A 101,666-nucleotide genomic window follows, 5' to 3' on the forward strand; every position below is an offset into this window, starting at 1 on the left:
CCAATCAATGTGCTTTGAGCAGCCAGCTGCCTGGAAGAAAGAACCAGTGGGTTTGTGGAATTCTGCTTCGGTGGCACAAATCTGTTATGAGGTCACCTCGGGCATTAGTCATGAGGAGGGAATGCATTGTGGCTGTTTTTTAAGAAAATGGCATTTGTCGGCATCCGCAGCGGCTGCACAATGAATGCAGGCCTTAGAAAGTTGACTTGAATTGGCTAGGCTGAACAATGTGAACAGAATAGTTGGGGTCAACATGGATTAGAGGCACCTTCAGGGCTCGAGGCCTGGACACAGTATTTTCATATTTCAACATGTGCATCTGAAAACAAAGCTTTTAACTGAATTCAATGAGCGACCACTATGAAGAAAACATAAACACGAGGAGTTATGTCATAATTTAGAGCATTTTTAATTCCAGTATCATTACACTTTATATCACTGAAATATCCGGAAATGATTGTACTTTACATAACCCAAAGCTTCACCTTTGTCTACGATAAATCATTTGCATTGCACAAATGCGCTTTATGTTAAGCAACTAGTGTACAGCAAAATCACAGAACATTATGACACGTATAGCATAAGTGCATGTATTTTTCCCCCCACTGAACACATCAATGGAAAAAAAAATTGTACTAGTCTCAATAAAACCACCGAAATCAGGATGAAGCTAAATTATGGTTGATAGTAAAGGGATGGGCAAAATGAGCAAATGCAGTAGACCAAAGAATGATTGTTTATAATTACAAACTGCAATTTAATTGTTGGTGATGGAGGCCAGCAGAGACGATGTTGATTCAGTCTCAACTACTACTACAAACTCCATAATTGTCTAATTGTACTGAGGCAGATTATATAAGTAAACACAAGCTGTATAATACACAAAAAGCATTAATAGTTCATTTCATCTGATGCAACAAGAATATTAACAAACTACCTATAGTCATCCAACATAATAATCCAACAGCTACATTTCACTTCACTAGTAAAAAGCACGACAGGAAATGATCAAAATACTCAAATGACTAACTTCCCTCGTCACCAGTACCTACAGTATATTTGTCATCATATTTTTCCGCTTTGGCCTACAAATAGGAGGACGTCTTGAACTCGTCTGGGACGTCACTGTCCAGTTTACAGATGACCTTGTAAATGGCCTTTTTCCAGGAGGGGTCCGAGTCTTTGGCCACAGAAATGGCTTTGTAAAACTCATGCAAAGTAATTTCTGCAACCTCTAGGAATTTGTCTGGAACCTGGAAAAGGAGAGAGGAGGAGAGACTGAGTACAGACAGTATAGCTACATAGAACAAGGTTAGAATAGAAACTAAAATGTCCCATCAGTATTGACTAATAATCTTCCTGCAGCACTCCTGAGTATCTCTCACGGCACACTAGTGTGCCAAGCAAGACACCTTGGTTGGGAATCACTGGTCTAGCTGATGAAAAGGAGCACATTTTGTTGTTCTCATCACACAAATGATTACAGATGCAGTGCAGCATTCTTCACAACAAAAGCTGCTTTAATTAGCCTGACTTCATTTGATGAGGAGGTTGAATATAAATCTTTTCTTCAGTTGTTCATTTGACGACGGTGAAGGTATAATAATCGATTGAGTGATTGCTAAGAATTCTGAGAAATGTGTGGAAGTGACTGATGATTAATCCTGTGTTGAAACAGTTGAATCATCTATAAGTAGTTTCTGCTCTAGAGAACAAGAACATGACTTCAGATGTGAACTTCTGCTTTCCATGGTGTTATAAAGACTTTACTTTCCCATAATTACTTTATTAAACTTTTTTTTAATCCTGTATTAACTGTATATACTGTTTCAGACTCATGTGCTCTCACAGAATGCTCTCTACTATTCATACTACTATTACTACTACTACTACTGCTAATAATAATAATGCTAATGCTAATGCTAATGCTAATGATAATAATAATGATAATAATAATAATAATAATAAAAAAGGAATGACATTTTTTTATTTTCAAGTTTATCCCCGAAAATGCACGTTCTAGTTAGAAAACTTTTTTCCACTTTCTAAAACAATTTTGCGAGTTAATTTCCCCCACGGTCAATCAGGGAAACTTCAAATTTCAGTCAAATGCTCAATCCCAAGTAAGTGTTATGCAGACATTTTTTTTTCATTTTTTTTAATTTCTTTTTACTGAGAAACACAGTAATTTAAACTGAAATAGGAAAATTGAAATACTGATATGACTGTGCTGTTCTGATTGTGAATTATTCCTCATTTACAATCAATACTTGATACCATCCGACAAATTGTTGGTGAGGTTGATATGAAAAGTAAATAATAGAAGACTTCATAGAAACATTCGTAATGCAATCACAAAGGAGCCAAATGTGCTCTTTGCAAAAAGATTTTAGTTTTGCGTCTATTTACAATCTCCACGTGCATGCAAAACATACAAGTGTAGACACATACACACACATACACACATCAGACAATAAACAAAGTTACTTGGTAACGACAATGGTGAGATGTGACAAACGTTTTGTTATACAGTAAATGTAAACACGGTCTCTATGAATGAACAATAGTATCAACACTCATGCACATGAGATGCAGTCACAAGAGATGCTGGGAGAAAACCGCCTTGTTTCCCATCAACTGGCCAGGCGGTCAGCACTAGTTGTTGGCATTAGTTATTTTTCTTTCCCCTCATCTCTTGACACAAAGCATCCCTGGGAAAGGAATGTCTTAGTCCCAAGGTAAAGAAAACGGTCCCAACCCTTTCCCACTGAGTGGCCTTCTGCCTCGCAATCCACAACGTCTTTCTCAGCATTCCGCATCAGTAGCAATCTCGGCCTCGCTCAGGCGTACGGTTCCTCTAATCCGGAGTTGTTTTAGCGGGATTTTGCGGCTTCCTCTTCCCACAGTGTGATAAAGCATCACTCTGGAGTTTAGATAATGGCGGCAAAGGCTGGCAAGCCACAGGTGCAGTGTGACACACAGGTCAGTAGGAGGACGTAGGTGAGCAATGAGTCACATGCAGGGGCTCTGACCTTCGTCTGCAAGGTAATAACTACAATGCTGATGTGGCTTTTCTTTCTCGAATCAAGTGGATAGCAACCCATTTTCTATATGTACTTCTATGCAGGGTTGAATGATTTTGAAAAATAAACTAATTCCGATAGTTTTTTCGCCACCTCAATTAAAAAGTGATTATTTTTTTCAAGGTCCTGTTGTTGATCTTGCGCATGTTGTTTTGAACATCAACGTTGATTGCACTGAACTTTTTATTCAACTTTCTGAAACATTTGACACGGTTGAGCATGCTGTACTACTAGAGCAATGTTTCCCAAACTACTCCAATTATTTAAAGAGGGAATCAACCCAAACATATTTTTTTTCAAGAATATTCTCCCAGCAGGTCCACTAGTTGAAACACGGCATTCTGCTTAAAATTGCGTTTGTGGAATATGAGTTAAGCAGCAAAATCCACCCATTTTTTGCCATCTCTCGCTCAGTTTAAGAAAACAGGTGAGGTCGTTACCTGAGCCCTGAGCAGTTGTGATATCATTTTCAGTCAACAGAAGTGACAAAATGGCCGCCCCCACAGATGGCTAAAAACAATTGGATTAACTCTTATTCCAAAAACGCAATATTTATCAGAATGTGTGGTTTCAACTAGTGGGCCTGCATAGAACATATTCTTGAAAAAATATGTTTGGGTTGACTTCCACTTTAAGTTATTGTTTGGCTCTAAATATCTAAAAGGGGTTAAATCTGTATCATTTCTTCTGTCTGGAAGAAAAAGACGTCTTACACAAACACAGTTTAAAAACCTGACGTGATGAAATGACAAACCCATGTCAATGAAACCATAACCTCTCGGTGAGAGGTAACAATGTATCATGCAATATAAATGATGAAATATCGACCAAAAAGCAGCACTCACATGGAAGTCATTGGCCTTGTTGTAGTGCATGTTGAGTGCACGGAATAGCTCGGAGTCTCTGCTGACTGTCATGTCTTTGACTTCACTGACGCCGTCCACGATGGCTTGCCGGGCAAACTTTTCCATTTGGATGTAGTAAAACTCCCTGAAGTTACTGAACCACTTGATCAGTTGAGATGTGATGCAGCGATTGAACTAGAGACAGGGCAAAAAAAAATTTTCATTGAAATATTGGAAGGCAAAAGAAAATGGCAAATTTTAGGGGTAAATCGTTATTCGATACTTCATTTCAATAAAAAATGATTAAGCTCTTTCCTTTTAAGTCAAATCAATTAAAAAGGCTGCGTGGCAGACGTGAGTTATTGAAGGCTCTCGCAATAATTGACTGCACTAACTTGCGTTCCGTACCTGTGGGGCAAAATTCCAGCTAATAGTCTGTCAGCCTAGTTGTACGAGACACAAATTGCGCTGATCTTTTCCCATCAATGTCCAGAGTAAAAGAAAACACCTGCCAGGCCCGTGTATTTCTAATCGCAGTCTTGACATTAGTCGTGTTGTTCTATCTTGTCATCCAGAAAGATGAGTGAAAGAGGGGAAAAAAGGCCTAAGGGCTGGGCAGGCATCAAAGACGTTTCTTCCCACTGGTGTGATGGGTGTGAACGCGATGCGGTAAGGACAGAAGGAAGCTTCCCTCTCGCTGACTCGGGCTGATAGGATGGAATCAGACACTGGGATTAAGCGCTCTTTTGTTCGGTGCCACTTCCCACCGCCGGATTGTAAGCAAGGAGGAGACGTTCGCAGGCCGCCGCCACAGCATCCTCCCCCCTGACCCGGGGGTCAACATAGATTGGGAAGCAGGGGCCCAGACTGAGGGACGATAAGCGGGGACAGAAGAAGCATTTGGGAGAAATTTGTAATACAGCATGCATGATGTGAAAAGAAGCGATGCAAAGACAAAAAGAACGGATGCTGGGAGTTAAGAACAGCTAGAGACACAAGACCGAGGCCAACAGGATGTTGTGTTTAGGGCCAGCAAGTCTCTAATACCAACTCTGTTGACACTCAATAGCAATGCCTTGCCTACAGAGTCCTTTGTCACTCCATTTGCTGACTGGAGTGGCTTTTTTTTCAACAGAGAATGGCTCTGTATCTCCCTTTGCCCCCAGGACACACTAGCAGCTCAGCGGCTTTGTTATTTAAACCCTCTGCGTTTTTGCCTCTTTCCTCCGACACACTGCGGCTCTTTTCTGTCCCAAACACACACTGACGAGTTGATACTGGGAGTTAGACGCAGGAGAAACAGTTCCAGAGGTTGTTAAATGTTAGATACAGTATACTACCTTGACATCAGGGAAGAATGTCTTCAGGACATTGGAGCTGGGGTAGCGAGTGTAGAAGAACATCAGTTTGGCCTTCTTCAAGTGATTCGGGGTGAGACCCTCCTGGATGTTCACCATCACGTTAAGGCAGAGACACGGACAAATAGGAACATGCGGAGCAGTGCAGTGCAAGGTGATAGTGGAGCAGAGTATTGTGTTGCATCAATCTTCAGCTAAATGTAATTTGGCTGAAGACTAGCTGGAGTCAATAATGACCCTAACATGTGCTTATTGGCAAAACAGAATTACGAATTCGATTAGGGATTTTTAATTAGAGAGCAAAGCACTTCATGGCTGGCTGTTAAAACCAAAGAGGAGCTAATTTAAAGACAGCATATGTCGCACCCTCGTTTGCTTCGTTTTCTACTTCACATAAAAAGGTTCGAGGTGGTTCAATTTGACTTTTGGCTTCTTTGTTCTTTTTTTAAGTTTTAGAGTTGAAAAAATATTCTTCGAGGGGTATACACAACAATTTAATGAGCGCTGTTCCTATTTGAGTTTTCCCCCTTTGGCAATGAAAATGTTATGGAGCATTTCCTCTGTAGTGCACCAACATGCCTCAGGTCACAAAATTTCTTCATCAGGCCACAACATGATACATTTATTAGAAAAGGCTACCTTTGAAATAGAGATGTGCGGATGAAAGATTAATGTAGTATTTTTCAAAGAGTAGCAGGTCCATTTGCACTCAAAAGATTAAATAAATCACCATCAAATGACCAAACCATTTCCTGCATGAGCTATAATAAATGTAATCAAACTAAATCAAACTCGCATGGTCCAAGCAATTGATGTGAATGGAGCATCTTGTCCTTCTTTGACTTTCTTTCAGTGTTCACACAAGTCAACATCATCTTGTCATCTTGTACTCTTGTACAATTGTCTGCATTCTGACAAAGGTACACAATAACACATACTCAAGACAAGAGCTCAAGTGTTATGGTTGGGAGGCACTTGTGGTTTCCACCAGCACTCAGATGTGACCTTTTCTATGCACCCCCATCACTATGATGATGGAGAAATAGATCCTGCACCTTTTCAAGTATGAAAAAAATGATGCTTCCTGAAACAGAACACGATGCTTTCTCTGCCTTTGAAAAATCGGCTTTTGTTCCTGGCAATTCTTATCAAAGCCTTGTATTCCTTTTTATTTGTCTTTTTGCGGACTTAAAGTCATTATTCTGCTCGGATTAAAGAAGATGCAGTAATTTTCGTTGGGAGGGGAAGTGAGATCAAAGAAATAAATTCTCCTTGAAGTTACTGGTGCTGCCCATTCTAAAACTGACCAGCGAGTCAAAGCTCAATTATAGTGAGGGTTGCCTACAAATATACGACACCAACGTTGTGCCAATATAACGATAGGCCTACTATAGGATAGTATTGACTTGATTGACCAGCCTATTTTTTTAACAATTTTTTTTTCTAGAGATGTTGCAATACTTATGTGAATACTGACAGATATGTAAAATAATGTTATTGTGCATTACATTATATTTTTCCTGAATTTATTTTTATGGCTCCTAATGGTCATATTGTGGTAGATGTTGTTGCTTTTCAGTTCTGTTCATTGTGCCCAACATTCATCTAGTACCAATCCCATACCTTGATGAATGGTAAGTGTCGGATGAGAAAGGGCAAAATTAAGGAGTAAAAGGTGAGCCATACAAAAATGTCAAAAGAGAAGGAGAGACTCTTCAAAACTAATCCTGCACACAATATGTGGTTGGTTGCGGGTTATCTTTTACTTTTCTCTGAGCAAATACTCATCTCCCAATTACTCCAGTCTCCAATCAGATGCTACTCTATCGGAAATTTAAATCATGACATCGAGATCTGTACAATCTCTCGCTAATGAAGAATTATGGCAATTATGTAGAACTGTTTGCTGATTAATCACATCTTGAGGCAAAAATTAGTTTTGTACTTGCCGGAGTCGCAACCGAAGCCATAGAAAACACTATGTGAAGTCACTGCACTGCTCTGTCATTGGTTAAATCCAGATTACATGGCTGTAGAATGTAACACTCATCCCAGACAAGACACCCCCTCCCCCCACTCCCTCAACCACACACACACACACACAAAGATGCTGCCTGTGGGAGTCAAACCCTGTATCACCCAAACATTAATTAAACAAAATCTAGCATAATTACTTTAAACAAATTTATCATGAATTTCTTTTGTCAAAAATGATTTATTTTGAAAAGAGAGATGGAATAACCAATGTGCACCCCGCCCACTTCTTATGATCTTGGTCTAACATCTTATGTTGTCTCCAATTGCCCACGTCACACGCGCGGCCGACTGCATCATCCGCAATGGGAGATCTTGCAGTTTGCCTGTATAAACAAACTTTGCATGCGCCAAGCGAATGCATGGACCCCATTAAGTCAATTTCTGATCTCTCAATGTCAAAGAATGTGTGCACCTCTAATTTAAAGGGAACAAGGGCAGCCCCTTCGATTGGCCGAGAGTCGCCAGCGTTATATGGCGCACAGCGGCGCAAACGCACTCTTTCACCTGCGCGAGTCTAGGAAAATGCCAAAAGAAAGAAAACTCCACTTATACACACAGTTAGACTGCATTGCATTATTTTTTCTTTTTTTTTTATATATATTTATATATATTGTTGTTTTGGAATACTTGTTGCGGCCCGGACACACCCAGACTCTATGTCTACTGGGTTTGAGATTCTTATTATTGTATATCATTATAGATAGATAGATAGATAGATAGATAGATAGATAGATAGATAGATAGATAGATAGATAGATAGATAGATAGATAGATAGATAGATAGATAGATAGATAGATAGATAGATAGATAGATAGATAGATATGGAAAATATCTCTTACATATGGAAAATGTTGGAACAAGTTAATTGTTGTTTGCATTGCATTACATAGTGACGATATGTCAGCCTACGTGGCATGTCACTCAACAGACTTTGTTTTCTACGTCTTTGGTCCCAATTAGTTTGCAATCTAATGAACAACAACATAGCATCAGCTAAGAGAGTCTGAGATATATCTATGCAAAACTCAACTAATTCACGCAGGCAGAATGATTCTACTCACTTCAATCAAAGCAGGATTCAAGAATATTCAGAGATAGATTCTCCATACCATAAACATCCATTCATCCATCCATCCGTCCATCTATAATTAATGGATTGATTGTTAATTTTCACAATAAGTTGATTAAGGTTATTTAGTCAAATGTCTGCTTCGCTCATTTATGTTGATATCTATTATTCACTGTTCTACTCCTCAATGCACTTAATTCATTGACATTTCGCCTCTGTGATAGAATTTCTCACCGGTCTGCTTTTTCAGAATCAAAAGATTGAAAAGACTTTCTCTAACTTCTCTGGACTACTTTCTCATCCTCTCTATTTTAACCACTTCTGCGACCATGTGTGCGAACAGGCTGCATCATGCATGTGAAAAGGTAAAAAGCAGAGATTCTGTCTCAATGGCTACTTTGGTGAAAGGATATGTTGAGGGACATGTAGGGGTTTCGCTCGGCCATATTTTGCAGCTCGCCACACTCCAGTTTGACATGAGGGAGGCAGAGAGTGTCGACCGTCACGGGCCCCAGAGCGGAGGGACGAGGGTGGTGGCCGAGGTGACCGGCTGTCACTTTGGATCTCAATGTGATGGTGTCCCAAGGTAGGTCTACTGGGTCTGGAGAGGTCCTGTCCATTGAATGGGGTATGCAGGGGAGAGCCCCAAAGTTAGAATGTGGCCCGTACTTGAGAAGGTGCTCCAGGATCTGACTGTCATGCAGAGGGGCACTGTAGTTGAACTGGAACGGCGTCTGGTGTACAGGATAGGGCCGCTTCACTGTGGAGGTGACTGAGCTCAGAGGTGTTGCCACTGGTTTGCGAACGACCAGTGAGAGTGCTTCTGTCTGGTCCTGGTGTGCCTCTGAGTTGTCGTAATATTCCAAAGAGTGGGGCTTGGCGGGACTCTCTTCAGCCTGCAGGTGCTCCTGTATCAAACCATCTTGTTGGGTCTTCCTGCCAGCACTCAAACTGATCTTTACCTCTGGAGACGGGCACACTCGCTGTTGAGAGGACACATCGAGTCCTGATGAGGACACCTTGGTCAAGACCCGGTCCACACAGTCATTCAAAGCTCTGGACAGCTCCTGTTTCAAGATTTCGCGAAGGTTTTGACTCTCTTTTTGGTGAGCCGGATAACCAACTAGTTTTATTCGGTCGTCACACTCTGAACTCAACCTACGCTTCCTCTCCAAACCATCTTCGGCGCCCGTGTAGCCGCTTTCCACCGGGGTGTGACGATCAGTGGCTGCAGCTGCCTTGTCATCATGATCTGCACCTTCCTGCTTATAAACTTGAAGGAATTTTTCCTGAAGCTGACGTAGAAGCTTTTGCATGCTGTGGAGCTGCTCTTTCAATTTGTGACACTCCTCATCCTTGGTGTTAGTATCATCGCGATCACCTTGAGCTTTTCGACTCGCCGGCCCGCCAATGCTGTGCTCCTGATGTTGAGGTAGCCGTTGTTTGCGTTTATTCTCCCTGTATGCCTCTCTAGACTCTCGGGTGTCTCGGGAACCAGCGTCGGGCCGGTCACTCTCCCCATGTGCCCTGTTGTTGGGAGAGCCTGCCATCACCCTGATGATGTTCTCCACTCGGGCTCGCTTAGCTTGAAGGTGGTCCGTCGCGGGTGGCTCTCCCTCTGTGCTGCACCTGGTAGAAATGTGACAATTGGGGGAAGATACCTCTGTTGTGCTGTCCTTAGAGGAGACGCTGCTGCGGTCCTCCTGGCCAGAGTCTGTGGCAGTAGAGTTGGAAATGTAGAAATGGCTTTCATCAAGTGCTCTTTTGCTGTGCACGGTCTTCCGGAGAAGTTGCGATATGATTGAGCCGTTGGAGTATGAGGAAAGTGGCTCATCGTAGATGTTTCTGCGTAAGCAAGGCAGCAGGACACTGTGTTTGTCATCTTCCAGGCAGCCTTCATTGGAGTTGTGCATACTCTGGTCTGAAGGGCTGAGGTTCATGGTCGCTAATCTCTACACACTCTTTGCAAAATCACAGTCTGAAAAAAGATGGGGAGCAAAGAATACAATTAAGTCAGTAAAAAATAATAAATGCATCTCAAGTTGCAAAGAGAAAAGCAACCATTATACATTCAAAAATGTCAGAGTATCTAGTAATTTTTATGTGGGTACAAATGGAAAAGTCTCTGAATGGCTAATCTTTTTTATGGTTATCTCAGATTTTTATAGGTTTAAGGATCTTGACCAAACTGTTACAGATTTCTTCACCCTTTACCTGATGTTTTTATACACTAAAATATAGCTACAATTTGAGAGTTTGATTACAGCTGGAACACACAAAATGAATGCTGCACACAGCCAAAATCAGCAAATGCTGTGTTATTTGCAAGACTCTAAGGAAGCAAAACCTTGATTGGAAGCAATAACAGCTTCTTCCTTTTGATCTTGTGGCAGTAACACAAAGGATAAAAGAAAGGTTGCACACCGTGTCTAAATTATTTAGAAGAGAAATTATCATGAATACTCTATTTTTGTATCATCAACAAACAAACATCGCTTCTCTTTTTCATTTTCATCGTGTCCTCTCACAGTCTTTCATTTCATTTCAAGTGCACACTGTATATTTCACAAAATTAATCATATGTGCATTCTTTGAAAATATGCAATTGGAATAGATGGAATTTGAAAAGTGCAGTTTTGATTTGTTATTGTACATTCCACAATATTGTTTAAGTAAAATTTCCAACTGACGCGTGTGAGTGTTTATGTGTGTGTGTGTGTGTGTGTGTGTGCGTGTGCATGTGTGTGTGTGTGTGTTTGATTCATCTTCTTTTACGATAACGTTATTTGGAAGTGTAGACAAAAGCCGTTAAAATACTGAAAATGTGATGTTTCTAAATTCAGTCCCAAAAAAAAGTACAATGATGCACAATTTGTAAAAAGAAAAAGTGATGAACACATTTCCAATATAGTTTCTAAAATGCAAAAGTTCAAATTAAAATGACTAACAAGATTTGATCATTCTTGCTTAATTCTCAAAACAGGCACTGAATGACTGGAATAAGGAGTTTACATAAAAGTATTTTAAGTTTAAAAGGCCCGAACCTCTGAAACAAATGTTGTAAACCTTCGCCAGGAATATTTTTATAGAGAAAAACAAAACTACTTAAACCTACAAAACAGAAATGTGCACTGTTAGAATTTTAAAAGTTTGAGCTATCACGTGATCACATATTCTAAACTAGAACAACAAAACAATGGAACGAAGGATTAGGACACCACTTGGTTTTTAAAGAACAAAAATGAGCAAGTAAAGTGACAGGGATTCCCCTTACCTGTTGCCGGACTGGTGGCCTCACGCTCACTGTGATGTGAGCAGTGCAAGAGCAGATGCATTGTAGTGCCTTAGGAGGCGTGACCATGAACGCATCACTCACGAGCAAAGTTGAGTGACAGCCCGCGCTGGCTTCTCGGACCTGCCAACAAGCATCGCGCAGGGCTTGAAGAAACCTGTGCATTTCCATATGTTCAATCCTGTAACCCTTGTCTACAAGTGGAAAATAAAAAACTGATATAATAGCATACAAGAATGTAGCCCAGGAGCGGGAAAACGGACATGTTGGACCACAACATTCGGAGATGGGGTTGTAAAAAAATGTTTGATGTCGTTGTAACATATGTAGATTAGTTCTAATAGTAGAATTATCATTCGTGCTGCTGCTATTTGATTGCACGTTTTTGTATGTGTTATATTTAATCTACTTAATGAACCAATTATGTGTCATGTGCCAGCTTCCAAACCGCTTATCCTGTACAGGGTCGCGGGGAGGTACTGGAGCCTATCCCAGCTGACAATGGGCGAAAGGCGAAGCCTCATATGCCCTGAACTGGTCGTCAGCCAGTCGCAGGGGACACACAGACACCGTTAATGAGCGGGAACCGAGCCCACGCTGCCTGCACACAACTCAGGCGTGTGTACCGCTGCACCATCAGTGACCCATGAACCAATTAATTATCAGAAAATAAATATTTTTCTTACTAATAGTTTTGCAGTTTTTTTGTAAAACGGTTTATCTTAATAAAATTATAATTCCTGCTCCATGTTTAAAGTTATATTATTTAAAATAGATTGTAATATAAAATCATGATGAATTAACATTTATGCATTTTATTATTTACAATAAATCAGTTAACAAATGATTTATTCTTAAATTAATGACTGTTTTATGGATGGAAAAATAGTGGGCCATATGTGGCCGGTGGGCCATACTTTGCCCACCACTGGTCATTTTTCAGTGTGGGAATCAAAAACAGTTAGAATAAACAAAATGTTCTTATATGACATTCCATTTGGGATACTTGAACCTTCTAGTGTGATCCAACACAATCATGTTCAGCTTTGTTCAGATTGCCACTGTCAGAGAGAGATAGGCATCAGAAAACAATAGACAACTTAGAGGTATTTTTTTTCACCAGTCACTTATAGTGTAGGGGAGAATACGTATGTAAAATATGGCCCAAAAGGCACATATGGCATGCTCTGAGAAGTTACATTATCAAGTGTCCCCTAATAATTGTACTTTGTAAATTGCTCCCCATTAATTTTGCCATTTTAGTCTAAAATTTGAAAAAAATAATGATTTTAGTGGCGCCCAAAGTTCAAAGCAAACATGGTGAAGCTGCATTTAGCTGTTATGCTGCATTCAAATAGAATAAGCTGCCAACAGAAGTGAAGTCAGCCCCAAGTGTAAATGCTTTTCAATTCAGGTTAAAAAAAATAAAAATAAAATAAAATAAATAAGGTCTTCCAAACATTTTTAAACCATTTTTCTTTTATTTATTTTAAAAATATACACTTATTTATTTACCTTGTTTTTAAATGTTTTTAAAGTTTTCGGTAATGTGTTTTAGTGCTGTCATTGTGCACCCTTTTAATAATAGTTGTCAGCTACTTTTGTTTTCTCTGCTTTGCTTCTGAATGTGTTGTGTCTTTTTTGTGTGAAGCACATTGAGTTGCCTTGTGTCTGAAATGTGCTAAATGAATAAAGCTGACTTGCCTAAAAGGTGTTATTTTTTATTTTTGTTTTTAAAATTAATTGTGTTAAATAAACAATATTAGTAAAAATAAACCACTGTATTTACGGGTATACATTTTATGAAATAATTGGTTGTCTCCTTATAGCTAAATCACTTCATAATACAGACACGCACACACACACGCACACGCGACCAGCTAAAAGAAACAAACAAAAATAAAAGCACATACTGTACAACATGATAATTTGGCCATTTTAAAAATCAAATGTGAGCGCAGAAGTTTTCCCGCCCCGACTGTAGTGGTACATTCGCCTAGCCTCTGTGAAGTAGTGCTTTATTTCCGCGTTTTTATGAATCCCACTAGTGTTCTTGGAAGGACACACCACACTGCAATATGATTGGATGCTGCATCCAGGCAGGATGGGCAGGCTGTGCAGGTGAAACGAGACGACCATTCCAATTTTGTGACAATTTGTACAAAATCAACAGTCATTTTGTTAGATTTAAGGGTCAGGGTGGGCTGGGGTTTTGAGGGAAGAACGCCGCCACACTTTTACTGCCGTGCCCGCTCGATGCAGTAAGGCCTGTGCTACGTAGATTGCAACATCCAATTAACTTGCAGCACTCCGTGACTACCACCAATCAGATTGCAGCAGGGCGTGTCCTGCCAGACCTCAGTGGGATTCATAGTTCCGTGACCATTCCGTCGGTGACAGAAGTGTCCGTGTCAGAAGAGACCATTCTGCGCCCAAACACCCCCTCTTAATTCAGTGCACTTGGTTTGTCCCGCAGCGTTTCCTCCATTCCAATCTGACTGTTTGACCCGCACCCCTTCGCTGACAGGCAGCTGTCACACGGCCAACATGTTGTCCCGTTCCCGGTGTCTCTCCAGGAATATTAGTCGCTCTCTGTCTGCGATCCGCCAGGTAGGCTAAAAGGGACAAATATGACAGGAGGAGGCTACTCTCGTTTGGAATCACTTTGGGCGGGCGTTGGTTTCGCCTCTGTCATAGATAGCATTAGCTTTAGCATGAGCTCCGCCACTGTAGGCCACGGAACAGGCCGTAACATTGTAAGCCAAGGACAGTATGACACTTTGCCTTTTAAGTGTTTAGCGCTCTCCGTGGTGCACTTGTAATCAGGTTTATGCACGAATGTTGTCTGTTTCGCCCTAAATAGTCTTCATTTGTAAAGTGTTGTGGTGGTAATGAAGTGCAACTTTGCATTACTTGCTACCTAGCAGTTACATCCTATTGTTAGCTGAGCTAACTTTTATAGGTTAAACCTGCTTATTCGCTTGACAAACTTACCTTGATATGCGCATAATATAGTATTTATATAGTATTATGTTATGTAATGTTCCGAAAGTAGAAGTGAAACTAAAGAAAACGGGGAAGCCGGGTAGAATAGAATTGATTGAATACATTTACTGTTGTTTGCTGGTCACATAAGTAAACCATACAATGCTTGTTTGCATGCAAGATTGATTGTGTCAGCGGGAGCATCGTCTAACGTTTAACCTTTGACCCGGGGTGCTATTCCTGCCGTTTACTCCCATTGCCTTGTAGATAGACCTCCCAACTGTCAACACAAGTCATTGCTGGTCCTTGACACTTTCAAATGATATTACAATATCACATTTTGTCTGTCTTATTCTCTGTGTTCATCTATGTACAGTGAAGTTATGGTGCAACTAGGTTTGGGTGATATGGACCAAATTTCATATCTCAATATTCATGACTCGATAACGATATTAGCTATGGGTTCAGTGTTCTTTTTAGAAAAAGCAAAATATCAAACCCAAAGGATGGGGAAAGTGCCGTTTTGTAATTAGAATTTACAGTCATCAACATTAACAAAGGCAGCAATAAATAAAAAAGAATTCAGTTAATATGCTGCAACTCTGCTTTAAAGATAAATAACTATTTTATGCTATGCAATTTAATGTTTGTTGCATGTATACGATGTGAACCTTGTACCACCTTCTGTGGCTCCCCATACAATATGTTGTACTTTATCACTTTTTAATCCACAAAAAGACAGTCTGTCAAGGAACATACAGATTGCGACAGAGAGGGGTCGTGGGTGACAATTAAGACAAAAAGGGACATAATAATGAATGAAAGGCGGGCTCACAACTCTGTCTTTAGTTGAGCACTTAAAATGAGCAGCTAGCCATTACCAGCTGATCAGCTGTTAACTTCCACAACTGCCAATCACTAGTCATACCGTTCTCTGCATCATAATTAAGAAGTTTACCATCCTGCGTTCTCAAAAGTCAACCTCCGCCAGGGAGCCTTGTCTGCCTGATTGACTTTACTGGAGTATGGCATTTTGATAAAAAAAATAGGGCTTTACAAAAAAATAAAAATAGGAGAATAGGTGCGAAAAGTTTAATTTTCTGTAAATAGTTATTAGTCAGATTTAACAGAAAAATAAGTAATTGATTCACCCACTCACAAAAGGGCTGGTATTCACTGTACGCTGTTGTTTTACTTTGTTATCTTTGCGTAGGGAAATGTGTTGACTCGCAGAGGCGCAGCAGGTATGTGTCAAGTCCACATTTGTGCTTATAGGTGCTGTTGCGCCTGTCAAGCTATTGATGTTTTTTTGTCCTTTTCTTTGCAGCTATATCAACTAGCTACCCTTTCACTGCCCAGAATACTGTGTAAGACAACACACTGACTTTGAAAACCACACTGTTTTGAAAGACAAAACATGTTTTCCCAATAACATTGGAGCAATTGTATGCATCTGCTGGTATAGGATTGTTGAGTTTTGTTTTTAAATGTTTTCACAGGAGTTTTTCGTGTCCACCTTATTCCTGATGGCTCTAATGTAAAAACAATAACGCGCGTGACTTCCTCTAAGACACATGAAGTAGCAGCGAGCTGTTTGACACAGCAGCTTTCGTTTTCCCGGAGATGTTTATTTGAATGTTTTTTTTGTTTTTGTTTTGAATGGGTTCTACGCAGGGGGCAGATTGACAGACTGCCCACCCAGTCAGATTCCTGAAAAAAAAATACTTTAAAATTTTTAGTAAATTATTTTGGAATTTGCGTTTTGTTGTGTTTTTTAGTGTATTGAATATTAAGAATGGCATAATTGTGGTTGTCTAAGGAAAATCTGAACTTCATCTTAGTTCTTCATTTTATTTGAATATACGATATGTCGGGACAGGAGGATTGTGCTAAGTGAAAGAAATATTTAGGCCCACCCTGATTTTTCCGGGCCCACCCATTAGCCAAATTCTGGCTCCGCCCCTGGTTCTACGTCTGCTTTAACACAACTCCAGTTTTGGTTTGTACCGGAAGTTGCACCCATAATTCATGGAAAGGTGGATTTGAAAATTCCACATCATTATTGCACTGGCAGTAGGCAATTTTATGCATGAATAACAGTTGAGTTTAGAACTATTTATTGTTTTAATATTATTTTCTCTTCTAAAGAAAATCTGATCCACGCTCCAGTGTCTTCCAAATCCAATACTTCAGGACCTCTATTGCCTACAGTATGTCTCATTATACAATATAATGTATTTGTATCATGTGCATGAATGCATATGTACTGCACAAATTAAAGCATTTTTGGAAACAGTAGTTTAATTAAAAAGTGAAAGTGAAACTCATATGGATTAATAACTACATCAAGTGAAGTATTTTCTCATTTTATTGTTTGATGATTTTGAGGTTAGGGGTTCAAATCTGGGCTCCAGCCTACCTGTGTAATTTGAATGCTTTCCCTGTCATTGAAAATGGATGCATGGGCATCTTACAAGCAAACGAAAAACCCCAAATTCACCCGTTCAAGGAATTGGAATTTTACATAAACTTATCAAAATGTGTTTTAATCTAGAAACCTGGTAGGAATACGGTCTCCGAAACGTATTTGTTGAAAGTATGAGTTTCACTTTTTGAATTGAACTACTGAAATAAATTAACTTTTCTACAATATTCATTGAGATGCACCTGCATACTGTACCTGCATGCACATTGTACAATCTGAAATGGATTTGGGACTGTAGTTCTAATCTGGTTGTTGTGGCTCAGGAGATGAAGTCCTCACCATTAAGACCCCTGCCTTTGCGGAGTCTGTTACAGAGGGGGACGTGAGGTGGGAAAAAGGTGAGTCTTTTTATACTCAGCGCCATATTTGCCTGTAATGTGGGCTGTGTAGCATCACCATTTTGATCGTGAAACAAACTTGTCTTCCTTACAGCTGTGGGGGACACGGTTTCAGAGGATGAGGTGGTCTGTGAAATTGAGACTGATAAGGTAAGCGGCGCATGTCATAAGGACCACTGGTAGCAAGTAAACCCCACAAATCACGAACATTGATTATCTTTGTGACTGTTCAATCAAACCGTCATCCAGCATCTTTATCATCTGTAGTGATGAATAGCAGTGAAACAATATATGATCATACAGTACACCGGTTTAAAATTGTGTTGGTGATTTAGTAGTATGGGAATATTTTCCAGATGAAAATTTTAAACTACTTTTAAATATTAAATAAATAACAATCATGCTCATCTGCTTTTCTTTCGACTAGACATCTGTGCAGGTTCCTTCTCCTTCTTCCGGGGTGATCGTGGAGCTTTTGGTTCCCGATGGAGGCAAAGTCGAGGGAGGAACGCCTCTCTTCAAGCTTCGAAAAGGCCGTGTGTAGATCGGAATAAAATAGACAATATTTATTGTTACTTCTTTGATGCATAGCGCTCAATCATCAATTGTTCAATAACGTAACGACATGCAATGGCAGAATGCATTGGCTCCTCAATGTGCCGCATGCGATGCGAATGAGCGATAGGGCTGTGTCATATACAGTCCATGAAAAAAAAAAAAAAATTCTATACAACACAGAAAATTTAGTGTTTCAAAATCAGCCTTTGCTGCCGCTGATTGTGTAATTGGAACTGAAAAGGAGAGAGACTTAATAGCGCTCTGGCTGGACTGTGAAAAGACAAGTCAATTTGAAAATGGCAGTGAATGAGTTAAAAGTAATATGTGGTCACACGCAATCTGTGGTGGTATTCAGCTTTATCATTTTCTTGATGTCCTCTCTTGGACCTTGTAGCTGCAGCTCCTCAAGCTGCAGAAGCCCCAAAAGCGGAGGCCCCGGCGGCAGCTGCCCCTTCACCACCTTCTGCTCCTGCACCTCCCCCTCCACCTCCTCCACCCTCAACTGTTGGCCCCATTCCCACCACGATGCCCCCTGTGCCACCTGTGCCAGCACACGCTATGGATGCCAAACCAGGTTGGAGAGCCGTGTTATATGAAAAGTGCTTCACAATTGCTGACATCTACGCTCTTGACTCTTGCGGAGAATGCGTGATTCATCATTCTTTGGCTCTGGGGAACAGCTCCGGAGAGCTTGGGATGTTCACCGTTTCTTTCTTTTTTCACAGTGTCGGCCATCAAGCCCACCACACTGGCAGCTCCTGTGGATGGAGGTGCGAAAACAGCCCGCACGGAGAGCAGGGTAAACAAAACAAACAGGGAGAGGATGTGGTTGGCTAATAATGGAGTAAAAATGGTTTACTAAAACTTATAATTCTGTCTCTGATTTCAGGTTAAGATGAACCGCATGAGACTGAGAATTGCCCAAAGGCTGAAGGAAGCCCAAAACACCTGCGCAATGTTGACTACCTTTAATGAGATTGACATGAGGTAAGAAGCTTAACACATTTACGACGGGAAGAATTTTTTTGAGCCGTAATGGCGGACGCCGTCGATCACGGGAACTCTGAAATAAGTAACAGCAGTGATAGAGACGACACGCTTGTAAACTTTGAACCAGTAGAACCAGTGGAACGTGATGTATGGTTAAGATGTAATTTACTTGTATTTTCACAGTCGAGCCATTCATTGTCATGAACTTGTTTATATTTTTTTCACATTTTTTCAAACGTTAGGGTAAAAGCGGGTCTGAAAATGTCTGGCAGTGAATGAGTTAAGTATTTGTTCCTTTTTGAGTTGGTTTGCTACATCGCATTTCCCAGAGAAGGGCACTTGACCATTTTTTGCCGGTCCGGCCGCGACCCTCCACCCTTGACCTGGGTACCCTTCCGGCAGCGACCCTCTGGCCATATTCATAAACATTGTCGGCCCCGCCCCATTCCGCCCCCCGACCCCAAAAAAAAAAAGAAAAAAGTCTGTGATTGACCTCGCTGCGGGAGAGACTCTAACGGCAGAGGCTTTTTAAAGATCATTAGCTGGCTAATTTACTATTCGAACCCGCTTCAAAATGCGCCACTAGTACTTACCCAACTGCATGCTTACTTGCATTGCGAGCCCCGGGGTTGGATTTGTCGTATTGTATAATTATTTGGGTTCAACAGACGGCCAGAAATCGCAGTCAAGTTACTTATTTATTTTGCACACTTCCCCTCCTTCCCGGCCTTCAAAATAAAAGTGTACCAGCAAGTGCTGTCAAGCGATAGAAATATTTTAACGAATTAATCGCAAAATTTTCCATAATTAATCGGTATTATTCGTATTTTTCAACTACAATTTTTTACAAAGCTTGGAACCGATATTGAGTAAAATCTTGGAATTAATGTGAAAAAATTAAAGTAAATTTCCATTCAAAGATTAATAGCTTTCTTTGATCCCTGAATATAATTATTTTCCTGTAAAATATAACAGTTGAACGATACACCAAAGACGTACAACTAATATCATATTTGAATTTGGCTGTGAAAAGTGTGCAAATTATTTTGGATTTCTCCAATGAGCCGTCAAGCAACTTTTTAAAGTAAAACTATGTAAAAGTCCATCTTCGCGACAGTGACTCTCCTCTTAAGTTTGGATGCACAGTGAACTGAATTAACTGAGTTAATTTTTTTTGGTGTGTTATGAAATTTAAATTAACTCCATAGTTGATACTTTAACTTTGACAGCCGTAATATTGATTTATTTATTTGCACACCTCCTCTTGTTTATTCATATGCTCTTTAATGAGCAAGTATGCAAAACATGGCATATTCAAGCAACTCAACCGTCTTTGTAGGCGCTAGTGCACTTCTGTGGGTTTGTAAGTGCAATTGATACTAACACAAATGGTTATAGATTGGAATCTGCACGATAGAAAAAGCTTTTTGAAACCTGATCCCCGTCTGAAACACCGGAATGTAAATATTTGGTCATATATCCATCTAAAACAAAGATAAGAAATGTTAAAACCGGCTTTATTAATTTAAAAGGAAATGTTATTATTGTCTGCTCTCGCCCCCGGTGCTCAAGAGGACACTTTGAGGATTTCTTTCCTCGGCAAATGCGCGGTGTCAGCTTTCGGCTATTGAAGCTTTTCCGTGTATCCTAATTGGATTGACATTGACGGTCTGGAGGAAGACTTCCCAGACTCGGGGCTCATCTGGAGCCGAAGGAGGCGGGCATAGCGCGAGGCGGCAGCATCTACGGGGGCCCGTAGAGACCTGCGCCCTGAGTGGAAGGGCGGCCTCCACTGATAGGGGCTTTTATGTCAGCCCAATAAGATTTACACACTCCAGAAAGTGAAGATTTTTATCGCTTCTTCTCTCCTTTCTCACAGAGTCTGTGTCTTGGGAGGGGCTAATTGTGTTAGCAGAGAAACCCTAGAGCTTTACAGACAGGAAAACAAACAATTAAAAAGAAAGATAAAAGTGAAAAATGAGCAAAGGTAAAATGATTAGCAGGCCAATCGCAATAGCTTTCCAAAGGGCCTATCTTGTTTTAAAGCTGGGGAAATAAATACGTTTTTAACTTCTTGCACGTTGTAACAAATGGTAACTGGCAAACACTTGCAATAAATTGCACGCATTTCCTAAGGAATTCAACATTAGATGCTTGCTCGCGCCATCGCGACAGTGACACTTGGCTGGGATATGTTATCAGTCAAGTGCGTTATAAAGTTGTTCAGCCTGAAAGCAAAGGCCAAATTTATCAGTTCAGACTATGCCTGACGTTTGAGCTTTTGTTATTCAGCCTTTCAAAGAAATTACATTTACGGCTTGAAACGGTCACACAACCAAGAATTTTACCAACCTATTTATTTGTCTTCTGTGCTTGAAGCACAAGGAGTAACACAACTAGTCCCCTGGTGTACAGGTGATCAGAAAATTTGAATATACTTGCAAAGTGGGTTTTTTTGTTGGTTTTTTTTTTTCATTGGCTCAATTAAAAAATGTCAAATTGATATTTAACAGATTTTTAAAATATTTTTTTCCCCCCTTAGCAACATCTCGGAGATGCGAAAGACCTACAAGGACGCCTTCCTGAAGAAGCACAACATCAAGTTGGGCTTCATGTCTGCGTTTGTGAAGGCGTCCGCCTACGCTCTGACTGACCAACCTGCTGTCAATGCTGGTACAGGCTTCACCACACAAGACTGCCTGGCATCACACTTTGGTTTGATGTGACTCGGTGCATGCTGCACAGTGGTGTGAAGTTGCCTTTCAGTGGCAACCTCAAAACCACTGCTGACTTCCAGCAAATGTATTCACAGCACTTTTCCATTGCTGACCTACTTAGAGCCACCCCAGTCGAGTATTGGTGGTCTGTAGGGTGTTTTCTTTTTAATTGTTAAAATCTTAAGACGGTCTTACTACGTCCATGTAAAAGTTGCAATACAGTAATTGCGCTCTGCATTACCATAATTGTTTCCATGTTTGCACCCTTTTGTTTTCCCAGTCATTGATGACACAACCAAAGAGATTGTGTACAGGGACTATGTAGACATCAGCGTGGCTGTGGCCACGCCAAAGGTAAGCCGAGTGTGTGTGTTTGTGTGTGTGCGTGCCACGCTCATGGGAAGTGTTCAACAGCATATTTGACAAAGTTTACTTGTGACTTCTCCCTCAGGGTCTGGTTGTACCTGTAATCAGGAATGTTGAGGGAATGAATTTTGCCGACATTGAGAAGACCATCAATATGTTGGGTGAAAAGGTTAGTGTTTTTCAAAACTGTCTTGCGCAACAGCATGGGTGGGTTAGCAGGTTTGCCTCATCTCAGTGGATAAATAGAATTCAGTGACAGCAGCAAATGAGCTTTGCTTAGCTTTCTGCTCAGTACCAAGATCCTAACTGTTAAACATATCACGCCGCTATGATGCTCGTGTAAATGTTCCTTTTAAGTTTATCATAGTTTAAATTGCTCAGGGGTGGATCTATTCTCGTGGGATGGGCCAAAACTCTAAAGATTTGTTTGCTTTATCACCTAGCTCTTTGGGTAATAAATACACTATGTAGAAAAACAAATATAATTGGTTAGCCTGTCTTTACCTAAATTGGTTGTTTTTAGTGTGTTAAAAAGATTTAAAGTGGAGAATGTCAAAGTGGATCTTGAATCCTTTCATTTTTCTTGGATGAAAAAAGTTTGGCCACTCCTGCTCTAAATTGTCCATAGGTGTAAATGTGAGTGGTTGGTCATCTATGTGTGACCTGCGATTGGCTGGCAACCAGTCCAGGGTGTATCCCGGCTCTCATCCAAAGTCAGCTGGGATCGGCTCCAGCTCACCCATGACCCCAGGAAAGCTCATTTGAAGTGTATGTGGATTTTTGTTTGTAGGCCCGCAAGAACGAGCTGGCCGTGGAAGACATGGACGGAGGAACCTTCACCATTAGCAACGGCGGCGTGTTCGGTTCCATGTTCGGCACACCCATTATCAACCCGCCTCAGTCTGCTATCTTGGGCATGCATGGCATATTTGACAGGCCTGTGGCAGTGGCTGGCAAGGTTTGTGTTCTCCATCTTTAACACTCAATGAACTTTAGCATCTCAATGTGTGCAAAAAATAATTAGGATTTTTTTTTTTTTTAATTGAACTACTAAAATAAGGAACTTTTCTACAATATTCAAATGCATGCACCTGTAGTTCAACATACATATTACAGACTGGTTGGATTACCTTTTGTAGATGTAATGGCAAGTGCTGTTAAGTACAGGGGCTTGCAGAGGGTGGCGTCAATAGTGTGGGGCCCCCGTGCCTCCACCTGATTGATTGCCATAAAGATTAGAAACTTGTCGTGATGTCTTGCAGTTAAATTAGTTCTACGCTTCACACTGCATGCACATTAAACCAGCTGAAAAAAATTACCTCTTATATTTCTAAAGGCCATTTTTTATTAACTCATCCACTTTGAATGCTTAGGTGTACCTAATATTGTGGCAGGCGATTGTAACATGTATTTTGGGGAAATCCGGAAGGCTCTTAGGATGATGTATAAAATCAATGTTTGGAATTAATGTAGGACTGCAAGTCTGCAGTGCCATAAAGCACCACAGGGTGAAGCCTTGTTCCACCTTACTATGAAATTCTACACTTGCTGGTATATATTTATAAATGGAGCCAGAGTGTACTTTTTTAAATTGATCAATTTAACACAATCCATAAATGAACCTTGCCATCCAAGTTGGATTTATTTTTTTATTAACTTGTTTTGTTGTTGTGACTGCGCAGGTGGAGATCCGTCCCATGATGTACGTGGCCCTGACGTATGATCATCGCCTCGTCGACGGAAGAGAGGCCGTCACCTTCCTACGCAAGATCAAGTCTGTGGTGGAGGACCCCAGGATGCTGCTCCTTGACATGTGAGCCCCCCGTCAGCTCCAGGCCCAACCGACAGAACCGCCCCGCAACCAGTGGCTATGACCCACCCTATGGACATGACTCAAAATACAGATTTAAAAAAAACAAAACAAAAAAAAAAAAAAACTGGGTTTACAGTTGGGTTGTGCAATATAAGGCTGGCAGTGATATAAGGGTTTGGTACTGTTTGAGGATTTTCCGGGTTCTGGTCTTTAGATCAAATAGTATATTCAATCTTGTATGTTCGCCATGTGTAATTTTCTACATACAATATGTTCACGTTATTATGGAATGGCAAATCTAGGTTCAACGTGCTTGCTGAGAGAATAAGGATGAGTTCAGACCAAGGAACACAATGTTATGTCCAAAGTTAAGAACTCTAATTGGAGAATTGATTCTTTTTCACAATAATGTGGAACGTTCTCCTTATGCTCTGGTAGAATATTTAAGAAAAAATGTTTTAATAAAAATCTACATTACTGGACTTGGTTTATATGTTTGTGTCTCATTGGGCAATAATGGGTGGGAAAAACATTCAATGGAAAGTTGCAGTTTAATTCATGACAAAAGTAAATTCATCATACGAGTTGGTTATTGAAGGGCGAACATTTATGAATATACAGTATTGTCATATTTTCCATTCATGCCGGTTTAGCTTGAGATGTGCAGCTTTGGTATCAAGACAATTATATTAATACATAACCCTACCCAAAGATTACCGGGGTTTTTTTCTGATTTTAGAAGAGTGTGTGAGTTGTTTGATTCTCACCATCAAGAATCCTTTAGGTATTTGATTTATTTAACTTTTCTACTTGCCAAGAGATCTTTCTAGAGAACGTCATATGGTGTAACAATGGCGAAATTCAGTTAAGTATGAAATGTTGTCTCATTGTCATTCACTCCACAACATTTACTTATGACAGGTGGCTTAAAAGGTCAGATGGTGACCAATTTCATGCATGGTGATAAAGAGCTTAGATATAAAAAATAAGTCATGAATATCAAAAGTCTAATATTCTGGTGCTTCATGTTGAAGAGAATGTAAGTATATGCTGTTGATGGGACTTCATGTGGTCATCACTTTTCTTGTCAGTCGATTTTCTTGGGGAAGCACACAACGCCAGTTTGGACACGTTTAGGTTGCTCTCTCTTTTATTCCCAGTGCATCGCAGAGGTGTCTGCACCCAGCTAGCAGCTCAGAGCCTTCCAGGAGATGCTGCTGAAGAAGGGGTGACACTTGATGTCGCTCACACCTCCACCGCCACACCCGAGACGATAGCCAGCATCAAACTGAAGTAACTGTGGAAGCAGAAGCAAAGGCCAACATATGGTGACAGGCACAACAATTACATGCTCTTCCATTAAATGGCAGAAGGGGCATAATTAACCTGTGCATTACTTAGCCATCCATACAAAAGAATAAGTGTTCCACTAAATAGGCACAGAATTCACCCTAAGTCAGTTTGTCAGTAAATTGAGATGAGATCATTATTTCACTAATAATCTAATTTTCGGTGAACCTAAAATGCACGGAAGCATTTCCAATTGTGTAGCCCAATTTAATGCCCTCCAGCATTTCATTTAATATTTTAAAATATATTTATGAATTATTTTCTCAGCCCTTCTATGGATAGGGCAAGCCTCCTTTAACCCCAGGAGAAAAAAAAATCCTGGAGCCGTCCCTGCTTGGAAAGGTTAGGCTATTGTGCATTTTAGGTTCATCCTAAATTTTCACCAATGTACAGTGTATACATTTCACGACGTTTTTTGTTTGGTGGTAAGATTTTTCTAAAATATGTGCCGAGTGGTGGAATACTGGTCTAATGTACATTTTATTTTGGTGGCTTCTTCACAGAGTGATATGAATGTGAAATTAACATGTTGCACACCTCAGTGAGCAGGGATGCAGCTGTGGTGCTCAGGTGGTCGGGGATGAGCAGCTGAGTGTGGGAGTTGATTCCTGTTGGGTGGAGCTGCCATAGTGGCTGAAGGCACAGAGAGTAAGAATATGCATTAAAAAAAAATCTTGCAAATTATATATTACCACACAATTGAATAAGATCCTGATACAAGAGTTGTATCACCATGTCTGCCTTTACAAATGATAATGTCATTTCAGCTCCTTGTTTGAAGAGTTGTACAAAAAGTTTTGAAACATTCAAGAGTTGCTCATGTACATTCAAAAATTTAGAAAGTGTCGAATTAAATTCACCTGTGCATCTTCGATTCATTCTGAGATTTCACACGAAAGCTGACTTTCCCTAACATGTTTTGTATCACTTACCATTCCGGTGAGAAGTTCAAACAGCAGGGCCCCCAGACTCCACCAATCACAAGCTTCCGTGACTCTTGACACTCCACCAATTTCTGGTGACAAATGCAGCCCTTCACTACTTGTAACGAATACATCTATACACGTGGACAAAATTGCTGGTGCCACTCTGTTCATGAAAGGAAAATAATAATAATAAAAGAGAGGGGAAAAAATAGACATAAATAAAAATGTAATTAAATTAAATATTGAAAATCAGATACTGCTTTTGAGTTGTGGTTCAATGGATTTTTTTTTAAACTTATGAGACAGGCCTGGATAAAAATGATGGTACCCTTAACTAAATATTTTGTTGCACAATCTTTTGAGGCAATTACTGCAATAAAACAATTTTTTGTGCTCCTCCAGTTGTGCCAGGTTTGAAGGGTGCTTACTCAGAATAGTCCAATGTTTTGCTCTTGCTCTCTATTCTTGGGTGTTTTTAGCCATGTTTTTCCATCAATATCCTGTTTCAAGACCAATGACCTGCAACGGAGACCAAGCTGTCAGACACTGGGTAGCACATTTCTCTCTAGAATACCGTGATAAGTCTTGAGATTTCATTGTACCCTGCACATACTAAAGGCACGGTGCCATATGAAGCGAAGCAGCCCCAGAACATAAGAGAGCCTCCTCTATGTTTCACAGTAGGGGTGATGTTCTTTTCTTGGTATGCTTCATTTTTGCATCTGTAAACACAGAACTGATGTGCCTTGCCAAAAAGTTCCAGTTTTGTCTCATCTGTCCAGGACATTCGCCCAGAAACGTTGTGACTTGTTTGCGTGTAGGTTAGCAATTTTATTTACATAATTTAATTTCAATTGTGGATGACCTCTTCGGTCATCTTCCATGAAGTCCTCGTTGGCTCAAACAATGACACTGATGTATTAGAGTTCACCTTTAATCTCTGTTGAAATTGTTCTGGGCTTCTTTTGTTACCAGTCTGTCACTTTATTTTGACACCTACAGTCCCATGTATCTTAAATGTATGAATAATATGTGCCTAACATTAAGAGACAACTAGTTCCTTTGCTTCATGTGCTCCATGTTTGGTGTGTTTACACACCATTGTCAACAAACAGCACCATGACTAGTTGTCATCCTTTACCCGTAGGCCAAATGACTGATTGAAGTTTGAAGACACCTGTGGTGATAATTAAATGACTCACCTTGCTTGAAAATGTTCATATGGTCAAATTATTTTCAGGTTTTTTTTCTAGGAGTACCATCATATTTGTCTCGGCCTATTTGGTGAGTTTATGTTCAAAAATTAAGAATTAGGTTGACCGACAATTCAAGAGCAATGTCTAATTTTAACTGGCTAATAAATTATTATTATTATTATTATTGTTATGATTATTATTATTATTTCACTAATAGAGGAGTACCAGTAATTTTGTCCACGTGTCTACAACAAGACCAGAGGTTGAGAGCTACCTGGCGCACAGTACATCTGTTCCATGGCATCACAGTTAATTTCCGACTGAACCTCACTCCATTGTCCAAAAAAAGTCAAGCACACCTTTCCTGTTTCGATATAAAGCAATATATTTTCAACCAAATCAAACTTCCTGCATGCAATCTTCTGTGTGACACTCACCATTGCTGGTCAGCAGAACGTTTCTGGGGTTGAGGTCCCGACATACGATGCCTTGCTGATGAAGGCTCTCCAGGGCCAGCAGGATCTGGGCCCCCCACACACGCACCTCGGATTCGGGGAGCCCCCAGCAGGTCTGACTTTTGGACTTATCTGAAGATTTCAGCGGTAAACGAGGTACGTGGCACCATCCATCCACCTCAATGATCTGGTCATCACCTTGCCCCTGCGTCCTCACCGGTGAGCCCTCAGTCCTCTTTTGGGCTCCGAGCAGGCGAGGGGAGTACCAGCTAGAAAAGGATCCCTCTGCGGGCTGGGCCACATTTCCTGGACTGAGCAGCTCACAGGCTTCTTCCACACCGTCTCTCACATCGAGTGGGCATGTTTCCCTCACAGAGAAAGGCCAAGAGCTTCCCTGGGTGGTCCGTGCTTCCCTGTGGTCGGAGAACACTGCTTGGTCTGTGCTCCTAAGGACCACCACTCCGTTTCTGTCCTCTGAGCTAGGACTGCTGCCGGCCTGCTTCACGTCCAAGTTTGTAACCTCGTCAGCCACGCTTAAAATGCATCCCTGATGAAAGCCCGGACCATCCCAACATGCTTTTCCGTGAATTTGTGTTTGACAATGGAGAGGAAGGTGTAAAATGGCCGGAGAGGAACTTAAAATATGACTTTTAGTGTTTGGAGAATCTGTTTTTAGACACGAGGTCTGTTTTGAATGAGGTGTCATGTTCAAGTCACTGTCAGTGACTGCGTAGGGGTTTATTTGGTCACCCCTCAGGGCTGGATCGGCAGCCTTCCAAGCTACCTCGAAGTCAGAGCTGCACTCTATGAGCCCAGTTCCAGCTTGGCTGTCATTGAGTTCTGACATGACGTCCAGAGCTTGACTGACACGAGCACAAGACAGAGGAAGAGCGGGCTTGTCCTGAGTTTGAGAGGAGTGCAAACACAAAGAAGGAGCTGGCGGATGGATGCGAGTGCTGACCTGCGATCTGGCCGGTCCAGAAAGCAAAGTGACGCGGTCGAGCTTGCTGTAGAACGATGCGGCAGAACGGGAGTTCTGCAGGCAGCCCGTCTCCTCAATGTAGGAGTGAGTCCCACAGCTGTCCAGACGCCGCCGGGTCTCGTCCCAGGATCTCGGCTCGTCACCATCCGGGCTCTCGTCACTCAGTTTCAGAGGACCGCTTTCCGTGCTGATGCTGTCCTGGAAGTCTGTGCAGATCGTGGGTGAGGTGTAGCTGCTTTTCATCTTAATGTTGTGCTGGCCAGGCGTGATGCATTCCGGGTGTTCCTTGGCTCTCTCTTTCCTCAGTTTGTGAAGTCTGGAGAAGAGCCTCCCTCCTTGGAAAAAAGGACATAGGACTTGAAGTCACCTATTCGCAGATTTGTAACATTTTTAACCAAACACGGTTTACTAAAATAACCTTTGAGATACACTTGAAGTATTTCTCTTACCTTTGACGTGCTCAAGATGGAGGTAAACTGTGTCCTCGCTGACGTAATACCTTAGCAGCTTCACCATGTACGGCACTCCTTGAGGGATGATGGTCGGCTGCTCCCTGCTTTCCCAGCTGGACTTCATCAGACTCTGCAAAAGCAAATGCAAATCAGCTTCTCTCAAATGAAAACATGACTTACTGTTGTTGGCCATTTTGCCACTTGCTGTTGACTGAAAATGACTTCACAGCGCCTAAGGGCTCAGGTAACGGCTAATCACGAATAACCTATTTTCTGGGTTTGCTCATGTGATGTTCCACAAACACAATATTAATCAGAATACCATGTTTGGACTAGTAGGGCTGCATAGATTATATTATTTTGACAATAACAACAATCTTTTTGCACACATCCCTGGCTACCAGACTTAACTTCGCCCAACTTCACTTGTCATTAGCACACACTGCTGAGTTGAGATCAGTCCAGTCAGTTGTTTGTTTTTCTTCAAAAGTATTTTGTATTTTGTAGCTTTTAGTAACATAGCTAGAGTGATGAATAAAAAAGGAAGGAAGGAAAAACGGACAGAAATAAAGAATATTCTGGAGAATGCCAAAGGGAGTACCTTCATGAATATCAACAAACGATAAATTGAGGCGATGGACTCTTCTTGATTGTTGATGTTTCACCTTTAATCCAAAAGGCTTCTTCTAAATCTTAAGTGTAGAGTTCTCCTATTTATGTCTCTGATGATATCTTGCCTGAGGGTGGTCACTTTATAGGGAACCACACACCTAAGGTTTAGAGCCAAAGAAGCCTTAGCATCTTCAACAACAAATAAGAATCCAGGTGCCTCGATTGACTTTTACAGATTACCCATGACGTGGATCAGTAAATAATCTCACCAGAATCCCTCACCAGTGGAAATAATAAAGGGTATAAACCAGTTGAAAATCACTGGTTACTCGAGAAGTAAAGTAGCACATTAGAAAATGATTGTGCCACCTGATCGAGCAATCACATATTTTTCACTCACTGAAAACAAACGTGAAAGAAAATAGACCCACAAATATGCAGCGTGGCTCCCAAATAAACACCTACCTTTACGACGAACGTCTCTCTATTAACCATGCTTTGGACGACTAGGACCTATGCAAAGAAACAAAATAATGTATAAATAGCTTTGTTTGCGTTCAACAATACAGGGGATTTCAAAGTGAAGCGTCCCATCGACAGAAGCCCCATTGATTCATTTACCTTATCACTGACGCCCACCACCTTACACATCTCCAGATCCTCCACAGGAGAACTCAAGTGTCTTACGGGACGGAATCTCAGACTGCTGTAGCCCTGGTCATGCAAAGAAATACAGCAGAAGTCAATCACAACGTTTACATCATTTGCCACATTTGAAGTTAATAAGGCTCATGTATGAAACAGTTATCATTGGAGGAGACGCTACCACCTGAGTGTCAGTGAATAAAGGGAAGGTGCCGTACTTTCAAAACAATCGGTATATTGTCATTGGCAAACATAGTTAGATAGATGACTTGAGCTAGGTGACCTTCTCTCTCGCTATGGTCTTTTTGCCTTAGGCACTCTTTGGCACACTTACTAAGTGAAACTAGTTCGGACTGTGGAGTCACACATTGTTACATGGGCTAAGCACCCCTGTGAGGGTGAAGCTAAAATAGTAGAAGAATAGGAGTAATCTGGCAGAAAATGATCCACGGATCGATTATTTCGGCAGCCATTAAACAGTTCCACTGACAGTATCTAGTCTTTTGGTAGTCAAGTGGACATTGAAGATAAACGAACCAGTGGAAGTTCCGTCAGAACATACCCCTAAATGAGAGTTCCCTTTCCCAAGGTTGTCCTGAAGGTGCGTTATGAAGATTTCCTCAGCTCTCTTCAAATACTGGGTTGTCTTCCTCTTCACAGCCTCACGACGCTCCTTGTTCGGGTCCACTGAAAGACAAATTCTCTCAGACTCAAATCTGTCATTGCCACTTGCTGTGTGTATTTGACTAATAAATGGGAAAATACAACTAAGCCTGTCTGACATGAACTGGTTGGTCTTTGCGCAGTGGAAGGTATGATTCGTAACTTCCTATTTTTATTCTGGTCTGTATTTTCCTGTCACTTGTCTTGCGCTGCACTATTATCATTTTCAATTTGTCACGGAGCCACGGATTGATGATATAATAACGCACATATTTAGACAAGTGCGTTTACTCTGTGATTGGGTCCATTTTTTGGTACAGCTCTAGGGCACTCCTACGTTTGGATGTGGATGCTCATGGTATTGAATTAACCCCACCCTCCGGCCCCTTGTTGAGTAACGAACAATATTTGGTTAATTAATCATTTGATTTTTGTCTGCTACAAAGTTTGGAAAAATGTGATCTACCAATCAATTAGCTAATAAAATATGAACATGATAATGCAATAATAATAGTGTAGAAACATATTACCTGGTCGAAATGAACTTACATTGAACCCCATTCAGCAGTAAGTCCACCCCATTCTTATAATAACTGAAAGCTGCCTCGTAGTCCTCGTTGACCTCGCTGTCCAGAGCCATGCGAATCTGCTTGGCTGCCTCCACCAAGTAATCACGCTTCGCCATCCTCTGTCAAGGTCCAGTCGGGCCTGAGCTCTGTTTGAAAAGTATTTGAGTCAGCACTGATTGCAAGACGTTAACTAATTTTGTTCCATTTAACCTTAAAACAGGAAGTGAATGTTGAATCATTCAAAAGTGATTCTTTTTCAACTGTTCTGTTTCAAATTGTACTATTATATTCATATTGTATTTTTATTGTTTTCTTGGAGGCTCACCTTTGTTTCCTGGTCTCATGAAAAGCAGGACACATCTCTGCTAGGCGTCACTGGGCTCGGTGTGGTTGTTCCCCCAGTGACCTCGAGGTTTACGACTCTGTGACAGAGCATAATGGGCTGGAAAAGTGGAAGCAGTGGAAGAGTTAACTGTCATTTGTGTGGACAGGAAGTGAATCAAAAAACATGTTGGCCTACTCTTTTTTACCTAAGGACACATGCAAAGAGAGTAAATATCTAAAATGTATTATCACCATATCGTCATGAAGACTGAAACTTGTCATTTTGGACAAGCACAATGTCAGTGCACTTTACAGTGCACTAATACATGAAAATATGCGCTTTTTCTTAAAAAAAAAAAGTAAATGCATCTTATAATATATCAAATCAAAATATATTAGGCCAACAACAAAACTGGCAATCAATTGCTAAATGGTGGTGACATTCTTTTTCTTAAATCTGCCAAGAACAAGCCTCACATCCTTATAGCATGAGACATCATCATGTAGAGATTCCTCACCCACCATCTACTCAGCATGCATTGAACCATCGCCAGTATCTTAACATTCCCCTGTGACAATAAACACAAAAAAACACCAGCTAAAAACGATGACAATGCACAAATAAGCACAGTGTACCTTACGTGACGAGGCCGACCGTGTGCCTTAGCAGCATCAGCATCAGCCAGCACACAAACACACTCTTCCGAGGAGCAGCGGAGGAGGAGAAACTGCAGGCCTGGCCTCCGATTGGCTGAGCGTGATGTCACGTTCGGGTACCATTTCACACGCAAGCGCTCTCTTCCCCCACTCTCATCACGCCAGATGCTGTCTGATTTAAAGAGACAGTGTTGTTTCCTGGCGTGCATTGAAAAGAGGGCCTTGTCATATTTTTCACTTTTACTTCCCATCTAAATTGGATTGGATTCAACAATAGCATAATCCAGTGTATGGATCGTAAAACGGTATATTGCCTTCATATATGTGCCATCCATTATGAACAGAAGACTCATATTCAGATTCCAAAGTGGTGGGTGCTTAGTACCAGATGGAACTAGGATGCTCCCCCGCTCCCCCCCCCAGAGAAGGGCTGGATTACAGAGGGGGCAGTGGTAACCTTGTACGACTCAGAGAGAGGCGAGGAGGGAAGGAGGGGAACACAAAGATGCAGCAGCCTTTTCCCAAAAGTAAAAAGGGAGGGGTCTGGTCTATGGACCTAAAAGCTCTGTATTGATTAGATTTTGATGACCTCATTATTTTTGAAGTATTGCTTTTTTGTCGGCACGCCAAGTGGTTAGCACATCAGCCTCACATTTCTGAGGGTTAGGCGTATGACTGTGTCTTTAAGACAGTTTTGCTTTTTCATCATGGGATATACGGCACAGTACTGCTTGTCTACTCACCATTGGTGGCGACTGTTCAAGATTAACTGACGGATATATTGAAGGCAATACAGTATACAACCGGTAACCAATACTTTATTTATTTCCATCAACAAATATATCCATTATTGATGCTAAAGAAATCAAAGTAATAAAATTACATAAAGATTTAAAAAACAGCTGTCAAAATTCTTTGCAAAAGTCAAAATTTTGAACCACAAAGAAAATTATGTTATATACATAACAGCATAAATAATGCAAACCGGGGAGGATTCTCATTCTTTTGAGGAAAAATGGATGAACACTTTTCACCATTGCTGAGGACATCAGGACACAGTGCAGGTGTTGTGCCAAAGTACTTACCCCTTAAAAATCGGTATCCCCTTCATTCACGCATTGAGTGAAGGCAGAATTTAAACAACGTTTTGCATGAGATTGGTAGTATTCGTCAATGTGGTTTTGAGCGCATCATTCGCTACAATTTAACACGCATAGTAAGCGACTTGTTTCCACCGAAATGGGTGGAAAGCTATGCGCATTGGATTCGTTATACCAATAACGTTTTGCAATGAAGTGATCATAGTGAATTTCAGTAATCGAATACGATAGAACACGGCAAGGCGATACATATTTTTTCAGGGGTAAGTAGTTTGTTCGGCCCTTCAGGGAATTTGAGATGGTCAATTGTTATTGCACCTTGGCAGTGCTAATGTGAAGGATATGCGGTTTGTTTGTGTCAAATCTGTTGGCCCTCTGGGGGCCCTGCTGGCTAGGGGCCCGCAAGCAATTGCCTGCCTTGCCTAATGGGAAGCTACGTCACCAATGAGGTGCCCGCGCGCACTGGCTGCCCTGAAGAACCACATGGGTATATAGTCCGCAACCCTGTTCTAAAAATATCTCACCAGTGATGCTATATTTGTGATTTTGTAGGAAATGTGAAAACTAGCTGAGATATCTAAAAAAATAACAATGATTTTTAGCCGCTCCCTGAGATGGCTAAAAATGGTTGGATTTTGCTTCTTAACTCATATATTACTCAAACACAATTTTAATCAGAATGCCATTTTTCAATAGAGGGCCTGCATAGAACATATTCTTGAAAAAAATATGTTTGGGTTGACCCCTTTAAAACATTATTAAAAGTAACGTGAGCAAATTTGTTCTTTCAGAAGTGAGTATCAAACTGGTAGCCCTTTAACATTAATCAGTACCCAAGAAGTAGCTCTCAGTTTCAAAAAGATTGGTGACCCCCTGGTATAGGGAGGGTTACCAAACACATCAGGGGTACCTGAACCCATGCAAGCATGAGTGAGAACATGTAAACTCCACTCCGGAGCCCAGATTCAAACCTCAGAACCACATCGCGACAATGGGGCCGAATGAGCATTCTCACTCTCTCGCGCTCAAAGTCAGCAAAGGCTGATTGAATAAAAGTTGAGAAACATTGGAAATATACAGCAAAAAAATACTGCAAAACATGACAAAACATCCCATGTCAACTTGTGCGTTTTCCCCGTATTTTATACATTTTTGATCATTTCAAATTGTGTACGGCGTATAACAATTTTCATACGGGAATTTTTTTTTTTTTTAAACTCCTTTTTTTGTTAGACCGATCTTATCTTGCCCATTTTGGCTCTAACCGTCTCTGTGACTGGTAGCAGACGACAGCGTTATTTGGTAAATAAAATGAACTTGTTTACACAAATTATCTTTGTTCTTATTCTAATAAATAGGTGCCGCGTTGTGTTTGTAAGGTTTATAATCGCTAAATAAGGGGAATTGCAATCGTTAATAAGGGGAGCAATTGGCTGAGGTTGACACGTGGGACATCTATCTTTCACTTTCACTGCAAATGGAAAGTATCAGTACTTCCACAATGTCTTGGCATCATTTCATTACTGGTAATTCATTCATTCATGGACGGTGACGGATGAATTGCCTCAAGTTGTTTGAATGCTTCAGTTTGATTTTTATTGAGGAGAAATCAGTAAACGTGTGTAGGCGTGCAATGCACTGAGCAAAAGGGTCAAGAAAGATCAACTTCATCAATCACAATACAAACGATCTCAGGGACGGGAGTTAGACCATGTTGAACTTCACATAGTAGGACACGTAGTAGCCGTTGTCGTACATATAGAGGAGCTGATCGGTGGGGTTGTAGTCCAGGCTGGAATATTTCTCCTGGAACTTGGGAAAGCGAATGCTGAGGTGTTTCTCCTCGCCGCTATTGGTGTCGAAGGCGTAGTAGATCTCCTCTGTGTTCAGGTCCACAGCCCTGGTGGCGTACATGACCCCACAGGCCATGAAGGCGTTGCCGGTCATCTGTTTGTACGCGCCCGTCTTCCACACTTTCTCAATGCCGAAGCCTTTCTCGTCTATCTTTGCTAAGTCGATTTTACCTTTGCTCTCCTCAGAGGCGTACATGACCCACAAACCTTTTTCATCTGCTGCGAAGTCCATATTCTGGTTGCTTGAGTAACTGTATGAGTATGCTGTACTGGCACTCGGGATAACTCTTGCATCATAAGCACCACTAGTAAGATTGTACTTGCCCATACTAAAGGGCGATTGTCTCTGATAATAAATGCTGTTACCATGAATGATGTAATTGTTACCATTGCCTCTATAACCAGTTGGAAATTCAGTGTAACCAGAAGTTGACATCAGAAGCAGGTGTTTATAGTCTGGGTAAAAATAGAACCGACTTGTTGTGGTACTGCTGTACCCACTGTAGAAGTACACTGACTCAGAACCTTTAATGGGTTTGGAGTCCTTCCCCCATCCGCCATAAATATAACCTGTCTGCAAATGTGAGTTCAATTGGCCAACGATGGGTTTGCTGAGTCTCATGATTCCAGTGTGATTGCAGTTGCCTGGAAAAAAAAAATAAGGTTACAAGCTCGGACTTTTTTCTTTTTCTTTTTTTTTACGTAATGTGACCGTTGACCGACCAATATCTGGTTTAGAGAAATCTTGTTCCTTCTGGCACTCCTCCAACTTCTTCTGCAATTTGATAAACTGGATGCGGATCACTTCCAGGTTGCTCTTGTCGTACGTCTCCAGTTGGTTCACAATGAGAGTCATGTTGCGGATCTATGATGAAAAGTCGGTGGAAAGTGAATACTGTGAAACAGGAGGTAAGCAGACAGGAAAAAAAAGATATAGTTTTCACCTCGGTATAGAGAGAGTCAAACATGGGTGAGGAGGAATTGAAGGCATCTTTGAGCTGAGACACCAGAGATTCAAATTCTCTGAGCTCAATTCTGAGCAGCTCAAAGTCCAGTTTGATGTAGTCGTCAGCACTGGAGCTCATGATGGCAACTCTTTCCAGCAGCTGTTTCAGTTCTTCCAAGTTGGACTCCAACTTTTCTTCATAAGAACTTATCTACACCATTGGCAAGGAAAGGAAAGACACGGATCAGTGGGATGATATTTTGAAGTTATCTCTCTTTTTCTAATGCAGTTTTGCCTTCGAGGCAGTTATGGTTGATGCAATGTGATTATGTTCATGTCTAAATTGGGCAGCCAGTTACTGACACTACAAGCCGCAGAATGCACTGTAATGGCTGGTCACCAGCGATTCATAACCGCTTGCTAATTCTGTGGCTCGTTTGACAACAAAAGATATCCATTTTATGTCATTTTTTTTTCTGTAGAATGAACTAAAGCAAATTTTGTGTTTTGTTTTGCTGACGTTGCCTAAAATGTCCAGTATGATGTCACTGACATCTCGCACCATACCTTGTTCATTTGAATCTGCACTTCCAGGATCAGATCCTTGTTAACTCTCTGAATGCGCTGCAGCCGATCAGCGGGGAAGCTGGTGTCAGGCAGGTACACGTGACAAAGACATTCACCCAAACTTCCCACGGACGACGTCACATTACCAGACTCCCAGTCCTCCGCTGGCTGAAAAAGACAAACAACAACAACGATCAATGTTTGCAATGATGACACTCAAGGTGCATGTTTCAGTGGGCGTCACTTACAATCCAGGCCAGAGATGGAGTGACGATTGGTAGTAGCAAGAACAGAGTAGATAGCATCTTGTCTCACTTCTCCTCCCAAGTGTCTGCTTGACAGCTCACCGAAAGCCCTTTTAAACAAAATGTCTTATCAGCTCATCACAGACATATTCTAGCTTCCCAAATTTATTGCGCTCCCTGAAACACAACCGCAGATGTTGGTTCACACAGAATCGTTTGATGACAGCTCGACACGGCAGTTTTAATGTTCTCACAAGGCGGATGAGAAAATCAGCACATGTCAAAGTGACATCTCATGATTAAGTTTTGTTGTTTGCTTAATTTAGTGCCGCGACAGCCGGAATGTCACTTTTATTGCAGTTCCTTTACATGTTTAATAATTAAACTCACAATGATGGTTCCTTGGAGTATTTTTCCAAGGATTTTGCCCTCACATTTTCATTGGAGTACATTTTCAAAATCTAATTCATTCCAATTAATTCATTCAGTTTAAATCTGATTTAGATGAAGCATTTGGGAATCTTTGAAACTCTATATAAGTAACAGTCATTTAACATTGTCACTGCCTTTTTAAGTTTTGAAATATATTTATTTTCCTTAGATTAAGAAAAGTCTAATAAAATCTAATATATCTTGCAATTGATTCGCTGTGGCGACCACTAGTTGGGAAATGCCGAAAGGACAACAACATACTGTAATAAAAGTTGTACTGTAGTTGTTTTTCGTCTGCATTAACAAAAATAAAAATATGCACTGTTATTTACCTTTATTCATTTTACGTTAGATCAATTTTTCACAACCTTTGAGTCAAGCCATTTTCAAGTAGAACATGCTGATGGAATGTCAATAAAATATTTTTTTTTAATGTATGGAAACTGAAATAATGACACTTCTCCATTTAATCTATTTATTTAGTATGAAACTTTAGTTAAAGGTAAAGTTCTGATGGGTCTATAGTCGGGTTGTTGTCCCTTCGGCTTATCCCATCAGGGGTTGCCATCGCGGGAGCCGATCCCACGCTGCCCGCACATAACTCAGGCTCGTGTACCACTACACTATCAGCGACCCCCTTGTCTCATGAGGTTGATGCAAGTTAATAGATTAGTTGGAGGACTAATTTCGAGGTCAGGTCCGCAGAGATATATTTTGAGGAAGATATTTTTAAGAGGAAGCTCAAGACACACCTTTTTAGTTTGGCTTTTAACAAATTTGTAGTAATTTACCTTTTCTTTTGATTGAAGATTGTTTTTATCTTATCTTACTGATTTTAGTCCTTGACATTTCCTACTGTTTTGTCTTTTAGTTTTGTTGTTCCCTGCTGTTGTTAGCTTTTAGCTCCAGTGTTTCCTCATGGGGGGGCCTCCGCGTTGAGGGGGCTGTCATCGCAGGGACTCCTTGGGTCCGGGTGGCCGGCGGCCTCTACACTTTGTGTGGGGTTCGCCTGTCTATTCCGGGCCGGGGGTCTCTGTAGTGGTGGCACCCCTGTGGCCGTGGGCTGTGATTCCCCTTGGTTACCCTTTCCTCATATGGTTTCTCTGTGCCTTGTAATGTCTTTTTAACACATTTTATCAGGTTGTGCACGTTGTGTGGGTGGGTGTGAGTGAGTGCTGGTGGATATATGTCTTTGGGTTTGTTGGGAGGGAGGGCGTGAACGGATCTTCTTTATATGTTGTGTTTTGGATGTTTTACAGCACTTTGAGTTGCATTTTTATGTATGACAAGTGCTATATAAATAAAATGTGTTTGATGTGATTGATAGTCTTCTGCCATCTAGTGGAAGAAATTTTATTTAGTCTTTCTTTCACTACGGGTTGTTGGCAATGGCTCTCCTCATTTTGTGCGTAAAATTCATTCATAAAGGTATATCTAGCCACTGATGAAAATATTTATTGCATTTAGTGGAATTTATCAAAAATATTTTTAGGTAGCTGATTTTTACAATGATCAGTGTTACACAAATGTGGATATGTCTTGGAAAGAAAACCATTTTTCCTTTTATGAGCAAATTTGTATGTAATACATGTTGATAAAGGTGATCAGTTGAACTGTAATGGTTCTGCTACCTCGATTTTCCTAATATTTTGGCTCAGAGTGGTAATCGTCTGCAGATGGTCAGCAACCCCGGGGTACATGGTGGTACAGTACGTTCTTTCAGGGAAACCCAGATAGCAATGGCGATGACCCAAGGGTGGGGAAATTCTCTTTTTTAAGAAATGGCATCTCATACAAAATCTTTCAATTGGATCATCGTCACGTTTTGTGTATTAAAATGATTCTGTGACTATGTCATAAATGTTCTTTCTTAGATGTTATATTTAATCAAATTCAATGTACCGAAAACAAGTTGGTCATGACACAGTCATGTTTATTCATGTTGATACAGGAAATGGAAAAATACATGCATGTAGCATATTAATTATTAAATAGCTGATTTAATTACAAACAAATATACACAAATTGATTTAATTACAGTATATACAAGAATACAATGCAAGTCCACTAGATAGTCAGGAAGAAGAGCATCATGATCCTCTCCTTAATGTAACCAGTGAGAATTGACTTGATCATTCCCATCCCTCATTTGATGTTTCAACAGTATTATCTTGGTGTCTTCTGGTGTATTTGACAGTTGAGGGAGGACATTGCAGGAGTTGTACCACGGCTGGAAAGGAAATCCCTTTGAGCGACAGAACCAGGTCTGTTTTTCTGGCTTGAAGTTGTAGCAATGCCATTGCTTAGCTTTAGCTGTATTCACAGCAGTTTTGACCTTGTCTGAAACAAAGTAACACAAAACAAGAACTGAGATTGAGTGCGAGATTGGTTTGCTATTGATGGGAGTGATACATGAACTCATTTATATGTGACTGAGCCTAATCCAAATATTCATCACTTTAGAAACCGTTCAGATGTTTAATTTAATTATTTGGAAAAAAATATTTGGTCTTTTGTAGAGATGAGAAACATTGTCTGGTATAAATACAAAGAAAATTCATTGGAAAAAAAGCTAAACAAAAGCAATGACTGTAACTAATGTCATGGCTAGTGAGTGTATTTGTGGGCTGGGACAATGCTGAACTTTCAACAATGGACGACTATAATTCATATCACTCAATTACCTAGGAAACCATTTCCGTCTCTCCTCTTCGTTCTTGAGTTTGGGTAAAGCTTCCCAAACTCACTGGGCACTGCCGGCTCACGGTCCATCACGGCGGAAAGCTTGTCTTCTAGCATTTGTGGCAGCTTACCTGTCACATGCAGACAAAGCAAAGAAATTAGATCTGAACAAGACTGAGGTTGATAAGACCAGCAGCTGATTTGTGTGCAGTGTTACCAAAGTTGTGGGCGTTTTCTATGAAGCAGTGAATGACAGCCGTCTGCAGTTGGAGCTGTTTCTCTGTGTCATCGTTCATCTTTCCTGTACCTCCTCTATAGTGGAAGAGGGTGGGAGCCAAGACTAACGACAAGTTACTGCAGTCCATCTTATTCTTTGCACTCCTGGAATCAAACCCAGATGGCGGGGATTAGCACATTGAGAGAAAAAGTCCTTCCGGGATCAGGAAAAAAAATGTAAGCACCTTTTGGACACTTTTTGGAGGAAGTCGGCGAAGTGATGCATGACACTCAGGTTCCTGTCAGGAAGGACGCAAGAGAGCAGCATGGTGGCAGAGGTGCGTTCCTCCTTGGTGGGGAGCTGCTGGGCCTTGAGGAAGGCCTCCTGCATCTCGGAGGGTAGCACAGGTTCTGGCAACTCCCTGAAGAACCGCTTTACCAGGCTGGCCACGTCGCAGGGAAATGCGGAAAACAGGCACTCCTCACCCAAATCCATTTTTTTCTGGACATATACAACAAAACTTTATGTCTGACAGCCCTTTCAAGGGGTCAACAATGCTCAGTGAAAGCAAAGTCAACCAATCACTCACCTGCAGTGTTTTCACGTGAGCAAGAGAGCCCGATATTCTGAACAGGCCCTCTGTGTCAACATGCTCTTGCAATTTTATGCATGCATCCACCAGAAAACTAGAAGAGCAGGCATATATTTAATACATGCATTTTGACCAATATTCAATACATGCAAATGAGCACATTTACTTACCTAGGGACACTGCCATATTCCATTTGGGAACATGGTAAACACTCCAGTGGCACTCCGAAGACCTTAGTCTGAGAACAAAAAAGTCAAACGGAGAGCTAGATGAGAAATGAACGTATTGAATCTGTAATATTCTCAGACACATTGACACGGCAATAACTGTAACGTAGTGAAAATGCTAAAAAGATAATGTCACCAGCCACAACATTAACTGTTGAGGAATCGTATGTACAGATTTATATGACGTTTGAGCGCTTCTCAGAAATGCATCATTGTGATGCTGTCGAAGCACCTATGTGAAAAAACACTGGTACAGTTGCCCTTTTTTAATTATTATTTTTAATTATTGTTTAAAATATTTTACTGATGTATTTTCTTCTTAAGTATATTTTCATTATCGTACTGTGTACAAGAGCGGTATCGAAATTCTGTTTTGGCAAATGTACCAATACTTTTATCCATTATCCTAACCGCTTCTCCTCACAAGGGTCGCGGGCGTGCTGGAGCCTATCCAAACTGACTTCGGGCAGTAGGCGGGGGACACCCTGAACTGGTTGCCAGCCAATCGCAGGGCACACAGAGACAAACCGTCACACTCACAATCACACTTGGGGGCAATTTAGAGTGTCCAGTTAACCTACCATGCATGTTTTTGGAATGTGGGAGGAAACCGTAGTACCCGGAAAAACCCACGCAGGCACGGGGAGAAAACATGCATGCAAACTGCGCACAGGAAGGCCGAGGCCGAATTCGAACCAACGACCTCTGCAATGTGAGGCGGACGTGCTAACCAGTCAAACAATACTTTTAATTCACATTATTAGTAAATCACATTAAAATGTCTCTCACGGTATTAATAAAGCATCTATCGATCACAATCTGATTCTGAAATATTGTTAGTATGTGTTGTTTATTACTCTAGGTATGATGCAACTGCATGCCACGATACCAAATATATTCATAATGAATCGTGCTGTAACAATTGTATTTCGGCTTGGATCGGAGGTCATAAACCTAAATTAAGTAAAACACTGGATTAGTTATGATCTTGAAACTTTTTAAAAATTGAAATGTCTTGGTGATATTATCGTTTCAAACTTACCGACTTTGTTGCTCTTGACGTGGCTTTTTTGGGGTTCCACTTCTTTATCTTAATGCCATATGCTGTTCGGAGATGCTGCACAGCCACTTTTCGAATCATACTCCTTTCTGAGACTTTCATTCTGCCCAGTTTTTCAAAACTATGCAGCAGAAAAAAAGAAAAAAAACAAAAATCCGATTAGCTTGGCACAACGAAGACAAGATAGCAAGTTAAGTACTTCAGTAACCATGCTAATGTTAACTGGTCTTGCAGGAAAAACAACATTAATACAAACAAAAAGTTTTGAGATGCCACGCAAATAAACATCATACTCACACGTCGCAGGTGAATAAAAACGATCTCAATTTGATCAATTTGCTTGCTTAAAGTGTCCGTATTTTTTCAGTTTAGCCAACAAGGTTCCTCTGCTGAGCCCGTTTCACTAACGAACGCGCACTAGAGCGGTTAAGCATGCGCGCCTTGTGATTGGATGGACCAATTTACAACTCTTTCAAGAAGCATAAATAATGATGACGTCAGAGATTGAGTCGCCAGGCAAAAATTAAGCAAAGTACAGTTGAGCAGAGGCAGGAATGGTGAGGTTAAGTACAGTAGTGTTTAGTTTCATCACTCCTGTGGATGCATTAAATACAAACCACCACTAGAGGTCTATATAAGCCCTTGTACACAATTTAGCAAATTCTGCAGTTGTACAGTGTACAGTAGCTGTTGCATTTATATTTATATACTGTACAGTTATTGCACAACTTTAATTGTCTGTGTATGTCGAATCGCCGACGAAGGGGGGGGGGGGGGATTGCATTGTTGGTCTTACGCCTTTGACTTCTTTAACAATAACATTGATTGTAGCCTAATATGGAAATTGCCAAACGCCACGGTTGAGTTGAGGTGCTCATATAACTCGGAGAACGTCAGAAAGTGTGTCTTTGTCTTCTGCACATATACACTTGCTATAATGTTAGACAAATATTAGCTTTTCAACAATGGTGTGCTGGCTATCAAAGAAGTTACATTTGACCATGCTGTGAATGAGAAGATGATCATTGATGAGAACAACGTCAGGGAGATTACCTCTGGCCCTTTCCTCTCCAACCTGGTCATACCCTGGAGTGGCCCAGTCTCACTGCCCCAGTGGCTCCCAGATACAATACAATACAATACAATACAATACAATACAATACGATACAATTGTATTTATATAGCGCATTTCATAACAGCTAGAGCTGTAACAAAGCACTTTACATACAAACAATAACAAGGCCATAATACAACAAGTGGAATCAGTAAATTAACATAAAACACTATGTACAATAGACACCGGAATAGAGCCGAACATTTCAGGTCTGATCAAAAGCCAGAGAATAGAAATGTGTCTTCAACCGGGTTTTAAAAATGGACAGAAAGGGGGCTTGCCTAACATTATGAAACCCTGACTGTGGAAGGTATGATAAACATTGAGTTCTCTGCCATTTTGTTTGCCTGCTAAGGTGTAAAATTAACCATTGTCCGCCACGTAGCTTCAACACTGGTGTTTGGTCTGAGGCGACTTGAAATTTGTTGTAGGGTAAGGACAAATTTAGGCACAAACATACTGATAAATCATGGATTTGTGCGCCAAATGTGTGCGCAAACCATAGAAAGACAAATCTTCGTGGACACACTATTAGTGACTGAGGCCCAGGGCAGGTGCTAATTGTGCCGGGAAATAACTGACGATGACAGATTTGTATTGGTGTGGATATGGCTTAAAGGACAACGATTTCTTATCGATGGCACTTCATTGATTGACTCGGCAAGACCTTTTTATTGCTTATACATTTTTCTGTGACAGCACAAACAACCTTATTGCTAGGGAGTGAAAGAAAGCAAGACGACAAATAGGAAAGCTACTCTCATAAGGGCTTCGCTTTATTACAACAGAACATATATATACAGGAGACAACAACGGACAAATCCAAGAATGAATGAGGTTGCTTGTGTATTTAGAAACATTTCCTTTTGACAATGGAGGGGCCTGCCTCATCATATTCCTGCTTGCTGATCCACATCTGCTGGAAGGTGGACAGAGAAGACAGGGTGGAGCCAACGATCCACACGGAGTATTTATTCTCAGGTGGGGTGATGATCTATGATAGAGAAAACATACATTTTGTGTTTTGCAACTTTGCAGAATAAATTGACAAATAGAAAAACGTTTGCTACCTTAATCTTCATGGTGCTTGGGGCCAGAGCTGTAATTTCCTTCTGCATACGGTCAGCAATACCAGGGTACATGGTGGTGCCGCCGGACAACACATTGTTGGAATAAAGGTCCTTACGGATGTCAATGTCACATTTCATGATGCTGTGCAGTCTCATGGACACCAACGGACTCCATACCTGATAGATGACAAGCACAAAATATTAGTTATTGTTTAATAACCAAGCACAAAATTGAGGATAGAGACAAAAGACAGGAACTCACCAATATGAAAGAGGGCTGGAACAGAGTCTCGGGGCAACGGAAACACTCGTTACCAATGGTGATCACTTGCCCGTCGGGAAACTGGTAGCTCTTTTTTGCCCTCACATTTTTATTTGAGTACATACATTTTCAATATCTAATTCATTCTAATTCATTCATTCAGTTTAAATCTGATTTAGATCAAGCATTTGGGAGTATTTTAAACTCTAAATAAGTAACACTCATTTAACATTGTCACAGCCTTTTTAAGTTTTTAAATAACATTTGTTTTCCTTAGATTAAGAAAATGCCAATAAAATCTAATATACTGTAATAAAAGTTGTAGTTGTTTTTCATCTGCATTAAAAACAATAAAAATATGCACTGTTATTTACCTGTATTCATTTTACTTTGGATCGGTGTTTCACAACCTTTCTTTGAGTCAGGGCATTTTCAAGTAGAAAGATCTGATGGAATGTCAATAAAAATATTTTTTTAAATGTATGGAAACTGAAATAATGACACTTCTCCATTTAATCACAAAATTTCTTACTCAGTATGAATCTTTAGTAAGGTAAATCTGTGATAGGCCTAGTCTCAACTGGTTTGATGCACGTTAATAGATTAGTCCTCTGCCATCTAGTGGGAGAAATTTTATTTGGTCTTTCTGTCACTACGGGTTGTTGGCAATGGTTCTCCTCATTTTGTGCGTAAAATTCATTCATAAAGTATGTCTAGCCACTGATGAAAATATTTATTGCATTTAATGGAATTTATCAAAAATATTTTTAGGTTGCTTATTTTTACAGTGATCAGTGTTACACAAATGTGGATATGACTTGAAAAGAAAACCATTTTTCCTTTTATGAGCAAATGTTTATGTAATAAATGTTGATAAAGGTGATCAGTTGAACTGTAATGGTTCTGCTACCTCGATTTTCCTAATATTTTGGCTCAGAGTGGTAATCGTCTGCAGATGGTCAGCAACCCCGGGGTACATGGTGGTACTTTCTTTCAGGGAAAGCACGATAGCAATGGCGATGACCCTAGTGGCATGGGGAAATTCTTATCTGTTCACGAAATGGCATCACGTGCATAATCTTTCAATTGGATCATTGGTTTTGTGTATTAAATGATTCTGTGACTATGTTGTAAATGTTCCTTCTTAGATGTTACATTTTTTAAATTCAATGTAACGAGAACAAGTTGGTCATGACAGACATTAGTCATGTTTATTCATGTTGATACAGGAAATGGAAAAATACATGCATGTAGCATGTAGCATATTAATTATTAAATAGCTGATTTAATTGCAAACAAATATACACAAATTGATTTAATTACAGTATATACAAGAATACAATGCAAGCCTACTCAGGAAGAAGAGCATCATGATCCTCTCCTTAATGTAACCAGTGAGAATTGACTTCATCATTCCCATCCCTCATTTGATGTTTCAACAGTGTTATCTTGGTGTCTTCTGGTGTAGTTGACAGTTGAGGGAGGACAGTGCAGGAATTGCACCACGGCTGGAAAGGAAATCCCTTTGAGCGACAGAACCAGGTTTGCTTTTCTGGCTTGAAGTTGTAGCAATGCCATTGCTTAGCTTTAGCTGTAGTCACAGCAGTTTTGACCTTGTCTGAAACAAAGTAACACAAAACAAGAACTGAGATTGAGTGCGAGATTGGTTTGCTATTGATGGGAGTGATACATTAACTCATTTATATGTGACTTAGCCTAATGCAAATATTCATCACTTTAGAAAGCGTTCAGATGTTTTTCCCAATTATTTTGAAAAAAATATTCGGTCTTTTGGAAAGATGAGAAACATTGTCTAGTATAAATAAAAAAGAAAATTCATTGGAAAAAAACAAAAAACAAAAGCAATGACTGTAACTGATGTTATGGCTAGTGAGTGTACTTGTGGGGTGGGACAAAGCTGAACTTTCACCAATGGACGACTATAATTCATATCACTCAATTACCTAGGAAACCATTTCCGTCGCTCCTCTTCGTTCTTGAGTTTGGGTAAAGCTTCCCAAACTCATTGGGCACTGCCGGCTCACGGTCCATCACTGCGGAAAGCTTGTCTTCTAGCATTTGTGGCAGCTTACCTGTCACATGCAGGCAAAGCAAAGAAATTAGATCTGAACAAGACTGAGGTTGATAAGACCAGCAGCTGATTTGTGTGCAGTGTTACCAAAGTTGTGGGCGTTTTCTATGAAGCAGTGAATGACAGCCGTCTGCAGTTGGAGCTGTTTCTCTGTGTCATCGTTCATCTTTCCTGTACCTCCTCTATAGTGGAAGAGGGTGGGAGCCAAGACTAACGACAAGTTACTGCAGTCCATCTTATTCTTTGCACTCCTGGAATCAAACCCAGATGGCGGGGATTAGCACATTGAGAGAAAAAGTCCTTCCGGGATCAGGAAAAAAAATGTAAGCACCTTTTGGACACTTTTTGGAGGAAGTCGGCGAAGTGATGCATGACACTCAGGTTCCTGTCAGGAAGGACGCAAGAGAGCAGCATGGTGGCAGAGGTGCGTTCCTCCTTGGTGGGGAGCTGCTGGGCCTTGAGGAAGGCCTCCTGCATCTCGGAGGGTAGCACAGGTTCTGGCAACTCCCTGAAGAACCGCTTTACCAGGCTGGCCACGTCGCAGGGAAATGCGGAAAACAGGCACTCCTCACCCAAATCCATTTTTTTCTGGACATATACAACAAAACTTCATGTCTGAGAGCCCTTTCAAGTGGTCAACAATGCTCAGTGAAAGCAAAGTCAACCAATCACTCACCTGCAGTGTTTTTACATGCGCAAGAGAGCCCGATATTCTGAACAGGCCCTCTGTGTCGACATGCTCTTGCAATTTTATGCATGCATCCACCAGAAAACTAGAAGAGCAGGGATATGTTTAATACATGCATTTTGACCAATATTCAATACATGCAAATGAGCACATTTACTTACCTAGGGACACTGCCATATTCCATTTGGGAACATGGTAAACACTCCAGTGGCACTCCGAAGACCTTGGTCTGAGAACAAAAAAGTCAAATGGAGAGCGAGATGAGTAATGAACGCGTTGAGTCTGTAATATTCTGAGACACATTTAAACAGCAATGACTGTAACGTAGTGAAAATGTTAAACAGATAATGTCACCAGCCACAACATTAACTGTTGAGGAATCTTATGTGCGGATTTATATGACGTTTGAGTGCTGTTGAAGCACCTATCTGGAAACACTGGTATAGTTGCCCTTTTTTAATTATTATGTTTGATTATTGTTTAAAATATTTTACTGATGTATTTTCTTCTTAGATATATTCTCATTATTGTACTGTGTACAAGAGCTGTATCAAAATTCTGTTTTTGCAAACGTACCAATACTTTTAATTCACTTCATTAGTGAATCACATTAAAATTACTCTCAGGGGTTTAACAAAGCACAATCTAATTCTGAAAAAATGTTAGTATGCGATGTTTATTACTGTAGGTATGATGCATTTGCATATACAACCAAATAAAGAATCGTGCTGCAACACTTGTATTTCGGCTTGGATTGGAGGTCACAAAATTAAATTAAGTAAAATACTGGATTAGTTATGACCTTGAAACTTTTTAAAAATGGAAATGGTATTGGTGATGTTATCGTTTCAAACTTACCGAGTTTGTTGCTCTTGACGAGGATTTTTTGGGGTTCCACTTCTTTATCTTAATGCCATATGCTGTTCGGAGATGCTGCACAGCCACTTTTCGAATCACACTCCTTTCTGAGACTTTCATTCTGTCCAGTTTTTCAAAACTATGCAGCAGAAAAAAAGAAAAAAAACAAAAATCCTATTAGCTTGGCACAACGAAGACAAGATAGCAAGTTAAGTACTTCAGTAACCATGCTAATGTTAACTGGTCTTGCAGGAAAAAACAACCGTGATACAAACAAAAAGTTTCGAGATGCCATCAGATAAACATCACACTCACACGTCGCAGGTGAATAAAAACGATCTCAATTTGATCAATTTGCTTGCTTAAAGTGTCCGTATTTTTTCAGTTTAGCCAACTTGGTTCCACTGCTGAGCCCGTTTCACTAACGACCGCGCACTAGAGCGGTTAAGCATGCGCGCCTTGTGATTGGCTGGGCCAACTTTCCACTCTTTTAAGAAGCATAAATAATGTGGCGTCGTCCGATAAACCGCCCAGTGATGACGACAGAGATTGGATCGCGAGGCAAAAATTAAGCAAAGTACAGTTGAGCAGAGGCAGGAATGGTGAGGTTAAGTACAGTAGTGTTTAGTTTCATCACTCCTGTGGATGCATTAAATACAAAGCACCACTAGAGGTCTATATAAGCCCTTGTACACAATTTTGCAAATTCTGCAGTTGTACAGTGTACAGTAACTGTTGCATTTATATTTATATACTGTACAGTTATTGCACAGCTTTAATTATCTGTGTATGTCGTATCGCCGACGAAGGTGGTTTTGGGGAAGGGGGTGCATTGGTGGTCTTACGCCTTTGACTTATTTAACATTAACATTGATTATAGCCTAATATGGAAAATGCCACGGTTGAATTGGGGTGCTCATATAACTGGGAGAACGTCAAAAAGTGTGTCTTTGTCTTCTGCATAACCATACACTTGCTATAATTTTAGACAAATACTAGCTTTTCAACAATGGCGTGCTGGCTATCAAAGAAGTTACCTTTGACCATGCTGTGAGTGAGAAGATAATCATTGATGAGTACAACGTCTGGTAGACTACCCCTGGCCCTTTCCTCTCCAACCTGGTGATACCCTTGAGGTGCCCCTTTCTCACTGCCCCAGTGGCTCCCAGATATCACCAGGACAGAAGGAGAGGACGACAGTGTACATAGGCTCGTTCCGGAGACACCTCAGATGAACGGAATGACCTTGTGATTGCTAGTGTGAAAAAGGAGAATTTTGTGGTTTTGGTTCTGTGAGTGTAAGGATAGAGATTGGGCCTCATTGACAAACAATTCCATAGAAAAGTTCAATATAATAAATAGATAAAATATATGCGTAAATTGAGCGCATATGCAGAATTATCGTCGGATTCATGATATGTGTGCACCGGCCAAATTTCTTGTGAATCAAAATGAATCGTAAATGACGGGCTGTGTCTGCAAGCTTCAATGTGCATAAATTGCGATCCTGTTCCCCTCTAAAAGGAAAAGGCAGCTTTATTTATCTTCCGTTAATAACATTATTAAAGGCAATTTGAGCAAATTTGTTATTTTAGAAGCATGTATCAAACTGGTATCCCTTTGCAGCTGTCAGTACCCAAGAATAGCTCTCAGCTTCAAAACGTTTGGTGACCCCTGAATTAAGAAATGTGAGCAGTTCGATCGCTGTTCAAGTTACACAATCAAACCCGTGCAGCCTGTTCATTGAGAGACCACAAACAACAACCAGACATCAGTCAACTCGTAATCTCTCGGCTGCAGTTATTAAGTTATTATTGTTTTTTATGAATGGATTTTGGTTAAAGGATGTGTGTTTAACAGGGGTGGAGCCAGAAATATTTTGGTAGGTTGTGACACTTGTATTATGAGTGCGCTGGGCAAGGTTGGTAAATTTGTGCATTTTTTATCATGAAACCCTGCCTGTAGAAGGAATGATAAACAATGACTTCTCGGCCATTTTGTTCACCTGCTAAGGTGCCAAATGAACCATTGTCTACCACGTAGCTTCAGCCCTCGTGTTTTGTCTGAGGAGGTTCTAAATTTGTTTGTAGAGTATGGACAAATTTAGGTACAAAATTGATATGTCTTAAAGGACAACCATTTCTTGTCGATAGCACTTCATTGATTGACTCGGCAGGACCTTTTTATTGCTTATACATTTTTTCTGTGACAGCACAAACAACCTTATTGCTCATGTTGCAAGGGAGTGAAAGCAAGACGACAAATAATAAAGCTACTCTCATAAGGGCTTTGTTTTATTACAACAGAACATATATATACAGGAGACAACAACGGATGAATCCAAGAATGAATGAGGTTGCTTGTGTATTTAGAAACATTTCCTGTGGACAATGGAGGGGCCTGCCTCATCATATTCCTGCTTGCTGATCCACATCTGCTGGAAGGTGGACAGGGAAGCCAGGATGGAGCCACCAATCCACACAGAGTATTTCCTCTCAGGTGGGGCGATGATCTATGAGAGGGAAAACATATATTATGTGTTTTGCAACTTTGTAGAATAAATTGACAAATAGAAAAACGTTTCCTACCTTAATCTTCATGGTGCTTGGGGCCAGAGCTGTAATTTCCTTCTGCATACGGTCAGCAATACCAGGGTACATGGTGGTACCGCCGGACAACACATTGTTGGCATAAAGGTCCTTACGGATGTCAATGTCACATTTCATGATGCTGTTGTAGGCGGTCTCATGGATGCCAGCGGACTCCATACCTGATAGATGACAAGCACAAAATATTAGTTACTGTTTAATAATCAAGCACAAAATTGAGGATAGAGACAAAAGACAGGAACTCACCAATGAAAGAGGGCTGGAACAGGGTCTCGGGGCAACGGAAACGCTCGTTACCAATGGTGATCACTTGCCCGTCGGGCAACTCGTAGCTCTTTTCCAAGGAGGAGGAGGAAGCAGCGGTGGCCATCTCATTCTCAAAGTCAAGAGCCACGTAGCACAACTTCTCCTTGATGTCACGCACGATCTCACGCTCAGCTATGGCACACAGTGTTTAAGTTAGGGAACTACACCTCGACATCATTAAAAGAATTAAATATGATGAGTGGACTTACCGGTTGTGACAAAGGAGTAGCCACGCTCAGTCAGGATCTTCATCAGGTAGTCAGTGAGGTCACGACCAGCCAGATCCAAACGCATGATAGCATGTGGCAGAGCATAGCCCTCATAGATGGGGACATTGTGGGTCACACCATCACCGGAATCCAGCACAATACCTTTGACAAGCATAAAAATAAAAATAAAAAATCCAGAATTTTATTGGCTGCCAAATAAAAGTCTGCTCGCTTGAAGTGTGCCTTAAATCAGAAATGTTTTCATACTGCTGATAACAACATGCACATAGCTTGTTGGAGTGGGACTAACACTTCCTGTTTACAGTCATGGAGGAATCCTGACACATTTGACACCCTAAGTGTGAACATTTCTCGCTTGTGGCACCATTTTAAGTACGTGTAGCGTTTGACTGTGCCTAATAAAAGGATAATGTAAAGTACTAAAAATATTGCATCGTACTAACCGGTGGTACGGCCGGAGGCGTACAGGGACAGAACAGCTTGGATGGCCACATACATAGCGGGAACGTTGAAGGTCTCAAACATGATCTGTAAAAGCAGCAGTGTTAGAACTGCTTCACAGAATCCACAAAATTATACAGTTAATACAAAAAAAAACCCAATTAAGTTTACTGTAACGTTTGCCTACAACAAACATTTTTTTAAAGACATCTACAGAAGAGGCAGCTCTTAGTTAAAATACAAGCACATGCCCCGATTATCATCTTTAGTTTTAATCTTCATATTGTTTTATGCGTTCATTTAATTTTCAGTTATTCTTTCTAAACTTGTCACGGCGTGACAAAAACAGACCATCAGAGACTGTAGAGATAGAAGGGGTCACCCGATAATCTGCCAATCATACCACGTGCACCCATTTTCCCATTTTCATGGTTGAATTACTGAGCGTCGGTTCGCAACAAAAGTTAAAAAGAAGGAATTTGACAGCTCTCAAGACAAATCAAAGGTCAATGGTAATTTTCTATATCGACGTCTGATTTGCTAGGCCAAGAAAAACACTGCCAATGTTGTCATTCTCACCTGCGTCATCTTTTCCCTGTTGGCCTTGGGGTTGAGAGGGGCCTCAGTGAGCAGGGTGGGGTGCTCCTCAGGGGCCACGCGCAGCTCATTGTAGAAGGTGTGGTGCCAGATCTGATTGACAAAAAGGCAACGACTGCTCACACGACTGAAACACCCAACAGCAACCTGGTCCTCGACGTAAGGCACTTTTGTTCGAAATAGCTTTGCCAATTGTGGTCGGTTGTGAATTGTCATTGTGACGTTGTGAATAAGAGTCAATACACACCTTCTCCATATCATCCCAGTTAGTGATGATGCCATGCTCGATGGGGTACTTGAGGGTTAAGATACCTCTCTTGCTCTGGGCCTCATCACCTACATAGCTGTCCTTCTGACCCATACCCACCATCACACCCTGTGGAAGGAATCAATGTGTTCAACTTTCCCTCCTTGTTGATACACAACAATAAAGGACTAGTGCATGTTGAAGTCAAGCAAACCTGGTGGCGGGGCCTTCCAACAATGGAAGGGAAGACAGCACGGGGAGCGTCATCTCCGGCAAATCCAGCCTTGACCAAGCCAGAGCCGTTGTCGCACACAAGGGCGGTAGTCTCGTCGTCGTCGCACATGATTAGGCTTCACTGGAGTGGTCTGAGATGTGTTAAAGTTAAGAGAAGAAACAGACAGTCATTGGGTGTATGGCAAGAAGTGACCTGCCAGCAATATCCTGAACTTTTATTAACCTAATGGTGTGACTTAAAAGACCCGACGCTGGTGTTTATATTTAGGGTGCTAATTAGACATGCCTTTGTATGTGCCAGAATTTTCATCAGGACATTGATGTAAAGCAGGTGTGGGTAAAGTATTGCCTCTCCGTTCTTCAATCTCACCCGTAGAGCATTTACATTATCATTGTATCTATGTATCTCTTTTTTCCTGCATATGGTTGACTGATGTAAACCTACTGTTTAACTGTTTTATGGCAATTGCAATGTTTTGTTAATTTACACGATACCTGTATAAAGGCATCCAATACAAATGTATAACATTTCTTTTAGCTTGTTCGAATTTTATTGGGATTTTCCAATGCTCACAGAAATAAATTTTTTAAAAAGAAAAACAAAAAAAACTTTTTTATGAATAGACAGCAGCTCTCATTAGTGGCCCATGGAGAAATGAAGAAACATAAGGAGAATTATTTAAAGTTTAAATATAAATACAGTAAGAATCACAATAAAATGTCATAAATAAAATCAACAATTTTATCTATTGGATATAAATTACACCTTTTATTTTTAACCTTCTCCCTCTATGGCTTTGCCCGTCTGTCAGTTTTGAAAACCAACCGCGGCCCTTGAGCCCATACATTTGCCCACCCCTGTTGTAGAATGACTGATACAATATCTCTCCATGATTGTTCCTAGAAGCTACTGAGGTAGCACCAAAAAGGGTCAGAGAGAGAAAGAGAACTGTGGTCTATTTTAGGCTCGGCCCCCCTCACAGCAGTTAAGAGGATAACACAAGTGACACTTGGATCCTCTCCTGCTATTTCAGACACTGCCGGTATCCAGCTGTTGCCTCACTTTGACGCTTTTGTTTTACTACATCACCCCCAGCTATCAATTAACCCCGTTTATGGGTGTACAGGAGAAAACACATTTGTCAAATTATTCAACAGCGCATTATGAAATTAGGCATCTTGAAATGAAGACATTTGCAGTATTATCTATGCTGTCTACACTCTGGAGTGTATCATTAGGACATTTCGATAGTCAATTACGTTCACCACAGCAATCAATTGTTTCACATAACTGAAGTCAAGCATTCTACTTATAAATGTTTAACAGATTAAATCACCATCATGCAACAAGTTAACTTAATGAACTCGACAGAAAGAAGTCTTCTATATGGAAAAACTCCATGAGGCATACTCACCAAGGTGCACTTGTAGACGGATGCTTCCACTGGGACAAGGACTGGGGCTGAGTCGAGCCCCTTAAATAAGACCCAGACACAATCTGGGGCTAGGGGGTGTGTCTGAAAGTTCACACAAGTCCAAATAAGTGCCGCTAGAAAAGAAATCTACAAGCTAGATGGAAGAGTGTTTGGCAAATAGGGATATGACTGCTCCACAGCAAAATTATGCTCACTTATGAACACAGATGTGCAAGGCTACTGTATATACACTGCAGAACAGTTTTAAGTAATAGAAATGTGAAGAGCAGGAAACACTTTCATTCCTTTGATAGAATACGACTTGAATATTATTGATAGGGCTCAATATATACATATAGAAAGTGAATGGTATATAACTTCCCCTTATTCAGATAATCTCCACTGTCCAGTTTGTGTACAACTGCAGAAGCAGTCTTGACCATAATTGGTGGGTTTTTTTTTTTGGTATGAATTCATGAATATATGAAACATATTACATGGCTCCAGAGTAACTTTATTTATTTATTTTTACTAGGAGCACAGTGGCCCATAACCTGAAGATTTAGGGGGGGTAACATTGTAAGTCGACTTGCGGAGTCAACTTTCACTGCACTCATTTTTACTACATATCACTTAAAAATGGGCTGAAGTGTGGGGCAGAAGTTTGTCAGCAACAAATATATTCAAGGAGAGTAACTAAAAAAAAAAAAAAAAAAAAAAAATACTGGTCAAATGCAGGTGTGAGTAGATCCAAAATGTACGGTCTGAAATTTTAGGAGCAAAATCCCACCATTTAGGGGCAACCTGGCGCCTTGCATTATATACGAGTTCTGATATAGTTTTAAACATGAAAATGACATCCCATGAAATGAATACAGCTGATCTCTGCTTCATATGTTATTTTGATCCACACTGTGTAACTTTACATTTGCAAGTCATTCATGGCCGACTCCAAGGCTCACTCTGATGACCCAGTCAAGGCAGCGCCGATGGTGGCTTGTTAAGGAGATGAAAACATTGCATATGTGTGTGAACCCCGCGGCTGGTATGTGCGCTGAGCCTCAGCCATGTGTGCAACAGCTGATGGTAAAGCCCGAGTGTGCTCAGGCTGTGTGTGAGTGGCTGTCAAGAGTTTCAGTGCTGCGCCCTGATTGGCCCAGCCTTCTCCTTCTAGGGTTATGCTCAGCAGCAGAGTCACTGATGTGCAAGCCACTGAGGTTACCGAGCCGCTTGGTTGCCAAGATGAGCTCCATATTTGTGCCGCCCACATAACTGATTATTTTCTTTGATGTATAGTGAACCTTATGAGGTAAACTTCTTGCCTCAGGGAGTGACACAAACATTCCCCGAGTGCGCAAACGATATCATTCTTCTGGTTTGCAAACACTGGACTACAACAGCATGCATATACAGTAGAGAAAATGTGTGTACATTTTAGTCATATGAGATGAAGACAGAGATATAAGGACGTTATGTAATAGTGGAAGCTATGTGGCGGCATTGTTTGGTTCTGACACCATCGCCGTTCCTTTCCAAACATGTACAGAAGTTCATTGCAGTGCGACGTGAGCCTCTCATATACTGTACAGCATACATTGTTTATAAGGACATATTTAGAAAACAAGAAAGGTTATACAATTTAACAAGGTGATTCTGCAGAATCACTGTTTACTTTTGCAGTATATCGGACATTTCAACCATATCAACAAATATTATATAAGTTGGAAATTTTTTTACATTTGACACTTTTCTGAATGCTTTCATGACTATTTTTCCCCAAGAGGTGACAAATTGCTTGAATTATTGTTGAGAAATGAGCAGAATCACCTTTAAAATGTTTGCGTATGGCAAGAAGGTGAAGGCAAACACTATTCGCTGTACATTGTCAAAGTCATGGTACCCATTTATACATTGCAAAAGTATGAAACGTATGGACAAATGTCATCAATTTCAACCTGGGGGCACCACATATTTTTTCTGGGGCATTTTTTTGAGAGGTGTTTTTTTATCTGTTTAAATGCATGATGCCAAAATCAACTTGCTATGGCACGGCTACGTTCTGACCTGTTTTCTGAATCTGAGCCGTGATTGGTCGTTAGCTGAGCCCTGAGCAGTTGTGATGTCATTTTCAGCTGACAGAAATGAAAAAATGGCCGCCGCTGAGATGGATAAAAACGGGTGGATTTTGCTGCTCCACAAACGCAATATTAATCAAAATGCTGTGTTTCAACTAGTGGGCCTGCTGGGAACATATTCTTGAAAAAAAATATGTTTGGGGTGATTTCTCCTTTAAGTAAATCATCATTATTTCACTATACTATACAAGGTTTTTGTGGCCTTTTTATTTAGTGGTGTGCTGAGAGTTTGGGAAATACACCATGTGTTAAAGTGAAAGCCACTATTTGGGGAAATCAGCTAAATTGGCATTCCTGGAATGCGTGTTTGCAGTAGGCTTCATGTTGACGTTATACATAAACAAACAAATGATTTCCTTTATAATGACAAACTTGAGCTTCTTTAATTGTTTTCCTCCTTTTTTTTAACTAACATTTATATAAAAAACAATCATGTGAATAAGTTAAACAACATGTAAATAGTCACAGAAAATGGGAATTTTGAAATAAAATGTTGCTGGAGACTTCACTAAATATCTGCCACTGTCTCAGGTCTACAAGCACATTTCACTAAAGTCACGAGGAGGCCGCGATAGAGAGGAAGCACGCTGCTTTTCGGTCTACAAAATAGCCGTGAGGCTGACGACTGGTCCAGCTCTGCTTTAAAGCCTGCCGGTCCAGCTTGTTGAGGCCCTGAGAGCAAAGACGCAGGTCTTGGACCAGCTCTGACAAAGCATCCAGATCCTCGCTGTCCAAAGGCCCAGAGACCTGGCAACCTGAAGGTGGCGCAACAAATGGAATGAAAATGTACATACTGGATGCCCTCTGCTATATATTTTTTTTAATTTGGTATAATCACACAGGAAGGTAGGGTTGCTCGATTATGAAAAAAATATTAATCACGATTACTTTGGTAATAATTGAAATCAGTCACAAACGATCATTTATTTTTTGGTACAAACAAGAAAACGTTTAAATGTAAAAAATATAAAGACACATAAATAATAATAATAAATACATGTAAGTAAGTTCATTTTGGGCCGAACAAAATTTATAAAATTATTTGTTATAAAATAAAAAAAATTGCATAGGTATAAATTCAAATATGAATTCTAAACAAGCAGCGACATAAATGCATAGTAAGAATCGTTTTTTACGATTACGGCAATTTTGTAATCGTGGAGTGTAATAATCGTAATTGTAATTGAATTCCAATTAATTGCACAGCCGGACAAGAAAATACCTTGAAGGTTTAGAAGAGTCAGTGGCCGATGTGCTTCTCGGAGGGCCCCGAGGATGCTGTGGAATCCTACTGAGGTGATGGACGGGTTTCCTGACAGGTCCAAATTCACTATGTTGGGACATATAGGGAGACACCTAAAAACAGAAAGATGACAACAAGACAATTTCGACAAAGACTACGTAGAAGTACATACATCTTTACTTACTCTCACATGGTATCTTCAGCCTAAAGGAAGTCAACTTTAAAAGGGATCTATTACGGAAAATGTACTTTATAATTCTTGTATAAAAATACAGCGAGTATTACCGTGACTTATGAGTTTAATTCATTCCTTGACGAACCTCATAGCTCAATTTTTGGCGAACAGTTCAGGGTGTACCCCGCCATCCCGTGACCCGAAGTGATGACAAGTGCTATACAAAATGGATTGATATATTTGATAGGATAGCCAGTAACACAATTTACATAGTAATCAGATATTTCACAACGGAAATAATGCAATGTCCCATTTATCCATCCATGTCCGCTTACCCTCATTAGGGTCGCAGTGTGGTGGAGCCTATTCCAGCTGACTTTAGCCAAGAGGCTGGATACACCCTGGAGTGATCGCCAGCCAATCGTAGATATTGTAATGTTAGTTTGTGGTATGTGTAAGAATTATAATTAAAAAAAAAAAAAAAACATGTGTTATCACCAAACCTGGCCAAGGTGGCTGCACTGCTGTCTGTTAAACCATTCGCCGCCAGATTGAGGTGGGTTAGTGAACAGTTATCCTAAGGAGAAAAAAATGCTTTTAAGATGTGCATGGAGATAACTGTTTCAATAACAAATCTAAATGAACCAGTTTAGATTTTTGGTCCATTCATGGTATAGGTCCATTTATTGTTAGGGCTCGCGAGTGCATGTACCTGCGACAGGAGGACGGTAAGGTGCTCCAGCGCCGGGTAATCAGTGGTGCCCCTGCGCACAGCCGACAGGTCCAAGTGTGTGAGCGTGTGTATTGGCAGCGTTTTCAGCACTTGCTCAAATCCAGTGGAGCCCAGCGCATTGTGGGAAAGACACACTGACTTCAGGTGGCCCGTTCCTGGGGGTTTAAAAAATATGAATACAGTTATTTACTGTGGAGACAGCCTTGTATTAATTGACAGGGCAAATGTTGCCACCTGTCAGGGCGCTGGCGAGCAGCAAGCGATGCTGCTGCAGAAAGCGAGATGTCAAGCCGCAGCTGCGTAGAGACAGCTCAGCCAGGAGCGGGCAGGCGGATAGCAGTGAGGACAGAGACTCTGATATATTGTCACCCAGCGGGTTCAGGCTGAGGTTCAACTCCTTCAGACACTAGCAGGAAACAAAAGGAACAATGATGTGAGACACATGGGAGAAGAAGAGTCAAAAGTTTCCAACATGTCGACTGCTCTTGTAATGTATATATTATCTCTAGTAAAGTTCAGCGTGGTTGCCTTTTTTCCTTTCTTGTCATATGGAAAAATGTCAAAATGATTCCCTCATGTTGTCTGTTGCTTGACATTAAAGTCGCTATTTGGAAAAATTCTCACTAGAGGTGTCATAAAAGTCACTAAATTTAATTTGGCAACACTGACTGTACTTTTGTAAACTAGCGCCATCTGTTCGCAACCATGTTGTTAGTGGAAATTGAGCATCTCAGGAGGCAAAAAAAAAAAAAGCAGACAAAATAAATGTCCTGAAAAACTCAATGCAAGCGATTTTTTAGCTCAGTCAATTTGGCCTAAAGTCCAGCAAATATCGCAGGAGTTCTGATAGCCCTGTATAATTGGTACGATAGCTCATAATGTTCTGAACTCCTGTTTCCTGTTGTCAGAGCAGAATAATGCTGCCTGTATGCATTGCTGGCTGTAGTTAAGATTCCCAAAGCTGATGTTCGCATTCTACAAACAGCAAACCACTCACATGCACACAATCAAAACTGACCATGATTAGATTTGTCAAGGACAAAACCCTTTACTTAGTTACTCTTTAAGCAGCGTCAGTTGAACTTGCAAAAAGTGGTTTAATTGAAACTAAAATGTCCTGGAAAAATATGGCTCAAATTTTAAACAAAACATGGAGTTCCAACCATTATCATGTGGATCTTGAGACTTTACCTTAAAGCATCTAAAATTTACTTAAGAGTGTTTTCTTTTTCTTCGAATTTTGTGGTGTCAACATTAGTGAGAGTGAAGAGGCAAACTGTGGCAACCATGGAACTTAATTAAATATCAATTGATTACTGCAGCAATATCTCTAACTCCAGCGTCACAGAATAGACTGCATTCAACTTGGAGGTTTCATTGTATATTTGTTCAAAAAAAAAAACCGTTTGTTTGCTAATAATCTGGATCAGAGCAGTTCCAGAAATGCGACTTACTGGAAATGCAGGTTGGCTTAGTCCCACTACGGTTTTCGCTGCTTTCTCAAGCCCCTCTCCTGTGACCTGATTGGCCGAAATGTCCAGCACACAGAGTTGAGGCATGGTGGCGGCGGCGGTGACCAGCTCGGCGAGGAGGTTGTCGTCAAGGCGGTTGCCTGACATGCGCAGCTCGGTGAGGTTGGCCTGCAGTTTGAGGGCACGGAGGAGGGCGGCGAGGGAGGACGCGCCCAAGCCGAGTCCGCACACCAACACGGAGGAGCTTCCGTCCTGCACCTCGCACAGCCGGCTGACACGCCTCTTTTCCTCTACATGGACACACACACAGGGTATGGTATTTTTTTTGCTAACAATTTCAAATCGTTCCCAGGTGTCTTAATCACATTTTGTTGACATTTTTTTGTCAAAATAGCCCAAGGACCAATGAATATAGAACAGTAAACACAAAATATTGTGTCTTGCCGAAAACTGGCCCCTTTCTGCTTCATACTGCTGTTGCGCCAATGGCAAGTCCTGCTTTAATTACCATGACGACTAAGGACAGATTGACACACAAGGATTTATAAAAAAATAAAAAAACATCTCAGGGGAGAAAAAAAAAAAAAAAAATCAGTCATTTAACGGTTTTGATCATACTGTGTGTGGAGTGCTGTGTGGAGATTAGCGGATAATGATTCTCTTCCCCCAACGATCTAGAATCTAGTCTTCTAAAACAGAAATCTTGCATGATCAACATACGAGAGGATGCAATGATGGTGGTCTTGTGACTACTTTTAGACTATTTACAGAAAAATCCCAAACTAAAAGGATGATGATGCAGGCTGAATGTTCTGTAAATGGAAAAACGTAATGAAATGGGGAGAAAAATGGGTAGACGTTTAAAAAGATTTACCTGAACGGACCCAACTATTTGTATACGAGCAATTAAAAGTCAACTTTCCATAATATGTGCCTTTGAAAGCTGCTGGGTGAATTAGGAGATCTGCATGTGTGTGTTGGTTGCTCACCCACTGCCAGGCTGATGCACGCCTTCTTGTAGCGCTCCTGCAGAGGGGGGAGGTCCCAAGACGACACCTCAGCCAACACCTGCAACATCAGTCTTGCTCGGAATTCATGTTGTCGGGAACAAAGACGTTCATGCGGTCCAAACCTCCTCGTTGGTGTGCAGGATGGTCAACAGGAGGTCGTGCGAGGACAGCAGAGCGCCGTCTTTCTGCAGCGACAGGCGAGGCAGCAAGCCACACTTCTGGTAGTAACGCTGCGCTGCCTGGTCACAGAGCCACGAAACCGTGCAAGATTCTGCCTCGCTGCGGTAGACGACAGATTAATAACATCACACAAACTCAATGAAATGTTTTCGCTGTGTCAACAAACCTTTGCGGAACTGGGATGAGGAAGATGTCGTCCTGAACTCTGACCCTCATCCTTATTGGTGGAGGCAGTGACATAGGGGTGGAAGCAGCTGGCCCCTGAATCAGAGGCGGAAAGGACACACAATTAAAATTAAATTAACTCATTCATTGATAGACATTTTTCAGACACTCTTTTACAGAAAACGTTTGAAAAAATTTGAAGAAAATATAAATAAGTTCCTGGGATTGATTGGCTGGAATGTGAAAAGACAAAGATGTCAATTGCAGTGAATAAGTTTAAAAATGTGTATAGAATGTTCACTACTGGACACTTGAATAAGTCTTTTAGGTCACATCTGCACAATCTAATGGTGTGTATATAACTTCATAATAATGCAACAATGTATTCATTAATTGGCTTTCACATGCTCGTCAATATTTTGGTTTCCTTACATGGCGTATGTTAGTGTAAGTGAATGTTATTTATGATCTTCTATGAAATATTGCTAAATTAGACGGATGTTTGGTGCAAACTATGTAAGCAAAAACACATTTTCTGTTAAAACAAACATTAAATCAATTCCCGTGCAAAGTGACAAAAATAAATGCCCACTCCGCTTCTCAGTCGCCCAACTGCACACACTGTAGGTGTAATTGCAAGTGTGAATGATTGTTCATATGTGCCTTGCAATGGTTGGTTCCAGCTCACCCACAACCTTAACGAGGACAAGCGTTATAGAAAATGGATGCATGCATAAAAAACACTGTTAAATTAACGTGTCAATCAAAACTGAGCATTATTATTTTGAAAAAACGTACGAAATAGCTATGATATTGTATTGTGCAAGTGTACTTAATGTCTTGACTGGTCAATGGCAAATAAATAACATTTGTCTCAGAATGTAGACAAAAAGACACTTGTTTTGTTCCCTGACCTGCATGTGTATTGGATGAGGTGGCGGAGGAGTCTCTGGTCTCGTCTCGTCATCTGTCAGGGTGGGGCTATGTGACCTGTTGACTTCTCGTCTGCCCAAACGGACCATGCCAGCCATCTGAGTCATTTTCACTTGCTGAGGCTTTACCGAGCTGTTCCTTTTCACAGAGGGCCCCCTGGTGCTGGATGACGGAAGTGTAGAACCTGAGAGCATACAAATATTGTAGAAACTGCGGACAAAATAAAGAGATTAAAGGTTTCCGAGTTCTCACTCCTGTAAGACATCTGAGGGTTTGGCGCTCTCGTAGGTGTGGATGATGCTTTGTCCTCTCTTGCTTCGTTCTGCTCAACTCGAAACCTCTTCTTTCTGGGCTGACTTTCCACCAAATCATTCTCCAGCCAACAATCACCCTGATAGTCCTCCTCGGGAACGAGAGCAGATTTGCTGCTGGATGGTAAGCCAGGCATGATGGGGAAGTGAGATTGTTTTGAGCGGCCTTGCAGGAGGGTTTTAGCGCTTCCCAACCCTCGGATGGCGGTGTGGTAATCGTCCTTTGTGAAGACGAAAGGAGGAGGTGGCTCATGCTCACTTTCCCTGGCGGAGTTGGAGACTAAATCTGCGTCTTTATTTGGAGTTGGAACTTTTTGACAATGAGCTGCTGGGACTGAGAGTCTTTGGCGGACCGGATGTAGGGGACTAACAGGGCTCTCGGAGTCACTGTCATCTGAAGAGCTGCTCTTATTCTGAAAATAAAACAAATGCTTATTTACTGAAATACCAAATGTTTCTTCACGACGCATATTATATTGGAGACGCATGCATGAGAGGGTAGGATGAGACAAAGTAGTAAATAACTCACATTGTGTAAGTATGAAAGGTACTTTATAAGCATTACAATGGACATGAACTGCGTCCTAGTAATGTTATTGTTCATTGATAGAATTCAAAAGTGTAGAAAAAAATTCCAAGGCATTAAAGCAGAAGTCAACCCAAACATATTTTTTTCAAGAATATGTTCAATGCAAGCCTATATGTTGAAACAAGGCATTCTGATGAATATTGCGTTTGTGTTATAAGAGTTAGTCCACCCGTTTTAAGCCATCTGTGGGGGCGGCCATTTTGTCACTTCTGTCGACCGAAAATGACATGACAATGACAAAATATTTGAAATTATTTTTCTTGGTCTTGGAAAAATAAAATCACAAAAACTTGGCATTCGAACATGGGTCCGTATATTTTATATACACTGTAAAAACAAAAATTGCTCAAATTTGACTTTGGACAAATTGAGGCACGGTGTTGATTAAGCATAATAGTATATCAATACACTAACTATAACTACAGTAATTACCCCATAAAGAAGAGCGGCTTCTGTCCCTCTGGCTCGGAGCCGCTTCTTGAGGCTAGGATAAGCATTCGGCTCTAGCCAATTGCTGCTCTTAGGCCAGTCTTGGCTGGGGACACGGCCCCCTCCAGAGAACGAAAGTGGCTCAGAGTTTTCGGCATCGAACAGCTGGCTGTCCTGCAGAGCATCAAAAGGTTTGGGAGGGGGAGCAGTGACGGCGGGCACTGTGGAGGGTAGGGAAATTAGATCTTATTTGAGAGAATGTTTACAGTGCAAAAGATTTATTACCTCCTCCTGTAAGCGCCTTCTTCAAGAGTCGCTCTGTAGCTGCACACTCTTGCTTGGCCTCATGGTCCAGCTCCTTTTTGTATGTCCTCTGCCATTGACGGAGGGTGTCCATTGCAGTCTCACCCTGACAGACATAACATACTGTACATCATGAGACTGAAACACACTTTAAAAAAAAAAAATTAAAAAAAGACTAAAAAATAAAAAGAATAACTGCAAAAATTTCCAAGATATGACCGACTTCCTCATGCTTTGTCATTAAAGTTAAGTTTTTTTTGTTTTTTTTAACTATTAAAAGGGATTAACAATTTAATGACAGTTAAAAATGTTGCTTAAATTTGCCTGGGCAGTTAGAAAAGCAAAGACATTTTGAGCATAGACGAGAAAAACTGATTGCGACCATTAAAACTCTTTGCGAATGTCTAGTGAACGTCTTTGCAACTTTAAACGAACCCTGATGAAGAAGCAACATTCGCTGCTTGCGCAAACATTCACAAATCTTCTCCGGTCAGCGAGATACACACTGTAACACTAACACAACACACGCACGCACGCATACCTTAGCGTTGCGGAGGTTGATGGAGGCCCCTCGTTCCACCAGGAGTCTGGCCACCGGGAAGTTGCCACAGGTCAGGGCGTCGTGGAGAGGAGTCACGCCATCACATAAGTTGCCACCCTGGTCGTTTATGTTGGCACCTCGGTCCAACAGCACGACCACGATGTCTGGATGGGAATGAATGAATGGGGGGGGGGGGGGGGGCAGAGAGAGAGAGAGAGAGAGACAGAGGCAGAGAGAGACAGAGAGAGAGAGACAGACAGACATAGAGACAGAGAGAGAGAGACAGACAGAGAGAGACAGACAGAGAGCGAGAGCGAGAGAGAGATGGTATTATTTCAAAGAAACATACTGTACAGCAGTTTAATGAGTTTAAATCAGTTACCATAGTGACCATGGTTGCAGGCCTCATGCAGGGGAGTCCAGCCGCAATAGTCTCTGGGGTTCACTGGGTGGCCCTGACAGCATAAGCATACAGGCTTTCGCAAATAGTACCTCCATTAAAGCAAAGTACAAAAAACAACAACATTTATAATGTAGGGATGGAACAGTTCACAAAATCCGCAGTTCGGGTCGTATCTCGGTTTTGAGCTCACCGTTTTCGGTTCGGTATGCGTTGACTCTTAGAAAAAGCAATTATGTTTTAGATAGGTAGGTTAAAAGTGAACGCATATGTTCATGGTATTATTATTATTATTATTATTACTATTATTGTATTATTATTTAAATTATTATTATCTATTTCTAAATAAGTCTGGCTCCCTGCAAATAAATCAGCTTCGTGTTCAACTTATATAAACCCAAATTTCACACCAAGTAAATAAATTTGTGAGTGAGACAAAATCAATATACCAGTATGCATACTTTTATACAAGGCTCGAAATAACTTTTTTTCCCTTTGAGGAGCATTTTTGCTAATCAATCCTTCCAGTTGCTCAGGGATCAGGTAACGACCAATTACAGCTCACCTGTTTTCTGAAGCTGAGCCATGATTGGTTGTTATCCGAGCCCTAAGCAACCGTGATGTCATTTTTAGTCAACAAAAGTGACAAAATGGCCGCTTGCTGAGTTGGCTAAAAATGGGTGAATTTTGCTGCTTAACTCATTCCACAAACACAATATTAGAATATTGATCAGAATGCTGTGTTTTAACTAGCGGGCCTACATAGAACATATTCTTGAAAAAAATGTTTGGGTGTTGTCTGTTGTTTTGACTTCCTCTTTAAATAATTCATTTTAATATTATCAATTTATGGAAAATATATTACAGTATAAATAAAGGCGTCCCTCGTATAAATGCCTGGTAGTCTGGTTTATACACTGTACAAGGCAATTATGAGTGCAGCTTGCCAGATCTTTTTTTTTTTTTTTTTTGGATTACTAAGACATTGCTATGGCTGTATTAATGGAAATTGGAGCTTTTATGTGTTTAAATCTTATCTTTGACTCACCTGTTCCACCAGATACTGGACTTGCTTCAAGTTGCCATCTATGCACGCCCTGTGGAGGGATGTCTCACCCTTCTCATTCCTCTTGTTCCACTGCAGAAAGAAGCAGTGTGGCAAAAATGTATCACTGAAGTTGTGAGAGAGAAATAATATTTCTCCCGCCCTCTCACCCGTCCTGCTTTCCTCCTTCCAGACACCATTTTGTCATATCCCTCCAGGTCGTCATCTAGAAACAATTAATTAATTAATTAAGGGTTCAACTTGAGAGCCAATGCATGGTATGGACGCTTTGAGTAAAAAAAAAAAAAAAAATGAACAGACCAACCTGAGTCTGAGAGAACAACATCACTATCATCCAGAGGTTCACTGTAGTCCATCTCCTCCTCTACCTCCTCTTCTCCATCGCTGCCATCTGGACTCCATCCTTTGGAGGCACACAGCTCCAACAGTTTTGCTTCAGTGTCGTTGGCGTCTGATGAGCCCTTTCGCCTCTGCGCTGCCAACCAAAGCCTCAAAACGCGCTTCTGTAGGGGAGAAAAACCTGAGCTGACTACCGCATATGTGCACTCACTGACCACGATATTACACAGGTACACGTGCACAAAGCAAGAGCCATATAAAAAAATGCCTTTACAGATTTATTATTTGAAGCCCTCAGAGAGGTATTCATTGAACAATGTCTATTATTACGGTAGATTGGTACATTGCATTGTGAGGAGAGCTCTCCCTCCACCCATTCTCTACAACTCCTGTCCAAATTAAGGTTGTGAGTAAGCTCGAGCCTATCCCAGCTGATCTCGGGCAAGACAGAGGTGGTGGACTGGTCGCCAGGCAATTGCAGGCCAGATCATTTCAAACATTCAAACTCACGTTCACTCCTGGATAATTTAGAGTCTCCAATTTCCGTCACCTAACTTGCATGTTTATGAAATGTGGGACGAAGCCAGAATACCGGTACCTGCAGGATTCCACACAAGCAAAGGGAGAACATGCAAACTCCACACGAGATTTGAACTCAGAGCCTCGCGACTGTTAGGCAGACGTGATAACCACGAGTGTTCCACGCTGCCCGTAGCTAAACATAATCACCAAAATATCAGATGCAGTTACTGATAAGCTGAGTGTTGAATGTTTCCAACGAAAAGCCGCAAAGGCGTATGATTCTGATGTAACAGCTGTCTGCTACCATGGCAACACAGATCCTAAACTGCAGTTAGCTTGGGGGTGGGTGAGAAGTCTTTTTCTGGAACTGGACTCATCCTGGTTTAGTTTAAAAAGTTAAATGGATGGGCATAATAACTGCGCTAAGAATCAATAGCGAGTGGAATTCAAGGCTAAAAATAAGAGGGCTATCAAAATTTGTAACTCCTTTAAAAACATTGGAATAGCAATACCATGAACAGCTGTTTATGTGTCGTGTTATGAATATGAACCTAGCTCTCTGGTCAAGACGCCCAGTGACCACTATTTGAGTTCGGCTCCTACACAGCTACTTTACAGTGAAACTGTTAATGCACCTTTTTACATTCTTGTGGAGGGCGTGGTCTCCGTTAATCATGGCTACCGTCAAATTTGTGGCTTACATACAAGTACAGAATAAGTTAAGTCGTATTGTTCCGGATTTTAAAAAAACGTAATATTAAATATTGAATTTGAGACTGATGACCTTCGTCATCAATGCACAAGCCACTAATGATCACATTTGGGCTGGCTCGGTCCGGCGCTATAATTTGTCATTTGGGGGACCAAGGCAAATAGACGGAGCACACACGCTCCCCTGTACTTAAACCCCAACTGTCCCGCAGTAATATCCTTGATATCATTTTTAAAATATGCAAATTTAGACAAATTGTTCTGGAAGTGAGTTTCCGTTAGTTGGCATCTCTGAAATGGTTTATTTCTTATTTTGTCTTTTGAATTCATTATTGCTCTTTAACCAAGCAAAAATATGCTTTATCCAAATACTGGATTATTCATTATAATTTTCAATATAAGATACTCGAGTGCTAAAATATTTCTTAGCTGCAGCCCTACATTTAACACCCCCGTTACATTGTTGTATTTTATTTTTTAATAAAATCCTTGCTTCAGGTACCTGTTATTAACCACAAAAGAAATTGCTCCTTAAATTTAGTAAATTGCTCCTCAAATAAAGTCATTGAATAGCAAAACTGCTCCTCAAAGAAAAACACATTATGTCAAGCTTTGCGAATTAACTGTTGAAAATCATGTCCAGGACATGATTAATCAACAATTAATTCAGGGCACAATGGGCACATAGGGTGAAATGCTTGACTGCAACCATTTGATCAGTCTCAAATGTTTTGTGATCCTAAAATGAATAACATGACGTCAGTGTCGGGACGTTAAGAACCTTCTGAGATTCTCCCATCCCATCGCTCCCATCAGAGGCCTTCTCACCTGTAGCCTGGCCTGCCCACACATCTGAGCGCAGTCAAGTGCTGCATTGTAGCTGCTGTCCTGATCCTCGGGAGCACCGCCACACTCCTCCTGGGCCGCTGCGATGTTTAGCCAAGTGCTACATTCCTGACACACACACACAGACATTCGGGTTGACGTGCAAATGGCACGTTTTTCCCCATCATTCGCAAATTGGATTACCTCTGCCGGGCTGCCGTCCCGTAGCACCAGCTCTTGCTTATAGTGCTGCACGGCCTCGCTGTGCCGCCGCAGGTCAATAAAGGTGGCGGCCAGAGACACGTGGATGACCGCCAACTCGCGTGCGGGCTTCCCCAATGCCTCAGCTCCTTTAAGCTAATCCGGATGGATAAACGGCATTAATTCACAAAACGCATTCATAGATTACATTTAAAATGTAACTAACTAAAACACACACGCAAAATAAAAATCACCTGAGCTTGATATGCATCCAGGGCTTTGTTGAAGCAGCCGACCTTGCAGTAGAGATCTCCGAGTTGCTCTGACAGCCCAATGGCCTCATGGGAGCTCAGGTTTCTGGCTTGATTCTCCCCCAACTCCTCTTCCAGTTTACAGCCCCGGTCGGCTATGGAATTGATTTAAAAAAAAAAAAAAAAAAAATTGTCATATAACAATAGATAAAACGGAAAATAGAGGAACATCAGGATTACACGCACAAAAAAATAAATAAAAGATTTCCACGAAACTCTTAAGAGAGGTCGTGCATGGGCCAAGGAAGATGAGTGTATATCTTAGTGAGAATGTGGAAAGGTACTGATGCCAGTAAACATTTTATTTTATTTACATTTTTCACATCACATGTACACATTTGCTATACTAATATTAATACTATTTCATCAATAGAACAGTCTGTCCCCCCAAAACCTCCAGTATCATTACGAGACCACCCATTTGTTTATCATAGTCTATGCACTAGTAACATGGGCTGGACATTTGAGTCAACAGCAACACCCCCCGCCCCCCATGGTAATTCTTACTAGCTCGTCAATAGGATTTTCCATTGTAAGCTAGCAATAGGCTAGCGAAGTCTCTAAAACAACGTACGCATTGTATTTAAATATACAATGTTTGTATTTATTTTTTTGCATGTTTAATTTTACAGGAAACTCATAATACGGTGTCATTAAACATCTTAAACCACACTCAGGGAGAGGAAAACATATTGAACACACTTGTTGCAAGCAAGGCAAGAACTTGCATACACACACAGGACCATCAGCCATATTAATAGTTTTTCTTTTGTTTTTAAGATCAAGGCAAGCCAAGATTGAAATCCCAATTAAATTTCAATTAATTGCCCAGACTTATTCCTTTGTAACTATCACTTTTCGAGTTGATTTCATTTTTAACAAGTGGGAATTAGTTTTCTGAAGATTAGAATCTTCCACGGAAGCCACACAGTTACATACACATAGCATTTCTAAAACAAACAATCTAGTTGCTTAATGCTTTTACACATCCCTATTAAAAATAAATGTGGAGTATATAAAAAAAAAAGCAAGTAAGTACTTTTACCATATTTAAACATTTTCTTCACCGCCTGCTTGTCCTGTTGCTGCTGGGAACCCAACAACAGAGCTTTTTTAAGGGATCGTCTCGCGGCTACGAAGTCACCTAATGAAAGCTGGACCTGAATGTATTAAAAAAAAATTATAATAATAAAAAAGGTCATAAAATTGATTGTTTCATTTTAGCCTCCATCTTTCAACCCCTTTTCTAGAGCAAGTTGTCACCTTGCCGATGCAGTGGAAGCACTCGCTTTCGCTAAACTTGTCCTTCATCTTTCGGGCGCATTCTTTGGCTTGCTCGAGACAGCGCACGGAGTTGGAGTGATGGCCGTTGCGGAAGAAGATGTTGCCCAGGTTGTAATTGGCCCGATAGAGATCCTCAAGCAGCCCACTCTTCCTTTTTTGAGAGCATATGAGAAGAGAGTTAACAGCAAACAAAGGAAGGCAAAGAGACCGAGGTCAGAGTCGAATGTACAGAGGACTCTCAGACAGCTCTGTGAAATTCAGCCTACAATATATTGGAAAATATAAAATACCCGTCCATTTTCTGAACGGCTTATCCTCAAACAATCAAATAAAAAACAGTAAGCAGTTCAACAAAGTTATCAGCAATAAGATGAGGAGCAAAACTATAACAATACTGACAAAACTACAAATAAAAAGGAGCTTTTTGCAGAAAGGGTGTACTGCACTCCTTAAGTATGCAATTTCCTTTATTTTTTTTTCAGTTTGACTATTAACAGCAGTTACTTGAATCACCCATTTTTGCATGTACAGTACATGACAATTATGCAAGCAAGTGGTTTAAAAACATCACCAACTATTTAAAAATGTCCCCTTTGGCACAGATTTCCATTTTTATTTCTAAATGAGTCAAATCATAACCTAGGGAAATAATCACCTGAATCCTCTGTTCTTATACTTATGAATTTGTATTTGTTTGTATGCAACCACAATGTAGCTTCCTATCATTTCAAAGTTCTCACGCCTTTCAATACGTAAGTGGATGAAAAAGAGTTGTGCAGTTTTTTCCTGTGTACAGCACTGTAAGCACCGTGGGAAACAGCAAAAAATGCACCGCAGTGAACGTTTCCATCAAACAAGATGCGGCAGCAATCAACGAAGGATAACCTTTCTCTTTTACTTCCCTGAACGTCTTGGCTGCTATGACAAAGAAACAACTTTTATTTGCGAGAAGACTGAGGGCACCAAGAGAACAAAGCTAAGGCACAGCAATAGCTAATGTTAGCATGTGTATTTATTTTTGTAATTTCTAACTGCATATTCAAATGTAAGAATAATGCAACTATGGCGAAATTGACTAAAGAATAACCAGACACGGATAACGGCTTGATGGACCCGTTGAAAAAGAAAAAAAATGTGATGGTGCAAATTTAAGAGGAAACATTTATGGGCACTTTCCTTTCCTATCCGAACAAGATGATCTGAAAGTACTTGGAGGAAAGGTTGTTCGAATTTTAAAAATGCTTCGGAAAGGTGCCTCCATGCAAACTTGAACCCACCTCCAGCATTGGTTACTCCAGACCAACCTTTATGAAAGTATTTCACACCAAATAACTTATAGCAGGCAGCAATATTTTTATGAATAGGCCATTGACAAAGTTTACCAACTTGACAAGAAGATGCTCGAGAGAACAGAAGCAAGCAAGAAAACACCGATGGGGAAGAAGTGACGTGAGTAAGTTACGGTTATGCTACAAAATAATAATTTATCATTTAAGATTAAAAAAAACATCAGAAAATTTATCATGGCCCAGAATTTACGCCATAAGAAAATAAGATGCTACCTTTGCATTGACAGTAAGAAAAACTAATGGGGGATGTGAATTTCCACACCAGATAAGAGATTCTAACTGTTGGCAACTCATTGAAAAAAAATACAAAAAGCGCTGCATGCGTGATGCCGTCAGATAGTGGAATCAAATTCATTTTAACAGTCCTTTCTTTGCCCAATTTTGAAAGAAAACAACTTTTCTTTCATCTCGCCTTGACACGATGACATATTCAACAAAGGATGGGGAAAGGTGCAATAAAGGTTAGGCGGGTTAACTTTCAGAAGAGGCGCTTGGTATTTCATTGGGCATCTCTTACTCTGCAATGAAGACACTGCGACGAATGAACTTGCTGCAGCGTTCGGGCTCTCCCAGGTGGTCACAAACCAAACCAAGATTGAGGAAAAGTCGAGCCTTCATTTCATGAATCTCACGCTCTGGCACCGTCCCTTGAAAAGACACACAGGGGCAGAAACAGGATGAATTGACATTATTATTATAGTTATACATGAAAGGGGCAGAGAGCAGCAGTTGGTTCACACCTTGAAGATCATCTACAATGGTAAGGCTCTTTCTGAAGGCATCTTCTGCTTGTTCGAGACTTTTCCTCGATTGGTCGGATTCGAAGCAGAAAAGGTAAGTCCGACCTATTGTGGCGAGCGCCCGTTGCTCCTCAGTGTGATCTTTGACAGAGCGAGCCAAGTCAAGGTGAAGGCGCTGATGCTAAACAAGACAAAGATGCACACAACACATTTAAATAAAGTATAAAGAGTTTCTGTTTGCAAATTAATATTCATATATACTGTAGATTAACTCACTTTAAGTGCAGTCTCAATGTTCCCCAGCTCTGCATAGCATTCTCCTATCTTACGATTGGCCACGGCTCGTCCAATTACGTCATTTAACACCTCAGACAGTGACAACTCCTGCTGGTGTTCTTCAATGGCAGCTTCATAGTCACCTTGACAAAAGAACCGCCATAAAATCCACCAAAAACAAAAGTACTGATGTTTCGCAAAAGGGACAAAAAAAAATGTATGGACAATTTTCTTCCTATAAACTGATTTAAGCTTGAAAACCATCCCAAAAATTTCCAAAGTAGCACATACCATTTGTGCGTGTGTGGGATGGTTCTCTGTGGGGTGAGGCAAAATATACGGCATATAGTTGTGGGGAAAAAGTCAGGCATAAATAATTACCTATACACACGTAATTATTTATTTGTATTGCTATAAAAATAATTACTACATAATATTAATGTTTTAAATGTATCTTTATTCAAAATAACCAATTTAGCAATGAATTAAGTGAATATGTTAGAATGTTATATTTGTTACAATAATGATAGCAAATAATTTATATAAAAAAACAACAACAACAAAACCCTAGAAAATAATTCACAACCCTACCAAATTTACAAGAATTACGGGGTTACGCTGTAGCTGCCTCACGCAACAAAGGCGGATGATATTATTATTATTATCCTTATTAACTTCTTAGCTTTATATATTACCTTTCAAGTGATTCCGCCATGCATTTTTTAACTGATACATTTTATCTTTGCATTTATTTACTGTTCGATTATACATCATGTCAATTACATAATCAGAAAGATAGAAACAGCAGCATGATGATGTGGCGTTGTCGACGGTTTAACTGAGACGTGACTTTTCCACCCATAATAGTGTATTTTATCCTTGAAGCAAAGAAGAAGTAGAAGTAGAGCACTTACCGTTTCTTGATAGCAGCTCTCCAAGCTGATTGCAGATGTTGGCCTCTTCTCTTATGTTGTTGTTGTTTTGGGCTTTGCATTTCGCTTTCTCCAGCACTGCAAAAGAACAATCGCCGCCAAACAACAACATCATCAAGGACGTAACAACCACAGTAAACAATCGACAATCGCGGCGAGGTGAGACTGCAAACCAGCAGCTCGATCAACGGAACACTTACACTTTTTCTCCCGTGAAAAGCTCATCCTGAAGTTCAAGCAATGTTAGCCACTTGCTAACTTGCTAGCAAATGACTGAAGCGCGCTCAGCTGAATGTATTGCGTCAAAAAAAATAATACTGACTGACACTTTTAAGCGTAAATTTCATTAGAACACATCGTTACGGGTAGGTTACGCAGCCGATCATATACTCATACCGATGATAATAAACATCACCCTTTTAGACGAATATGGCTTGCCTCTCTGTTATGGAAGTTTACAAAAAGCCCCGCCAGCGCTCTGCCAGCCAATCACATTAATTTAGTTAGCCCCTTTCTATGACTGTCAGGTTAAATGTCTTTTAACCTACTCATATGAAGAATAATGTTTTCAAATCCACTTAATTTGAATACCAAATGTTTGGCGTGAGAATGATTTTATGTGGTAACTTTACTATAGGTGTAAAATAGTTATAAAACATGCCTGTGAGTCTAAAATATGAGACAAATTTAAACGAACTGAGTGGCTACCTGGGGAGCACATGACAAATCACGCTTCCTCATGGAAACAAGAAAGGTTTATTATTATTATTTTTTTTTTTATTTATTTTATTTTAATTGAACTTCTAATGTACAAAACGTATTGGCGTAGTACAATGTTAACATAAAACAGGAAAGGTAACAGACAAGCCTCAGGAAGGGTCACAAAACACCAGAATAAAAATAAAATAAATAAATAAAATAAACACAATGACCAATAAAGAAGTAAAAGAAGAAAGGAAGGGGCACGCTAGGGGTTTTCAGCAAGGTTCAGCTCCTCTACTAATCTACACAATGTCACAGCATTTTTTTATCATACATTTCAATGATGAAAAGTAATGACACAGTTCTTTATGAAAAACAAATAAATTAGGTTGAGATTTGATATATCTATTTTTATGTATAAAATATTTTCCGAGAATTATAAGTGTGTTAATTATTAGGTCATGGGTTGACTCTTTGACAGAAATACCATACAAAACATTTTCTTTTGACAGAGTAGAAATATTGGCCAATTTAGGGAACCACCAGTCATACAAATCTTCCCAGAAGGCATAAACAAATTTACAGTCATAAAATAGATGTTCAGTTGTTTCAATGTCTTCATCACAGAATAAACAGTTGTTGTGGTCCTAATTAAAGCGATTTCTTAAAAATTCAGACGATGGGTATACCATCAGAGGTAATCCAATTTACTATTGAGAATTTTATAATGAATTTCCTTTGCTTTGGGGGGAATGGGGAATTTAAAGAATTTAGAACTTCAGACTTCTTTTTTGGAAAAAAATTGTAAAATTGAAATTCGGTTTGATGAGAATGGATACAGTTCTTTTGTAGTGGTACACACGCCTGAGTTGTGTGTGGGCAGCGTGGGAGCGGTTCCCGCTCAGTGACGGTGTCAGTGTGTCTGTGTCTGGCTGGCGACCAGTTCGGGGTGTAGTCTGCCTTTCGCCCTTTGCCAGCTGGGATAGGCTCCAGCACCTCCCCGCCACCCTGTACAGGATAAGCGGTTTGGAAGATAACACATGACATGTGACAGTCAAAACAAGGAAATTCATATTCAAATTCATCAATTTTCATGAAGGGACGTCCGTGATGATCAAGTTTTATTATGCTATGGCTTATGAAATAATTACCTCTTTCCTGTTAACGTTTTAATAAAAAAATATTTTATTTATTTGAGTGAAAGAACAGGAAAATGTGTTTTAATTGGCTTATGCTGTCTACATAAACAGTAAAGGGCAGCGTTAGCGCCCTTGAGTCACTCAAATGTTTGTCCATCCATCCATCCATCAATTTCCGAGTCACTTAATTTAGTTATAAGTAACTAAGCAAATATTTAATTAAATAATTAAATATGTAAAATGTAAATGCATTCAAACAGTATTTACATAAAATGAAATGAACAAAGTACAGTATTCAATGTGATGAATTAATAAAAACTAATTAAAAAGAAAAGAGTGCATGTAAAATATCCATCCATCCATTATCCAATCCGTTTATCCTCACAAGGGTCGCGAGTGTGCTGGAGCCTATCCCAGCTGTCTTTGGGCAGTAGGCGGGGTAGGCTACACCCTGAACTGGTTGCCAGTCAATCGCAGGGCACACAGAGACAAACAAACACACCTAGGGGCAATTTCGGGTGTCCAATAACCTAGCGTGCATGTTTTTGGAATGTGGGAGGAAACCGGAGTACCCGGAGAAAACACACGCAGGCACGGGGAGAAAAAGCAAACGCCACACAGGAAGGCCGGGTCCGGATTCGAACCCACAACCTCTGCACTGTGAGGCGGACGTGCTAACCAGTCGACAACCGCTCCACCCATGTAAAATATATAAAGTATTTTGTGAATATGATCATTTTTCTTTTAAAATCGATTTTAAAGTGATTTTGCTTAACATTGATTGAGCAAATGCTAATTAAAATAAATGAATCCTTGTGGAATATTTATGTACTGTATCTTTATACATTTATATGCTGGATGTATCTACCTACGTACCTACCTACCCACATAACTACCTCTATTATAAATCCAAAACATAAAAGGAGAATCACACACAACAAAACGCCAACACTTAGAAGAGGGAATAATATTTTAATCGTATTTTAATTGTGATTAAGATGAGCAAAATCATGTGCTTTTGCAAACAAAGACGAATACTGTATTACATACAACAATTATCAGTTCTGCCATCCATGGAGCTAACCCAAATCCGGGATCTTCTTATTCAACCATCTGTGTGTAAAAATAAATGAATGAATGAATGAATAAATAATTAAATAACAATAATTGCGGTTACAATTGGTGTTTCAGGGTTCATAACTGTTGGTGTTTCAGGGTTCAGGACTGTTGTCAACTTGTTGAGAATTTTAAAAACTGTGTATTTGTTGAACTGTACAGAGTCAGCCTGCAAAATGAAGCATATTTTAAGTTATTCAACGTGTGCTTATTGAATGCTAACATTTGCAAAAATTTTCCACCCTGTCAGCACGCTCTCATATTTTGCAGTTTGCATGTACATTGTGTGCTTGGAGTTAATTTACTTTAAAAAAAGTTTTGGAGCTTGCCCAATATGCATTTATAACAGCATAAGAGCTACTGATTACAATGAATTTGACGTTCAATGGGAAATCTCAACTTTTTGTTGGGTGAAATGGGAAAGTCTTGAAGGCATCTTATGGTGATATTGACTCAAACAATGCTGTTATGTCAGCAGTAGCTATGCAGGTGTCAACATGAGCATTTATAGAGAAAGACAGACTTACATTTTTGTCATGTATTCAAAAGGTGAAAAGCATTTCAAGAACATATGAGACCTCACTAGTTCAAATTACAACTTTGTAATATAATATTTTTCCGTAATTTGGCATTAGTACTGTATTACAAATTTTTTCTACATTGCCCATAGCAAAAATGTTCTAGGCAGCATGGTGGTCCAGTGGTTAGCACATCTGCCTCAGTTCTGAGGTTGTGAGTTGGAATCTGGGCTCCGGCTTTCCTGTGGCGAGTTTGCATGTTTTCTCTATGGTTATTAGTGTAAATGAAGACTCTTAATTGTCATTTGGTGTAAATGTAAGTGTGAATGGTTTGTCTATTGTGCCCTGCGATTGGCTGGAGACCAGTCTTCCAAAGTCAGCTGGGTTAGGCTTCAGCTCAGATGTGACTCTAGTGGGGATATAAGTGGCATGGAAAACAGATGGGTGGATTTTTGAAGTGACAGGCTCACAAGGAGTTAAATAGCCTTTCACATGAAACTCAGGCCAGCCCTCCACCACGCCCTCATCCACCTCCACCATGCCAGCCTCTGTGAGTCTGCATCTCCAAAGTGTTGACCTTACAAATGAGCACGCTGCATCATTGTAGGAATTGGTGCTTCTGGGCGGTGCAAAGTAGAGTAGAGAGCACACATCAGTGAGTGCAGCAGAGAGGCAGGCACATCCGCCGCTCGCTGCAGGGATCAAATCTGCACCATCTGACGCTCAAGGATTTATGGGTTTAGTCAAAATTGCTTTTCCCACTGTGGAGATTAAGCACCGGAGGACGTAGAATGTTTTCCACCCGGGTCGTAGAATAAACCAGTGTAGCTTTGCTTTGCTTGCTGCTTTTTTTTTTTTTTTCTCTCTTTCAACATAGGAGCTCAGACGCTGGCTGAGGAATGCCTGAGGAAGTAGTTGGAGCCCAAGAGAGGAGTACGTTCTGACTGACGAGAGAGAGAGAGGTCCGACCTCCGGGGATTGAGCCATGCGGGTGGATACTGTGCTTGTGTTCTTCATATGCGCCTGCCTGGCGGGCGCCGCCGGGAAGATGGCTCGGTCGCGGGGTCACAAGCTGGAGACCTTTAAACAAAGCAGGTACGAACGTGGCAAAGCAATGAACGTGCGCGCTTGTTGCTTCAGTCGCAAACGCTTTTGCTGGGTGTGCTTGAAAAGGAGTTCATCAGGTTGAATTGACAGGATGTGGGCCGGCGTTTCCTGTGTCACCTGTGTGCTACCTCGCCCCTCCCGTTTGGGATTTTTTTTTTCCATACAGCAGATTGGAGAGCAAGGGAGACCTAAATCCCTATATCTATTTATGAACCACTGACGAGTTGTTTTTCCCCACAACTGCCACAGGCAAGCGAGACAACCTTTTGCTGGCCATTTATACAATTAGACCTTCTACTTATTACCCATTGGTTTTAAGGCTTTAGCAAGCGTTTAGAAAGATTAAATGTGATTAAATGTCTTTGTGATGTATATTTCTGCAAAAGTGACTCCAAAATCAATCCATCCATCCTTTTTTCTTGACTGTGTGTGTCCTCATTAGGGTCGCGGGGTAGCTGGCGCTTAGGCACTGAGAATACCTCCCGATTAATTAATTCGAGCAGCTTGAAAAAGCTAACCAGGGGTGGCGAAACTGTGCTCATTGACCACATACGGTCCGACATACAATAACAAGAAATAAAATAAAAACATCAGAGGAAGCGCTATGAACAAAAAACAAAAGCAAAAGCTTATAAGCATTTGTTTGACCATTGCATCATCATTTTCATCAATGTATTATGGCCCTCAGAGGACTAAACTAGAATGGAAAAAGGTACTGACTCCTGATCCAAACTAACACTTTTGAATTGTTGCCAACTTTAATTAAACATCAATTAGATTGATCGAGACATTTGTTTTCAAATGGGGATATAGATTAAGGACTAATTTTCATCATTAATTCACGACTTCATTAAAAAATAATTGGTAGTCTAATTAGAAATGAAGAGTTGCTATAAATAATTGATTGATTGTTTTGGTAGTTAAAAGAACAAAAAATGCATTTGCAGACACAAGTTCCCATCATTTCGCTTATACTATCAGTTTCTCATTAAATACATATTGGTTGACTCGAAGCCTGTGGCCGCAATGAACCTCTGATTGGTTTCTGTTGAGGATGATAAGACCCTCACAAAAGTCACAAGTTTATCAACAGCAAAGCCCATCATATCATATAATCCTTCTGCCTTTAGATACACTATCATTTGTCCAGATGTTGTTTCAGAGATCAGTGGAGACATTAAACGGCTAAGCATCATCAGCCGGAATGAGCGAGCCTCAGGTCATTTGGGCTGCCAGTGTGCACCATTTTGTCGCTAATCATCTCACGGTTGATTGGTGGTTGTCGAGTAGAACGAGGAGCACAGTCATGAATGCAAACGTGATTGAAAGCAGTAATCCCTGCAGGCGCCTGTGTCGTTTTCTTATCAAATCTCGAGTTGTACGTTTTGTCTTTTCTCTGTTTCGGTCAGCTGGTCAATCATTGTGTCATTTTTGTTGTTGTTGTTGTTGTTGTTTATAAAATCAAATAGGAAATAATGGAAATAGAACGAATCTCTTTCTGGGTGAAGTTGTTGTCATCATGGAGCCTTTATTAACTGTAACGGCAATGTTTTAAATAATTTAACCCAAAATTAACTACGTTGGCATGCTGAACTATGAGATTACTGTATGTGCCTGGGAACGGGAGCTCGCTTTATGTAAAGTCTAAAAAAAAGATGACTTTGCTGTGTAGATTACATTTTTCTTTTGTTATTATTGGTGTGAATTTATTGTTTCTTTAGCCATTATACTGGTCACTAGCAAAGCTTTAAGGGTCGCTAAATGCACAGGTATATTTGATTTAAAAAAAAATACCTCCCCTTTTTTTCTAGCACATCAGGTTTTTCAGATATTTTCTTTTTCTCTGCTTTTTATTTTTGACCTACAAAAGCTTGCGCAATACAGATTTTACCATGCTTTGTAATTTATAGCTGTGATGTTTGAGAAAGAAATTCCACCTGTTGCTGAACCCAACCCTTGATTCACAAATATTACTTAATATATTATAATACAGAACAGTGACTTTGACGCTATATACAGTGTATTAAAAAAAGCGCATTTTTAAAAAATGTTGTTACATGTCACACTATAAAACATAAAAAACAAGACTGAGAAGGGCTTTTGCTGGCAAAGTCTTGAGTGTGGCTTTTTTACATGGTGTTTGCCAATCCCTTTATGAACTGCATCATCTCTTCTTACGATTGCAAAATACATTGTCTACTAATTACCATGACACATACTATGTTTATACCATAAACATACATAGACCTACTGTGTTGTACTCTTTGAGTATGAGGTGCCTACCTGTTGAAAAACGTACTTGACAGATATATTTAGCAGTGGCAGTGAACGGTTGGAATCCAGTTGAAAAATATCAGTGAATAAGTTAAATGGAGGCCTAACTGCGAAAATAGATGATAGATGATGACATAGATGGAAAAAAATGGGCTTCCAACTATGTTTAATCAGATTTTTTTTAAAGAGGAAGTCAACCCACACATTTTTTTCAAGAATATGTTCTATGCAAGCCCACTAATTGAAACAAAGCATTTTGATAAATATTGCGTTTGCGGAATAAGAGTTAATCCACTAGTTTTTAGCCATCTCCGAGGGCGGCCATTTTGTCACTTCTGTTGCCTGAAAATGACATCACAACTACCCAGGGCTCAGTTAACAACCAATCACAGCTCAGCTCTAGAAAAAAGTGGAATATGCGGAATATGAGTTAAGCAGCAAAATCCACCCGTTTTTAGCCATCTTTGAGGCCGGCCATTTTGTCACTTCTGTCGATCGCTTACCTGAGCCCTGGGTAGTTGTGATGTCATTTTCAGTCGACAGAAATGACAAAATGGCCGCACCCTGAGATGGCTAAAAACGGGTGGATTTTGCTGTTTAACTCATATTCCACAAACGCAATATTAATCAGAATGCCATGTTTCAATTAGTGGGCCTGTTGGGAACATAATCTTGAAAAAAAAAATGTTTGGGTTGATTTCCTCCTTTTAAGTTTCCCATCTATTGTTTATCGCTTACAAAATGCGTCATAGGTGGATAGACGGACCGGTCCGTCACATAGGCAGAATACCCGGCTCTGCCAGTATCCTTCTGTCAGGTAGTGGAAGAGCAGGAAATGTAATTAAAAAAAAACAACAAAAAAAACACTTGGGGGTTTATCCTTCACATCCTCCCAGAGCTGAAGTCGCACAAGATTTGAAATGTACTTTTCCTGAAAATGTTGGTTGGATTTCGAAGAATCCTTCTGGGACATTTCCACTTTCAAGGTTTCAATTTACACAGAGCACACAATCCTCTCCATGCTGGGAATCATCTCTCATTTCTCATTCGCTTAACGCCTCCTCCCAGAAGTGTGAAATTACACAAACATGCTGCTGCTGTGTGCTGTGGGTGTGTTTAATATTACTTACATTAATCGAGCCTGACATTCACTTGTGCGATGCAAATTGACAACACGGGGTCTCTGCTCGATGGATTGAGTAGGCCTACAATTAGGGCTCCCCCGTGGCTGCAGCACACAGGAGAAAGTGATGCGAGGTAAAGCGGAGTGCAGACAGCCAGTCGGCTGTGTTCTGATGACAGTCCGAAAGGGGATTGGAGTGTCATTTCTGCCAAGAGGATTAGGAACCAGCTGCTGGATGCAAGCAGGCGAGTAGCACCCATCGGCCATCGGTGCAGCCAGCACCCATGATTTGCCCTTATTTTCTTTTTTCCCTCCCTCCCTTCTCGTTTTCTTTCTTTGCTTCTGCTTCTGTGCCGTCATCTTTACGTTCGTCTGTGCTTGTCAGAGGGATTTGTCTCTGTCTGCCACAACATACTCTACTCCATTAATCCATTTCAGAGGGTTTGGAATTCATCTTTTCTCTCTCGCTCTCGTGCCGCACGTGGTCCGACCAAAGCCGGCTAAGCCATGAACGTACTGAAGGCACGCCTGCAGGAAGAGTGACATCAGAGAAGAGATGCCTTCACTCAACTTGGAAGCCATGAGGAGATGATGCCCTTATGGCCTGTGTGTGATTGATGCTGGGATTGAAATGTATGTGATGTAATCACACACTAGAGCTCCTGAGAGAAGACGGATTTGGTAGAAAATGTGTGCTCTTGTTTTCTTTGCATTAAGTACATACATGTAGTTGATATTAAAAAAAGTCTACACACCTTGTTGAAATGTCAGATTTTTGTAAGATAAAAATAATAGACCAAGGTAAATAATTAAATAAACGTTTTTCACCACTAATGTGACCAATAAACTGAACAGTGCAATTTAAAAAAAAACAAAAAACGTTTTTTTTCCCAGATAGTCATTAAAAATAAAACACTGTAGTTGCACAAGTGTGTACAATCTCATAACTCACATTTTAAATTCAAGATCATATTAAATTAAGGTCAATCCACTCCTTCCACCATTAAGACTACCTTTGATTGACAGCTGCTCTAGTTGGCTTCTCCTGAAATTTGATTCACTTCACAGCAGAAGCCTGAATGGTAAATGGAAATAGACTTGCTGGAGTCCACACAGAAGATCGAAAAATGCAAAGTACATTAGTACAAGCACTTCAGGATCAGCTTCCATCCTGATCCTTCGTGCCCATGTGTGACCCCACATAGGTGTGCCACGGTCCAGGGGGATGTTTAAATAAATAGAATAAAGGTTATAATAATGATGCGTTCAACGAATTGATTACTGCAGTGGTTCAATATATGCTGTTGTAATATTTATTCATGGACTACGCTGACACCCACCACACATTCTGTATCAGCAGAGCACAGAATCTTGTTAAATTACACCAAAATCACTTTGGTCTAATGTGTAGTCTACTTTATGTCACCAAATTGTCTGGTGTGCCGGGGCGTGTAAAAAAAAAAGAAAGAAAAAAAAAACACCCTGGTCCGCCGAAGCATCCATGGAGCACAGTAAGCCAAAATCCCAAACTTGGTAAATTAGACTCTCTCCAGCACAAAAATCAAGGTGCCACTTTTTATGCCGAGCGCATATGTGGTGTCTACGAAAATAGGGCCCTAACTTAATTGGAACTGTTTATATCACAATTCCCTCCAGTTCCCTCGCAATTCCAGCATGATGCTACCACCACGATGCTTTAAGCGCGATCGTTTGCAAAGGTAGCAAATGTTGATTTCTCATCAGGGTTCAATCAAGGTCGCAAACGTTCACCAGACTTTCACCAACAGTTTTAATGGTTTTACATGCAAGAAAAACTGTGGGCACCCATTAAAACTCTTGGTGAAACCAAAGTTTCACTTTTTGCCTATCATAACAGAAGGTACTCCATGTCTTGCGCAAGCACAACACTGCTTATCAAGAATTGAACACTATCCCAACAGTGAAGTGGTGGTGATAGCATCATGCTTTGGTGCTGTTTTACTTTAGCTGTCCGTGGCGGGAATTAGAAACAGATAAGAATAACAGTCAGTGATAGCACAAAACCTTTGGGCTTCTACAAAAAAACAAAAAAAAAAACAATTAAATGTGGGGTATTTAATCAAAGGCACTTTGAATGATGCCATGTGTGTAATTTAATATGAATTGGAATGTGATTGGCTAATTCTGAATACGGCCACATCCCAGTAATGAGGGCCTGCATGTTTGTTTAATTTCACTTCCCCTTTTTTTTTTTTTAAATCAATTCAGTTGTTGGTTCTAAGCCACAATTAATGCAGGAAAAAGTTTTGAAATGATTTATCTTGGACTTGTTTTTTTTTTTTTTTTACATAATGAAAAGCTGGCATTTGAACAGGGGTGTGTAAACTTTTGATACTTTTCCACTCCTTAACATGACCATCAATCCATCCATTTTCTCGAGCACTTCTCCACGGTAGCGGTGGAGCTGGCACCAATCCCTGGCTGACTTTCCTGGACTGGTCACCAGCCAAATGAAGGGCACAAACCACTAGTCACACCTATGGATCATAGGAACCATGAACATAGGATCTCCACACAGGAAGGATGGATTTGAATTCAAAACCTCAGAATTGTGAGGCAACCACAAGTCCATCATTTCCCATCGCACTTGTCCTCATTTTGAGGACATCAACGCCTGCAGTATGGACACATTAGTCTTTAGTGAATCTTACCAGGTTTTTGGGGTTGGGTGTGTGTGTGGAAGTCGAGGTACTGGAAGAAATAAAACACAAGCACAGGGGCAACATGCAAACATCACACAAGAAGGCCAAACCCAACTCAAACCCAGAACCTCCAAACTGCGAGGCAGATGTGCTTACCACAACTGTAGTCCATAGTGCCCAAATTAAACCGATCTCCTGTTAGGACAGTAAGGTAACCAAACCTCATACAGAAAAATCTTTGTATTTGTCGATATTCTGGTAATTCATATCTGTAATATACGTTGAGCTATTAAAGATTCTTTTTGACTGTGAAGCAGACTTGCTAACCACATCCACTCTAATATGTATATATTTTTTTTTTATGTCAATGATCAGATCCCGAAGGGAAACCAGAATGGATGGAGGCTCAGGTCACAAAACAGGAAGGTGAGTTCATTAACTTTAGTTTTTAGGGGGCTGTAAAGAGACATTTTATTTTTCTTCAGTTCTTCTTTTCATAGTGAAAACTGTAAACACTGTAATTCGATTAAATTATTTGATCAACGGGCTGTTGATAATTCTACTCATTGTGTGGAGTTGATCATTAACTTGTCAAAATACTCTAGCAAGCACGACTTGGCTGCATCCAGCAGAGGTGCTTACGTGTTTACCCTTTAAACAAGAACAGCATTATATCAGCTATTTGAAGCTACGCTACATCCATACAGACTACCAGTATGGCAGAACATTATTCTGCTCATTACACTGGGATGGAAACAGAAGTTAAGAGCATTTACAGACGATCCCATCCCATTAAAAGTAATAGCAAGCACGTAACAAGGAATCCATTAATTGATTTCTTTCACAGTGAATCGAGGAAATGTATTCAAATGGCCCATGTCTACTTAAATTGTGTTTATTTCTGCAGCCCAATCTACAAGAGAAGCCCTGACATGACAAAATCGCTGATGACTAAATCGGAGCAGCTTCTCAGAATAGATGACCACGATTTCACTATGAGGCCGGCGTTTGGAGGTCAGCCAATGCGTATAAATGACTTTTGTGCTTGGGTTGTATAGAAAAAAAAATGGCTTGCTTTCTTGCCGCCATTTGAGTCCTGTGCTGTCACTTATTCGGGCCAAATTGTTTTGTAAGCTGAGCTCTCAGTCTTTGGTTATCAAAGCAAGTTGTGCTATGACAGTCATAGCTGAGTTCTTCATATTGCGTGTCTTCCAGCACTCACTGTACGGTATAAGGGGGTTTTGAAGAATTATTGACTATATTATATTTGTGCGATAAGCACACACAAGCTTGTGTGAATATACACTCACTACTCATCTTATTAACTTGATTACACAGAAAAAAATTCTTCCATTACAAAGATAATGTTTAGTTTTGAGTGACACCGGAGTATACTGTATATATACAGTACTTTGAACATTCCGTATTCGTCAGACTAGAATTGCTATGGAATTTAAGTCGCACCAGTAAAAAAAAAAAAGAAGCATCATGAATAAGAAAAAAAAAACAAGTAACTCGCTCCAAATTATAAGTCGCATTATTTGGGGGGAAATATATTTTACAAAAACTAAGACCAACACCAGAGCTGGGACTCGCACTCATAATCTCTCTCTCTCTCTCTCTCTTTATATATATATATATATATATATATATATATATTTTTTTGTTATTTTTGTACTATATTTATATTGTGTTTATATATTATAGTGGATCTTAGTATTTCACTTATCTCTATTACCAAAGCCATTGTCAGCATGTAGCAGTGCAGTTTTACACCCCTATACAAGCACAATCATATTGTTAAAAGAATACCGCTCTGATTGACAATCAAAACAGAGCATCTCTGTAAATACGTTTTTGATGCAGCTCTCTGCAGTTAAACCCAGTTTCTGAAGTGTGTGAATTGAAAAAAACCTGCCGCTTTCATAGGTGCCGATCACATGAGCGTGACCAAACTAATATTTTCCTGCATCGCATTTCAACCGCACGTCCTATGAAAGTGCAAACACGGGCTGGATTTCATCCTGCGGCTGCATCAACTTTGATCCATTATTGCGACCTGATTGTGTTCGCGCACTTATCGCAGGATGATGTTGTGGAGTCGCAAAGCGGAAATAGGTCACATGCACTCTAGAATCCCGGCCAGACTGATTTGCAGGGTTGAATGTTTACACTAAACATATTTTTAATATTGACTGTTGAAGAAACATGACAGCGAAAGCATTCTGTGTAAACTTAGTATCACTGTGTCACTTTTATATTTTACTGTATTTCAGGTCCTCCCATTCCTGTCGGAGTAGATGTTCAAGTGGAAAGTTTGGACACCATCTCTGAAGTGGATATGGTGAGTAAATAAATAATATTCATCCATTTCTTCGGGTCGGATCGTCGGGGCAGCTTTAGCAGGGAAGCCCAGATTCCCCTCCAGCTCCAGCTCTTCATAGTTTCTCCAACATGTCCTGGGTCATCCCCGGGCCTCCTCCTGGGGAGACATGCCCGGAACACCTCACCAGGCAGGAATCCTAATCAGATGCGGGAACTTCAGTACTTTCAGTACGACTCTCAGCTCGTGACAATATGAAACGGTAGCAATTAGAGGCTGAAATTTTTTCTGGAGTCCCGCAAGTCCCGGGAATGGAAGTCAACGTTATTTTAATCACGGGATTGAGACGGTACAGGATAAAAAATTGACGGGAGCAGACGGGAGCGGGATTATGCAGTAGTAACGGAAAAAAAAAAAAACTCGAACAGATGCTCAGCCATTTGTAGTTTTCTTTCCATAAGCGTACACACCAACGTGAGGCAAAAGAACTACGCGACCCACAAGGCAATTGTGCTTTCGGACGGTTGCGCTCTTGAAACAAACATGGCGGAATCTAGCAGCAGACATGTCTTGGATATTTTCAAAAAGAATTTGCAGAGCAGAATTATAAATAATGATCCGTCAATTAGCCTTACAGCATTGACAGGGAACTGACTGATTGAGGAAAGGCGTTGCAGCTTCAACCCGGAAAATGTGGACACGCTTTTGTTCCTACACAGCAATGTAGAGAAATAGTAGGGATGAAAATTTAAGGTTGTTGTATTTTTATTTATTTCAGTCGCCTGCTCTTTTATGTATTTGTTTTCTTTACATTTATATTTATTTCAATGTTTTCCAATTTGTTCTCACATACATGTTGCACAAATAGTGAAAAAGGGAGCGACAAACCTTCCAATAAATGAGTAAAATGCAACTTTAGTTTTTTTTTTTTTTTTATGTAGCTGACCTCCAAAATGGGAGCGGTACGGGAGTGGGAGTCATTCTGAACGGTAGCAGGATGGGATGGAATCGATTTTTTTTTTTTTACTGTTGTTCAGGATGGTCTGGATTTTTTTCTGTGGGATGGGAGTGAAAAGTCACTCCCATGTCACCCTTGAGTAGGAATGTCGATCGACTGTAAAATCTGAGCTTCACCTTTCGGCGCAGCTCCTCCTTCACCATGACGGACTGATGTCTTAAAAAGGCGGACCCGCACTCCGGTCTGACAATCCACGATGTCCACGCGATGTTATAAAGACGTGTCAACCAAGGGATCCCTACAACATCCAGAGCCTTTTGGAATTCTAGATAGATCTCGTCCATCCATAATAAAGTGTTTTCTTTCCTGATAGGACTTCACCATGACCCTGTATCTGCGTCACTACTGGAAGGACGAGAGGCTGTCATTCCCCAGCACTAACAACCAGAGCATGACCTTTGACAGTCGCCTGGTGAAGAAGATTTGGGTCCCGGATATGTTCTTCGTGCATTCCAAGCGCTCTTTCATCCATGACACCACCACCGACAATGTCATGCTGAGAGTTTATCCTGATGGCAACGTCCTGTACAGCCTCAGGTAGACACAGCAGACAGTAAACATTTCCCTGTAGCTTTTTTGTCCAGATTTTTCTGAAAATACACTCAACTGGCCATTTATTGTTTTAGTTGTTGTTTCCATGGCGTCATGCTGAGGCTTATTGAATACCTTATTTGCAACAGGAGGCGTTTTGGTAAAACCCATCAGGATAAGGCAGCGTGGTTCTAGGTGGTCTAATCAATCTGTTAAGCATTGTGCAAAAGATGTTCAAAAAGGGATGGGCTTTCCTCAAAATTTAAATTCAAAGGGAACAATTGTATCTATCTATCTGCCTTGTTTGCAAATTTCTAGACAAAGAAATTGAATTATTCATGGTTTGTTTTTGTGTGAAAGTGAAAAAATGGTCAACAAAAAAAGCTGTTCCCTGAAACACACTGGGGATGAAATTGAATCGTTAATGCAGGCTACAGCATATAAACAAAAGTTGAAGGTTGCTACCGCAAGAGAAGGGCAACTGGGATCTGCCATTATATAATATGTAATGACTGTAATCACAGTACAAGACAAATGTGATATTGTTCACTTCATCATGGGAGAATATGAAATGATTCTTAACACATTCAGTGAATGAATAATAACAGCCATTGTGCTCTTGTTTGAGGCAGCTGACCATACAAAAAAGACCATAACGAGGCTGCAGCTCACTTTATTATGTTTTTTTTTTTGTGTGTGTGTCTCACAAATTAGGGTCACGGTCACCGCCATGTGCAACATGGACCTGAGCCGCTTCCCTCTGGATACTCAGACGTGCTCTCTGGAGATCGAAAGCTGTGAGTGGATTCATCATTGCATCTTTCACATCTTGACAACATCTTCCCCAGAGCGATGCCCACATGAAAAGGGGAAAAAAAATCCTTTTTATCTTGTGTTCTGCGGCATCTGATACCACCAGATGTAGTGCACGATATATATTTTGACCTAAATGAACACAGAGTTGGTGTTTTAATCTCAGTTGATTCAGTCTGACCCTTTTGTACAAATACAAATAATTGACACCGCAATCCTACAAAATTAGAATCAGAATCTACCAGTATAATAACATAGTTATAATACTTTATTAATATACAGATGGTCCTTGCTTTATAACAGTCTCGACATGCTACATTTTGGAGGTTACCGACGGAGCGTGCAATGAACTAATTTGCACAGCAGCATGTGAATATATCAGACGTGGCACAAAGAGGCACGCCCAGTTAGCGCTTTAGTTACGGTTTTTCATTTGATCGCTTTATAGCTATGATCTACATGTATTTTTCAAAGAAATGTGTACTGTAATTATGATTCCACTACTGTTGTTGGTTCGTGATGAACTATGGCGCGCTCCAATTTACACAAAATTCAGGTTACGTCACAACAGAAGTAAGTACCTACTTCGGCATGTATGCGCGGAGCAGGGGCGGAGCCAGAACGTGTCTAATGGGAGGGCCTGGAAAAATCAGGGTGGGCCTGAATATTTCTCTCACTGAGCACAATCCTCCTATCCCGACACATCGTATATTCAAATAAAACGATCAACTGAATAATTTTCAAGTTCAGATCTTCCTGAGACAACCACAATTATGCCATTCTTAATTTTGAATAAAATAAAAAAAACTAATTCAAAAATAATTGAATAATTCAGTAAAAATTTAAAAGTATATATTTTTTTCATGAAAATCTGGGTGGGCCTGTGCACACTCAGGCCCACCCATGGCTCCGCCCCTGGCATGCAGTGTGGAGTCTTACCATATGTTGTAAACGAGTTCCTTTTACAGTATTAAAGTTAATCCTGTTATGTTATGTTTAACAACAATTAGCGTTTCCGTGATCACTCCACAATGTTAACGTGTCCTTGTTTATGCCCTGCTGACCCAGAATACTCTTATTTGTTTCCAGTTTCATTTGAAATATACACTTCGAAAGCGATGCACAAATATAGGACTCAAATTATGAGCAGCTGAATTAAATGCCTGGTATGGTCAACTGTTGAGAATCGTGATCACTGAAGTTATTGAAAAGCCACTTGAACCACTTGAAATTGTTTCAGAGCAGGGGCGGCTCTTGTCGTCATGCGGTTTAGCTTGTCCCACCTTCCCACAGACGCGTACACGGACGACGACCTGATGCTTTACTGGAAGAAAGGCAACGAATCCCTGAACACGGACGACAGAATATCCCTTTCCCAGTTCCTCATCCAGAAATTTCACACCACTACCAAGCTGGCTTTCTACAGCAGCACCGGTAATCTCATCCTTCCTGTGTGTTCAAGGCAAATGCCAGCGTCCACATGAGAATTCCAATTCAACTCGTTTAGCTTTCCGAGCCTCTCCCACAGTGATCCCCGGTGTGGGAGAAGCTCCGAAAGCGTAATTCCAGCTCGATGAAAACTGCTCCTTGCACAGCCCACCCCATCAACTGCGCTACTATTTGAATTTCACGCTAACATCCAATGAAACAAATGACTTCGAACAACTTGTGCGGCGCTTTGAAGGCCCTGCAGCAGTTTTCCGAGCGCCCATCCCTTCCCTGCTCACAAGAGCCTCTGAAGTGTTAAAAGGATTTTGCGCGCTATCTTCCCTTGGCAGAAATTGCATGAACCTTTCCTTGAAGTGGTTTCATGTCCTATCAACTGCATGTACACGTCATTTTGTGTATATGTGTGTATGTTTGTCCTTCCCAGGTTGGTACAACCGCTTGTACATCCACTTCACCCTGCGACGCCACATCTTCTTCTTCCTGCTGCAGACCTACTTCCCTGCTACGCTCATGGTCATGTTGTCTTGGGTGTCCTTCTGGATCGACCGCAGGGCCGTACCCGCCAGAGTCCCCCTAGGTAGGACCGCCCTTTCAGTCTCCTCCAGGGATTTATCCTTTCAGGTTTTGGAGTAACGCCACTTCAATGTTCACAAAGGAAGACTTTCAAAGAAAACCCCGCCTACGGTGCTCCTCCGCAGCCTTGATTCGCACAAAAAAAAAAAAGATTTCTTCCCTGAAAAATGGCGCTGCTCATTCAGATTTAATTAACACATTAAGAGTGTAATAGGAACTGCAATGACAATTAGACATTGAATTCTCTTACAAACTGGCATGAGATACTCTCATCAAGGGGAAATGCAAAGAAGAAAGAAATGAATGCGTGACGATCGCGCTGGTAAATAAGAGTACATTAAACTATATCACAGCAATCTGCAGATACCAAACCAAATATGCCCCCGTAATCTGATTATCCAAGTGCTACGAGATCCCTTCAGTGACTTGACATAATAAGAAAAATTGCAATGCTATTACTTACTCTCAATTCCTGAAATGTAGCACATTGTAGACCTAACAAAAATAGAATTCTGCCATGAAGCAAAACGGATGTATTTGTAATGTGATATTTGAAGGTGCTTAACTTTTTGGCAAATTCTCTCTGTTTTTTGGTCCAGTGTTAATGCAGTTCAAATTCCATTTTTAATTTTTTGGAGAGAAAATTTAGGTCAAATTTGACCTTTGGGTTATTTGACTATAGACTGCACACTTTTATTTTTAATGAACTGGACTGCTGTTTCCATGGCACCGTCCTTTTATTAAGCAGAATAATGCTGCCCAGAGCCAGTGGAGGATGTTCCCATAGCTCTCGTCATGTCGGTTTTCTTTAGACAGCAAACTATAGTTGAAACTCAATCAACAGAATCGCTGCTAAGTAGTGCACTCCATGTTGTCTCAATTACTTCAAGACATGATCAGTCAAGAATCAAATTGTTCACAATCAATTAATTGACTACTAGGCCCATCTGTAATATTGACGTTGGTTAATATTAATGTGATGTTTCATCAACACTTCCCATTCATGTCAGTGGTGAATAAAAACTCACTTGCTGCATTTTAATGCATGTTTTCCTCCTTCAGCCTCTCAAATAAAAGCTGTTTATTTCCTAATGTGACAATTTAAAGCCGGAGGCCCACCACCGAGGACAGCTGCAGGCAGACTGTGTCCTACATGCTTATTCGCTGTCTAACCTTGCTGTGAAGCACAATCACGCAAATAATCACATCTCACGCCCTTCGGTATTGCTTTTTATTTTTGTGTCTGCTTTAACATAGGCTTGTAACCAGCAGCTATATTTTTTATGTTTCTCACGGCAGGCATCACCACGGTGCTCACCATGTCCACCATCATCACCGGGGTCAACGCCTCCATGCCGCGGGTGTCCTACATCAAGGCGGTGGACATTTACCTGTGGGTCAGCTTTGTCTTTGTCTTCCTGTCGGTGATAGAGTACGCCGCCGTCAACTACCTGTCTACCGTGCAGGAGAGGAAAGAGAGGAAGCTCAGGGAGAGAGTAAGTGTTGCTGTTTTCACTGTTTAAATTGTTAATGAGGCATTTAACCTGCGAGATGTTGAAAAATGCATCTTCACATTGACTCCCGCAGTGATTATTTGCTGTGCTGCATTTAAGCGAACAAATTACCCAAGGGAGATTAAAACATTAGTTTGAAGGCCTCGACTAACAACAGTGTTACCGAAGGGGGATTTATTAAAGACAATAAGAACAAAATTGTTTCACTTTGAAATCAATTTTTCCCCTCTGCAGAACACATATTGTAAAAAAAAAAAATGTGCTTGTTGCCTGAAGGAAGTTTTGCTATTCTACCATGTGCAAAACACCGAGACCGAGAAGAGAAAATGTAAATGTCAAACGGATGGTTGAATGAAGCAGATTCAAATCTCAGGTTCTATTTTCCATCTTAAATAGCCTCACTGACTGGTGAAAATTCAAACTAAACCTCATATTACATGTCAAATAGTTCTTCCACAAGCAAGATATACAAATACAGATAATACAATGTGGACATTTTCCCAATGGGAAATAATCCACTCCATACGGAGCCCCGAAGGTGACATGGAAGTTAAAAAACAACAACAAAAAATTGCGAGATAACGCAAAGTTTTTGCCAAGGGAACACATTTTTTAAAAATGCGTGTTTATGTACTTACGGGTCATTTTCCGGGTAAACAAAAGCAACACAGGGAGCGTTTTCAGCCGTGGGTGGGTTTAATGGAATTGCTTTGAAATTCGCTTGTAATACAAAGACCTAAAATCAGTTTTTGATATCAAGCACGGTTTCTCCGTCTCTGACGTACTGTCGTCTCTCAAACAGCCGCGCATTAGAGGCTAGGCTAGGCTAGCTGCTAAACTGACCCGGAAGTACATAGGCACGCATTTAAAAAAAAAAAATGCGTTCAATTTTAGCGAGGGAAGGCAAAATTGTTTTTTTTTTACTTCCATGTCACCTTAGGGGCTCCGTGGATGGATGGATGGTTGGTTGGTTATGACATATTAAAAGGCAGCTCTAAATTGGTATGGGCAATAATAAATAATATGATCTAGTATGTTCATTTGCAATTCATATTTTATAAATTGCATCAGTTTAAGCTTCTCTCAGGGCCATGGCCAATTATTGGCGGGACTTCATCTCGTGGATATTAATATTTTTTTTCATCTGCCAAATGCGAAAGACAGATGCAAAGAGGTTTACCTCATAATAAAAAAAAAATGATTTGAATCCCATATTTTGATATGGCTGCTTGCCTGTGTGGTCAGTGCGGTCCTCGCCACGACTGGCGAGCTGGTACAGTAAATATATGGTCATCTGTTTTCATGTGTGCTTATGTTAGTGGTTAACTACTCTTTACGCTTGTGAGACAGTTGCTGTTACACCTCATTCCTTATTAAAGTTAAGACATTGTTTCAGTGTTTTAATATTAAAGTTAGGTTTAACTCTGCAACTCCACAAGGGTGTTTTGATTATTCTTGGACTTTTTTGGTGGCCAGCCAGCTTGTCAATATGGCACCATAGATCGAGATTTTATTTGGCACCCCCTCCATCAATGATTTGCATACTGTACGCTGTTGCTTAAAAAAGAAGTGGAATTTTTAACATTGCCCTTAATTTATATGATTCTCTGGGGTCTCATCATTAAATTTGCCCCTGCCCCATAGACGGTATATGCGCAGTCAGCCAGAAGATGGAGTATTTGGTATTATTATTTGGAATAACATTCATTAGCCATCGTTTTAATGATCTGCTCTGTTAGTTGTTCCATGTTCAGGGCTAATTGTCAAGTTATTGAACCCCACTTGAAAGTGATACATTCATCCACAGGAGATTTTATATGACTTTATTCAGTGATCAAGCAATGTTTTTTCTCTTTTTACTTTAACATTCATTAATTTGACAGTTTATCAAGAAGTTTCAATCCTTATAATAGTCACTGGCAATGAGGCGCATTCAGTGCATTGACATTTGCATTTGAATAAAATTTTGGACATTGAAAAAAACTACAAAAACAACACAGAAAATGTTATTGTAAATACGTTTACGCAGTAACATAATATGCATTCAAGTTTGCAATTTAATTTAATTTGAAATATTTTTTATACATAAAATAGATTTAGAATCTTGTTACTCAATCATGAAAACATTTTATGTTCAATACCATTAAAAGTGCAACAACCATTATCATAAATATAAACCAACTAACTAACTTAATTCAACGTATAGTTGATGCACCAACGCCACTCTTCCTGGGAAGAACGCTGATTTCAAATTAACACACCTTGCTCCTGTTCACTTATTTAATTGTTTATATTCATGTCTATCTACGTGTCTTTCCTTTTGACTTGGAATTGAGGAATAATAGTAATAATTTGTTTTAATCTAAAAAAATTGAAGGTGGATTTCACCCAATTTTTTGGTGCCCCTTGAGTCCATGGCGTCCTTAGCATCTGCCTGTCTCGGCTAATGAGTAAGCCGGCAGCCAAATCAGCTAGGGGGGCGGAATGTGACAATAACCAAGGAATCACAAATAGAAATCTCTGCGACATATGAAAGGGTCTGGATACTCAGTGTAACACGGGCAGTACGGTTAATTAATGAACTATCAATTACACACACAAATGAATTGCACTGAGAAGAACATAAATAGCATGTAGCATATTGGCTAATAACTAGCATGAAAATTACCATAGAATTTGCCTAAGTTTTTTTTTCATGTACTGAAAACTTGGAATTCTCTTGAGGGTTTAAGTAGTTTTACCGACGTAACCAGAGCTGGTATGGCAGTCAGAACACGTCATAGTCCATCAGTAGCCTGCGCTAACGCAGTCTTTATAGTCACACTAATGTCTGCATCAGAACTCTACACCATAATTAAAGATAATTGAATGAAAAAGTACGGCGGTAAATGAGTGTGCTTTCTTGTGATAAGGGGCAATATATTCTTATGCCACAGCAAAAAAAACAGTTTGAGTCACCCATATGAAATAATACACTTTACATTATTTCCTATAATTTTAAAATTAATTAAAGTCAAGACTACCAGCTAAATAAATCAGCCAATAAGCAATGTGAAGTGAATTCTAAACTGGCACACGCAAGAATGAATAATATATGATGTTAATTCGCAGTGACTATTTTCTAAATTGCATCAGTGTAAGCCTCTCTAAGGGCCATGGCCAATCAATGCAGGCCTGGAGCTCACCCATATTACAATATTTCATCTGGCAAATGCCAGGCATATGGAGCCAAAATCACCCACGTACCCCTGAGAAACATTTCCAGCACAAACATCACTAAATAAATATCACCAGTTATTTATAGGTCATGGGAGAAGATTCAAAACTAATAATCATTTATTATTATTGTCCTTTGAACATACTTGCCCAGCTGCCCTGCACATGCGGCATCGGCAACCCGGACGACATGATGATCGACCCCCAGATCACCGGATACGGCACCATGGACATCAACACCACGGGGAACTACAGCATGCCGGAGAACGGCGGGCGCCAGGATCAGATTCTGACTCAGGTGGCCCTGAACGATCCGCAACTCACGGGCCAGGTGAAGCCCTCCAGGGGCTACGTGAACATATGGATCGACACGCACGCCATAGACAAATACTCGCGCGTGGTCTTTCCCGGAGCTTACATCCTCTTCAACATCATCTACTGGTCCATCTACTCGTAAGGTGCGTGCACGGGAGGAACGTGCACTGTGGCGCGCCGATCTGAGAAGAACTGACACGTGGCACATGGAGGACTTGGTGGAAACGCCACTGGGAGCGAGGACCGCCGCCTTCTCAACAGCAGCCTCTTGTAACTGGTGACTTGCACTGGTTCCGCTCCAAAAGTGTGTGTGTGTGTGTGTGGGGGTGTGTGTGGGTGTGTGTGGGTGTGTGCGTGTGTGGGTGTGTGCGTGCTGTCATGCTGTGACTGTTGTGGCGTTCACGGAAAGACATTTGCTGTCGCTTGATGTACCGCCTGCTATGACAGGCGAAAACAGCACTTTTTCAGTCCTCGAGGGATGAACAGATGCAACCACCGCACAAATGTTACTTATTATTTATTATTAGTATTAAATATTTGGGGGGCTTTTTATTTTTATTATTGTTGCTCCGAGGTTTTATTAGGAAGCGAGCACCGGGCGATGTGAAGGCCCTCGTGGAATTGCTCTTGGTTATTCTACAAACAAATTAATCGCCTTTTTGGGGGCCTCAACATGCCTGATTTTTATTTTTTTTTGCAAACGTGTGTACGCTGGTGAAACGTCATGTATTTTAGCGATCCCCAGCACGACGGCCTGAAACTCATTTAGTCATGCCTGAAGCACAAGAATGGCATAATAGAAAGTTGTTGTGTTGCGGTCTCCGATGCTAAATTGCTGTAGCAACAGAGCTAACCCCATACCCCACACGTAAAAGAAGCTATCCAAGCAATGGGCGGAGCATGGCATCAAAGTTTGATCGTTACTGAGAATTTGCCATGAAAATTCCCACAAGGGTCCGCTCATCACTGCCTGACGCGTTATCATTCTTCCAACGAATGACACATTTTTTAAGCCTCAATTAACATGTATGCTGTTGAAAATGTAGTATTTCGGAGTTCTGAGTACTTGTGTCCTGCCCTCCGAAAAGTAGGGAGACAAAAATAACATCAGTTTCACCGATGAACATGACATTTGCGAAATTTGGTGGTGGTCTATCATAACAGCAAGCTCGGGGTGTTCCGATCACGGTTTTATGCTGCCGATTCTGATACCGATCATCCATGAGTGAGATCGGACGATCACAAATTTCCATCTCTTTACTATACAAAAACATTATTATTATTATTATTATTGAAATATAGTTATTTCAAATTCACAGTGCAGGAAATTCATCATGAAAAAGGGTACTCCACCGTGTTGCAGCTTTAATTATTAGAATTTTTCTGGCAACTTCATCCTCTTTTGGGGTGGTCTTACCCATATGTACTGTATCTGTGTGAAAATGTATTTTAAGGGGACCCGAAAGCAATAGCGGCCAAGGAAAGTTAGGGGGTAAAATCCTGACACCAATCAGCGAGAAATTGGGCGAACATGTCTATCATAGCAGGACAGAAGAAAAAGTCTCAAGAATCCATACCCAATCTTGAACAGTAAGTTTTTTGGGCATATTGCAGTGCTCATATTTTGAAGAACTCCATCCATCCGTTTTCTATTGCGCATGTCCTCATTAGGGTGAGCTGAAGTCTATTCCAGCTGACTTTGGACAAGAGGCGAGGTACACTTTGGATTGGTTGCCAGTCAATTGTGTGGCGCACATACAGTACACAACCCGCCAACTGCACTAGCATTCACACCTGTAGACAATATAGAGTCTGTATGCATGTTTTTGGCATGTTGGAGGAATCATGGGAACGAAACATAAATTGCACACAGGAGGCCCTGAGCCAAGATTCGAACACACAACCTCTCAACTTTTAGGCAATTAAGCTCAGTGATCATTTCGAGGATTAGAAATGAAAAAGTGTTAAGTCCACATTTATCACTGGTTATAGCTTTATTTATTTATTTATTTATTTATTTCGAATTGCATGGCTGCTCAAATCAACTGGTCTCGCGGGTCGTATTTTGGCCCAAGCACCATTGGTCGCCCACTCCCTGAACGAGAACTTTGAGAGACACTGCATCATCTTGCCACACTTGCCAATCAGTCACACAACATTGAACCTCCTCAAGACAATCAGCATGTGAAATATGACTCGATGTATGTTTCCTTGTGTGACTTTCGTATCAGTGCTGTGAAACTACCGCGTTGCATATTTGTGATTGGCAATGTTTTGTTCAAATTCAATTACAAATGAAAAAAAAAAAAAAGCACTGGCTGATGTACCTAATCATTAAAATGGCTATTCTTCTTTATTAATACAATGACAGCTTGTTTTCTCTGCTGACTGTTGTGAGGCTTTGAGCTCCATGTTCCGGATGCTTACACTCAAAGCATACGTTGCTGGTTTATGGGTAAATTAAAAGAAAAAAAAAAGCTTGACCTGGCTGAGGCTCAGTACACCCTGGACTGGTCACCACAGTTTTTCATTTCACCTAACATGTATGTTTTTGGAAAGTGGGAGGAAGTTGGAGTACATGAAGAAAATCTATGCAACATGCAAATTACTTACGTGAGGAAGGCCCGAGCAGAGGTTGGAAGCGTAAACCTCAGAATTGCGAGGCAGACACTGAGTACATCAATTCATAAATTATTTAAAAAAAAAAAAAAAAATCTTCTGAGACGTTAAATTGTATCCTGTGCTATTATCATGCCAAGCAAGAAGCCAAAGAAATTTTGCCTTTCTCTTGGTCCAAAAGCATTTGGACAATAAGAGAGTTTACACGCCACCACAAATAATTTTGTGGATACGGTACGGTAAAACAATAAATGTGTGCTCAAAGTGTAGATTTTCAGCTTGAATTCAAGAAGAATCACAACAGTGCAAGGGTATAGTACAATGAGACATTTTATAGTGTGCCTCCATTTTCAAGTAAGCAATAGTATTCGAACAAAGTGATATACACACAAAAAAAACTTGTTCCACCATTAATGATTGTTATAACCTGTACAACTCAATTGAAAGGAAGACGGAAAGTGAAAATAACCATCTTTGATAATATGGTTGCACAAGTGTGCACACCCTCTTGTAAACTACAATATTCAATACCTGAATGAAAATGTTTTACAGTCAATGACCTTCAATTTGGAATTTTTTAAGTGAAAAGCATACTCTATTGACTTGGCCACTATTCAATGTCATTGCCTTCAACTTCAAAAGTGTAGGCTGAGAGGCAGCGTTCCTGAATGTAAAACAATATAAATGGCTTGCTGACAGACTCAGCTCAAGATTTTTTGAAGTGAAGAAATCCAACATGCTTGAATCAGATTGATGACAATGGTCTTGTTAGCAGAGCGGGCTTTCCACGTACTGAAAACAAACATGAAAACAGCAAGAACTTCAAACAAGAAGCAAGTAAGTGAAGTTGCTGCAGTGAGGATGATGCCTGTGAACACCAGACTGGATGTTAATTCAAATAATAAAACTGAGGTTTTTACTTACAGCTGTCAAATAGCCACTTATTTTTGAGCCCTTGAGAACTGGAGTTCTCTGCATTAAAAGGCTTTCATACCTGAACGGTAAATGTCATGTTTTTGTGAAACCTCTTAAAGTAAAGATAAAAGCTTCATTTGGATTCCCTTGCACTGGCGTATAAATGCAAATTCTTAAAAACTCTGCCAGGGTATGACTTTTTCTTGCTTTGCTTATTAGCGCTTTAAACGTTGTGCAGTAAGCGGTCGGTTGTGTATTGAGTTTTCGTCGCTTCCATTTGGCAAGAGCAAAGTCCTCCCTCACTTGGCTCAGCAGATGTGAGCCGCGCAGCACATCTACAGCTGTCATGGCCAGAGACTTAGCCACCCTCAGGGTGTACATCTGGGCTTCTTCAGCGCCTGGCAAAGACACAGCTGACAAGGAGGAGGGGATGACATCAAGGAGCACAAGTAAAAATGTGGCTAAAACAAGTATTATTATGCTACCTGCTGCTCTGGCATATTCCTCAGTGTGGTTAAACCTGTATGTGCCAAGGTAGGAGAAGGGACAGAAGCCCGTGACTATTGGCAAAGTTAGAGAAAGCCGTAAGATTGGACAAATGCATGCATTCACTCTAAGTCTCTGGTGATTAATTGTATCCTGAAGCATATGAAGCAAAATGGAGTACATTACTTGGCTCTACGTAGCAGAGGCCGTGTTGATTGAGTGCAACTACTTGCTTTCTGAAGCAATGCACCTCAAAGTGTTGTACTACAAATCCACACTGTATATAAAAAGAGTCTGGCCAACTCGCTTGACAGGCGCCAGCCATCTTGCAGCCTAGCCTGCCTAGCCATAAGCTTACTTGGCAACCGGTCGCCATGGCAGCAGTCATAAAGCAAGCCCTGACCTAAGTCTTCAGTTTGAACTACTCCTTTTAGCTTAAGTACATGTTGAAAGAACTCAAACTGCATAGGCGGGCGTGATGTTGGGTGTCACCCCACCGTGCTTGATGATGCGTGAGTGAAGGAGAAGGACTACTACAGGAAAAGGGAAGGTTCGCCCAGGGTACAAATCTAGCCATCTTACCTGATTGTCAGATGTCTCTAAAAAATTTTCCTGTATGATTATCCTGTTCTGAGAGAGTCTTTTTTTTTTTTTTTTCTCATCTGCTTGGAAATATGGTCACGGCTGATTGTGAGTGGAGATTAAAAGTATTGTAGATGTTAAAACTGGTATGTGTGAATCCCACTTTTTTTTTTGTGCCTGTGAAGATCACCTTGAAAGCCACTACAGGGCTTTAGCTTCCCAGCTCCATGGGGTTATTGTCAGCCTGCACAGCATCGTCCATCCAGGGACAGAAGGAAGCGTGACTCACTCTCCCGTAATATTTCACCACCATGCTGAGAGAGGCAAACATCTTTCAAAGATCTTACCAGAGACTGAAGAGCGACAATGTATACAGCGAACCACTATTTATCGCATTCCATACGTTCCTGACCCGCCTGCAATAAATGATAATCTGCAATGTAATGAGAGAGAGGGAGAGAGAGAGAGAGAGAGAGAGAGCGAGAGAGAGAGAGAGAGAGAGAGAGACCATGCAAAATAAATGTTTTTTTTAACTGTTGAAACTCTCATGAAACATTTCACACATTAAAAACCTTTTTCAAACCACACTAAATTATTAAAACATACTTTTTAAAGATCACCTTGG

At 40.6% G+C, this 101,666-nt stretch overlaps 10 protein-coding genes across 11 annotated transcripts; 2 read left to right on the forward strand and 8 right to left on the reverse strand.

Annotated features, from left to right (window-relative positions):
• Positions 1 to 453: 453 nt before the first annotated feature.
• Positions 454 to 11,717, reverse strand: prox2 (prospero homeobox 2). Its single transcript, XM_086049867.1, has 5 exons — positions 11,668 to 11,717; positions 8,807 to 10,371; positions 5,269 to 5,376; positions 3,929 to 4,123; positions 454 to 1,253 (listed from the first exon to the last, which is right to left on the reverse strand). Exons 2-5 carry the CDS (start codon positions 10,331 to 10,333, stop codon positions 1,086 to 1,088), a joined length of 1,998 nt encoding a protein of 665 aa, XP_085905993.1. The 5' UTR covers positions 10,334 to 10,371; positions 11,668 to 11,717; the 3' UTR covers positions 454 to 1,085.
• A 2,352-nt stretch (positions 11,718 to 14,069) lies between these two features.
• Positions 14,070 to 24,419, forward strand: dlst (dihydrolipoamide S-succinyltransferase). The gene is made up of 15 exons (XM_086049528.1): positions 14,070 to 14,295; positions 15,884 to 15,914; positions 15,998 to 16,037; positions 16,819 to 16,880; positions 17,419 to 17,493; positions 17,588 to 17,643; positions 17,921 to 18,029; positions 18,446 to 18,625; positions 18,777 to 18,850; positions 18,941 to 19,038; positions 21,584 to 21,714; positions 22,039 to 22,112; positions 22,210 to 22,293; positions 22,915 to 23,082; positions 23,807 to 24,419. Exons 1-15 carry the CDS (start codon positions 14,233 to 14,235, stop codon positions 23,939 to 23,941), a joined length of 1,380 nt encoding a protein of 459 aa, XP_085905654.1. The 5' UTR covers positions 14,070 to 14,232; the 3' UTR covers positions 23,942 to 24,419.
• A 50-nt stretch (positions 24,420 to 24,469) lies between these two features.
• rps6kl1 (ribosomal protein S6 kinase-like 1) lies at positions 24,470 to 32,852 on the reverse strand. Its single transcript, XM_086049527.1, has 12 exons — positions 32,748 to 32,852; positions 32,113 to 32,229; positions 31,768 to 31,933; positions 31,118 to 31,242; positions 30,532 to 30,624; positions 30,376 to 30,423; positions 29,296 to 29,428; positions 27,847 to 29,181; positions 27,684 to 27,773; positions 26,220 to 26,302; positions 25,825 to 25,920; positions 24,470 to 25,234 (listed from the first exon to the last, which is right to left on the reverse strand). Exons 3-12 carry the CDS (start codon positions 31,901 to 31,903, stop codon positions 25,124 to 25,126), a joined length of 2,250 nt encoding a protein of 749 aa, XP_085905653.1. The 5' UTR covers positions 31,904 to 31,933; positions 32,113 to 32,229; positions 32,748 to 32,852; the 3' UTR covers positions 24,470 to 25,123.
• Positions 32,853 to 35,572: 2,720 nt separating this feature from the next.
• Positions 35,573 to 37,539, reverse strand: olfm4.2 (olfactomedin 4, tandem duplicate 2). The gene is made up of 5 exons (XM_086050496.1): positions 37,483 to 37,539; positions 37,235 to 37,402; positions 36,666 to 36,878; positions 36,445 to 36,586; positions 35,573 to 36,366 (listed from the first exon to the last, which is right to left on the reverse strand). The coding sequence occupies exons 1-5, from the start codon at positions 37,537 to 37,539 to the stop codon at positions 35,573 to 35,575; spliced, it is 1,374 nt and encodes a 457-aa protein (XP_085906622.1).
• Positions 37,540 to 39,823: 2,284 nt separating this feature from the next.
• On the reverse strand, positions 39,824 to 43,227 carry LOC147137579 (inactive Rho GTPase-activating protein 11B-like). The gene is made up of 8 exons (XM_086049891.1): positions 42,987 to 43,227; positions 42,672 to 42,810; positions 41,573 to 41,640; positions 41,400 to 41,496; positions 41,055 to 41,311; positions 40,811 to 40,974; positions 40,596 to 40,724; positions 39,824 to 40,251 (listed from the first exon to the last, which is right to left on the reverse strand). Exons 2-8 carry the CDS (start codon positions 42,789 to 42,791, stop codon positions 40,016 to 40,018), a joined length of 1,071 nt encoding a protein of 356 aa, XP_085906017.1. The 5' UTR covers positions 42,792 to 42,810; positions 42,987 to 43,227; the 3' UTR covers positions 39,824 to 40,015.
• A 1,352-nt stretch (positions 43,228 to 44,579) lies between these two features.
• On the reverse strand, positions 44,580 to 45,048 carry LOC147137580 (actin, alpha skeletal muscle). The gene is made up of 2 exons (XM_086049130.1): positions 44,874 to 45,048; positions 44,580 to 44,797 (listed from the first exon to the last, which is right to left on the reverse strand). The coding sequence occupies exons 1-2, from the start codon at positions 45,027 to 45,029 to the stop codon at positions 44,654 to 44,656; spliced, it is 300 nt and encodes a 99-aa protein (XP_085905256.1). The 5' UTR covers positions 45,030 to 45,048; the 3' UTR covers positions 44,580 to 44,653.
• A 1,314-nt stretch (positions 45,049 to 46,362) lies between these two features.
• LOC147137581 (inactive Rho GTPase-activating protein 11B-like) lies at positions 46,363 to 49,939 on the reverse strand. Of its 2 annotated transcripts, none has more exons than XM_086049940.1 (8): positions 49,811 to 49,939; positions 48,774 to 48,912; positions 48,077 to 48,144; positions 47,904 to 48,000; positions 47,559 to 47,815; positions 47,315 to 47,478; positions 47,100 to 47,228; positions 46,363 to 46,753 (listed from the first exon to the last, which is right to left on the reverse strand). In XM_086049940.1, exons 2-8 carry the CDS (start codon positions 48,891 to 48,893, stop codon positions 46,518 to 46,520), a joined length of 1,071 nt encoding a protein of 356 aa, XP_085906066.1. In that variant the 5' UTR covers positions 48,894 to 48,912; positions 49,811 to 49,939; the 3' UTR covers positions 46,363 to 46,517. The 2 variants fall into 2 exon arrangements, with proteins under 2 accessions (XP_085906066.1, XP_085906065.1); XM_086049939.1 differs by lacking the exon at positions 49,811 to 49,939 and adding an exon at positions 49,089 to 49,355.
• A 1,107-nt stretch (positions 49,940 to 51,046) lies between these two features.
• LOC147137582 (actin, alpha cardiac muscle) lies at positions 51,047 to 54,961 on the reverse strand. The gene is made up of 9 exons (XM_086050050.1): positions 54,853 to 54,961; positions 53,418 to 53,568; positions 53,204 to 53,332; positions 52,939 to 53,049; positions 52,362 to 52,446; positions 51,898 to 52,059; positions 51,629 to 51,820; positions 51,362 to 51,543; positions 51,047 to 51,285 (listed from the first exon to the last, which is right to left on the reverse strand). Exons 2-9 carry the CDS (start codon positions 53,544 to 53,546, stop codon positions 51,142 to 51,144), a joined length of 1,134 nt encoding a protein of 377 aa, XP_085906176.1. The 5' UTR covers positions 53,547 to 53,568; positions 54,853 to 54,961; the 3' UTR covers positions 51,047 to 51,141.
• Positions 54,962 to 56,498: 1,537 nt separating this feature from the next.
• tonsl (tonsoku-like, DNA repair protein) lies at positions 56,499 to 74,489 on the reverse strand. The gene is made up of 28 exons (XM_086050587.1): positions 74,228 to 74,489; positions 74,010 to 74,105; positions 73,096 to 73,238; positions 72,820 to 73,000; positions 72,597 to 72,726; positions 70,710 to 70,881; positions 70,492 to 70,606; positions 69,390 to 69,541; positions 69,139 to 69,291; positions 68,938 to 69,063; positions 66,842 to 67,040; positions 66,687 to 66,742; positions 66,520 to 66,609; positions 65,454 to 65,526; positions 65,072 to 65,235; positions 64,513 to 64,636; positions 64,231 to 64,448; positions 63,151 to 63,622; positions 62,880 to 63,082; positions 61,967 to 62,061; positions 61,743 to 61,899; positions 61,600 to 61,678; positions 60,593 to 60,900; positions 59,373 to 59,544; positions 59,118 to 59,293; positions 58,909 to 58,982; positions 58,210 to 58,343; positions 56,499 to 57,742 (listed from the first exon to the last, which is right to left on the reverse strand). The coding sequence occupies exons 1-28, from the start codon at positions 74,250 to 74,252 to the stop codon at positions 57,543 to 57,545; spliced, it is 4,287 nt and encodes a 1,428-aa protein (XP_085906713.1). The 5' UTR covers positions 74,253 to 74,489; the 3' UTR covers positions 56,499 to 57,542.
• Positions 74,490 to 78,035: 3,546 nt separating this feature from the next.
• Positions 78,036 to 98,971, forward strand: LOC147137584 (gamma-aminobutyric acid receptor subunit rho-1-like). Its single transcript, XM_086049913.1, has 10 exons — positions 78,036 to 78,597; positions 85,063 to 85,113; positions 85,595 to 85,701; positions 86,964 to 87,031; positions 88,342 to 88,565; positions 89,274 to 89,356; positions 90,666 to 90,806; positions 91,246 to 91,398; positions 92,694 to 92,890; positions 96,279 to 98,971. The coding sequence occupies exons 1-10, from the start codon at positions 78,488 to 78,490 to the stop codon at positions 96,579 to 96,581; spliced, it is 1,437 nt and encodes a 478-aa protein (XP_085906039.1). The 5' UTR covers positions 78,036 to 78,487; the 3' UTR covers positions 96,582 to 98,971.
• Positions 98,972 to 101,666: the final 2,695 nt, after the last annotated feature.

The sequence above is a fragment of the Filicampus tigris genome, chromosome 13 (genome assembly GCF_054856515.1).
Source record: "Filicampus tigris isolate MCC_2025a chromosome 13, RoL_Ftig_1.0, whole genome shotgun sequence".
Classification (NCBI taxonomy): Eukaryota; Metazoa; Chordata; class Actinopteri; order Syngnathiformes; family Syngnathidae; genus Filicampus; species Filicampus tigris.

Excerpts from the sequence above, each read along its gene's own strand:
- prox2 (XM_086049867.1), bottom strand. The coding sequence starts at position 10,333 with ATGAACCTCAGCCCTTCAGACCAGAGTATGCACAACTCCAATGAAGGC. Across the intron at positions 5,377-8,806 it reads ACCCCTACATGTCCCTCAAC|ATCCAGGAGGGTCTCACCCC; the intron begins ATATCCTTTCAC and ends GTGATGGTGAAC. Across the intron at positions 1,254-3,928 it reads ACAAGGCCAATGACTTCCAT|GTTCCAGACAAATTCCTAGA; the intron begins GTGAGTGCTGCT and ends CTCCTTTTCCAG.
- dlst (XM_086049528.1), top strand. The coding sequence starts at position 14,233 with ATGTTGTCCCGTTCCCGGTGTCTCTCCAGGAATATTAGTCGCTCTCTG. Across the intron at positions 15,915-15,997 it reads GACTCGCAGAGGCGCAGCAG|CTATATCAACTAGCTACCCT; the intron begins GTATGTGTCAAG and ends TTTTCTTTGCAG. Across the intron at positions 16,881-17,418 it reads CAGGACCTCTATTGCCTACA|GAGATGAAGTCCTCACCATT; the intron begins GTATGTCTCATT and ends GTTGTGGCTCAG.
- rps6kl1 (XM_086049527.1), bottom strand. The coding sequence starts at position 31,903 with ATGGCGAAGCGTGATTACTTGGTGGAGGCAGCCAAGCAGATTCGCATG. Across the intron at positions 30,424-30,531 it reads TGGTGGGCGTCAGTGATAAG|GTCCTAGTCGTCCAAAGCAT; the intron begins GTAAATGAATCA and ends TTCTTTGCATAG. Across the intron at positions 25,921-26,219 it reads TTGAACTTCTCACCGGAATG|CCACTATGGCAGCTCCACCC; the intron begins GTAAGTGATACA and ends CTGTGCCTTCAG.
- olfm4.2 (XM_086050496.1), bottom strand. The coding sequence starts at position 37,539 with ATGCTATCTACTCTGTTCTTGCTACTACCAATCGTCACTCCATCTCTG. Across the intron at positions 36,879-37,234 it reads TGCAGATTCAAATGAACAAG|ATAAGTTCTTATGAAGAAAA; the intron begins GTATGGTGCGAG and ends CCAATGGTGTAG. Across the intron at positions 36,587-36,665 it reads TTGACTCTCTCTATACCGAG|ATCCGCAACATGACTCTCAT; the intron begins GTGAAAACTATA and ends TTTTCATCATAG.
- LOC147137579 (XM_086049891.1), bottom strand. The coding sequence starts at position 42,791 with ATGAAAGTCTCAGAAAGGAGTATGATTCGAAAAGTGGCTGTGCAGCAT. Across the intron at positions 41,641-42,671 it reads CGTCAAGAGCAACAAAGTCG|ACTAAGGTCTTCGGAGTGCC; the intron begins GTAAGTTTGAAA and ends TTTTGTTCTCAG. Across the intron at positions 40,252-40,595 it reads AGACGGAAATGGTTTCCTAG|ACAAGGTCAAAACTGCTGTG; the intron begins GTAATTGAGTGA and ends ACTTTGTTTCAG.
- LOC147137580 (XM_086049130.1), bottom strand. The coding sequence starts at position 45,029 with ATGAGACTGCACAGCATCATGAAATGTGACATTGACATCCGTAAGGAC. Across the intron at positions 44,798-44,873 it reads CAAGCACCATGAAGATTAAG|ATCATCACCCCACCTGAGAA; the intron begins GTAGCAAACGTT and ends TCTCTATCATAG.
- LOC147137581 (XM_086049940.1), bottom strand. The coding sequence starts at position 48,893 with ATGAAAGTCTCAGAAAGGAGTGTGATTCGAAAAGTGGCTGTGCAGCAT. Across the intron at positions 47,229-47,314 it reads AGAAAACGCCCACAACTTTG|GTAAGCTGCCACAAATGCTA; the intron begins GTAACACTGCAC and ends TGCATGTGACAG. Across the intron at positions 46,754-47,099 it reads CGACGGAAATGGTTTCCTAG|ACAAGGTCAAAACTGCTGTG; the intron begins GTAATTGAGTGA and ends ACTTTGTTTCAG.
- LOC147137582 (XM_086050050.1), bottom strand. The coding sequence starts at position 53,546 with ATGTGCGACGACGACGAGACTACCGCCCTTGTGTGCGACAACGGCTCT. Across the intron at positions 53,333-53,417 it reads TTGGAAGGCCCCGCCACCAG|GGTGTGATGGTGGGTATGGG; the intron begins GTTTGCTTGACT and ends TTCCTTCCACAG. Across the intron at positions 51,821-51,897 it reads CTACTCCTTTGTCACAACCG|CTGAGCGTGAGATCGTGCGT; the intron begins GTAAGTCCACTC and ends TGTGTGCCATAG.
- tonsl (XM_086050587.1), bottom strand. The coding sequence starts at position 74,252 with ATGAGCTTTTCACGGGAGAAAAAGT. Across the intron at positions 69,064-69,138 it reads GGGACGGCAGCCCGGCAGAG|GAATGTAGCACTTGGCTAAA; the intron begins GTAATCCAATTT and ends TGTGTGTGTCAG. Across the intron at positions 67,041-68,937 it reads GTGGGCAGGCCAGGCTACAG|AAGCGCGTTTTGAGGCTTTG; the intron begins GTGAGAAGGCCT and ends TCTCCCCTACAG.
- LOC147137584 (XM_086049913.1), top strand. The coding sequence starts at position 78,488 with ATGCGGGTGGATACTGTGCTTGTGTTCTTCATATGCGCCTGCCTGGCG. Across the intron at positions 89,357-90,665 it reads CTCTCTGGAGATCGAAAGCT|ACGCGTACACGGACGACGAC; the intron begins GTGAGTGGATTC and ends ACCTTCCCACAG. Across the intron at positions 91,399-92,693 it reads ACCCGCCAGAGTCCCCCTAG|GCATCACCACGGTGCTCACC; the intron begins GTAGGACCGCCC and ends TTCTCACGGCAG.